The 144,179-nt window shown below is 40.6% G+C and overlaps 1 protein-coding gene across 2 annotated transcripts; it reads left to right on the forward strand.

Moving 5' to 3' along the window:
- The first annotated feature begins 4,847 nt into the window (after nt 1-4,847).
- Nucleotides 4,848-97,160, forward strand: gcgra (glucagon receptor a). 2 transcript variants are annotated; one of them, XR_013196733.1, is made up of 16 exons: nt 4,862-5,097; nt 64,070-64,218; nt 64,411-64,507; nt 64,697-64,804; nt 65,160-65,260; nt 66,509-66,615; nt 66,784-66,952; nt 69,633-69,792; nt 69,914-69,974; nt 73,920-73,989; nt 82,169-82,257; nt 84,668-84,815; nt 92,262-92,303; nt 92,408-93,689; nt 93,973-94,130; nt 95,807-96,709. XR_013196733.1 is itself a non-coding variant. In XM_077211744.1 (14 exons), exons 2-14 carry the CDS (start codon nt 64,165-64,167, stop codon nt 92,768-92,770), a joined length of 1,569 nt encoding a protein of 522 aa, XP_077067859.1. In that variant the 5' UTR covers nt 4,848-5,097; nt 64,070-64,164; the 3' UTR covers nt 92,771-97,160. The 2 variants fall into 2 exon arrangements, 1 of the variants encoding a protein (XP_077067859.1); XM_077211744.1 differs by having other exon boundaries at nt 4,848-5,097; nt 92,408-97,160.
- The last annotated feature ends 47,019 nt before the right edge of the window (nt 97,161-144,179 follow it).

Below are 144,179 nucleotides of genomic sequence, written 5' to 3' on the forward strand. Positions count from 1 at the left end.
TAAGGCATCCTTGACCTTGCCTGCTATAAAAGTATATATATTTTTTAAATCATAGTGTTTCCAAACTTTTGTCATGCAAATCTTAAGTGATGAAAATGGCAGAATGTCATGTTTTAACATCGATCCAACAAAGTTTAAAGGTTTAATTTTTCAAGAGTTAAAGTCAGAAGTGCCTCTAATCTAAGCCCAATTAAGAAACAATTAAAATAGTAGTTATTTAGAAAATGTGAGCATACAACGTGATTCTGAACACAAAACACTTTATTTTTCACAATCCTTTTTATTTTGAATACATCTAAAAACTATTGACTCGAGGAGTAAAAGTCTTACACTTCTTCAGTGTGCGTCAAAAAAAAAAAACACAAACACAAAACCACACTTTCAGGCTGAGGCTTACCCGTAAGGAGCTAGCTGGACAGCGAGTACCCGCCGGCCACACCACTCACCACACTCCACTCCTCACAAACACTCACACTAGTTAAGCAAAAGACAAGCAGGTGCCAAAAAGACAAAACACTCAGTGAAGGAAACACCACCACCAGAAGGGGCACCTACAGCTAGTTCCCCTACACCGGGGGCCTTCAGCTTCTGAAAGAAACACAAAAATATCAGACACAATACAATTTCACAAGTTGCTGCAGACACCTGTATCAACAATTTATAGTAGAACAAATTCTAACTACAGAAGAAACCAACACTCGACAGATTTCTGGTCACAGAAGTTAAACCGGCTAGTACTTCCCAAGAGGTTAACATCAGACTGTCAGTTCAGCATAAACATTTAAGCAGCCAAATATTATATAAAACAAAAGAAAAAGTCACATACGAAATGAGATCAAAGAAGAAAATCACAGAAAACAAATCCAAAAAAAAAATGTAGCTCATTTCTTCGCAGTCTTTAGGAAAAACACTGGTCAAAGAGCAAAATAACCAAACTGCTGGTGGCAATATTACAAAAGGTAGGAGTTAAATGATACAACTGGTGGCACATCTCAGGTTGAATGACGGCTCTGAAACAAGCCACTCCCTTAGACCACCAGCATTGGCTTGAAGCAAACAACAAAAGAAAAATAAACTAGAGAAACAAACAAATCATACATCAAAATAATAAACGATCGCATAGTAAGATTAATGGCAGCAGAACAAAACAGTGCAGTCTTAACGACGTTGTTTATGGAGCATTTTGCCCCGCACTCAACCAAGATGAACCGCTCACAAACAGCTTGACGCACTAAAGAAAGCAAACAATTAATGAATACATTTAAAATAACCCACCCGTAAAATCAAGTGATTAAATTTACCTTTCCAATGGTAGATCGCTAGACCCCCAGAATACTCAGCTACTCACAGCCTTGTTCATAGGAGGCAAACCACAATTGTACCCGTGTTCCATTCTGACCCAACACATAAGCTGTACTGTGATGAAAACATAGGTTACTGGAGATCAAACCAAAACTAAAAGTAATCCCTTAGCAGTAACATACCTGTGATGAGGACAGCCTGCACCCAACAGCGACGTCGCACAAATCCGGACCCTAGTCTGGCTAACACATATACATTTCCACTTAAATAGTGCATGTGGACTAGCGACAACATTAGCCAAACAACTAGGTACATACCTCCAGCAGAGATGCGTGCGCACACAAACAAAGGTGACAATGACAATGACACATACCCAGGTTGCCTGAACTCAGCCTTAAATATACCAGGGATGGCCGCCGATAGGCTGACACACCCATTACTCAACAATTAATAGGGCGGGATCTAATCCGCCCTGCCACATATGGAAGAGAAAAAAAAAACGTCTACAGGTTTGCAACTCTTAAAACTTTTCTCTCTGACTTTAAATTTACTGATACACATGTGTGGCTATTCTCTACAACTACAAATTTCACTGTCACAGGTGTTCAGTTGATTTGCACCAAATATACCTTCATATTATCACCACATCCCCTTGTTATCTTGTTAAGCTAGTCTTGCCTCCATGTATAGAGAGCTTGTGTTACACTTGTGTTTTGTTAGTCGTTGTAGGTGTTGTGTGTGTTGTTTCCTAGTGTTTCGCAATGTGTTTTATTAAAGTATTCCTGTGTTTAGATCCGCTTCCCTGTCTGCTCATTTATACCTTCGTGACAATGTTCACATGCAGCTGACATTATGGTATTGTGCCTCTGCCATGACTCTGTAGAGTATATGATGAGTGCGTTACAGCACAGCCTTCATTTTCTTCAGGTTCCTAAATGGTGTAGTGGACATTTTTAATATTCATTGATCAATAATAGATATTGCAACAGATTGCAACATGTTTTTCTTCTCACTTGGAGTGATGTTTGAACAAGAGATATATTTGTATATGTGAACGTGCAGAGTGAAGCACCCTAGGAACAGCTGAACAAGGCCTTTTGGTCCTAGAGGTCAGGATGCAGTTAAATTCGATGTGTCAGTTAGTGACAAAGGGAAGCATATGCAACAGTGTACTCCTTATTTGGCAACCTGTCTCAAGAAAGACACAGACTGTAACCTTGGAAATGTTATAAAAGCTTTTCAGCCCTACCTGGTGTGTTCTCACTCACACTACAGCGTAACTTCTGTGTGGTGACTGGGCACTTCTTGCAAGAATAAATACTCTTTAAAAGACAATTCGAATCAGAGTGTCTCTTATGCAGTGATAATTGTTAAATAGAATTTTTGCCTCAACAATGTAGAGTTTCTTTGTGTGTATTCAGTCATACACAAGATAAAGATAAATGTATCATATTTAAAACAGAGACCACTCGGTTTCATTAAAGCTTTCGGTGTCTACGAATTGTTGTCATATGTTGTCATGTGATATAGCTGTTGGATAAACCCACACTGATTCAGATAACAGTCAGCTATATCAGATATAAACAAAGAGTTCTCGGCACAAGGGTGTTTTTCATAATGTCAGGTGGTCTCATATATTTTGTTTTCATTTTATGCAATGTAATATTTACAGGAATAGTTTATTTTGGCCAAACAATGGTTTGATATTTTTTTGTAACCTTTTGCATTCAAGCTATAAAAATATTATTTTATATATAAAAGCATAAAACGCTAGGTGACACTTTAGAATATGGTTCCTTTCGTTAATGAATAACTACACAGGAAAAAAAGAGTAACACAATATTAACAATATAGTAACTACTATTTTTTAATGCTTCCCAGAGAACTACTGAAAAAGTTTATTAACAATCTAGTAACTACTATTAACTAACAAGAAATTCTGATTAACAAATTTGTAAGTAATAGCACACAGATGAAAGTGGTAGTTCACTATTAAACTAATCAGTAACTACTATTTTTTGTAACACTTTATTTTGATGGTCCCTTTTGAACATACTGTTGACTATACGTATCTTTGCAACTACATGTCAACTTATTCTAACCCTAACCCTACCAGTCTACTAATACTCTATTTACACTCTAATGAGAGTTGGTAGACATGTAGGTGCAATGTTACTTATAGTCAACAGAATGTGTGAAAGGGACCATCAAAATAAAGTGAAACCCTATTTTTTTTAATGCTTCCCAGAGAACTACTGAAAAAGTTTCATAATTCATGCAAAACTAATCAATAACTAATGCAGGACAAATGACTAGCACTGTATTAACATTTTAACTGCTACTGTAAAAGAATACACAATGTTTATCAATATGTAATAGCATAGCAGACTTATGATATGGGAAATAATTAGCCTATGCTCTTTCCTAGAGAACTATTTATTAACTGAATAATTTTAAAGAAATGGCTTTTTAAATGCAGTTGTCAGGACCTCACTTGTCCTCTGGCCACTTTTCCGGGATTAAAGTGTTACTACATACTTCTATGGGAATTACTATTTAAAACTTCACCAAAAACCTCAAAAGCTAAAAAATAATTAGTAATTCCTTTAGTATGTAGTAACACTTGAGTCATTACCAGTTAGTTACCATGATCTTCACTTTAGAATACGGATCCAAATAATTAGTAATTCCTTTAGAAGTATGTAGTATCACTTGAGTCATCACTAGTTAGTTACCATGATTCGTACAGTAGTTCTCTGGGAAGCATTAAAAAATAGTAGTTATTGATTAGTTAATGGTGAACTACCACTTTCATCTGTGTGCTATTACTTACTAATTCGCTAATCAGAATTTCTTGTTAGTTAATAGTAGCCTAGTTACTAGATTGTTAATATTGTGTTACTCATTTGTTCCTGTGTAGTTATTCATTAACGAAGGAACCGTATTTTAAAGTGTTACCAAATGCTATTTCCATAAGCAGGCTCCATTGTTGATCCAGGTTCCAACTTACCCCATATACTGTGGCAACATGTCCTGCTATTTGGGTATGTCGTCACAAAAGTGCAATGTGTCCTGTATCTTTTTCTTTTTTCTTTTTTTTTTCTTGGACAATATTGGTGCTTTACATAAATTACCTTACAAATAAACCTGATAAATACTGACTAGAGTATTAAGTGTTACATCTGTTTAAAAATATTTTTCTACGTTTTTCTAAATGTTTCATGAAAAAAATATATACAATATTATTTCGTTTTTCTACTTCAAAATTTCACGTTTAAGTTGCATGCAATTTTTCTCAGTGAAAATTGGTTCTAAACAAAATATTTTTCAGTGTACAAGTAGCCTATGAATAAAATAAAAGTATATGTCACACTGAGTATGATATATTTGCATTTTTACATTAAATTGTCTTACATTCCTCTCATTGCATGCGATTGATGTTGTCCTTTAGTTAATTGTGTAATTCAGTTAGCAGTGGTCTCTGCATGGGCTGAGTGTTGACGTCAGGCTGATGATAATGATGCAGACACGCGCTTCGCAGCTTCACTTTGAGCGCTTCATTCTGCTCGTGCGCTGGAACCATGTGTGTGTGTGTGCGTGCGTATGTGTCACCATAGACCAGTCACACCAAACCTGAGAAGCAGACTGATATTCTTCGAAGGATTCATCTCGCATCAATCCATTCAGGATTGGATTACGTGTTTAATCCTGCACTGGGATTCAGTTTTGGTCATTTGAAGATGCCCGCTTGTGGATCGCAGATTGGGGACTTTCGCAGAATTAAACGAGCTAAAGGTAAAACATTGATTTATTTCTCATATGTGACCTTTGCGAGTAGTTTAAGTTTTGTCCTGGATAGTTAAACTAGACAAAGCTGCATCTTTTGCTTTGTGTTTAAGAGAAAGAGGGAAGTTGAAGTTCAGTAAAAGCGACATTTGTAGCACTTATATTTTATCGATATCATATGCGCATATTTTAACTGTTATTTGGTGGAGAAAAATGAGTAACGCCTAAAGTTAAAAATCTATCGGTTTAATGTAGGTTACTCTTGCGAAAGACAACTTAAATACAGGCTGTCTGATTGCTTAACTTATTCTTATCGTGCAGGAGACTGTGATAGGACAAAACAGCTAAGTTATGTAACCATATAGACTATACCCAGAGAAAACTATAGCCTAAAATAATATTTCCTGAATTATGTTTTTTTTTTCTTGTATGCGTCGTAGGCTATGCGAACATGAAGAGTAACTTTCACAAGTCTATTTTGCATGTTGGCTCACACCAAATGAAAGTTATTAAATTAAATTGTATAAGAAGTTTATAAGAAGACTTTAGATTAAACCCCATTGAATTGAATCCAGGCGGGCACATCGAACGAGATTATTGAGAGGACTCGCTAGGACAAGACAGTTGATGACATTTCCAAAATTGAGACAGCCATTTAATCTTATTTAACTAACAACTTTACTCATTGTAAAATTAGAATAATCGTGTTTCAGAGTAGTTTCCCCCGCCGTTTTGACATTGGTATTAAGCTTAATATCTAGACTTTAGCAAATAATCATGAACAACGCCAAGCGCAAGCTGGAATAATTGAGGGATCACTTGCAGTTTAAATGTGGCCATACTTAGCTTAAAATATATCTCTACATTTAATCTGCATGTGATCCCTCAGTTATTCCAGCTCGCCTTCATGTCTGTAAATGATTTCTGTAGTTTTCACACTTCACAGTATTATTGCTGTATATTATCAGTGAATGTTTACCGTAGAAACAGTTTACAGTAAGGTTCTGTCAATTTGATAGCTTTTACAGTATAGCTATTGTTGTATTTCCAGCTTTGTCTTACTGTAGAAACTATTTACAGGAAAGTTGCTGTCAATTTATGCTATTCTTTGAAAAAAAAGAGTGGGAAAATAATTACAGTAATCCTTATGTTACTGTTAAATTGATGACAGTAATATTCCAACAGACAAGCCCGACAGAGGACGTTTTTTGGTTTATTGAGGTAATTTCAGTTTATGAATTTTATAATACATTGATTCATAAGGTAACCCATATATTAAGGCATTTAGCATTAAAAAAAGTTAAATATTTGGGTGTTTTTTAATTGCGTGTCTTTATGGTTGCCAGATTTTGTCACAAACCCAACTAATCTCATGGTAGCCTTTAGCCTACAATTTTTTGGGTGGGAGATGTAGGCCCATCCAATGATAATTAAAATAGGCTAGGTAAAATAGATAAAATCAATTCCCATGATGTTTTTTTATTATTATTATTTTGCTTTCTATAAACACACTTAATTACATAAAGAGCGGAATCGCACGGGATATACACCTGGCAACCAATAATCTAAACCGTCAGCATCACTCGAATTTTCCATTTCAACCAAGCCTTTGAGGGCGGGGCACTACAAGCAAGAACCAGCCAGGTGAGATGTACATTTTTATTTTTATTCCATATTTTAAAGATGTATTTTTCTAAAATTTTCACCCCAAATGTGAAGGTATTCGTTTTACCATTAAATAATCGGTGGTGAGTTTTTGTAACGCAAACATTCAGATCCAGTTTGCCAAATACCATTTATCACAAGGTTTGCTGTTAATGTTAGTTAATAATTTCAAGTTTAGAACAAAGTAATCGAAATGTTCTTGTTTCTGAACATTTGTTGTAAATTAGCTACACCGTGTGCGTGTGGCCTGTCGCGATCGAGTCCTCATACGCGCCTAACGTTACCCCTACAAGGCTATGTTTGAAATCTACCCATGTTATGCACGACTTGAAGGGACAACCACAGTGTTTTAAGTCATATTATACATTTATAACGTGAGTACAACCAATACACACTTAAAGTGATTACACAGGCAGTGAAAGTCGCGCCGAATGAATTCCCTCATCTCAGCACCCACAGTCCTTCAGACCAGACTTTCACAGGGTTCGATTTTGCTCAATTGTTTTTGTTCACTTCTTCAAGTGCACTATATTAGTTTATTGATGTCTGGATACAGCCACTGCAAACGGACTGCGGTTAATTTAGTTGTACATTGGATATTCGTTTGATATTCATGAAAATGGCCATTATAATCCCAGTTTTTGTGACTTTTGGTGCTTCTTTTGTGCTTCTCATTTCTTATTTGTGACAAATCAGGTTCTCCCTCGAAATCGGGTCCCTGTTAGGACCCCAAGCGATCTCAAATTAATTTTAAACGGTAGGCCCTACTCTCTTTAGTGTCTGATTACAATTCCTACAAAATCATGTTATGATAAATCCTTTTTAAACCACTTTAAAATTACCATTAATATCTGTATTAGTCAGCATGTACATAACTAGCACATACCTATTGGCCTGATAGCATAACTTACACGCATGTACACCTACTATACATGTATTCACAGTCATCTTTAATGTGATTATGTGTTAAATTAAGTGTTAAATGCCCAAATAATTCAGTTTTAAAAGAACAATGTAATGATGTTCAATCGTTCTCTTAATAGGCTATTATTATTATTTGTTTTTTTGGATTCATTAACACTTTATCAAGTAAAACATATTGCATTCAGTTTGTTTCATTATGCACTATATAGTAAGCTATGCATATTAAAAATTAATATCATTTGTATGAACTATTAATCATAGCTGATAGACACCCAATTAGTAGGGAAGACCCAGCTTGTCATTATATTGGGGGTCAGGGGCTGAAGGACGGATGAGTGTGGAAATATGGATGAATCAATTTGTATTTGGAAATGCATGAATAGCTTTTCTTTGCACAGAACAAAGCGGCATTTATTTAAAGATCATATTTTTTATTAGCCTTGTAAATCAATTAAAAAGTTTAACCGTTTCTCATTTTTAGATCACATCAAATATGAAATGTTGCTAAAAAAATACCCCTTTCATGACAAAAATCTCAGTTTTTAAAACTTACATTATTTTATTTTAAGAAATATACTAGTGTAAATGTATGTAATATTCTAATTCTATTGAACTCAAAGATCATAGAAATGCTCATGCTAGCCACCTTTTTTACAAGTAATAAATGAAAAACACAGATCAAGGAGATCAGGGTCATTCCGAAAGAGGATGCACTGTGAAAGGAGTAGGTCTATGCAGTGTTGAATATGTTTTTCATTTCTTTCAGTGTTTATGTACAGTTGTTCGACATTGCAGCGTGCTGATGAGTATTGCTCTTTCGGTTAATATAGAGGGAAGTCCTTTTCAGCTATTGAAGAATGCATTAAAATTCATAAAATTAGAGCGGTTTCAGATTTTAACATGGAACGAGGAGATCAGGATGTTAGAATTTAGTTTAAAGGCTATTAAGTTTTGTCACATCTCCTGGTTGAATGCACAGTATTGTGGTTCCATATACTGTAAATTAAATGTAAGCTGTTTATCACATTGATGTTTGTCAAGCTGTAGTGCAACTCAATTTTGTGTTTTGTTCTCTATAGGCGGCAAAAATCTGGGATCTGCATTGGCCCTTCCAAGTCTGGAGAGTGTTTTTACAGTTTAATGAATTCAATTTTAATAAAAGTTTTTAAACTGACTTCTGAGTGTTGTCATAATTGACGTGACATCTAATAATCAGTAATGTAACTGTGTGAAATATTTTTTGCATACAAGCCTTTATATTTCATTATTTTTTTAAGCGTGTAACAATTGTAATTATAAAACAATTATAAAAACGTCTCAGGTTACGTATGTAACCCTGGTTCCCTGAGAAGGAACGAGACGCTGCGTTGAGACGCTGTTGGAACGCGTCTCAACGCAGCTCGAGTTCCCTTGAAAGGGAACTACCGTAATCAATTATACTGCATAGTAACTTTACAGTATTTTAAAATACAGTGCAGAAACAAGAACTGTAATTAATTTTACAGTATAAATACTGTAAGTTATTATACAGTACGCTGTGAACTGCTGTAGTCAGATTTACAGTAATTTTACCGTGGAATAAAATTCTGAAGCTTGCTGGATATTTGTTGCCAGTAAGTTACTGTTGATTTTACGTAAATTTTTTTACAGTCTATTTTATAAAATAGGCTATTTGCTAAGATGGTTTTTTACTCAAATATGCTTGCTTTTTGTAACCTGTATTTTAGCTGATTGTTAAAGGTGCAGTGTGTGATTTTTAGCGACATCTAGCGGTTCGGCTGCGAGTTGCACTGAGGGCTAAGCCCACTGCTCACCCCTCCCTTTCGAAGAAGCTACGGTGCCTGAAACTGGAAAAACATATCGTCGTCTGAGACAGCAGAGAATAGCCAGAGTAAGCCAAGAGTGTGTAACATTGTCACTGTTTCTGTACCACAGTCCATTATAAACCACATCATGGATAAAGTTTACAAAGCCATAGTCAGGTGAGGATCAAGGGTCTTAATACATAATATAATAATAGTAATCAGCTGATTGTCTCACAAACGTAACCAGCACATTTCCCCTCACATAGCAAACCCATAATACACCGAGGGAGAAGAACCACATGAAACTATGAAACTATATATTGTTTCTAACAGGAAAGTAAAAGTTTAGCTGGCTAAATATGAGCTGTTACTGTGGCTGAGCTGGTTAAAGCGTAAAGCCTTGTTTAAACTTGACGCGTCCGCATGAGCCCAAAGGTGCGCGCAGCAAAAATGGCATGATTGTACAGCGCGCGCGCCTCCGCATCCCCTAGACACCATTTACTACACACAATAGGCTTTTTTTCTCTGATTTTGAAAACTCTTCGCGATCGACTTAAATGCTTCCAAGATCGACTTGTCGACCGCGATCAATAGGTTGGTGATTCCTATAACGTTACTGTTTTACGGTCAATGACAAGAGTACTAATCAGCTGTCTCACGAACGTAACCAGCACATTTATCCCCACATAGCAAAGCCATAACACAGCGAGGGAGAAGAACTAAGTTACATGAAACAATCCAACTACATATTTTACACCACTGACAAGGAAAAAGTCACCACTCACAGTGTTTATGGCTAGCTTCTAGCTTTCTGCGGCTTCTCTTTCAAGGTAGTGACGAAACGCGCTCTGTAACGCTGTTTGTTCGCGTTCGGCTACGGTAGAAACATGACGTCACAATATGGCGACCTTCATAGAAGGGGATTCCCGCGGTTATGTAGATAGAAATGTCTCATTCTAAGTTAATAAAAACATTACGGTTTATTAAGTAAGTTCTTTATACACCACTGAAAACATAGTTATGGATGTCATATTGCATTTCTGTTAATAGATACTCAAAATTTTTACACATTGCACCTTTAAAACTCAATGTTTCTTCGTCGATTTGTACTGGAAAAGGCTGTCTGTCACATGCGTTATGTTGGTATTTGTTCAGTTCCGGTTCCCTTCTGTCAATTGGTAAAGCAGTATTCACAAACCTGCATTTGAACTGTTTAAATGAGTTTATCTCTCATCGACCTTTGATTGCAACGATTTAAATGCATATGAAGCACCACCACTATTAAACCTAAAATGGTTCAGCTGCAGGTATTCACATCTGAGCAGCTTTTCAGCACCACAGCCTGCTTTTATACAACAGTTTTATTAACAAGACAGTGAGTAATTTACATTTGAGACATTTTGGCCATTTTATATATCGGTCAATGAAAACAGTTCCAAAAGAAACCTCAATTTTGCATGCCTCCGATCATTTCACAGACGCCACATGCCTTCCGATTTCCCCCTTGAATATGAATACATTTTTTGTAATGCTCTGAACAGTGTGAAATGGACTTGAGGATAATTCGGAACAGAAAATTCAAAAACCATTGCTTTCTTTGCAACCAATTGGGTGCTGTTGCTTAGTTCTGTGTGCCACAGCTAAAACCTGCTACACCACAGAGCACCCCTCACATAATTTTGCAATTTTTCTAAATAATTTACTTTTTAATTTTGTGCTGTTTGATACAGCATACTGGAATCTTATTGATGTTCATTCTTGAAGTACAAAAACGTTTGTATGTTACTTTTGTCTGTAGAGTGAGTAGATAGTACTGTTTTGAAGTTGAGCTCACCCGAACAGAACAACACATTTTATGTGCAAGACCTGCACTTTGTCCTAATTGTGACACAATATGGCATAGGGCTTCTTATCCACTGTGCGACCCCCTTTAAAGGAACAGTTCACCCAAACATATAACGTTCTGTCATGAAACTCTATATGGCGCAGGCTGATTGGTCCTTAACTCAATTCACTGTAATCACATCATTCTCTATAGGGCACAGATGATTGGTTCCTGCTGTATCAGTTTCCAATGAGCTTGCTGCTCAGCCTTACTTGGTCAGCAGTTGTTGTAGCAGTTTCGCCATGCTTTCAGAAACCCTCCACCTTCCCCAGCACCACCTGTATAGATCTGCTATACCGGTCTATACATATGTTTGGTCTTGGTGGAATAGATCTGCTGCTGCTGCTGCAGAGCAAATATGGGACTCAAAACACAGCTAAGAGCAAGTGTATATAAAGCTGCGTTTTGTGTGTGTATTAGCAGTAGCAAGTCCCATATTTGCTCGGCAGCAGCAGCAGCAGATCAATTTCCCCAAGACCAAACATATTAATATTGTCATATCCATTACTAGCCAAATAGTTGTTGTCATGTTGTCAAGGTGTCATGACAGAAATTACATTTTTGCCATAATTTACTAACTCGAATTCCATTCCAAACTTGTTAGACTTTGTTGCTTGCAGAACAAAAAAGATGACTGAGGCCTGTGAAAACTTCATGTGGAACACAACAGATGATATTTAGAACTGTTTTTGTCCATATAATGAAAGTCAATTGGGTCCAAAACTACAATCAACTTAGATGTTTAAGTAATTTCACCTTAAATTACATTAAACTGACTTACATTAAACTAAAATTGCTTAACTTATTTGATGGTTTAAAGCAATGTAAAAACATATGTTGATATTAAATGATGAAAGTTAGTAATGACAACCTATTTTTCAGGAATTTTCAACTTTTTTAAGTTATACATGATGCAGCTCACTTTTTAAGACAGTTTAATGTAATTTAAGTTGAAATGACTTAAACATTCAAGTTGATTGTACTTAAAAAATTAAGGAAGCAACTTTTTTTAACAGTGTATAACACTTATGACTCTTTCTGGAGCTGAATGCACATGAAGAAAAGATAGCATTGTGTTGTTCCTGGGAATGATAGCTCTCTCCAAGTATTATAGACTTCCTTGTTTTAAACCAGCCTAACTGAGCGGATAACCAGTCAAGCTGGCAACACTGGTTGCTTCCACGTCATGTGTATCTGAACTTAACATCTGCTTTGTTGCTGTTGGAGGTAAGTGTGAGAAAAAAAAATCTGAATTATCTATGAGAAGTTTACACGCTTACTATGTTTGCAATGCAAACATAAACCCATCCCGATTGTTTTAATGCTTGAGGAGACCTGAAGTGGCCGTGAACCATTAATGCACTTAGACATTTATAGGTTATTCTACCGACAGGCATCACAGAAGCTGTTATAAGCCAAGATAGCGTTTCATAACAAGCAATTAAGTACTAGAGAAAAGGTCTTTCGGATCATAGGGTATAAACCTCAAGGCATGCTATACTTGAATAATTTTCAGCAATTTACATTTTATTTAAATTCACATGCTGGCATAGAGACAGTATGTGAAAAAGATTTTGTGTTTGTTGTTTCACTCTCATATTCTCTTCTCATTCAAAACCAGACCTCATTTCTTATGAATTTGCTTATTATATAGACCTTCAGGACAAGTTACATCTTGCATATGTATCACTTGTTATTGCTGAACATGAAGGCTGAGTCTCCTACATGGTCTAATGATGAAAACGTGTGTAACTGGGGACCTTTCGGTTGTTCTTTAAATGGAAACCTCAAGAGACTACAGACATAAATTTCTTCACATGCCCTGATGGCGCCATCCTTTTTCATGGGCGTAGGAGTCATTTTTAATTTCTTGGCTTTGACTAATTTAGTGAACAAATGCTTTTTATTTAATGACGTCCAAAAAAGTTCCAAAAGCCAAAAGTAAACCCAGGGCTTCAGACTAACACATGATAGTGATGGCATCAGCACAACAGACTTGAGACGGAAACGAAATACAATTGTCGTGCACATAATTGGTTGGAGCTGCACTGTTCATTTTGGTTGCGATCTTCCTCCTGCTTGGGTATGTTCGGCTTTTGGTGTTTCCATCGAAACATATGATGAAGTACAATTGAATTATTTATGTTTGTAGGTAGATTTGCATCATTTTATGGCATTAATGTACTAAGCCCCATTAATGTACTATGCCATTCATGTCTATAGCAACGCCCCTGGCTGAAATAAATAATTAATTCCAGTAATGTAGAAAGTTTAAGCTTGTCCAATCATTGAAATGCATATTCATGCTTGTGCTTTATTCAGCCTTTTTTTTTCTCAGACTTTCTTCTTTTTTAAGACTTCCCTTCTTTTTTAAGTAGGGACTAAGGAGTTAGTGCTTGGACGTAAGAAAATAAATAATTTATTAATTTAGCCCATACATTTATCATAGGATATGTTCACAACAAGTCTGAAGGCATGGATCCAAAGTGTGGAAACCACAGTGGTTGTGGGAATTAGAAGAATAGTTCATGTTTTAATGAATATCTGTGCCTCTATTCCTGGAGTAGAGATGCCTTAAGCCAGGTTGTACTATGAGATTTTGGCCATGATTTGGCCATCTGAGACCAATTTTGTAAATCAAAAAGGATTTCTCAGATCCTGAGGCCAAAATCTGAAGTTCTGATTGTTAGTTTAATAATGACAACAAACCACCACTAGCTCCACGCTCATCGTCTTAGTTTTTTCCCAGTTTAGTTTTTGTCCAAAAAAAGTCATCACAATTAACTCTAGAAACTGTTTTTGCTTGCTAGCCCCCATTTCAATCCCGTAAGTAAATGCAGCACACATCACTGAACATGTCACGGATTGATGATGTAAAACTCCATACAAGTCTTCTTGTGTGCATCCATTTTTAATGTGTCTTGACTGCTGTACAGTCTGACATTAATAACAACACAGTGTGACATGGCTTACAGCGGGGATCGTACAGTCTGACAAGCAACAGTCGTAAATGACTATTATAAATCATAAAGTGTGCACCCGGCTTTAGGCTGATATATCAGTATGTGAGGCGGGAAGCATCACATTAAGCCTGTGATGTTTCTTGTTGTTTTTCACCTTTCTGAAGGCAGTTTTCTCATTGCTACCAGTCTATGCATAATATCTATGGTATTTATAGTTCTCCCATTTAAGGCAGCAATGAGGATATTTTAAAAATATCTTTCCATGTCTGAATCATAGGACCAAATCAGGTAACACAGCAAAGGGGAAGATAGAGGGGAAGATTGTATCCTTTGTGCTATATATTCTGTCCAGAAATTTCCTATTACAGTATGTCAAATACACTTCAGATTGCACTTAATTCTGATTTGGAATGACTGTACTGTACATAATATTGTACTCAGTGTCTGCTTTACAGTTGCCATAATACTGACTATCATCGTGAGATGTTGTTGTAATGTTAAAGTGTCTGAAATCATATACTTCTTTACTGATCTTAACTTTTAGGCTGAAACTCATTCTAGACTCCAATTTTTATCAGATTTCAATTAACGTACTATGGCTTTGTTTTTGGTTTTTTTTCTGTGTAAACTAAATGGAATAAGTATAAGTAATATGCAAAAAAACAAAAACAAAAAATAATATAAATAGTTGCTGTTTGTCTGAACACAGCCTAAAAACAGAACATGACTCTTTTTATTTAGGCCGAGATTTAGTCGCAGATTTTCAACCCAGGTTAGTTGTAAAAACAATCAGATTTAATCTTGCCAAATTGAAAAAGGGCTTGTCATTTTTGCATGCGGTATGTTTGTGGCATTGGGACAAACATTACTGACTGGAGTGGACCTCACTGCTGTTAAAACAGTTTAATCATTCAATTGAAATTGGGTGTAACATGGTGTTGCGAGAGGTTGTTAGCACCAGTTGTCCTATGGGGATTACAGCGTAGGGGTTCACAAGTTCACCTAGAGTTTCATTACAAGTTCAGTGATCACACGTGCTGCAGCACACATACCCTGTGATAATTACAGCATCATGTATCCCAGTGTTCATGTGTGCTCTGTGTGTACTTACAGGTGTTCAACAAGTACAAACAGTGCCTGAGAGCTGTAGGAAACAATAACCCTTCACTTACTGAATTAGCATTGACTATTCTGTTTTTAACCAGCTCAAATTGTATTGCCAATCATTCCTGCTTCCCTTCTTGTGGTGTGTTAAACGGATCAGCTCTGAGTTTATTAAATCTGTACAAGTGCATGAAACACTGCGCATGAAGCTGGATGCTGGTCAGGGCTCATTTAATAAAACGTTCTCAAACACACATGCTCTTTATCTCCCTGTGAAATCACATTACCGCTGTCATTTGTCCTGTGGAGGGACAGACACTCATGACGTTAACACAATCTGCCTCTGTCATCTGTAGCTTAATCAGTCTTAACCAGGCGTGATGCGACAAGTGTTCAGCAACAAGTGATTCATCCATCCAAACTGAAAGCGATGCAGTGATGACACTATCCGAGCTGAACAGGACTTGTCTGATGTTTAATATAGAGTTATGAGGAGTTGGATTATAGATGTAATAATAATGAAAATAATGATATACAGTTGTATGTTGTTTTATATTCTGCCTCTATTGACTTTGGCGAATTAAGGATTTTTCCAGAACTCCATGTGGCAAATGCATGTACGGAAAATCTAAATATATAAGTATCTAAATAACTGTGTCTTTAAGTTTTTGTGTCAGTTTGACATAGAGATGGAGGCTCGTTATGTATGTGATGGTGTAGGTCAGATCATAGTAGAGTAGACCAATCACAACAGACTGGGCCATCTGACCAATCAGAGAAGAGCAGACCATTAACAACAGACTGAGTCATCTGACCAATCAGAGCAGAGTAGACCAATCACAATAGACTGAGTCATCTGACCAATCAGAGCAGAGTAGACCAATCGCAACAGACTGGGTCATCTGACCAATCAGAGCAGAGTAGACCAATCACAACAGACTGGGTCATCTGACCAATCAGAGCAGAGTAGACCAATCACAACAGACTGGGTCATCTGACCAATCAGAGCAGAGTAGACCAATCACAACAGACTGGGTCATCTGACCAATCAGAGCAGAGTAGACCAATCACAACAGACTGGGTCATCTGACCAATCAGAGCAGAGTAGACCAATCACAACAGACTGGGTCATCTGACCAATCACACTGAAAAAAATTATTCTGACCCCTTGTAAATGTTACATGTTTTTATCTGGTTAATTTCACTGATTTAAATGTGTTATTTAATCCTACTTATTTTTTATTAGTAATTTTGAAATTCACTGCCCTTGTTTAAAACAAGTTAATTTTATTCAATTAAAAGTAATTAGAAAAAAAATTGTTTCATTTAAAATTGTGGCAACAGATTACAGGCAATATTATTAATTGAATTTAACACATTAGAATTGAGTAATAATTAATCAAAATAATTCCTTAAAAGTTAACTGATTGGTCGTCTGAATAAAATGAGCCCGCCCCCTTGGCACTGTGATCCAAAGCTATGTTCAATACAAAATCCCTATGCATTTTAAACAAAAATAACAGGCAGACGTCAAAGAAGAAGTAATAAGTCTTTATTTTTATTGCCAACATTGAAGATACCTGATGTTAACAAGCAGAATCACTGAAGGAGAAAACCGTAATTTTGTTTCACCATTATGGAGATTAGTGTTTGTTTTAGTTGGGCTCTTGACCCTTCACTGTGTAACTTTAGATTTGTGATTGATTGCTATACCTGACTGAGTCATAACAGCTAGATGAAAAAATAGTATAGGTAATCTGATGGTGTTAGTTGTTCTTTAATAATCATTAATTCACAATCATTTGATCTGAATCACTGAATTTTATCTGAACTGCAGTATGCTTTATAATTGTCACCATTGTTGAGATTCACAGGCTGATTCTTGAAAAATTGAGTAAATTCAACTCATAATAATTTAGCTAAACTTATGAATATAATTAATCTGAAATTACTTATAAAATATAAGTACAACCAATTTATAAAATATAAGTACATTCAACTTAAAAAATATATCTGGATTTAGATAATTTTATTTCGTGCAACCCCTTGACATAATAAAATTAAGTAAAGTCAACATAACATTTTTTTCAGTGCAGAGCAGAGTAGACCAATCACAACAGACTGGGTCATTTTACCAATCAAAGCAGAGTAGACCAATCACAACAGACTGGGTCATCTGACCAATCAGAGCAGAGTAGACCAATCACAACAGACTGGGTCATCTGACCAATCAGAGCAGAGTAGACCAATCACAACAGACTGGGTCATATGAACAATTAAAGCAGAGTAGACCAATCACAACAGACTGGGTCATCTGACCAATTAAAGCAGAGTAGACCATTCACAACAGACTGGGTCATCTGACCAATCAGAGCAGAGGACGCTCTCAGAAAGGACAGATTTTGAGACTGAATCCTTCATCAAATTGTTTCAGTCACTGTGAGAAATGAGGTGATGCTGTATATGTATATTTTGAGAAAATTTAAGTGTTTTTTGACCTTGGATGCATGGAAACCTGTTGTTCCCTTTCGTTGTCACTCCGAGTTACGTCGGATGACGACGAATGGGGTTTCGCTTAGAAAGCCTATCAACTTCGAGTATTACAAAACGAGCCAATGGCAAAGAAATGCCATGGGTCTGCGGAATTTGCATGGCGTAACTCCGCCCCACCTCGTGGGTATAAAAGGAGGAAGCCGGCAGCAAGCAGATATGTTTTCGCTTCGGAGCCAAGTGTATTCTTCTCTCCACAAGCCATCTCTGAATTGTCAGCTTTACAAACGAGTACCTCGAGTGTTGGTGTGACGGCGATCTACGGCGAGAGCGTGCTTCCTGCTGATCTGTTGCAGTGGTCTGCCAGTCGGTGCGTTTCTCCCCGGGTGCTTCAACACTTGAGTTTTCTCTCACTAAAAGAGCTTACACGTGGCACGTCTTTTTAAAGACGGCTCGCCCGTGCATTTCTGGTTGCAGCGGACTGGTATCGGACTCTGATGGGCACGAGCGCTGTCTAGTGTGTTTGGGCTTTGATCATGCTTGAACAGCGCTCGTGGGTGACTCATGTTCTCGCTGGGAACGTGATCATCGCGTCATATATAGGTCGAGACTCGGTGAACTCGCAAGAGTGAGAGTCCCCTCATCCACCCCCCGATCTTCGGCTGGTGGCCAGGGTGACCTGAGGGTTACGGTCTGGATCTAGGCGCCGACTATGTGTCCGTGACCCCAGCCCCCCTCTTCAATGACGGTGCCCGCTAGTGAACTGCTGATTCCCGCGAGTCTACCCTCTGGTGGCCCGCGTGTTTCAGTTGAAGCTACAGAGGAAGATGCCATGTCTGTTGCAGCATCACTAGGTGGGTTTGAGTCTTCTGGAAGTGAGGGCTCGTCACAGCTGCCACCTTCCGGTGTGCATACGGCTGTGCCTGAGTCTGATCCGGAGATGACGACCATGCTTTCCTGGGACGATGGGTTTTGGGTAAGGCCGCCGACCCTCGTCCACGGCAAACCCCAATACCTCTCTTCCCGGACGTGCATGATGAGATCTCGAAGTCCAAGAAGACCCCCTTGTCTTCTCGGGACCGCTCGCTGATCTCATCCGCCTTTCCTCCCCTCGATGGGGCCGCTGCCCATGGGTACACTGGGGTTCCCCCGGCTGAACGCTCTGTTGCGATGCTATGTGTCCTCAGAGTGCTTCTTCTCGGCGCAATCCTAAGCACCCGCCCGTGGCCTGTAGTTTTTCGTCTACGCTTGTGGCGAGATCCTATAGCGCCACGGGACTGGCAGCCGCCTCACTGCATGCCATGGTCATTCTGCTGGTCCACCTGACCCAGATGCTCATGGACCTGCACGAGGGCGGGACTGACCCAGGGCTCTTCACTGAGCTGCGCGCCGCCACTGACCTTGCTCTCTGAGCGACGAAAGTGGCCGTACGCTCCCTGGGTCAGGTGATGCTCACCAGTCTGTGGCTGAACCTGTCTGATGTGCTGGATGTCGCGCGGACCCGTCTGTCCGACATTCCCATATCCCAGGTCGGCCTCTTCGGCGGTGCGGTTGAGGGCTTGCCCAACAGCTCTCAGCCGCCCATGAGCAGAGTGAGGTTGATTCTGTCCCGACGGCCCCGCCGTCCGCTCAGATCCCTCGTCTGCCCACCGCCGAAGGCGCCCTCCCGCGGCTCCCACCCCGCCCGTTCACGGGCCGTCTCTGGGGGCCGCGGGCGGACGCCACAGCCCTCTCCAGCCCCGCCCCCCGCTACACGCCGGGTTAAGCGGCGCTCGTGAGACGGGCACCTCGGCGATGGAGCAGACTGAGGTTGATTCTGTCCCGACGGCCCCGCCGTCCGCTCAGATCCCTCGGTCTGCCCACTGCCGAGGGCGCCCCCCCCCGCGGCTCCCACCCCGCCCGTTCACCCGGGTCGGCTCTGGAGGCCGCGGTCGGACGCCACAGTCCTCTCCAGCCCCGCACCCCGCTACACGCCGGGTTAAGCGGCGCTCTTGAGTTGGGCTCCTTAGAGATGGGACTCAGTTCTTTCCAGGAGTTGGTAGCAGGACCACTCCTTTCCCTGGGGAGGGCCGGGGAAGAATCCTTATTCTCCAAAGAGCTGATTCTCCCGTCTCTGAGCACAGAGTTCTCGGACGTCACAGAGCGCCGCCCACAAGCCGTGCTCTCCTCGTCCCCCTCTGTCCCGGAGGTGGTTGACATGGCGTGCCGTCCACGGACCGCTTCGCCGCTGTCCCCCTCTGTCGCCAGACCCCTGGCAGAGCAGGCCCCCGCGGGACGACCAGCCTGGTCCTCCCCTGGCCCCCTCTGCCAGGGCGCGGTTGCTAACTGTGCCCCCTCTCCGGGCCGCTATGCCGTCCACATCTGGGCCAGTTACTCCGCTTCGCTGCCCCTCCGGGGGGATGCCTGTGGCTCGCATGATCCCGTTGGTTCAGTTCCTGGGAGCCTGGCTAGAGCTTCCCCGTCTGTCCCACTGGATCGCGCGTACCGTCAGGCTCGGCTATGCGATTCAGTTCGCACGGTCTCCTCCCCGCTTCAGGGGAGTCCGCTCCACTTTGGTCGGTGGCAATGCCCCTATCATGAGAGCAGAGATTGCCACCCTGCTGGCGAAGGGTGCAATCGAGACTGTCCCTCCAGCCGAGATGAGGTCCGGCTTCTACAGCCCCTACTTCATTGTCCCCAAGAAAACCGGTGGGTTACGGCCAATCCTGGACTTGCGCGTGCTGAACCGCTCCCTTCACCGGATGCCGTTCAAGATGCTCACCGCCAAACGCGTTTTCGAATGCATACGGCCCCAGGATTGGTTTGCAGCGATCGACCTGAAGGACGCCTACTTTCATGTCTCCATTCTTCCTAGACACAGACCGTTCCTCCGGTTTGCTTTCGAGGGGCAGGCATACCAGTACGCGGTTCTCCCTTTCGGGCTAGCCCTGTCTCCTCGCATCTTCACGAAGGTCGTCGAGGCGGCCCTTGTTCCCCTTCGAGAGCAAGGGGTTCGCATCCTGAGTTATATCGACGACTGGCTGATCCTAGCTCACTCTCGAGATCAGGTTTGCGAACACAGGGACCTAGTGCTCCGGCACCTAGCCCGTCTGGGCCTTCGGGTCAACTGGGAGAAGAGCAAACTTTGCCCCGTGCAGAGGATCTCTTTTCTCGGTATGGACATCGACTCGGTCGCCATGTCCGCGCAGCTTACGAGCGAGCGCGCGCAGTCACTGCTGACTTGCCTAAGACAATTCGAGGGCAAGAGTGCGGTTCCACTGAAACTTTTTCAGAGGCTCCTGGGGCATATGGCATCTGCAGCCGCGGTCACGCCGCTCGGATTGCTTCATATGAGACCGCTTCAGCTTTGGCTTCGCGACCGAGTCCCGAGGTGGGCATGGCAACACGGCACGTTCCGAGTACCAGTTACTCCGACCTGCCGTCAGTTCTTCACCCCGTGGTCGAACCTCGATTTTCTCAGGGCCGGTGTCCCCCTGGCACGAGCTTCCCGGCATGTTGTTGTCTCAACAGATGCCTCCACCACGGGCTGGGGCGCCATGTGCAATGGACATGCTGCTGCGGGCTCCTGGACAGGACCCCAGCGGCTGTGGCATGTCAATTGCCTCGAGTTGTTGGCAGTACGCCTTGCCCTGCACCGCTTCCGGGCGTTGCTCAGGGGTCAACACGTACTAGTCCGTTCAGACAATACCGCCACTGTGGCGTACATCAACCATCAAGGTGGTCTACGCTCCCGCCGTATGTCACAACTCGCTCGCCACCTCCTCCTATGGAGTCAGAAGCATCTGAGGTCGCTTCGAGCCATCTTCATTCCCGGAGCGCTGAACTGTGCAGCCGACGAGCTCTCACGGCTTCAGCCCCTCCCTGGAGAATGGCGACTCCATCCCCAGTCGGTTCAGCTGATTTGGGACCAGTTCGGGGACGCGCAGATAGATCTGTTTGCCTCTCACGACTCGACCCATTGCGCCCAGTTCTATTCCCTGACCGAGGGCACGCTCGGCACGGATGCTCTGGCGCACAGCTGGCCGCAGGGCCGCAAGTATGCGTTTCCCCCAGTGAGCCTTCTTGCGCACACTTTGCGCAAGGTCAGGGAGGACGAGGAGCAGGTCATTCTGGTTGCCCCTTACTGGCCCAACCGGACCTGGTTCCCCGAACTAGTACTCCTCGCGACAGCACCTCCCTGGCCGATCCCTCTGAGGAAGAACCTTCTTTCTCAGGGACGGGGCACCCTATGGCACCCTCGTCCCGATCTTTGGAACCTCCACGTGTGGCTCCTGGATGGGACGAGGCAGGTTTGAGTACCCTACCACCAGCGGTGGTGGCTACCATCACTTCCGCTAGAGCGCCGTCCACGAGACACGTCTATGCGTTGAAGTGGAACCTCTTCGTCAACTGGTGCTCTTCTCACCGAGAAGACCCCCGGAGATGCTCGATCAGTGTTTTGCTTTCCTCCCTTCAACAGGGGCTGGAGCGAAGGCTGTCTCCCTCCACCCTGAAGGTCTATGTTGCCGCCATTGCCGCACATCATGACCTCATCGAAGGTAAGTCGGTGGGGAAGCACGACCTGATCATCAGGTTCCTGAGAGGAGCGAGGAGACTGAATCCTCCTCGTCCTCCTCTCGTTCCCTCTTGGGACCTCTCAGTGGTTCTAACTGCCCTGAAGAGTGCTCCCTTTGAGCCCCTGCAATCAGTCGAGCTTAAGTTCCTGTCTATGAAGACAGCGCTCCTGGTTGCACTGGCCTCCATCAAGAGGGTTGGGGACCTGCACGCATTCTCCGTTGACGAAGCGTGCCTGGAATTTGGGCCGGCTTACTCTCACGTGATCCTGAGACCCCGGCCTGGATATGTGCCCAAGGTTCCTACCACTCCCTTTCGGGACCAGGTGGTGAACCTGCAAGCGCTGCCCTCGGAGGAGGCAGACCCAGCCTTGACACTGCTCTGTCCAGTACGCGCTCTCCGCGCCTATGTAGACAGAACGCAGTGTTTCAGGACCTCAGACCAGCTCTTTGTCTGTTATGGTGGGAAGCTGAAGGGAAAGGCTCTCTCCAAGCAAAGGTTGTCTCACTGGATAGTGGACACCATTGCTTTGGCTTACCAGCAGCAAGGTCGACCGTGCCCCCTTGGTGTGACTGCCCACTCCACCCGGAGTGTGGCGTCCTCTTGGGCTCTAGCGCATGGCGCCTCGCTAACAGACATCTGCAGAGCTGCAGGCTGGGCGACACCTAACACATTCGCCAGATTCTATAATCTCCGAGTGGAGCCTGTGTCCTCTCGTGTACTCGCTTCAACCAGCTAGTACCGGACCCGCTCAGGTGTCTTCGCTTGCTCGCCATTCCACTCCACGGACTGGATACGTGCGATATTTTCCTCAGGTGAGCTTCTCCGAAAGCCCTGAGCTCCTCCAGCACTCCTGACGTCGGCGCCAGTGTCTATTGCCTGTGCGTCGGCTAGGTGCCTCCCGTGTGCATGGTCCCTCCTCTGAGCGACCCCCACATGTGTATTCCACTGTAAGCCTCTCTGAGCGTGTGTCTTTCCCTTGGCAAGCCACCTTGCCACCCCTGGGGTTGAAATATTCCACCTGCGGCTGGACACCCCAGTGTTTTCCATATGCTTCCTTCGGGTCATATGTGTATTCTCTAAGTCCCCCCCCTCCGGGCTGGCATTAATTGCATACTTCCCCTAAGCTTGGGATATGCTTCCCAGTGTACCTTGGTATTCCTGTGTTATATGGAGTCCTTTGTCCAGGCTGACAGGGATCTCGATTTACGCAGGGCACTGGAAGACAGCTGAGAAGGTGGCGTGATTAGACTGGTAACCCCATTCGTCGTCATCCGACGTAACTCGGAGTGACAACGAAAGGGAACGTCTACGGTTACGTATGTAACCCTCGTTCCCTGAGTAGGGAACGGAGACGTTACGTCTGCCTGCCACTTTCCGCTGTACCGCGGGGATCGCCTGAGATCAGTCTTGGCTCCTCAGCGAAGAAACATATCTGCTTGCTGCCGGCTTCCTCCTTTTATACCCACGAGGTGGGGCGGAGTTACGCCATGCAAATTCCGCAGACCCATGGCATTTCTTTGCCATTGGCTCGTTTTGTAATACTCGAAGTTGATAGGCTTTCTAAGCGAAACCCCATTCGTCGTCATCCGACGTAACGTCTCCGTTCCCTACTCAGGGAACGAGGGTTACATACGTAACCGTAGACGTTTTGGAGACTTCCAAAACAAAATTAGGAACATTTAAAATAGCATTATAGGGACACTTTAAGGCAAACAACTGAAAGCCCATTACAATAAAAATGTATTTTTTATAAAAATGATCAAAATTTATATTGTAAAGATCATGGACGATTTTTTTCATCAGAGCTTTGCACAGACTCAGGATCTGATTTCTGACCTGGGTCGCATCCTGATCTCTCACTCTAATTTCCTATAAAATGTAAAAAATTCCCAAGAAAAAAAAAAGACCATTTGTTTAAAGAAAAAATTATAGCTAAACTACGTAGCACCAGTGGCTGATCCTGACAGTATAGAGGCTCAAATATCGTTCTTCATCATTTGCGTCAGTTTCAGTAGATTATCCTGCTTTCTTGCACGCTTCAGCCTCCCGTGTCTGTGAAAATTGATTGTGTTTTGATTGCATCCATAACCATGTCATAGTATAACCTGCTATAAGTTTCAGTGAAATCACTAAACAATGTGCAAAATAATTTGGTCCCTGCTCTTGATCCACTGACATACTGGTGCAATTTTGACTTATTAAAATAAAAGATATATGAGGGTGGACTAGAACTCATTACTCACTATCTAATTAATGTTGTACTGTAAGTCATCAAATTACATAAAAAAGCCACATTAAAAATAAGATATTACCTTATTTTCTCACCAAGAGAAACTTAATTGTTTCTATTAAAAATCTTAACCACTTTAAGCATTCCCACAAATGGGCATGATAGGACACATCCTCTGGATTCAATTACTTATATTCTCCATTTGCAGGAAGCTCAAAGAGAAAAATACACAGTCATACAGCATCACATATTGTAGGCTCTACAGGAGTATACTGACAGCAGTTACTCTCTCGTCTGTCCTCAGGACACATAACATCTGTCATCATTGCTGCAAACTTTTCCCAACACGTTTCATTTGTAAAGAGATTGTTGTTGCATCAATAAAAACATGCCTCATGTTACAACCAAGGGGAGCTTCTGATTTAAATAAAAAAAAGAGTGAAACTTTCCAGTCATTATTACAAAACAAACCCTGACAGTGTATCGAGATTTGCAAGCAATTTCACATTCGCAGTCATGATGTGTTGAATATCAGTGTGTGACAGTGATTCGGCTGCAGGTAATCACAACCAAGATGACATCCAGAACAACATCACCTTTGCAAGTCTGATATTACTCTTACACAGAGGTTTTAACAACTCTGGCGTTTTATGAGTTTTGTGATACAAGAGTCTAAAGGAACTCATTTTTAAATGAATGCTGAACGGATGTGTAAGAGGTACTAGGTAATCCCACCTTTGGCTAGCACACTCACGTACCAATGTCTGTCGTTCAGCATAAACATCACATAACCTAATTAATGTTCATGACCCCAGCTTCTCCTGACATGGTTTGTAAGAGCCACTGGCACCAAAGTCTGTTTCGAGGAAAGTCAATTCACTCGCAGCCATATTTAACACAGAAATCCTGAAATCAATCAAACTTGACTTGAACTGACCGATAAATGTTGTTTGCTCCCCTTAAAAAGCATAGCATTTCAGGTTGGTGCAATGAGCATGTGCAGGACACTGACTGTTTCTGGCAATCAGAAATTCTAACAGCACCTGCTGTGGTGCAATTACTTCACCCATTCATAATAATATGAGTGCACCATCTTATATAGTCTTTGCTGGTGCTGACAGACAGTAAACACCCTGAGTACTGAAGACGTGAACAACAGAAGAGTTGAATTTGACAAAAAGAAGCATTTTTATTTTCATAGTCGTTGCAACAGTGTTAAAAGTTAAAATATTTGTTAAAAATATTAAACTTTCACAGCAAAAAAAAAAAAACACCAGCCTGCTCTCATTGTTTACATGTAGGAATTAATACGTAACATTGACAGGAACAAGCAACATAAATTTGGATAGATTCTGAAATGTACAATATGGATGTATTGACGGAATCTAAAACATTAACATCAATGGGTATTTACATGTAGAAACGTTAGATATTTACAAATCCTTTATATCAAATATATATTTATATCGTTAAAGTTTTACCATTTTATTGACATGTTTTAGATACCCTATCTTCTAACGTAAACATAACCACTTTTCAACAATATATTTATAAAAAATCTAACAGCCAGCCCAGACAGCAACATTGTGTCAGTACATCTGGTACATGTGGATTCAAGGCGCACCAGATTTGGGCTCGATCTGGGCCGACACTATGTTGCTGTCTGGGAGACAATTGTAAAAATTACAATACAGCCATGAATTTGGTTCTGTTCCGCACACAACGCAATCATGTGATTACAGCGTAATAATTTATTTTATGATCAATTTAAAGTGCATTTGTGGTGTATTTTATGGGCATTTCTTTGGTCATAGCTAAACGATTTCAGACATTTTCTTCATTTTTAGATTTTAAAGTGTAGTGTTGTAAAATGATGCGATCCTTTTCTCTAGTCACACAGAACAGAATGAAATGTTATCATTTCAAATGAAGTGAACGAGGCAACTTTATCAAACGCATTGATCATAAATACAATAGAATACACCCATTAATTCTGTGAATTAAATAATTTTAAGCATTCATTAAGCATCTGTATAGTTGTTCATAAATGATTTACATTGAAGATGCTGTCAGTACGGCAATATTGTACATTTTAATGCCAATGCACAATGATGTTTTTTTATTTGAAATATCAGTATATATAATTTTTGTATGTATGAAAGGTCTGTGAATGTCGTATGGTGTATGAAAGTCTAGCTAAGGCTCTGTTAAAGGGCAAGTGTTGTTTTATTAGGATCATATCTTGCCTTGAGGGAGTGAGAGGCCGTTTACAGCTATAATGATTTTGTGAGACACACTATAACATATATGCTTTTATTTTTTAGGTCACACTTTATATTTGGTGTGCCTATTGTGTTGATGTTGTGTTGTAAAACACCAGTGCTGCTATTGAGATGGGATATAAGGTTCGAGAGGTTTGTGGTATGGGTTGGTTTAATGGTAGGTTAAGGGGTAAAGGAAGAGTGTAATTAAATAATTATAACTGTGTAATTGTCAATGTAACTACAGAAATGAATTACAGCTAACTACTTTTAGGTATTATTTTTAATTATAAGGACAATGTAAAATCAATTATGTACAATTGTACAGTATTTACAGGACATTGTATCCCATGAATGATTTAAATGTTAGTACATAGTCAAAACACTTAATACAAACTGGGACCATTCTTTCTATGGAGCACACAGTGTTTTGTTGTACCATCATGTACCTCTTTCAATACAACAACAGTTCATAGTAACCGCAGACTATCAAGCTCCAAAAAACGCCATTATAGTATCACAAATTTGTTCCATATGACCTGTATGATAGGCTGAGATTTAAGTCATTATTTAATTTTTGGTAAACTATTACTTTAAGCATTACTTCAAACTGCCATTTTATTTCATCTTAAAATTTTATGATGGAGCCGTGGTCTTGTTGTGAGTGCATGTACGCCACTTTTCCGAAATGCCAAAATACTTGATATATTGTAAGCCATTGGATTTTTTTTGTTTTTTAAATAATTGAACCCATTATTCATGAACAGTTTGATGAATAACAGTCATCCTGTCTTTGGCTCAAATTAATTACCTGTGCATTTAATTGTGTGCGAACCTGCACCGGAGCTCTTGTACAGACTGAAGTGTTTCTGTCATCGCGCGTGGCATTTATTCAGTTAAATTGGACTACCATGAGTGGCACTCAGCAAGAGGCTGACAAACATCATGGTGACTTGCGTCATCGGAGTGGGCTCCTGATGTCCGTGTGTTTAGCGTGTTCTGTGTTATTGTGTAAACAAACAGAAAGAGCTGACCTTGATCTATGCCCTACGTGCTGATGGCTGGACCCTGATCTACTGGACTCAAACACACTCTCTCTGTACAGAGGCTTCCTCTGCCCTCTGCTATACTCGTTTCTTGTTTAGAGTTTCATAGAGTTGCACACTGAAACCAAACTTGCTTGAAATGTGACGAGAAGCACAAGACCCTCCATTCATTCTCATCGTCAAATCAAGTGCTGTTAGTTGTCATATGGAGATCTACATGATGCTTTGCATTGGATTAGCATTTGCTTTTGCTTTTCCCCCCTCTTTCGCTATTTTTAACCTTCACCATGATTTGGTGATTACATTAGCAAGCCGGCTGCCTATATCAGCTCTAGTGTGTTGTAAGTTAACAAACTTGTTTACGTCTCATACTGAGAACTAAGATGTTGATTGTTTATTATGTTAAGATTAAACAAAAGTGTTGCATTTATAATTTTGTTCAGTGTAAATGCTTTGTTTATAATGGGGAGGACTTTTAAGCTATGAAACTTCAAAAACCTATATGTATGTCAAAAGTTCAAGGCAAATATGATACAAGTACATAACAACAAGAATTATAAATTATTATTATTATAAATGTATTGATATAATCAATCCTTAGTATGTCCCCTCCACTTTAAAGTTGTTTGGTGCAAATGTATTGAACTCACCTCTGAATGAAAAATTTAATCCTGTCAATTCAAGCTTTCATTCAGGAGCGAGTTTAATAAACAGTATTTCTTAGACACACTTCCTGCAGTCCAGCCTCTCTGTTGAATGCACTGAAATAGGTTAGGCTTTTATAATCAATCATACGACGCCACACAAAATGTTTGCATGAGTTTATTGCATGAGGTTATTAAAGCTGCAGATTTTGTGAACAAAAATGAATAAATATCACACATGAATGAGGCACAGTTTTGCTCAGTGCAGACAAGAGCAGAACCGTGTCCTGACACACACTGTGATCTGGATATGTAATCTGATGGCTTGGGTGGTGGCTGAGGGGAAAAGCAAATGAGAGGAAAGGTTGATTTATTTTATTTTTAATTTTTTGTGTGCAATATTTATCAAAACTTGTTGTCTGAGACTTTTTTTATTATATGTATGTACCAAATATAAATGATTATTATTATCATCATTATTATTATTATTATTATTATATATTAGTTTCTCATTTGTATGTACAGTATGTCAGGAGTCTTCGAATAGCAGACCTCAGTCCGGTTCTGGACCCTCTATAATATTTTTATCTAGAGCCAAACGCACTCCATTCAATCCCATTTGGTTCCTTCTATCTCCCGCTAAAGATACTAATGCGTCACTTCATGATGCTGTTATTTTAAAGGGGTGGTATAATGCCCCTTTTTACAATATGTAAAATAAGTCTCTATTGTCCCCAGAGTGTGTATGTGAAGTTTTAGCTCAAAATACCCCACAGATAATTTTTTACAGCATGTTAAAATTGTCCCTTTTTGAGGGTCAGTAAAAACCAGTCGTTTCGTGTGTCCCTTTAAATGCAAATGAGCTGCTGCTCCCGGCACAGATGGCGGAACTTCAATAGCTCGTCTGTGTGTGTGTGTGTGTGTGTGTGTGTGTGTGTGTGTGTGTGTGTGTGTGTGTGTGTGTGTGTGTGTGTGTGTGTGTGTGTGTGTGTAAGCAGCTCTGATTACCTCACGCAGACACGCACTGAATTTTCAGAAACTGTTCTGCCTTTTATGTTTAAACTGGAGTCTGACAATGACGGAGAGACTCAAGAAGCAGTGACAACATTTCTGAGGACATTTCTGAATGGTTAGTTGAGGAATTTATGTTGCTGATGTGGAGTTAACTATCTTTAATTAGCATGTTCTGTCATGACGATCTATAAAATCGCTTGTGTGGGAACTGTTATAAGATGCCTACAGAGTGACATGCTATTGCATTTGTGTTATACTGTATTGCATGTGAAAAGACGGATGCAACAGCTTGAGCAGATTCACATGTGCTCGACTACAACAACTTTTCCTCTTCTCATCATGGACTGTGTGTTCCCGGGGGCAGGGTTTGGAATGTTGTGTAGTCCCTACCAGCCGTTTGTTGTAGTCCTTAAAAAAACGATTTCTTTAAAAGCAAATATCTTCCTTTGCTTTGAACTTTGAGCATTGCAACTTTGCAGATGTTGTTTATGCTCAAACAGCAACATTACACACTAACTAAAGTTAGAAAAGTGAAATAATAATCAACCACCCCTTTAAAAAAAGGGGGTCCAACCTTGTACTAGCAAGGTATATATATATATATATATATATATATATATATATATATATATGTGTGTGTTTTTGTAGTTTTGCAAAAATTTAGGTAGAGGCTCATTTTCCTAATGACCCTGTGACTATTTCAAACTGCCTTGTTTGTTTAAAATAAGGGCAGCATTTCTCGCACCCTCTTTCTGATTACCAGACGTTTCTGAGATTCCTGCATAAATTAGTGAATAACTTTGTTATGGTTGATTGCATTCAGTCCTTTCTGCTTTCTCTCATTCTTACTCTGTGTGTCTAGCTCTGTCATATTTGTCCAGAATTGCTCTGGAATACATCCCAGCTAATTAGCATGAATGAATGCCTTACACCTTTCACTGTCACACTAGCTTACACTCTTCACGTTTCATGTCAGACTGGCCATCTTTGGACTGTCGCCCCTAGTGGAAGCGTGCTCAATCATCCATGTGAAGGATGGTCGGCTCACCTAGGCAAGAGTTTCGCCATCAGATATCTTTCTTGTTGCAGTGAAATGTAATCGCAGTTGTCTTTGAGAAACTGAAGCCATCCTCAGCAAGCAACTCCATGCCAAGGGGATGAAGGGAATTATACATTTAAAAAAATGAATGTTTAAAAAAAAAGAAGACTGTGATGATGCTGAAAATTAAGCGCCCATCACTAATGGAACAATACAGCATTTTAAGATATATCACAATAGAAAAGGTCATTTTAATTGGTAACAATATTTCACCGTATTACAATTTTACTGTATATCCGATCAAATAAATGCAACATTGGTGATAAGAGACCCCAAACTTTTTAACTTGTAGTGTGTTCCCATGGAGTTGAACTTGCGTTGTAGGCTACCGCACAGCATTTTCACCCCTTGTCCCGCACGTCGCATATTGAGAAAATGTCCCACATTTTTATCAGTCTGTTGGTTTTTAATTATCATATCAAGAAAACGTGCATGTGTTCTTTTGCCTTTGTAAGAAAGCATTTTATTTATTCTTTTTGCGGCGTAGTTTTTCACTTGTATTTAACAGGGCTTCGTCAGAAGTACAAAATATAATACGTTTTTTAAATCCTATCCAATGGTTGAAAAGAAAGGAGTAAACATGGTCACTAGTAGGTTGTGACGGCTGTCAATCAAAATGTGGAGCTAGTGGTGATTTGTTATGTGTTCCCTGTCAGAAAACAAATGTATAATTCGGTAAATTAAATTTTACAAGGCGGCATAATGGCAAAATATTCTATTTAATATATTCTTAATATATAAGACTGTCAATGAACTGTTTTCATGTTGTCTTATATTTTATTTGTTTTTTATTTATTTAGGGATTTGTAGATAGTATTTGGATTTTAGTTGGACGTGGTCAGAAATGTTTCAAAAATAGTTATCTGCATGAGCCTTTGGGCTTAGTGATGTTGAATTTAAATGACATGTAAAATAAAGACATGTTATGTTACATTGTGATGTAATGGTGTTTTCTAGTAGGGACTAAAGAACCAAGTATTTTTATCAGCTGAAAGGCAGAATACAAATGTTTTTATTTAGCAGTTTCAGGTTATGTTTCAGTGTTGGTAACATTTCCCACATTGTCCCACACAAACTTAGTAATAGTCCCACATTTGGTTTGTTTGATGGCGGTCACCCTACATTGGTGTTGCTATCATTATGCTTTAGTTGATCCATAGCTTCAGTGTATATAACCAAATGGGACATTTACGGTAAATAAACAATCATTGGAAGCTAAGCGGGTAAGAAGCTAACCTGATCTGACCTGTCACTTTTTGTCCTCATTTATTTCTTAAATTCCTTATGCCCTTCAAGCTCAGTGGAGCTTTCAAGCGTTCACTCAGATATATGTGCGATGAAAAATAAATACTGGTTGACTTCAGTAATGGAGTGATGCTGCATAGTCCCAGTAAAGTACAGCAGATAGTGTCCTATGATTATATCCTTAGATGTATCTTGTTATTTGAACTTAGTATTGTTTTTACTTGCTTTGCATGAACTTGTCCGAAAATACCTCAATTTCTTGATCCCAACCCCTCAAGAACCATTAGGTTAAAAGAAGGTAGAGTTGCTCTGCCTTTAGTCCTCTACCTTTATTAAAGGAAAATTCCATTCTGAATTGCTTTTAGCACTAGTTTGTGCTGAGGGGAGATAAATTATACGAGGGCTGGGAAGATAACGTTGCTTGGTATGTACAGCTGCAAGGCTGGATGCTTAACTTGATAAATCCATTATTTATGTTCTGAGGCGCTTGTATGCCAGCTTCTGAAAACTTCATTGGAGAGACATGGCGCAGTGTCACCCTAAACTATGCTTCTCTCCAAAACATTTGGGAACAAATGAGACCATTCCTCTCTACCCAAAATAAGAATGGAAGTTCAAGAGCCCCCGGGCTCAATTTGATGGGGTTTACATAAGTGTGTGTGTGAGAGCATCTGGCAGGGCATATGGGAGCATGTCTTTAAAAAAGTGGAAGTGTGATTCAGGGAAACACAAAATGAGAAAGACAGGAGAGGAGAAACCACTTACAAAGAAAAGACTAAATGAAAAAAAAAAAGCAGAGGAAGCAATTGTATTATTCCACAGAAGTGGAAGTGAGTGATCCAAATGGGAATTTAGATATTCCAGCCAATGCTACAGGAGATCTGGGCCTCTGGGCACGTCAGACAGTCCAAGGCCCTGAAACCTCCTCTTTACGTGTCAATGTAGGGTGATTTACAAAGACTTCAGGAGCACACGGAATGCATATACAGAGCTTTTAGCTCATCTTTCCCTGTGAAATGTTGTTGATTAGGGGTGTACTGTGCTCCCAGCAGGCAATTTTGCGTTTAAATGAGTCTAATAGCCGTCCAAACACTGCCCTGACGTCTGTCAGTGAAACATTTATAGACGTCTAACCATAGCCCAAGAATAGATTTGTCATCTAGAACATGCACATGTCAAAGAAATTACGTAAACCAAACATAGCACACTACTGTTAAAATATAATAACGTACTTCACATTTGCTGTAGTATGTTAGTCAACACATCGAAAAGTGTACTTTAAAGCATGACAAAAGAGTATCAAAACAATGATTTAAAATGTACTTTAAAGTAAAACACTTGATTTGACATTATTGCAAAGTGCACTTTTTATAAGACTTGGAAACATAGTGTTTCACACACATGGAATGTGCCATGAAACTCTTTTTAAATAAACTCATTTTTAAATAAACTTTAAAGATTTAAAGTACACTGCACATTCAGTACAATTAGGCACTCATTTTTTTCCACAAAGCATAGAGACCGAATATCACAGAGACTTGAGGTTCTTTTGGAAAAACAAAAAAAAACCTGGCTAAGAAATAAGATGTGCTTCACCTAACACCTACAGTAAGTTTTTTTCTCTCTCTCTCTCTCTCTCTCTTTCTGTGTGTGTGTGTGTGTGTGTGTGTGTGTGTGTGTGTTTGTGTGTACGTCGTGGCTCTGTTTCTCTAGCTGCAGAATGCAAAACCTTATTTTTATGGCCACATAATCATCATCTTCATTTGGTTTCAAACATGTTACCTTTTGCCTACCAGCCCAACTCTCCGCTTGTCTACAACTTCCCTTTTTTCTGGGTCTCGTTCCACTGATGGTCAGTCAGGGTGATTTATTTGGGTTCTTGTCATCTCAGCATATCCTTATATCTGCTCTAAACTTGATGTATTCATCCCTTGATCTTGGTCTGACATTATTCATAAATAATGTATATGGAGTGTAAAAGGTATATAGTAAAAAGCTATTTCTTGTTCCTGACATACAGTACAGCATAGTGCAAATATAAAAGATTGAGCTTTATTTACCGATCATTTCTTTTGTAAACTGCATGTTATTAATTATTGATTCTGATGTATTAATAACAAACACATATGGGAAAATCTCACTGGAACATCCCCAGGTTTCATTTAATGTACTTTGCATAATGAAAATGAGGCCTGTTGTTTTGCATCATCACATCATTTTAATAACAGTTAGACTGATTTATATCCTGCTCTCATATTGTGTCCAGAATTTTATTTTTATTTTTTTCAAATAATATTTGCAAACAATTTCGGAGATTTTGTTCATTCCACATTGAAGGTAAGAGCTCTACCTGTTTGTTGCCTGAATAGAAAAAAGCTGCTCGGGGAACTGATTTTCCTTAAAGGGACTTTGTTCATACTCAACACAGTCACAGTCCGGGCAAGTGGCTCTGTGTTTGATGAAGACCAGTATCATTAGACAATGGAACATGGGATTACTATGGTATTTTGTTTAAAACAAGCACTGTTTAAAAAATGATGTGTCATCTGACACAAACACAGGCTGCTGGCAGGTCGGGAGCGTTTCTGTTCACTAACAGAGAGATTAGTGTTTTACTCTCTACACACAGACAGAGGAAATAAGCTGGAGCAAGGCGCTATTAATGCGAACAGTTTGTTTCCCAGGCAATGCACATACTGGCTAAATGTGTATATTACACTAGTGCTGTGTCTGAATATGCCTTTTCCATATATAGAAGATGAAAAAAGATGTCCGAATTCATAGTATTTTTAAAACAGTAGTCAAAAAGTACCAGCCTGGTCTCATTAGAAAACCCTACCTGTGGCAACATTTTTGCAAAACGCAAAATACGTTGTGTCGTGCACGTTTCGCGTCAGTTTCAATGTGAAATGTCCAGTGAGAGGCACTAAAAGCGTGTTTATATTTTCCACAACAGATGAATGATGGCAACGTTTTATTACGTTGGGGTTTGTCCGGTGTCCGGTGAGTGGCGCTAAAAGCTTAATGCTCCGTTTTAAAATAACGTACACCTACACTAAACCCTAAACCTACCCGATAGTGTTAACAAAAGCAAATGGGACATAAAAACGCAATCGTAAATCTATTTCGTAAACGAGGTACGTATTTCCTATGAGACCAGGTTGAAAAGTACCAACTACTTCCACTGAGATTCTGAAGTGCACATTTGATGGACACTTTACTATCCCATGAGGCCACCGGGAGAGGAGTTATGAATGGCAGTGAAGTGACACTGTATGTCACATGACATTAACAACATGGCAAACGTAGTACATAGTACTTCTGTAGTTTACTATACAGAAAGTACTTTTGTAAAGTAAGTTTCATAATAAATGTAGTACCTAGTATGCGGTTTTGGAAGGAGATTGGGATTCTGGATAATGCCTCTGCCAAATACAGGGACCTCAATTCAGATCCCAAATGTAATATAACATTTTAATTTTAAATAATCCAAAAAAATAATAATAATAATTGCATCCAAACTTAACAGCCAGCTACAGCCCAAGCAAGAGGCATCAACCAGCATTACTTCTTGCTTCCTTCCCAGTAATGTTGGCTGAACTTTGTTGAAGGCACTGGAGAAATCAAAGAACATTATTCTCACAGCACTGCCAGCTTTGATCAGGTGTGAACTGACCCTCTGCAGTATGTACATGGTCACATTATTCAATTTTTTAAGCTTTTTTAGCATTGCAATTCAGTTTGCAGTTGGAATATTGTATTATTTTAAATGCATTTAAGTTTATAGGGCCCCGGGTCCCTGGCCAAGAACCACAGTTCGTTTGTGAGCATATTTGTTTGGGTTTTTGCATGTCACTTAATTTTGGAAGCCACCGTTTAAATTTGAAACGCTGTTCAATTCAAATTCTGAGGGAGATGAAACATTACCCTGCAAATTTTAATCTCTTTTCCTGATAGTCTACCCAGTTAATGCTAGAAAGCATTTGCACACATCCCTCCTGTGACTATTATTGTGCATTCGGTGTCCTGAAATCCTCTTTTCCTGGCGCACATTCCTTGAGTGATTAGAATGATTTGATAGCGCTTCAGTACTGTGTTACTCTCACCACATTCTGAATTGCTGTTTCTGTGTGAAATTTAAAGCTGAAGTGTGTCATTTTTTTAATGTTAAAATACTTAAATACTATATCTCAGTAGACAGTTATGCAAGCTTGTTTCCGCCACGAAATAAAACAAATTTAAAAGATAATTGCGACTTTTTATCTCACAATTCTGGCATGTTTTTTCCAAATTGCGAGATGTAAAGTCGCAATTACGAGTTAAAAAGTCAGAATTTTCAAGTTATAAAGTCACAATATAAAATTCGCAGTTCTGACTTTTTTTTCTCAATGGCGAGTTTTTATCTCCCAATTCTGACTTTATTTCTTGCAATTCTGACTTTTTTTACTCAATAGCGATTTTTTATAACGCAATTCCGAGTTTATATATTGTAAGTCTGACTTCTTTTCTCAGAATTGTGTGATTATTAAGTCACAATTGTGAGTTATACAGTCAGAATTGTGGGATTATAACTCGCTATTGCGAGAAAAAGAGTCAGAATTACAAGATATAAACGCGCAATTCTTTTTCTCGCCATTGTGAGTTTATATCTTGTAATTCTGACTTCTTTTCTAAGAATTGGAAAAAAAGACTGACTTTTCTACTCTGTATTGCGAGTTTATATCTTACAATTCTGAGAAAAAAGTACATTTTGAATTGTGAGATAATTTCCTTTTTTATTTTTTATTCCATGCCAAAAACAAGCTTCCATTGACTGTAAATCATCCATTCATTAGTTAATTTTTCTGAAAAGTATAAACACTGACTGGCGCTCTTTGAGGGGCCGTTTACACAACACCTGTTTCAACTAAAACCGTAAATATTTTTATGTGTTTTGGCCGTTCGTTTACACGACAACAGCGTTTTGGGTGCCTGAAAACGCAAACTTTTGAAAATGGGTTTCAAAGTGCAAGTTTTTGAAAACGGTCTCCGTGTAAACAACAAAAACGCAAATTTTTGAAGAGGATGACATCATGCACATGCACATTACGTGTTCAGTCTATAGTGTTTCATTGCCATCTAATGGCCTGGCAGCAGAATACAGTGTTTTTAGACGTTTTCGCGGATCCGTGTAAATGGGGATTGTTTTGACAACGGTGTCGTCTGTATGCAGAAAACTCAAAGGAAAACTACTCAGTTTTAAGCATATCGTTGTCATGTAAACATACCCTGAGATTTTTTGTTTGATTGAACATCGGACTCAACCAATAGCATGAGTTTTAGGCGGTACTACCTGTTTTTTCAACCTGTTTGAAAATAAAAGAGTTATAAGAGAATGACACTTTGTCAGATCATCCTATCAATTTCTTTATAGTGCTTGGAAGGCAGTGTCATATGAATATTCCTCAAACATTCAGGTTGGGATTAGTTCTGAACAGCTCCATAAACTTTTGCAATTAAATTCAGCCCTGAATTTGCTGGAATAGGCCACCAAAGCACTCATGCGCTTCAGAAAGGAGAGACTTGGAGACTTTGGCACGAAAATGAACAGGAATTATTTGTTCAATTAAAAGATTTGTTCAAAAATGCTGATTGATTCTCTCTCTCTCTCTCTCTCTCTCTCTCTCTCTCACACACACACACACACACACACACACACACACACACACACACACACACACACACACACACACACACACACACACACACACACACACACACACACACACACACACACACACACACACACACACAAATAAAAATAAAAACTACAAAGCAGATATGATACTACATTGCATTAACATAGAACCAAAGTCTAAAAACTAAACTTACATAAAGCTTTAACACCTTGCATGCACTGGTACAGTATTCCCCTCGTGAAATGCAAATCTAATTTAGCCTGAGGAAAAGAGCAAATGAGGCTAGATGAATTCAGAAAGGTCTTACAGAGTTACACTTTATCCTCTCAAGCCCTGGACCTATATACACTATCCCAATGGTTCACCTTTAGCACTGAAGCCCATCTGCTCAGACCCTAAGCTTATGCAATATGTTTTCAAAGCTTCTCCTGTTGGTAACCCCGGAGGGCATCTGAGTTCACCCTTATAATCCACAGCCTCGCAGATTTCTCCACTGGATACAGGAAAACATTTAGACATGAAGCTGTGTGCTTGATAATCTATTATTTTTTCTCTCTATGGTGGATCACTGGGATAAAACACCCCGTCGTCTATTATTTCTTGTCAATATAAGTGTAGTAAAAGTCACAACGTGCTTACAACGACAAAGTGACCTGGACAGAAGCGCTTGCTGATCAGAGAATGCAGGTGTAAACAGGTGCACTCTGAATGAATGTGTTTCTTCTGTATATTCAACAATCTCAGATCAGCATGTGTCTAAGTCATTTGAGGTTTTGTGTTGAGTAGTCAGCAGGTGAAGAACAACTCCAACTCCTGAAGAGACCAGGGTGCCTGGGAGTCTGAGCTGAACTCAAAAGGTCACAAATCTGTCTGGGCTGCAGGTCCTGTTCCGTTTTCATTACCAGATCGACTGCTAGAGGCTTTTTCTGGCACTCTGTCCAGGGCGTGACTGAATTAAAGTCACTAAATCCAAAGAGACCAGAGGGGAATGATTTTTGTAGACCACTGTAAAACACAGACACACACACACGCACACACACACACACACACACACACACACACACACACACACACACACACACACACACACACACACTGCTTATTTATCTCAGCTGTATGCTACTGCCATCCCACTGCCATTCTGCACATTTTTGCTTCTTTCGCTCTTATACACTACTGGTCAAAGGTTTGGGATACTTTAGATATTTTAATGTTTTTGAAAGAAGTCTCTTATGTTCACCATGGCTGCATTAATAATAATAATAATTCATACATTTATATAGCGCTTTTCTCAACTCTCAAGCCCAACTGAGCATCAATTCATATTAGAATGACATTGAAGACTGGAGCAATGATGCTGAAAATTCAGTTTTTCCTTCACAGAAATAAATTTCATTTTAAAATATATTCAAATTGTCACGGAACACACACTGGAGGCAGAAAATCCAAAAGCAGTAGTTTAATAAAAAGGGCAATCCAAACTCTTAGTCATCCAGGCAGGGGTCAAAAGTCCAATAAGGCAATCCAAAACATAAAATACAAACGAGAACCAGTATGAAACAAATAACGGAAGTGTGGGGACATAATACAAGGACTCCGTGACACATACTGAAACAGACAGGGTTATATACACAGGGAATCGACAATGATAATGGGGAATTGGCTGAGTGCAATGATCAGTGATAAGAAACAGCTGAGTGCAATGATGAGACAAAGGATCGTGGGAAATGTAGTTCATAAGTGAAGGACACCGTGGGAAAGGAGGACATCTAGTGGACATCAGGGGAACACAAACCCAACACTGTGACATAACCCCCCTTCTACGGAGCGGCTACCAGACGCTCCATGACAACAACAAGAAACACAGAAAACACAACACAATATAATACAAGAGGTTCAGGAGGGAGGTGGAACGGTGGAGGATCAGGGGGAGGGAAGGTGGGCCAGGTCCATGAAGGGAGACAGGAACAAGGAGTGAGGGTTTAACCGGGGACCGGGGCAAAACAAAAAATCTATCGGGCATCCAGGGGTAAACACAAAGTCTATCGGGATGCCAGGGCGAAACGCACAGTTCATCGGGAGGCCAGGGCGAGACGCAAAGTCCATCGGGCGGCCAGGGCGAGACGTAAAGTCCATCGGGCGGCCAGGGCGAAGAAGACCTCTCGGGCGGCCAGGGCGGCAAAGACCCCTCGGGCGGCCAGGGCGGCGAAGACCCCTCGGGCGGCCAGGGCGGCCCCTCGGGCGGCCAGGGCGGCGAAGACCCCTCGGGCGGCCAGGGCGGCGAAGACCCCTCGGGCGGCCAGGGCGGCGAAGACCCCTCGGGCGGCCAGGGCGGCGAAGACCCCTCGGGCGGCCAGGGCGGCGAAGACCCCTCGGGCGGCCAGGGCGGCCCCTCGGGCGGCCAGGGCGGCCCCTCGGGCGGCCAGGGCGGCGAAGGCCCCTCGGGCGGCCAGGGCGGCGAAGACCCCTCGGGCGGCCAGGGCGGCGAAGACCCCTCGGGCGGCCAGGGCGGCGAAGACCCCTCGGGCGGCCAGGGCGGCGAAGACCCCTCGGGCGGCCAGGGCGGCGAAGACCCCTCGGGCGGCCAGGGCGGCGAAGACCCCTCGGGCGGCCAGGGCGGCGAAGACCCCTCGGGCGGCCAGGGCGGCGAAGACCCCTCGGGCGGCCAGGGCGGCGAAGACCCCTCGGGCGGCCAGGGCGGCGAAGACCCCTCGGGCGGCCAGGGCGGAGCAGACACCGGCTCAGGAACAGCAGACACCGGCTCAGGAACAGCAGACACCGGCTCAGGAACAGCAGACACCGGCTCAGGAACAGCAGACACCGGCTCAGGAACAGCAGACACCGGCTCAGGAACAGCAGACACCGGCTCAGGAACAGCCACAAGAACTGTAATAGTCACAAAAACAGACACAAACACAGAAACAAACACTGGCTCTGGAACAGACACTGGCTCTGGAACAGACACTGGCTCTGGAACAGACACTGGCTCTGGAACAGACACTGGCTCTGGAACAGACACTGGCTCTGGAACAGACACTGGCTCTGGAACAGACACTGGCTCTGGAACAGACACTGGCTCTGGAACAGACACTGGCTCTGGAACAGACACTGGCTCTGGAACAGACACTGGCTCTGGAACAGACACTGGCTCTGGAACAGGCATTGGCTCAGCCTCCGGCTCTGGAACAGGCATTGGCTCAGCCTCCGGCTCTGGAACAGGCATTGGCTCAGCCTTCGGCTCTGGAACAGGCATTGGCTCAGTCTCCGGCTCTGGAACAGGCATAGGCTCTGGAACAGGCATTGGCTCTGCCTCCGGCTCTGGAACAGGCATAGGCTCTGGAACAAGCATTGGCTCTGCCTCCGGATCTGGAACGGGCAATGGCTCTGCCTCCAGCTCTGGAACAGCAGACACTAGCTCCGGCTCTGGAACAGCAGACATGGGCATGTCCAGGATCCGAACCAGACGCTCCAGATAGTCCAGATCCAAGAAGGCAGACGGCACTGGCTCTGCCTCCGGCGCTGGAACGGATACTGGCTCTGCCTCCGGCTCTGGAACAGGCATTGGCTCTGCCTCCGGCTCTGGAACCGGCAATGGCTCTGCCTCCGGCTCTGGAACCGGCAATGGCTCTGCCTCCGGCTCTGGAATGGGCACTGGCTCTGCCTCCGGCTCTGGAACGGCCATTGGCTCTGCCTCCGGCTCCGGCTCTGGAACAGCAGACACTGGTTCCGGCTCTGGAACAGCAGACACGGGCATGTCCAGGATCCGAGCCAGACGCTCCAGATAGTCCCGGCCCAGGAAGGCGGACGGAACGTGAACAGTCTCTCGCTGGGCAGACGTGACGTGAACAGTCTCTCGCTGGGCAGACGTGACGTGAACAGTCTCTCGCTGGGCAGACGTGACGTGAACAGTCTCTCGCTGGGCAGACGTGACGTGAACAGTCTCTCGCTGGGCAGACGTGACGTGAACAGTCTCTCGCTGGGCAGACGTGACGTGAACAGTCTCTCGCTGGGCAGACGTGACGTGAACAGTCTCTCGCTGGGCAGACGTGACGTGAACAGTCTCTCGCTGGGCAGACGTGACGTGAACAGTCTCTCGCTGGGCAGACGGAACGTGAACAGTCTCTCGCTGGGCAGACGGAACGTGAACAGTCTCTCGCTGGGCAGACGGAACGTGAAGATTCTCTGACTGGGCAGACGGGACGTGAACAGTCTCTGACTGGGTAGACGGGACGTGAACAGTCTCTGACTGGGCAGACGGGACGTGAACAGGCTCTCGACCACCTCCTCCACTGCGACCTCCACGGGTTCCACGAAACTTAACTAATCGGGTCCCCTTAAAAAACTCCCTTCTCTCCCGCTCGGTGGCTGGGGAAGAGATATTGAGAAACATACCGCTGGATCTTGTGTGACGGAGTCCTTCTGTCACGGAACACACACTGGAGGCAGAAAATCCAAAAGCAGTAGTTTAATAAAAAGGGCAATCCAAACTCTTAGTCATCCAGGCAGGGGTCAAAAGTCCAATAAGGCAATCCAAAACATAAAATACAAACGAGAACCAGTATGAAACAAATAACGGAAGTGTGGGGACATAATACAAGGACTCCGTGACACATACTGAAACAGACAGGGTTATATACACAGGGAATCGACAATGATAATGGGGAATTGGCTGAGTGCAATGATCAGTGATAAGAAACAGCTGAGTGCAATGATGAGACAAAGGATCGTGGGAAATGTAGTTCATAAGTGAAGGACACCGTGGGAAAGGAGGACATCTAGTGGACATCAGGGGAACACAAACCCAACACTGTGACACAAATAGAAAGCAGTTATTTTAAATTATAATAATACTTAACAATATTAGTGTTTTTACTGTATTTTTTATCAAATAAATGCAGCCTTGGTGAGCAGAAGAGACTTTCAAAAACATTAGAAAATCTTACTGACCCCAAACGTTTGAATGATTGTGTATAAATGCATAATATTATGTTTATAAGTCTGAGTATGGTTAATGATTGTCATTAAGTATTTCCACTGTTTAGTAGTAGTTTGAGAGACAACCTTTGGGAGCTACATTGCAAACAAATAAAAAATGCAGGTCCGATGAGAATTTGGAAGATCATATTTGACTATTCAGATCAGGGTGCAACCCGTGTCTCCAAATCCAAAAAGTCTCTCTAAAGTTGAAATCTTGTCTGCCTTTGTCATCATTTACATCATGTAGGAGTTCATTTGTTCTATTGAACACAATATTAGATATTTTGAAGAATGTTGTTAACCAAACGGTTTTCCGGTGCCCATTGCCTTCCATAGTATTTTATATAACACCACCAAGGGTGGTGATGGCGCAGTGGATAAGACACATGCCTTTGGTGTGAGAGACCCGGGTTCGAATCCACAATGAGACACCAATGTGTCCCTGAGCAAGACACTTAACCCCTAGTTGCTCCAGAGGCGTGTGACCTCCGAAATATAGCAATTGTGAGTAGGGCTGTGTTGAAAAAATTGATTCACCAATTCTGAATCGATTTTCATTTTAATTTCTAAAGATCGATCCGTAACTCAGAGGATCGATTTAATAATAGGCCTACATTTTCCCCGTTAACTTTAACTTGCCGCGTCATTGAATTCACGCATGCGCGCAAGGTGGAAGGACATTAAAACAACGAACATGGCGGTCAGTAACGTTAAGCAAGCGGTTACTTTGAAAACTCCAGAAACGCTCAAAGCTGCGATCTGTCTTACCTGGACTACTTGAAGGTTTTCACAAAACTGTGACACACTTGTGTTTTCTAAAGGTTTTGTAAGTTAAAATTTTATTTACTACTAGGCTACTGTATCACGTGCCGTTTGAACTGACGCGCTACAGCGATCTGTCACATTTAAAAGCGCCAAAACGTTGGAAATATTCACAGAATCTGACAGCTGAGAATTTCTTCCATATCAAAAGTAACCTTCTCTGTCTAGTCTGTCGGTGTCAGTGTCCTCTTTGTCCGCGATTTTTCTCTGCATGAGAAAATGCAGTGGTCCAATCAGTAGTTAAGAGCCTGAACTTGCTTATAGTAATTCGGAAATTAGTGCACATGAGTGGAAAAAAAATACAGCACAGAAGGATGTTTAATTTAGCATGAGATTTCTTTGTTGAGCGTGAGACCGTGAGATTGAGGCTGAATGCGTGAGTGTCACGCCAGATGCGTGAGAGTTGGCAACCCCGACTCCATTAATTTGCAGTTGAATGTCTATAATAATAGTATCAATATGTTGCATTGCTGTAATTCAGGTAACAGTTGGAAAAAAATGCTTTTTTCAAAAACACTTCTCTAAATCTCAAAGATCGGATCAGATCGGATCGAATCGAATAATGATAATCGATTCAAGATCTTGAGAATCGGAATCGAATCGATTCTTGAAATTTGAATCGAAACCCAGCCCTAATTGTAAGTCGCTTTGGATAAAAGCGTCAGCTAAATGAATAAATTTAAATGTAAATGTAAGTCAATGGGGACCAAAAAAAACATTTGGTTATAACATTCTTGCGAATTAAGTTCTGATTCACAGTGATGCTCAGCCTTGATTTAGCCAAGTAAGACATACAGTATTTTGTTGATTCTGGAACAACATTCCTGTCTGAAAATTTAGTCTTAACCATATCCCTACCCCTAAACCTATCCCTACCCATAACATATCCCTAAAACCAGAGGGAATTGATGGTGAATAACACTGATGTTGAAGCACCTAACCCTGGTTGTAAGCCTAAATTTGACATGAACCGTAAACTTGTCCCTCAAATGTGATTGTTGTTCCAGGATCAACAAAGATTTTGATACATGCTGCCTTCAAAAATCACTCAGCTAAAAGTATCTCAGTAGATGATTGGATTTGGACGTGCTTTGTTGGCATCCTACCTCTGTAAAAATGTCTTAGTACGCTACCCTTTCCAGTGTTTCTGGAAAATCTTCCTGGCATTTGACAGAGGACCTGTAACCTTTGAGTAAGTCCAGCCCTGCTCGCTCTGAATGTTGAGTGTAACTGTGTGCTCCTCTGCGCTATTTTGGAAGTATATTATTAAGAGAGTTTGTAGAGATCTTTCTTCCACTCAGAACCGTATTGTGACTATGTTGTGCCCTTTAAGTTGGCTGCTTCCTCTTTTGAGCAGTTTTAATGTTAATTAGATTAGCCATTTTTACACCATTCGCCATTAGTTCTGTTAGTTAACATCACAAATTCTCCCTTGAGGATCAGTTAAGTACCTCTCTATTTAACATATGAATGATCATTAATACAATATTATTTATCTCTCTTTTGCCATCTGTTCTCCTCGCTCTTCGTCAGACTCTTTAATGCACATTTCACACATCCATATTTGACTTAATTTTGCACAAAAATCACCGGACACTAAGGGATGCTAATGGCAGCTATGTTAAATATTGATGACTTGGGCTAAAGAGCCTTAAGCAAACCCTATGTGCGTTTGCCTGGTGGTAATGCAATTATATATTTGAAAATAAAGAGATTTTGAATAATCAATGTTCTCTTTATCATATAGCATTCATTCAGTGCATTACCAAGCACATTACACATAAGTACAAAGATCACTGACAGAACTAATTATGTTTCTCAACTAGATGCACTGAAGGTTTGACAATGATGATAACATTGAAGGAACATTCTGGCTTATATTTGTGACTTAATGTCTATGGAATATTTCTAATGAACAAGAATGAATTCAATGTAAAGCCTCACAGAAATACTTTAAAACCTCCAGATGTTCAGCTTATGGGATGATGCGAAAGGTAAAAGGTAAAACCATGTGAAGCATCTGCAGACACAGACAGAAATTCCCAGAAAATCGCTGCAAATGGGCTGTTAATGGATTCTTGCAGACAAATGTCAGAGCGTTCCAAATCTCAAGAACATACCTTCATATCAAACCATTTATTACATGTAGCTAAGTTGTCTGATGTCAGGCCTTTTTTACTTTCTGGACAACTTTTGTATTTTTGCATTGCAGCATTTTTCATGTTATTGTTATGAACAAAAAATAAACGCTAAAATTTAGTTACAGACACCAGCTGGCACCAGTGCGAGGGCCCTCTCATCATTGCTTGCCGCTTTAATTTTGTCTGATATTTATGTGGCATTGCATCTTTGCATTGAATTTTTGATGCCATAGTACAGTATTTTTCTACGCACCTTTTCGTCAGCGAGGTTTAAAGTGCTTGCGAACACATTAAAACCTTAAACATCCATATATTTCTTATATCATATCATGCCAATTAATGTACTTTATAGCTAGTCTGGGAACTTTTACTTTTCGGTGTGTTCCTCCCCAGTGGCAGCACAGTACACAGTAAAAAAAGAACAGCTGACCCAAATTGGCATGAAATAGCTTGGTTCCACAATGAAAACCATTCGGCAAGATGATGAAAAAGCAGCTATTAATTCAGTTGTGTGAAATATTAATGACTCATGTCGACACAGGGAAGTAGATTTTTAATGGTGTTTCCTCTGCCCTTTGAAACCCACATCCATGTCATGCCTTCAGATGGTATTCAGACAATGCATGTTGTCAGTGAGTTGACAGGGCTGTCGATGTGGATTAAAGTGTTGATATTACTATTTTAGGATATACAAGAAGATGCCTTATAGGTGTTCTGAGGTTAAGGCCAACACATTAATCACATTAATCATCCAGCCACTTAACCGTAACAAACACACACACACACACACACACACGTTTGTTTGTCTGCCATGGTGAGGACTTGACATTGACCTCTATTATTTTATACTGAGCTAGTAATAAATTTGGTAACACAAGTCCATGCTTATAATGAATTATCACTCTATTTATCAGTATTTATAAGCAAGTATTACTATTCTTTAAATATATTTATAAAGGCTCATTAAGACCTATACTGCATTATAAGAACAGTTATAGTTAATTTATATTATTTTTATAATAACGTATAAGTCATGCATTTGCTTTTTCAATGCACATACTCATAATCCATTATACACTGATTTATTAGTATTTATAAATTAATACTGATTAAAAAGTATTAATTAGTCAGACGTATGGTTCCATTAATGTATTTATAAAGACGCAACCTGCATTGCTATAATGTTATTATGTTATAGTCACACTTTTTTGTAAAACACAAAAAGTTGTGTTCTTATAAATACTTATTGTGAGTAATAATACAGTTACTAATCTCTATAAATGCATCATTGATGGCTTTAAGTAAATTGAAAACATAAAAGCAAATGTTAAGAAATCATGAAGATGTGCTTATTATACATTTTAAGTTGTTTACTTGTAAATGTAACAAATGAACAATCATTTCTTTAATACAATAATGGGGTAAAACAAAGAAATCATTCATGCAAACAGTTGAATTTTTTTAAATCTTTTTTTTAATATTGCATACTAGCAAAACAATGCAACGGTATTTTTGAAAGTAATTAATTTCAAACTGCTATAAGAAATACCATGCATGTGTCTGAGGAGATATAGATTTTAACAAATCAAAATTACCATTCATGACCTCTAATGCAAACATTAGCCATTAAAGACATAATTAATAACTCATTGGAACAGCAAACAAGTGTCTCTGGAACTATTTTATATTTATGTATAATTTATAAATCAGCGAATAATGGATTATGAGCATGCACATTAAAAAAGCAAATGCATTACTTAGAACTATATATATAAATATATTACTGTAACTGTTCTTATAATGCAGTATAGGTCTTAATGAGTCTTTATAAGTATATTTATAGAATAGTTATGCTTATAAATAAGTATAAATGGAGCTATAATTCATTATAAGCATGCACTTCACAGTAAGTGTTTCCATTTTTATCCCATACATCACAGTGGCTTTTCTGCATTTTACATGTTCATTAAGGTATTATTTTGAGTGTTTATTAAGCCATTTTTTTTATCTGGACTTCTAGCTGCTCACAAACTTGTAGGTGGTTTAAAGTTTTACTATCCCTTTGGGGACAATTTAGTCCTTCTAGTGTAGGCAAAATCTGAGACACACACACACACACACACACACACACGCACAAACGCACACACACACACACACACACACACACACACACACACACACACACGCACACACGCACACACGCACACACACACACACACACACACACACACACACACACACACACACACACACACATACACACACACACACACACACACACACGCACACACACACACACACACACACACACACAAGCAATGCATCTATAAGCAAGTTCACTTACCCAGTAAATTGGTTGTTGTTCAGGTGCAGTGATTGAAAAACTAATAGGAAGATTTTTTTTTCAGTCACTATCCATGTGACCAGCTATATAAAATAATGTTATCTACACAGTTCAAAGGCATGGGTTTGTTGTTTGGAAAGAAATTAATTGTTCATGCATCACAAGCATGTATTCTTTTTTTCAGCACTGAATCAATTTTAGTATGGGTTACTAAATGCAGCATTGACTGATACAGGGTTTCTGAGAACTTACAGCGGAAATGAATATGCAGAAACTATAGCAACATTAATACAATTGCTGTTGAGAGTTATTTCAAAAAATGAAAACACTGTCATGTAAAATAAATCAATCTCTCATTCACCATATGCACACATACCAACCACTTTGATTCACAACTTTAGTTCACCAAGCAATACATTTTGTGTATGCTTATTTGTTTTGAATGTGCACTTTTAGTGTACTTCAAATCTTAAATGTATATACATTTTTTAAAAAGATTAAAATAAAATATAAAAGACCACGTAAGTGCACTTAAAGAAATTACACTTTCATGACTTTTTAACACACTTAAGTTCACTTTTGTAATAATGCACATTGTAATAATGCAAAATTAAAAGTTTACTTTAAGTACATTTTAAAGCATTATGTTTTAATAATCTTTTGTTGTTCTTTAAATAAGTACTCTTATTTTGATGTGTTGATTAAGATACTATAGCACATCCAAAGTACTTGATTATAATTTAAATGGTAGTGTGTTATTCAATATGACAATTGTATTTTAAAACAATGATATTTCAATAAACTAAACTGAATGTCTGAAAACATTGCAATCAGCCTGCACTTAATAATACCTATATTATATTGAAAATATTCTCTTTTGCTAAAGTGTATTCTAAAGTGTACTTCTTTTTCACAAGGGAATGCCATCCTTCCTTACTATGCTTTTCCTTTGGTAATGTACAGCAACATTACTGGGAGGTTATACAGGAATAGCTATATATTTTTTATTTCATAAAGTGATATGAATGAGATTTGCTGGTGCAAAACTTGCTCTAACAATGATAGGGTGTTGGTGGAGGTTTTATCATGTTGCTAGGGTGATCTTGGGCTTACATGGCTAAAAAAGTAATAATATGATATTCATAGATTTTCAAAAATATTCAGTTATATCTTTTATGAACAGCACACCTCTTATCAACAGCCTGCATGATTTGAGGCATCATTTATGTTTGTAGCTAAATCGCTCCAGTATGAGTTTAATAATTAGTGCTAGTGGTTTTGAAAACCCCTTTATTACAACAGGAACCTACATTGTAATCCACCTACACAACTGCTTTAGCCTGAGCTAAAGCAGTTGTGTAGGCGTATAACAATATTGACTTCTATTGTAAAAATGTTCGCAATTGATGCTCAAGCTAACAAGCGATGAATCATATAAACATTTATTTTTGTGTGTTTTCTAAGCAAGGCATGCTTTTCACAGCTGAAGTTGTTTCAGCATGAAGCAATTATACATGTGCCTGCTTGTCCACTAGAGATCTGTAAAGACAGCATGAGATAGTGGAAGAAAGGGGATGAATGAAGATCATAAATCCAGACTCTGTTCCAAAACCTAATGTGCTGCCTACATAGGAAGCATTTAAGCATCATAAACCATCATACGGTCTTTTGGCCAAAGATTTGAACATCCTAAGGACAATCAAAGAGAGAATTTTAAGTGGCATCATGCCTTGACTTAACCCTCGTGTTCTGTTCGATTTCTGTGTACTCCCCTTATGGACCGGGTCAAATTGACCCAGATTGGATTCAATACAATTCCTCAAAAATCACACTATGGAAAACAACAAAGATTTAGATACAAACTGTAAACTTTTAATATCAACATTTGTCAAACATTACAAAAACATTATATCTCAAAATATGATTTATGAAAATGTTTTTAAACCATTTTTTAAAACAGTTTTGTTTTGACAAAATTTGAAAAAAAAATAGTATACTAATTTTTTTTTGCATATTATTTTTTTTATTATTATTATATATTTTTTACATTTTATGCTTTGAACATCGTAAATGAACAATACAATTTTGCTGATTAATGAATATTTTTAATTTTCCTAAGTCAACTTTCCCTTGTTTCCTATGACCTAGTTCACTAGTTTCATTAATCACTCACAGGGACGTGAGAAACCAAACATAACAAAAACATAAATCAAATAAAGTTGTTTTTTTTTTTTTTTTTTTTTTGGCTCCCTTTGAAAATCCTACATAAAAGTTTTGGTTAAAAGCTAGGTCTTTTAGATATCTTGATTATTGAAATTATTATTATTATATATTGTCTGACACAGATAGTAATTACATATTTTCATCTGTAATTTGCAAATTATTCTGAACACTGTAATTTTAGCTTTTTCAAGTGTATTTGGTTAGGGTTAGAGCATTTTTAGATACACTTGCACGTTAGAACTGAAGTGCCCTGACATACAGAAAATAAATGTTTTTATTTTGTGTCTGTGCTGTTGCTTTTGAATCGCTGTCTATGATGGGTCAAATTGACCCGCGAACATCACGAACGTAATAGTAATGTTGTTTGTATGTCAAAACACATCAGCATGTTGAAACTTTGCATGCATGTTCATCATGATAAATGAGAAGAGTCACAAAATATCAAGAAAAAAACAAAAACAAAGGTTAACCAGTATTTCCAACAACTAGAAAATCTAAATGGGTCAAATTGACCCGCAACATAACACAAGGGTTAATGGGAAGACACATTGTGGTATCATCCACATAGCAGTGACAAGATGCCGGTTTTTGAAAAATGTAACTGAGGTGTATATTAAATAAAGCAAATAAACATGGTCCCAGTATAGAACCTTTTGGGACACCACCTTAGGGCAACACCATGATACCAATGTCCTGTTTAAGTTTTTCAATAGGAACAGCATGATCAATTGTGTCGAAAGCTGCATTAAGATCCAATGAAATCAGACCTATGCAGCTCCACAACAACATTTAACAGAATATAATTTGTATCATATTTTTATTCATCATACATCATATATAATATATAATATTTATCCTATATGGTGGATGAAGTGAGAACATTTTCAATTATTAATACTGGTAATAAAAAAAACTGTAGTTAATTCTTATTAAATTTGAATTTTTTAGTCAATAGCTTTGTGAAATAAAGTGATATTTTTGTGACACAAAGAGTTGCTTCCTATGTAGTTTTCCAAACCAGTTACTTGATGTAGGATGCTCCCTATGCAGACAGCAGACAGTAAGTCAGCTCAGTTGGTTTTGAAACAGAACCACTGAGTCTCATCTGTGGCATATCAGACATGGTGTTGATGGAAATGGTGTGGTAGAGTTGCAGATGGAGTCAGCGGTAGTCAGTGAGTATCGCTGCTGACACTGGCACAGAAGCAGTGACATTAATCTGAACCTCCATCAAGTGACAGCATTTGGGGTGTGATGTGACAGGGGTGTGCAGCACTGACACTCTCAGACGTTTCCTACCGCGTTCCTCATTGGCATACAACCTCGCAAACATGCTGGTTCATGACACTGGTTTATCTCTGAAACCTCTTGAGCTGCTAATCAGACCATCGGCTCCTAACTGTCACGTCCCAGTTGGGAAGAGGAACTGCACTTGTTCTCTTACCCCAGTTTAATGGGGTAAAAAGGCATAGTGGGACAGTTTTTTGGGGTCACACTGTCTGGCTGGCTGTTATTGCCTACATGCTGTTCTGATTGGTCAATAGCTGTGTTTTATTCACGATAAAGCATGACTACCACCCTTATCAACATAAACACATGTTTGTTCTTATTTCAAGAAAAATCCAGCAGAAGGAAGACATTTAGTGATTTTACTTTCTGAAAGTAGCGATTATAAATGTTTTTGCTTTACTATTTGTATTGTGTGGTAACCATTTTATAAAAGCAATAAAGGTACTCGAGGCTAGTGCTGTATGATGAATAATTCACCTTCAGCCGTGACTTATTCACCATACAGCACAGCCCCTCGCAGCTTATTGCTTACAAATAAAGTACTTATTGAATTATCTAAATGTAATATGACTTGCTGACATTTACTCTTCAGGCAAAGTATGTATCACTTTTTCACAATCTAATCAGTTCCTGATAGATTATAATTTCCTATCTTACATTTTGTCTTGCTGAATTTTCTGTTTCACTTAGAAATGATAACTAAAATAGGTTTTATGTTGACTTAAAAAAAAAAAAAGCTGTGAAGTGTTTGTTTGCGGGCATGTTGTTGTATGTAGTAACATATCGGTAACACTGTACAATACATGAATAATCATGTACTAATACCTGATTTAATAATTACTTTACTATGAACTAATGATGAGTTAAGACATGTACTAATGAGGAACTAACCTTAACTACGACATGAGTAATATGAATTCCTGCATGAATATACCATCTTAACTACACATTAGTACATGCTTATTAATTAATGCATTAATTCACATTTCGGGGGTAAACTAAATCAAACATGCTCTAGATCAGAAGAAAGATGTACTAAAAGGGCACAATGTAAAATTGTTCATAAATTTGACACCAGCAACTGTCACAAATGTTCACATTTAATGCAATTTTTACATTTAACCTTACTCATTGAACACACAATGATGCATTCATCATTAAAAACAATTTAATCTCATTCTGTTTTAAGTGATTCCACTGCTGCCATCAAGAGTGAAATACCTACACTAACATATTCATTAACAGATGCAATTTGCTAAATTAAAATCAGTGTTAGCACAGATGATGGTTATTTATGTGGTTATTTTATGGATTGGTTTACTGTCTTTATATCATAATGCAGTTAGTCAGTTAGGGTTCTCTTCTTTTGGGTCTCAAAATGTTTCCATTTTCTAGAGCTAGTTAGATTTAGTTTACCCCGAAATGTTATTTAATGCATTAATTAATAAGCATGTACTTATGTGTAGTTAAGATGGTATATTCATTTACATTACATTTATTCATTTAGCTGACGCTTTTATCCAAAGCGACTTACAATTGCTATATATGTCAGAGGTCACACACCTCTGGAGCAACTAGGGGTTAAGTGTCTTGCTCAGGGACACATTGGTGTCTCGCAGTGGATTCGAACCCGGGTCTCTCACACTAAAGGCATGTGTCTTATCCACTGCGCCATCACCACCCCATATTCATGCAGGAATTCATATGACTCATGTCGTAGTTAAGGTTAGTTCCTCATTAGTACATGTCTTAACTCATCATTAGTTCATAGTAAAGTAATTATTAATTCAGGTATTAGTACATGATTATTCATGTACTATTATTGTAAAGTGTTACCAACATATCATGTCATCGTTTGGCTGTAAAGTCAATTGAAACTTCAGATTCACCAGCCTCGTTTCACTGGGAAAGGGGTATCAGTGCACCTTTAAAGCTTATTGCATATGTGTATGTGTATATATGTCAGATCTCAGTCTGTTTGACCATCACTGTTCTATTAAATGTTTCACTGATGGATCCACTCAGATTTGGGTCACTCAGCCGAGACGGCACAACAACGGCATGGCTGTGAATACACACTGCCCATGTTTCCACTAAATCTCACTGCGCTCTTCAGAGGGGCACGAGAGCAGCTCTGCATTGTGCTCTTCAGTCAGAGAGGTTTGTTTTCTCTTTCATGACAGTCAATGTTTCCATTTTGCAAAATGCCAGGATTAAAGTGAGCCCTTCAATACAAATAGTCAATGGTTGTTGTGTGGCACTTGTAAATTATGAGTGAATGCTCAATGCATTGCTTTGTTTGTTAAGAGACATTTACAGTCTCCTCTGTAATTCAAATCTGTTGTGAATTTAAACACAGTCACATTCATTACTTAATTATTGTTCTTACTTAAAATAAACTATTACTAGTATTATACACTACCGTTCAGTTTTTAAGAAATTAATACTTTAATTCAGCATAGTACTGACAGTAAATACATTTAAATTGTAAAATATTTCTAGTTCAAATAAACGCTGTACTTTGGAACTTTGTAACATTCTGTTCATTAAAGAATCCTGAAAATATTGTGCACCACGTTTTCCATAAAAAATATTCGTGACACTGATGACTAAAGACATCTTTTAGTGTAGCATTTATGTACCATCACGCATTATATATCACATCTCGCCTCGACGTAATGTTCTTTTTTTCTGGACTACCAACACACTCTATCTCACGTTTGCAGTATATTCAAAACTCTGCCGCAAGATTGCTAACCTGCACTGAACGATCTGCTCATATCACTCTAATTCTGTTCAACCTCTACTTTTTACTAAATTATATCAACAGTCATAAGTGATTATTTCAAAACTAGTGTGACATTTGCTTGAATAGCTGGTACTACTAAAATAATTAGCTTCTGTCATTCATGTTCCCCAACGAACTAGAATATATAGATTTATTTAAATGCATCAAAAGAGAGATGTATACGCTGACAGACTGTAAGAGCAGCTGAGGTGGAAAGAAAGCCCTGAGGCTGCATGCATACAGCTCACGTTCTGCTAATGGCGTTTTGTCTTTATACAGTATCTCATTATCTTCGGCCTCTGTGCCACTAGTCATTATTTCGTAATTTTCACAACCGATTTTAAGCATGGCCTCATCTCATTTGCTAAAAGCGCCTCTGTGCCCGTGTCCCTTTTTTAGCTATTGTTGGCAGAAATTGGCTTAAAATGTGATATGAGAGTTGGCTAAAGTTGCAGCTTTAGGTAGGCTTAAAGATATTCCTTTGTCAATTTTTCCTCAGTCTTGTTAAGTGAGATTAGCCTAATAGGACTCAAGTACTATTCCCAGGCAATATTCCACATCCGCAACAAACTCCTCCTAACAGAATAGCAGAGTGTGTGTGAGGCAAGGTCTCAGGTGTTGAATCTGTCACTCAGTGTTAGTGGTGTCCGAGGCAACAGTGTGGGGAATGAATTTAAAAAGTGCCTCTGGTGTACTTTTTTTCTGACCCACTGCCTGATTTTAAAGTTGCTTTAACAGCATGTAACAAAATGGAGCTGTGACTTGCTGCTTCACATGTTGGTCGGACAGACAGATGGCAATTCTTGGCAGAATTGTGGATCAAACCTTAAAGCTTAACTGAAATTGTCTTTTTATCTCTATTTTGACACACATCCAATTGAAAAAATTGTACTGCAGGACTTGATTTTTTGTGGGATATTGGGAATTGATTAGATGGTTGAATGGTTGTGGTTTGCTATTGGTCAATCTTATGTGAGTGACAGGTTGTTCCTGCCCTCCATTAGGGAGTGTTTTTCAGCCAAACTGAACAAAGCAGGTTTTTTATTTTTTTTTATTTTTTTATTTTATAATGTTCTCTGAGGTCCATTTATAGTTTTACCAAGATTTTAACTTAAAACATATCCTAATTTAGAAGTAATAAGCTCTTTTCTATCTTAATGTTAACCCTTTCTTTCAAACACTCCCCATTCAAGTAAACGCCAGCTGCTATGATTGGCTAACAGTTTTGCATATTAAAATAATTTTCAACGTCCCCACCATTACATGTGTGTAATTGTTTTGTAAACATTCAATATTGAAAAATGTCTTGTTACATAGTTAACACATTTTCCAACAATGTGAAACATTTATACTCCGAGTATTTATACTGTATTTGCCACAGCCAGGACTTATAAAGCTTATGTAATATGTTCCCACAGTTATAGTTAACAAGATAAATTGTGGTGTTTTGTGTAAACGATATTATGAATGAATGTACTGTCATTTGTTAATAACAAAAAAAAGATCTCCCTTTTATTCAGGTTTACAGTAATTGGCTTATGTCAAAACAATAACAAAAGCAGCATTGTCTATGTGCTTTCTTCCATATCTGAGAACCCCCGTAATTAAACCCATAAATTAAACCCATAAAAGCAAAGAAAGGAACAGCAAATCACAACTATTCACAGTTGGACTGCGGTGCTAAAGTATAAATACTCAAGTACATATCAAACAATCTGTATCAGACAAAGCAATAGTGACACATGGTAAAAAAAAAAAACACTGTTACACACACTTGAGTGTTGTGCCAGTACTGTCGGATCCAATATAGTCTGCACTGCATCATCTTTTATTTTCAGGTGCTCTGAAAAGCCTGCGCCGAACGGTGTCTTGAAACGAATCCACACTTAAATTAAGCAAACAATAAAAGTGTCTTACTGAAGTTTCTTGCTTACTGAAGTTCATTAATGCTTTCTTAATAGGATCACAAAGACAGCATTGCAAAGACTTTGTTTTTCCACAACTTGGCACTTCAAAACGTCTTGTAATCCTCAGAGGCTTCTCTATTGTTCTGTAGAATAGAATAGAATAGAATAGAATAGAATAGAATAGAATAGAATAGAATAGAATAGAAAGTCTTTATGGTCATTATACTCACGTACAACGAAATTAGGAAGTGATTCCCTTGGTGCCGAAAAAAATATACAACAAACACAAACAATGTTACATACAGTACAAAAATAATTAATTTGTAATAAAATTTAAATATTGCACTAATTAGAATATATTGCACTAAGCCTGTTCGTTGCAAAGTGAAAAATGAAAAAATACAGAGATACAATTGTTGGAGTAATCCTGTGTTTGCGTCTCTCTAGTTTTTACTACTACATGACGTGCGCGAATCGGTGGCTGAGGATAAAGAGGCAATGATGTAGAAGTAGGTGTATATTTTCCTCTGCAGAGGCTGTCTTTCATCACACTATCACATAATAATGTGACAAAATCTAAAACGAGTTGTTTTTCCAACTTGGTTTCAATAAAACTCTTTTTGGACTAATGAGGAAGCTTTGAGTTCTGAAACGTACAGAATATTTTTTATAGTACAATGACCTCTTATATGTCAAAAGATCTAGAACATTTGTATTTCTCAATTCATGACACCTTTAAACTGTAAAAATACACTTTAAATAAATAGCATGCGTGTTTCACTTTTTTCAGTGTACATTTCACATAATTATACATAACCTTGACCATAGCCAATTGGTTTGGTTAATTAATATACTGCCAGGATGACCAACTGTCCATACAGTAATTCTCTCTGTGTGTGTGGGTTTAACTTTTGTCCTCCTCTCTCTGGATGAGTTTTGATTGGGCCTCTCACTGCCTAACTAATCATTCTGATGGATTTCTGCAAGATGTCAAGAATTTACATTTTGGGAAGAGTGCACATAATGCATTTTTGTGATCTATTGGATGCTTTAGTATGGAGGAGAGCTTTGTGTGTGCATAATTTAAATGAACATATTTTCTCAAAACTCACTGAAATAATTTAAATTTAGAAAATGGTGCATGCAACTTTAGTTTAGTGAAAAAACTGCTCATTCCTCAGGAGTTGCAACATAGTTTGTGGGTTTAAGACAGGCTTTGGCTTTCTCCAAATGTAAAATCACCTGGAAGATCAAAGTAAAGTAAAAGATGACACAGCAACCATTTCCCCCCCTCTTCCCATTGGTCAGGACTCAGGGGTTTTGCAGCAAAAAAAAAATTTATTCTAAAGGCCCATATATACGTTAAGCAAAATCGAAGAATGATCTGCTGTGATGTCATCTCGAACAAAATCAGGCTCAAATGAAGTTCATTTGATGTTTGTTTCGGGAGTTCGAAACAGCTTGCCAAAGCGAACTTTATGGAAAGTTCGCTTTGGCTGGTAAACACCTTCAAACTACCATTGGTCTGTGTCAGTTACATTATAGGTAGGTGTGACTCTGAGGCTCTGCATTTTTTGATGTGGAAATCTTCTCTGGTTATTTTCCTATGTCCGTCAAGTTAAGACGTCTGCAAGTAAAAACATGAACACACTGGAGAGCCTCTTTATAGTAACTCCTCCGAGCATATGGGTATAAAAGGGAGATAACATGTATCACTCATTCAGGTTTGTGTTAAAGAGCTAAGACAGTAGCTGCATTTACATGAACCCTTATAATCGGATTGACCGCTGGTAAGCCCCTTCAAACTACCATTGGTCTGTGTCAGTTACATTATAGGTAGGTGTGACTCTGAGGCTCTGCCTTTTTTGATGTGGAAATCTTCTCTGGTTCATTTCCTATGTCCGTCAAGGTAAGAGGTCTGCGAGTAAAAACATGAACACACTGGAGAGCCTCTTCATAGTAACTCCCCCGAGCATATGGGTATAAAAGGGAGATAACATGTATCACTCATTCAGGTTTGTGCTAAAGAGCTAAGAAAGTAGCTGCATTTACATGGACCCTTATAATCGGATTGACGGCTCAATCGGACTAAAAAACCTTCATTTAAACACCTTAATCGATCTGATAGAGCTCGATCCGATTGGAATTTCGATCCGATTGAAAGGGGTGGTTTATTCCTTTTGTAATCCGATCGAGAGAACATGTAAACACTTGATCGGATTGAAAACCAAAACTGAAGGGATTGCGCCACGTGGAAATAACGTAATGACGTATGACGCACGGAACGAGCTGTTCTTCCTGTTGAATAAAGTGTCATCTAAATGAGTGTCCCGTTATTCTAAAATTATCATTTCACTCAGCATCTGTGAAGTGGAGCAGGACAACGTCCCACCAGTCCTTATTTCAGACTCTCATTAACAGATGACTGGTTTTTGGGCGTGGGGTTTTTCTGAGTGATAAATATAAGCAGCACAGCAAAACGGTTCATATGCTCATTGTCATAAATATTATAATATTATTTATCAAATCATATGACAAATATTAAGTCTGCTGTTTAAAACAAATAAAGAACCAATAGAGGAGAATAGTTATGCGCGAACAGCAGCTGTATTCGTGCAGTGAGAGCATGTCAAAAAATCAATTCCGATTTGAAACTTCTGACATATAAACGCGCACGTCAACCTGATTACTTTATTTGTCGTCCATGTAAACACCGTGTTCGGATTCATCAATCAGATTGATTTCATTCCGATTGAACCTAAAGGCGTCCATGTAAACGTAGCTAGTGTTCCTGGCCATTTCAGCGGGCAGTTCAGCATTGCGGCAGGAGGGACACCACGCTTTGTTCCTTCCATCAGGGAACAGAGGTTACAATAGTAACCACAATAGCTAAATCGTGTTACAAGGTTTTGCCAGTACAGATCAGGGAACCACTACGTATGGGGCACCTAGCACAAAGTATACGGACTGACCAGAAAAAGGGCATGCATCTCGAGTACTGGACCTGGCTTCGTATTCCTCTACTGGATTTGACTGCTGAAGGGGGAAAAAACTCACTTCCAGGGTTCGCCAATCCAGAGAAGTCACATGGACAAAAAGGTGCATATTATGACCACAGGGAAGGGAAACTGTGTGCAAGCAGTACACCTGGCCCATTGTCCATAACTTACCTGTTCATACTCAATAGCTCATGGGGCGAAAATGGCTCAACCCACAAATTATAAAATCTCACAAAGGGTTTTGGGTTATGCTCAGCCTGCCACTCAACAGATGTCTGTTAGAGAGACGCCGTTTGCTGGAGCCCAGGAGGATTCAGCATTTCTTGTGGAGTGTGCATGTACTCTTCAGGGGCACACCATGCCTTGGGCCTGGTATGCCAATGGCATCCACAATCCTATGGGTCATCCTCTGTTTGGAGACAGCCTTCCCCTTTTGCTGTCCCCCAAAACAGAGAAAGAACTGCTTAGAGCTTTTGAAGCTCTACGTGTGGTCCAAGTAAACACGCAGGGTGCATACTGGACACAGCAATGACAAAGCTGAGTCTACCTCATCCCGATGCAGTGCTTGCAAGCTCACCACTTGGTTCCTAAAAGGGTAGTGGGACTTTTCACGTAGCCCGGCTGAGATCTCAGGATCACGTGAGAGTATTCCAGACAGAACTCAAGGCACATTTACAATCTCTTCTGCAAGAACGAAAGCAATGACCCGACTGCGCATTGCTGTGGGTCTTCGCCTTGGGGGAACAGACTCCTTCAAGGCATAGGCCCGCCTCATAGAGGGTGTCTATAACCGCTAGTGATAGCCCACTCAAGTCTTCCGCATTCTATCCAGAGGCCAGACATGGAGGTTCCAGAGGTCTGAGTGTAGGTGTCAGATTGTGCCCCATCCCCACAAAGAAGGTCCTTCCTCAGGGGGATTCAAGCATAGTTCCTGCATCAATCCCGGCTCAGAACTAGAGCTTGTGAAGTAGGACTGGGCAGTGAAAGATCCCCTCCATGACTTTGTCAGGTCTTCATACATTTCCCGGAAGAAAGTCACTGGGGCAGGGCACGGCTGTGAGCCACGTTCCGAGCCCAGATACCAATCATCCAGCCATGAACGCTCGGGAAAGGATGGAGGATCCCTCTCTAGCTCCATGTTTTCAATGGCCAAGTATGACTGCCAACTCTGCATCAGACTCAGACTGAGCTACCACACCCTAGGGTGGGAGTCCAGCCGAGTCCTCAGCGTCGTAAGGCAATAAGTCCACCCTCTGATGGTGCTATCGTCCTAATCTGGAGCCCGGAGTGAGAAATCAGGTGCGCCACCTGACACAACGTCAAAGTCATTCGGGAACTCCACCGGGCAGAACATGTATTACAAGGGACAAACAGAAGTCCCGTGGTGATTGACCTGATGGACACACTCCTATTGCATTTGTATCGCACTCAGCTCTAACTGCCTTGTCCGTGTGGATCACAGAAGGACCGGGATTATGAAATTGTGGGTACATTTGTGGGCAGTTGTGGCCTAATGGTTAGAGAGTCAGACTTGTAACCCAAAAGTTGTCGGTTTGATGCTCAATACCGAAAGTAAAAATGTAGGTAGGGGAGCGAATGAACAGTGCTATCTCCACCCTCAATAGCCACGACTGAGGTTCCCTTGAGCAAGGCACCCACTGCGGCTCCCCGGGTGCTCCGGCTGGGTGTGTCCACAGTTTACAGTGTGTTTCTTTACTGCTCCTAATGTGTGTGCACTAACTTGGATGGATTAAATGCAGAGGTCAAATTTCGAGTATGGGTTTCCATACTTGGCCTTTACGCTTTTGAAATGCAACTCTCTTCTTCCAGAGTTGAATAAAATGAGCTTGAGTAGAGATTACAATCGTTTGGCTCCGAAGAGCAAATCAGAATAAATGATGCACACCTTCTCCCTTTTATACCCGGACATGGAAATTCCACTTACCAATTCTCACTGGCCTTTCTCTCAAAGTGTCAGAGGTGTTTGGGGCTCCTAAGTGCGACCCCTAGTGTCAGTCATCAACACCACATCGAAGTGAGTGACAGATAGTGTCATGTTACACTGCAAAAAATAAAAAATAAAAATAATATATATATATATATATATATATATATATATATATATATATACTTACCTGCCAATAGAAAATACATTTTAACAATTCAAGTAAATTCATCTTGTTTTAAGGATGTTTGGATATTTTTTAATGAAAGTCTAAAATACTGGTTAAGAAATTATTATTGTTATTTGTTTTGCACTGCAGCTCACTTAGGATGCAAGACCAGAAACTAATTTCACACTGATTCAGTCTTTTGACCCTTGCTCTGTATGCTCATCATCGAAACCATAGCATTCAGATAAGGATTGTAATAGCAGAATCCTCTCTAATTGTTTCTGTCCTGTGCCATGTTGCGGAAGCTCATTTCACTGACAGAACATCCTGAGTGTCCAGCAGTGGATGGAATGCTTTGGGCATGTGTCACTCTAATTTTTATGTACCTCTCCATGAACCGTCTTAACTGCTGTTATTAATAACCACAACATGTTCTACTTAGCGTGATGCAAAATAATGATACTGAATCTGTAGTAGCATGGTTACCATGAATGCACACAGTGACCAATCAGAGCACACCACGCTTTTCAGAACAATGAGCTTTGTAAAAATCGACTTGTTTCAGAAAGGCGGGGCATAGAGGAGCAACAATAATGTAGAGTATGTGTAACATAATTACTTTTTTTTAACTAAAACCGTGTAAACACATTGCATTAAACCAAATTCACAAAATAATGTTCTTTTTAGAACCATCATTTGACCCCTTTAACAATTCCTATTTTATGCAATATTGCAGCATTTTTTATAAATGATTTGTCCATGCACATCATAATTTATTTTAATTCCAGCCATTATATATAATTGACTCAAAACTTTCTGCAGTTTCAATTGTGTATATCCAGAAGGTGTCATCTGATAGCAGAGCAACTGCCATCGGATGCAATTTTTGAAAATAAAATTGATGTAATTTTTTATTTAATTTATTTCCGGAGCTATGGGCTGGTGTTACTGTTTGTTGTATTCACCACAATAAGGTCGAAAGATCATTTCAGTAACATGCCTGTCCCAACCTGCCCAGACTGGAACAGAATGGAATTTGAAACGTTTTAGCCAAAAATGTTTCCATGGTAAAGGTGTTTTTTGCAGAAACGTTTCAGATTTCGTTCTGTTCTCCGACTACAGCTGAAGTAGGGGTTGGGATGTGGATCAGGAACCAGGTGAGTAACTGTTACTACACTTTGGGTTGCCAACATCATTGAGCTACAGTGCCTTGCTGTTTACTACAAAGGCAGCATCATACATGAAACAGAACCTGCATGTATAAAAGAAGATATGCTCAGAAATATCTCAGTGTTTTTTGTCAATATAAAGTCAATGGTGACCAGAACAGTTTGGTTACAAATTCATTCTTTTGTATTCCACAAAAGAAAGAAAGTCATACTGGTTTGAAACAACATGTGTGTGAGTAAATGGTGACAGAATTATAATTTTTGGGTGAACTATCCATTTAATTTGCAGCCTATCTAGGCAGCTTACTAGAGTCTATATCTGTACTGTGATCATATCTGTTACCATCATGTTCTGTTCTAACATCACCTCTCTCTAAAGCACGCTAGTAATTGAGCTGAATACAGTGTAAGTGTTAGTGTATCCTATCCACAACTATCTGCTTCATCACGCAAGCAAGAGCTTGGAGCAAAGACAGTGACATGGTCAACGGTCTGTGACCTTCCTCTTCCCAGAGGCTTCTTCAGGGATAATGAGCCCGTTGTTTTTATACTGTAGACCAGTAGTCCATGTCTTAATTGCACTGCAAACATTCTTTGTTCTGTATGCTATCCTGATTGCTTACATTTAGCAAACAGTGAAATAAGTTTAGGGAGCCAATGAGGCCAACACTTCTCGCATTATTACTCAAGAGCCAACATCAGTTCTGGTTCCCGGTCTTGTTTTGGGAGTAGGGATGGGGAAAATATTATGTTGTGTTATGATAATTTTATATTGTTAACTTTCTATATTCATCACTTCATTACATTAAAAAAAATCATGTAAAAATATACATCACATTTCCACAAAAATATGACGAAGCACAACTGTTTTCAACACTGATAATAATCAGAAATGTTGCTTGAGCATCAAATCAATATATCAGAAGGATCTGAAGGATCATATGACACTGAAGACTGGAGTAATGATGCTTAAAATTCAGCTTTGATCACAGGAATAAATTACATTTTAAAAATATAGTCAATTAGAAACAGTTATTTTAACTTATTTCACAATATTAGTGTATTGATCAAGTAAATGGAACCTTGGTGAGCAAAAGAGACTCAGCGGCCATTTACACAAAACTGTTTTCAACTAAAAACAGAAAAATTTTATGCATTTTAGGCGTTCTTCGTCTCTTCGTTTGTGTAAAGTACAAAAAAATGTGAATTTGTGAAAACGGTGACATCATGCACATATTATGTGTTCAGTCTAGAGATGCCTAGTGTTTCTTAACAAAGTCACATCGCCAACTACTTGCCTGGCATGAATAATACAGCGTTTTCAGTCAATTCCGCAGATCCTTGGCGAACGGGGATAATTTTTACAACGTGTATGCGTGCGAAAAACGCTTTTTTCAAACATTTTCTCTTTTTGGTATATGGTTGTCGTGTAAAAGTACCCTTATTTTTCACTTATACTGTGTACACTAGTTTTATGCTTTATGAGGTATCTGTAAAATCACAATTTTTAATAGACTAAATGTATGCTGTATATATCACAGATCATGGTTTGCTGTTTGATAACATGTTGATCTCTGTCTGTCTGTCTGTGGTTTAGGTTGTGTGGTGACAGCTGAAGCCTTCCTATGAGGTGAGCATATCCCTTTGGACCCTCGGCTCCCCTCCCAGTGCCAGCAGCAGCAGGACTAAGGGATGTCACTAGTATTCCTCCTTCTGACCCTACTCAGTTTCTCCCCCTGCATCCAGGTCAGAGATTATTCCCCCTCCTCTCTCTATTCTCTCACCATCTCTTAAAGTGACCAGATGACCGTGAAAAAAATATTCAGTTACTCACTGCATGTTTGTTACGCAGCTCTCAGTATTCTGAAGAGGAATCAGTTGTTGTATACTTCTTTGTATAATACTTATATAAATACATTCATTAATTGGATCTTACAGGTGTCATCTGCTGTATCCCTCAAAACTTTGATGGCAAGATGGATGATGTACAGAGATGAATGTTTTCGAAATATCAGCAGAGAACCACCAATGACAGGTGATTTGTTATTGTCCTTCCATAAGGCTTGGCTTGAGTCACAGTTGTAGTGTAAGGTCTGTAAGTGCACAGTGCTGTTAAGGTATGTGTGTTAGAAAACACTGCTGAGCCCTCAGATTAGGACTCATGTCACATACAGATCCTGTCCAGCACAGCAAGTAGACTTTCACATCAATGGTTGTTTTCCAGGTGTGGTGTGCAACCGAACGTTTGATAAGTATGCCTGCTGGCCGGATGCTTTGCCCAATACTACAGTGAGTGTGGCTTGTCCCTGGTACCTGCCCTGGCACAAGGAAGGTACTGTAAATATAACATTACATTTGTTTTTTTTAGGACTATTAAGCATTATTTACATTACAACAATTGCTAAAAAAGGGGTAGTTTACAAAGGATTTGAAACATATGCAAAAAGCATAAATCAAACTTAAGATCTATTTACACTTGTTCAAGCTTGACATTAAATATGATTGTACCAATTTCAATGATTAAAAGACTGTAAAAAATGTATTATCAGTGGTTGCAGTTTACATAATGCACTTCTTTTAGCTTTGCTCATCTTCTTCCACTGAACACATTTCTCCATATTCTCTTATGCTCATATGACACTCTCTTATTTTTGACCACTCCATCTGTGAATGTGTTTGTGTGTCAGTTCGACATGGGCTCGTGTATCTGGAGTGTGATGCAGACGGACAGTATAGCAAGCAGAAGAACGCCAGCGAATGTCTGTCACGTGACCCTACGCAAATCAACGTATGTGAGAAATAAGTGATTGTTATAATAAATATCTATAAGATCTTAAATATTTTTAAGATCACTTGTGTTCATTTCTGCACCCTTAATATATACACTAATACACTAATTACACTAAACAATGTTTAAAATCTAAAAAACAGATTCCCCTCTTAAGTCAGCACAAAATATCCAACATGTGATCTATGAAATCTGTCAAAATCTGCAGACTGGCTCTGACTGGTTGCAACTAGTATCAAATCAACCCGACTGCAGATCGGTGTGTAAAAGTTTGAGCTAAAATAACACGTAATGTATTTCAGCCTTAATGCAGTTTAGTTTTACACAGTTTATGTCTTAAAAAACAAAGTTGGTAACACTTTAAATGCATTAACTAACAATTAATAATCATTTGTTATAGTATTTATTAATCGTAGAAAACGTTTGTTAAAAAATACTGTTCATGTCAGCTCAGGTCAATTAAATAATATTAACAGATACAACTTCAGATTTTAACAATGCATTAGTTTATGTTGAAATGAATATTTAACTAAGATTAATAATACTTTATTATTTTTCATTAAAAGTGATCTGTTGCCTAAACTTAAAAAAGTGAGGAAACCCATTGCCTTAAAATTATAAAGCAAATGAACTTCATGCGTAATCGAAAAAAAGGAAGTTATATGGAATTGTCAAGTTCACATAACTTGTTTTTTTCAATTACGCACGAAGTGTATTACTTAATTTTAAGGCAACGGGTTTCCTCACTTTTAGTTAAGTCAACTGATCACTTTTTACAGTGGGTGGTTAACTAATGTAGTTAACAAATGTTAACAAATGAAACCTTATTGTAAAGTGTTACCCAAATGTCTTTTTAAATTTAGTCACTAACTAGTTGTCCAGTCCGGTTCCGTTCACACATTGCGGGTTTTCGGGGAATGCGGCTGTGAGTCCTGAAAATTTACGGGTGTGAGTTTTATTATAGAATGTGATAAAAATCCTGTAAATAACTGAACTGTGTGTGAACGGAACCGTTTTAAAGACTCAAATACAGATCTGACAACTGAATTCTGATGCTGTATAAACAGAGACATATTATCAACTAAGAATTTAACCTGCATGCTCCTAATATAAAAGCACATCAAAATATTATTTTAGGAGTTGCTTTAGAGACTATGGTATATTAATAATTTGTTTGCATTTAATAAACCGTGTGCATCTATGTCATTGTCTGATCAGATGTATTTGTATGTCTGCTGTATGTTGCAGCAACAGTACGGACGGATCCTCAGTCAGTTTCGGACCATGTACACTGTTGGATATTCTCTGTCTCTCGGGGCACTGGTGCTGGCGTTGGGCGTCCTTGTGGCCTTTAGGTAACATTGAAGTCATCTATTCCTTCTGCTTACATTTTAAATTGAAAACGTGTTTTTGCATCAGTTTTTTGGATCTTTGAAAGCGTTTATGGTTAAAGAGTTGGTTTTCTTTGTGTGAACAGTGGACAGCTTTCTGACTTTTCATTCATTGCCCTTTGGTCCCTGCAGGAAGCTGCACTGCATGAGAAACAACATCCACATGAACTTGTTTGCCTCCTTTATCCTGCGAGCCTCTTCTATCCTTATCAAAGATGCCATGTTGGAAAGGCCTGATACCTTCCATGTTGGTCAGGACATCACCACTGAACTGGAGGTGGAGTGGATGGTTAAAAACGAGGTCCAATAACCTGCTGTCTTTCTTTATGATTTGTTATGAACTTATAATAATACACTACCGTTCAAAAGTTTTTCAATGTTTTAGTCTCTTCTGCTCACCAAGCATTCCAAATGACAACTTAAAATAACCATTTTTTTATTTGAATAAAGGTTAAAATGTAATTTATTCCTGTGATGGTAACTCCAGTCTTCAGTGTCACATGATCCTTCAGAAATCATTCTAATATGCTAATTTGATGTTCAAGAATCATTTCTGATTATTATCAGTGTTGAAAACAGTTGCGCTGCTTTATATTGTTGTGAAAACCGTGATACATTTCTTCACGATTCTTTATTGAATATAAAGCTCAAAAAGGACTATAAAGTTTAACTAATTGCCTATAATATAAATTTAAACTAAAATACATTTTCATTTTAATTGGAATTAACATCAAATTAAGCGTCGTGAAAGATGAAAGTCTTGAAAATGTAATGCATCCTTGTTAAATACAAGTATAAATTTCATTAAAAAAATTATAAATACTAACCCAAACCTTTGAACAGTAGTGTATATCTCTGGATTCATGGACATTTCTAATAGTTCTATGCCTATTGGACAGCTGTGGTCAGAATTAATGTCACCCCTGGTAAATATGATCAAAGATGCCTGTAAAAAAAACTCCATTGTTTATCCTTTTGATCTTTCATTCAAAAAAAGTGCAAAAATCTAACCTTTCATTGAAATAAAAAACAAATTAAAGTGGGGGGTCACATTATGAAATAAATGTTTTTCTCCAAAACACGTTGGCCATAATTATTGGCACCCTTTTATTAAATACTTTTTGCAATCACCTTTCGCCAAGATAACAGCTCTGAGTTTTCTCCTATAATGCCTGATGAGTTTGGAGAACACCTGGAGAAGAGTTCAGAGACCGTTCCTCTCAAGATCTCTCCAGATCCTTCAGATTCCCAGATCCATGTTGGTGCTTCTTCTCTTCAGTTTTCTCTAGGGTTCAGGTCAGGGGACTGGGACGGTCATAGCAGAAGCTTCATTTTGTGCTCAGTGACACATTTTTGTGTTGATTTTGATGTTTGATGGAAGATCCAATCACGGTCCATTACACGATTTCTAGCAGAGGCCGTCAGGCTTTGATTTTTTATCTGTTGGTATTTGATAGAATCCACGATGCCATGTATCTGAATAAAATGTGCAGGACCTTGAGCAAAAAAATAGGCCCACAACATTAAAGATCCAGCGGTATATTTAACTGTTGCATGGGATACTTTTTATCCCTGTTTGCACCAAACCCATCAAGTTTACTTTCATCTGACCACAGAACCCGGTCCCTTTTGAAGTTCCAGTCATGTCTGACAACTGAATATGCTGGAATTCCTTTTTGGATGAGCGATGAGGATTTTTCTTGAAACGCTCCCAAACAACATGAGGTGATGTAGGGGTAGTTCGATTTTTTTTTTACAGGCTTTCTGACCCAAAGACTCAAGTAATCTCTGCAATTCTCCTTCTGTGATCCGTGGAGAGTCTTTGGCCTCTCAAACTTTCCTCCTTGCTGTGCATTAAGACAATATAGACACACGACCTCTTCCTGGCAGATTCGTAACACCTTTAGTTGATTGGAACTTCTTAATTATTGCTCTGATGGTGGTAATGGGCATTTTCAATTCTTTAGCTATTTTCTTACAACACTTTCTATTCTGTGAAGCTCAACAATCTTTTGCAGCACATCAGAACCATATTGTTTGGTTTTACTAATTGTGATGGATGAGTAAGGGAATTTGGCCTTTGTTATTCCTCATATTTGTACTTCTGTAGAACAGGATGTCATGGCTAGACAATTTCATGTTCCTAGTCACCATGCTGTGCTAAAAATGTCAACATTAATGGGAATGTGCTTAAGAGATATGTTACTTAAAACAAAATTCTAGGGGTAGCAGTAATTGTGACCAATGTGTTTTTGAGAAAAAAACAACATTTATTTCATAATGATTTTCCCCCACTTTCAATTCTTTTACTTCAATGATAGGTTAGATTTTTGCGAGTGTATTATTAAGGATAAACAATGCATATTTATTTTTTACAGCCATCTTTGTTCATATTTACCAGTGGTGTCAGTAATTCTGTCCTTAACTGTAATTACTTCAAAGAAATATTGGATGTCTTTTATAGAAAAAAAGTACTAAAAGCACCATTCTTCTTTTAAAGGATAGATTTAATGCAATTTGTTAGAATTAGTCTCCCTAAAACTAACTGAAGAATTATTACTAATATATTAACTACATTTCGCATATAGAACATTATTCTTGTTAAAAATGAAACACTATATAACAAACATAGAAATAGTTTTAAGAATTTATGCTGTAAAATAGTTGTTCGTTGTTAGTTTGTGAGAGCTATTGTGTTACCTAATGTTAACATGCAGTATATACTGTACATTTAACGTAATGAAGATATAATGGAAGTGCTTTAATAAACAGCTTCTGCTTTCTGCTTTTAAACTCTTCAGTGTAAATCATTTTCTATGCTAAAATGCCGTCCATGACAAGGAATGACTGGGAATACTCCTTGAAATGCATGTTTGTATAGATATGGCTTGAATACCTGTTTACTGAATAGAGGCGGCAAGTTAAAGTTTAGCCTAAAGCTTTCAGTGACCCAAAAACACGTCAAAGTGTGTGTGTTTCAGACGGCGGTCGGCTGCAGAGTTGCTGTGGTGATGATGCAATACAGCATACTTGCTAACAGCTACTGGCTGCTGGTGGAGGGCATCTACCTCCACAGCCTTCTGGTCGTCACAGTCTTGACAGAGAGAAATTACTTCGGCATCTACCTGTGCATTGGCTGGGGTGAGAGGTTCAAAGCTTTTACGCCGTGAACTCATTAACAGGGTTGAAGAGTTTCCTCATACAGAGCACGGCAGATGGTTTATGCCTCATCTCACAAGCTCTCTCTCTCTTTCTCCCTCAGGCGCCCCTCTGATATTCGTGCTGCCGTGGGTGATTGTGAAGTACTTGTACGAGAATGAAGAGTAAGTTCTCTGGAGTTACATGGGATGAGTGTGTTTGCGTCGGGCAGACTGATGGAAGCCAGCGCTCGTGAAGCAGTCAGTGTGTTTTTGCGGTTGGAGAGTTGGCAGACAACAGTACTCTGTCACTGTAGCGTTTGCTTTATAACAAATCAAATACATAAATTGTGAACACAAGCTACCTTTAATCCAGATGTCAAAAGCTCTGATGCTATGCAGAAATTCAGCTTCTATATGATAAATGAGTATTGAGCACTTTTATGTACCTGCAACATCCACTCCAGTCTTTGGATTTTGCCTGTAGCAGCCAACGCATTGCATTGGCCTTAAATTTGCAAAGTGCGTTGTAAAATCTTGTACTGTAAATCATTAATTTAGCCGCTGTTATATGAATGACCCTTTGGGTCTGTTGATGTTACATATATAATAGTATCTATTTCATCCGTATTTTAAAACCTGCATTACATAATTCCCAAAGTTGCATTGCTATACATCAAATGTAAGTAGATCCAAAAACTTTAGATAAACAAAGATGGTGCAAACGTATTACTATGAATGTGAGCAAGTGCAACGCACAATATGTTGGAATAAGAGCCAATCGCAGATTAGTAAAGTCATTGCGTCTCTGCAGCTGCCATTAGAAGCTTGTTTCGCTATAGAAACATTCGTGTTCTGAGACGCGCACATGGGCATTGGCTGATTCAGCCTGAAAAATGCATTTTTTTGTGTCATGAATTGAGCGTTTAGAAACGTTTTAAGTCAGCTTTTGTCTTTTTTCATTGGCAATTTCAAATATGCAGTTGAATCGTAAGCGGGGTGAACAGCTTCGGAGAATTGAATGTTTCTCCATTCAAAGAGATGGGAGCTGCACTTTGCATTTTTTGAAGCCCAGAATAGCGCATCCATCCATCATAAAAGTAAAATAAAGGCCTTCTGAAGCGAAGCGATGCATTTTTGTGAGAAAAATATCCATATTTATAACTTTATAAAATATAATCACTAGCTTTTGGAAACGTCCGTACGTGAGTTCCAGCAGAAGAGTGACCTTTGACGTAGGACTTAGGTGTAGCGTAAGCTCAGGTGAGAGCAGAGGTCACGGTAGACTTCCGCATTGTTTTTGTCATTTTGAGGGACAGAGTCGTAAAAATTCCATCATAATCTATTATTACCAGTCATTTGAATTTTTATATTTTAATGATAATAAGGCATTTGATAGGCTCTGTTTTTGTTTACATTTTCATTTGCACACACACACTTACAGGAGAAGTATATAGGCTAGATTATGCATTTATTTATGAAGAGAAAGGTAAACAGAGACTGTGGGTCACTTTTCAGGTTTCATCATGAATGTTTGTCCAATAAATCGCAGATTTAAAATCCGCCAGAGTACGAGTTATAGTTTATAGTTATAAATATGTATATTTTTTCTTACAAAAACGCGTCACTTCACTTGAGAATGCCCCTGGAGCCATGTGGATTACTTTTATTACGGATGGATGTACTTTTTGGGTCTACAAAATCACTGGCACTATTCACTCCTATTATAAAACTTGGAAGAGCCAGGATATTTTTTAATATAACTCTGATTGTGTTTTGCTGAAAGAAGAAAGTCATATCACCTATAGGATGGGGTGAGAGTGAGTCAATTATGGGATAATATTCATTTTTGGGTGAACTAACCTTTTAAAGTTAATAGATTTTAAATGTAAATTTCAACTTCATCATTACAAATGTGTAATTACATATATATTTAAATAAATGACATACAAGTTTCAAAAAGTATATTTTAGTCTACTATCAGTCAGTACATTCAGCAGTAAACTTTAATTTTGTTAATTTTGAAATAAAGATGTACTCAAGTCCTACTTAAGTGGGTCCAAAAACCCTTTAAAGTTCAGCTAACTGGATTTAATACATTTCAAAAATACTATATTTTCATTTAATTGCAATAATCATTCAGTTAAGTGTTTTTTACAAGGGATTGTCGAGTCGCTTTTCTATACTTATTTTATACCTCCCCAGCAGGCACAGTGACGGATATAAGCCGTGTAAGGGTTGTATATCTTTAATGTGTCACGTTTTGCTGGGGTTGAGGAAAGGTTCATACTCTCTCACACTCATCACCCCGTCCATCCTGCTGTATCGGGCAGATAAAAGAATCACTCTTTCCTGTTGATAAGCTGCACATCGTTTCCACTCTCATCAGACAGCATGTTATCTGTCATGTGTCAGTGATGCTATTTGTTACCGTGCCGCTGCGGTTTTTGCACACTATCACTCCAGATTCTGAGATAATGCTGCATTTTCAGTATACAGATTTCTGGTATGCATTGAAACTATATTTGTCTAATTATGCAGTATGCAATTTAAAACAATGATTCAATTTCTAGTGTGATGAATGTACCAGAAGTAATATGAGCCACAACTGTAAACATCTTGTTCTTTATGCATTATTATTATCATTACACAAAATTGGAGTGTAAAAACTATCAAAATGGATTTACATTAAAGTGATAACTTTATGTTCTCACTGATTTACTGAATTAAAACAAATATGCATGATGGAGTCATATGACAACAAATTAACACAGTACATACTGGGCTAGGTTTTTACTAGCTTTTTAAATATTAAGCAGTATACAGAGCATGTGCAGTATCCAGTAAAAAGTACGCTAGTATTCCTTTCTGGATAATATTTTCTTTAGTGGCGTTAACAGTAATTTAATTCTGGCTATTAAAATGTGGTATTTTACAGTGTCCTTCATACACATTACATGAAGGCTACTTATATAGCAACAAGAGTAAATTATGCATCATTTTACGCAACTAACCCTAAAGCAAACCCTAACCCTAATATTAACCCTATAAGAATATGTTGTTATAGGAACACTATGTAACTTTTGGCCCTCTAGCGGTTAAAAAACAAAACTGCATCTATTTTGCGGAAAAAGCATAGTTTGGTTGTGCTTCCGTCCTCTGCATGATTGTGCGGATGAATATGACCCTTCACAATAGATAATGTTTTGCAATGAACTCTGCTAGAGAGCTACAAATTGCAATTAATTTGTTCAATAAAACAACTTCACTTGTTGATTAATAAAATGCCATCATCTCCGTGTCGTTTTTACAACATTTTAAATCCCCAGTTTTCGCCAACTCAGAAAAGCCAAGCCGATGTTGATACTTGTTTTATTACGAGCTCTGTCGCGTTCTCTTTTTGCTAGCAGACTCTGCTCTGTTCGCCAATGTTTTTTAAAACTGGTGAATCCACGGAGGTTGGAGATTTAGCTGATCCATGTATGTCAAACTTTCTCGCTCATTGTGACAACTAACCACTCCCACACCACATACTTGTCAAAGTAGCCGGAGAAACTTTTGTCTATTTACTGATGTGACGAGACACGCACGGACGAGTGACAGTTTCCCATGAAAACCTTCCCGCTCGGTCTAAAATATAAACATATATAATAGGCTTACCATAGTGAATCAGGGTAAGGCACACACACAAAAAACACATTTTGAAAGAAGGTTTTTAAATTTTGTTCATTTTGAACAAAAAAAGTTGCATAGTGTGCCTTTAATTAAAATGATTCTAACAATGACACCTTAAAATAAAGTGTAACCTAAAACGTTTTAAAGACTATATCAACCCTGTAAAGTCTGACGCATTTTCCCTTTTTTTAAATGGAACAGTTTATTGAAACTTCAGACAAGAGATTTATAAATAATCCTCAAAAGCCTGATGTATCATATTTGATACTCACATGTTAACATTATTTTTTTTCTTCTAAAAGAATATGTATATCATCAAGTAAACCTAAGTTGCCTCAGTCCAATAAGTGTTCATTATAAGTGATACTTTTGTGTGTGTTGAGAATATTTAACGAACACAAGTAGGCCTCATTTGCTCATTTACTGTGATGTATTCGATCTCTTGTTGTTGATCAGATGCTGGATGCAGAATATTCACATGGAGTACTGGTGGATCATTCGCTCTCCCATCCTGCTGGCCGTGTTGGTGAGTGTCCCTCATCAGCCTCTCTTAGCTGTACTTATCAGTCTGAGTCTCCCACATCCAGAGCACTTTTAATGACACTTCACCTCCTGTAATGCCACTTTACCTCCACCCTTGAAGTCAACATGAAACCAAAATTGCTTTTTTGCCCTGATTATCTGGAGATTGGACAGGTAAGTAGAAGGAAAGAGGGGGAATGGATTCAGTACCTGCACACACAACATTACCATCATGCCTCTTTTATGTTGTTTTTGTAGTCATTTACCATCATTTAAACATTGAATTGCTCCACATCTGCTTATGTCACAAATACCAATCAATCAATCAATCAATCAATGCAACTTCAGTGACCCAGTGTTTAAAAGAAAAGGACTGGCAGATTTAAAAAATAATGCAATAAAAAAGTGTTTAGTACTAAACCAAGTTGTATTAGTGTCATTCGGTGTAATTGCAGAGTGATGACCACACACAGTTACAATACCACTAATTATAAAGAATGAATGTGGTACAACACAAAACACGATTAATCAGTATTAGCTACTTTTTAGCTAGACTTTTAGCTCAGACAAGACTTGAGACTCAAAAGCCGATCTTCCACCATCAGGTCGAACGGTTCTAAGAACGGTATGGTTCCGCTTATGGGCGAATTCCAATCGGAAGTGAGCATCCCTAGTCACTACTCACTCCGAAGGGCAGAGCCCATGAAGTGGGGAGTTTTCAGGGAGCGGGGCACTTGCGTGTCAAAATGTAGCCATTTTGAAATGCATTTGCTGAAGGGAGCAATGAAAGATCATGTAATTTCCTCATTATCTTCACCTGGAATGTTACCAATACAATGCAGTGTGGCGTCCATCAACCCTATTAGGTGTTCTTACAAGAGGAATTTTGCTATTATTGCTGTAATATATATATAGTATAAGTATAATATAATTGTTGCAAATAAATATACGTTATAATGAAGTTCTTAAAATATGCATTATCTATTTGTGTGTGAGTGTGTTTCCTCTATGATCTGCATGTAGTCACATTTACCTTACAGATACATTTACCTTAATCATATTTCTTACCTATGAAGCTCGTGTGACGAAATGCGTGTGAAATATCACAAACAAAACAAAACAACTTGAATTATTCTGTTAATGCGTTAACTTTAAAATGAATTCAGGATTGGATTGGTCACTTGTCTGTTGCCTGGCTGCCAGTTTCTCTGTAGCTGGCTAAGCATGTCATTTAAGCAAAGTTAATAATAAAATTAAAAGAAATATCTAGTCATCCTCCATAACACATTTGCTATTTAAATCTCATATCATCTGTAAATTTTTGCGTTACCAAGGCAATGGAATGACTCAAAATCCTCAACTTTAACATATACAAACACACGAAGTTGGCACACACACGGCCAACTGTATATTCCATTAATCAGTTATAGAAGACAACATTTGCAGCAAGAATTTTGAATGGCCACCTTTGGAAATATGTATTTACTGTAATAATTTTATATCAACATTTTTATAAGAATTTTATGTATATTTTTATGTATATTTAGTTTTCATTAAGTTATCCAAAAACAACATGGTGTATATTTTGTGGCACTGTACAGCAAAATTAATGGGTTAATTTGCCCAAAAAATGAAAAATCTGTCATCAATTATACATGTAATTTCAAACTTGTAAGACTCACGTTCATCTTTGGAAGACAAATTAAGATATTTGTCATTAAATCTGAGAGATTTCTGTCCCTCCATTGAAAGTCTGTTCACCCAAAACTTCACTTCAAAAAGTTCATAAAGCGATCATAAAAAAAATCCATAGGAATCGAGTGGCTCAATCCAAGTCTTCAGAAGAGACATGATCACTATATATGTAGGACAGATTTAATTTAGTTTTTTTTGTCACATAAAAACATTGTTTAGCAAACTAACATAGAACTCATCCGTACTTCCTTGAAATGCGAGAACAAACCTCAATGGTTCTTGCACATGCTTAAGATTCCGTTTAACAAATCTAAGAGCACTTTACAATAAGTTACCTATTATTTATTAACCATTGTTAGCATTACCTAACAATGACAATGATGTTAATGATTATTGTTAACATTATTAAAAATATTAATTTTCATTGTTATAATATAATATTAACAGATATAAATGTTGATTTTAATAATATATTGGTAAATGTTGAATTTAACTTGCACTAAGATTAATAAACTTTTTAGAAGTATTGTTCATTGTTAGCTCATGTTAACTAATGTAGTCAACTAATGTTAACAAATGAAACCTTATTGTAAAGTGTTACCAAATTATATATGTAAAAGGGAACAAATAGGTACAGAGCCCCTAAATGGACATGGTGAAGGAAAAAATTATGTCAATGTTTTTTGTGTTCCCTTTCAAGGGAACTCGAGCTGCGTTGAGACGCGATGGGCACGCTCTGCGTGATTGCGTAGTGAAGCACGTGTATAATCAGTCCAATGGAAGAGCTAGACATCATAGGCGGGTGACGTTATAGACCAGGAAGCTATAAAGCACACCAGAAAACAGACCGTGACAGCTTCTGTGCCTTCAGCAAGCGATCTGTGTATTCTGTCCTTGTCATATTTATTGTTGTCTGTCAAGTTGCAATATATATATATATTATGGCAAAAGAGAGCAAGCAGCTTTGTGTTGTTCCTGCCCACGTTATATCACGGGTGGGGACACACACATCAGCTTTTTGTTACTATTTGGGAGTGGAGCATGCCACAGTCAGTTCTCGAGTGGGCTGACTGTGAGCATTGCGAGAAGCTCCGCTCCCGCCGGGCATTCTTCGAGGAGGACGGTTCGGTTCGCGCTACCCGCGCGGGTCCCGCTGTTGCCGATGTACGGCGGCGACTCGCATTTTGGGGTTCGCAAACGGATCTGACAGCGGGGGTTGGGACGGGCCCCGCCCTATCTCAGCTTTCACCTGCCAGATCCAGTGCTGGCGATTTCCAGTTCCGAGGGTGGTATCGTTAGTGTTTTGTTTAGAAAAAGAGAACAAAATAAATAAAGATATTAAGAAAAAGAAAGATGTTTGAGTTTTCAATAAATTAATAAATAAGTCAGCTCTGTTGAATAAAGAGGAGCTTTAAAAGGAGGTTTATCTATTGCTAGTTAAATATTTTCTGGCCAGCTGAACATTATGAGAGTGAAAAAGAGAGTTTATTAGATGAAATATATCTAAAAACAGAAAAACTCTGTATCTCAGCCTCCTCGTCGGGGACTGCCGTTTTTTCCCTATCTCCACACCACACTGAGGTGTCGAGATCGTGGAATAAGCCGGTTTCTATTTTATGTGTTTAATGCCCAAACGTCTAACTATAGTAATGCTATGGGTATTAAGTATCATGGTATGACAGTGCCTCGGGTTAAAGAGACGTTTGCTAGCTTTCTCTCTCCCGAGCCGCGTCATCAAGCAGTCTAGCCAGTTAGAGATATGCAAGATCTGAGGACTATTTTATCTCTAAAAAAGCTTGGACAGATAGGAAGCCCTGACGCCGAGGCTATTAGGCTTCTAAAGGGTGGCCCCCTCCGGGGTAGGGATGGTTTTAAGAAATCGTTTCTCCTCGGCGCCCTCTGGGGTGTGAGTCTCTGATGAGGGTCGCAGCGCTGCCAGTTTGGTTGTTCCCTGCCGGTTCGCCGTTCAGGGCACCGAGGTGTCAGCATCTCCATACGATCCTCCGAGGAGGGTGGTAGGAACTAAGTTATTTAGAGGTAGGCAAGATCTGAGGACTGTCGTCATCTCTAATAAAGCTTAGACAGGAACTAGATGGACTCGGTCTAACACGTCTCTCCAATGAGAATGTGTTCAGCTGGTCTTGAAGTGAGAAAGGGTCCCACTGAAAGAACTTTCAGAGGCTCCTGGGGTATATGGTAGTCGCAGCCTTTGGCTTCCTCCATATGTGACCGCTTCAGCGCTAGCTTCATGATCGAGTCCCGAGGTGACCGTGGCAGAGCAGCTCACCCTGTGTGACTATAGTTCATCCCGGTCTGCTGCCAAACCCTCTTCAATAGAGGGGCCATGTACAAAGGGCGTGTTTTAACGGGGGCCTGGGCGACCCCGACTACACGGGCATTCATGCCTCGAGTTGTTAGACATTGCGACCGTTGCGCAAGCTTCCCTTGCATGTCACAACTCACCCGTCGCCTCCTCCTTGGAGTCAGAAGCTTCTGAGGACGCTTTGTTCCACTCTTCCCGCTTTACTCAATCGTGCCGCCGTCGAGCCTCACGACAGTTGTAGCCAGGGCAAGTGGAGACTCCATCCCCTGGGTCCAGCTGGGTCATGACCATTCCGGGGCCGCTCAGTTGCCCCCCCGGTTTCATCTTCCCGCCAGTGTAAACCGAGCGGACTACCCTTGGAGGGTAGTAACACTGGGCCTCAGCTGCCCCAGGGGCCCGCAGAAATGCGTTTAACCCCAGTGAGCCTTCTAAAAGCGACTGCGACTCATGGTCGCCTTGCGCCTGCTCAAGTCAGTGAAATCATCACACTTCATGTTGAGCAGAAATGCTCCTGAAACTCATTGAAGTTCATCGCACTCAGGTGTTGAGCAGCAATGCCCCTGTAGCTCAGTGAGTTCGTCACACTCAGGTGTTGAGCAGAAATGCTCCTCTAGCTCAGTGAATTCATCACACGCAGTGCTGAGCAGAAATGCTCCTGGTGCTCAGTGAAGTTCTTCGCACTCAAGTGTTGAGCAGAAATGCTCCTGAAGCTCAGTGAGTTTATCACACTCAGGTGTTGAGCAGGAATGCTCCTGAAGCTCAGTGAACTTATCACACTCAAGTGCTGAGCAGAAAATGCTCCTGAAGCCCAGTGATCTTCACATGTTGTGTTGAGCAATGCTCCTGTCTTTTTGCCCCCGTCGCTTGCACCTACCTGCCAGTCAGGAGGAACAGGTCTTCATAGTTGCCCCTTATTGGCCCAACTAGACCTGGTTCCCATCGACAGCCTTCCTGATTTCCCCTGAAAACTCTTTCAGGGACAGGGCACGATGGCACCCGCGTTCTTCCCCCGGGGATTAAGGGCGGTCTTACATCTGAACGCGGAGGTTCAGGTGGCTATCACAGGCATGTGATAGTTACCATCACTTCTGCGAGCACCCCCTAGAAAGGGGTAGCGTGCTTACGCATTTAGAAGTGGAACCTAGTCGTTGAGTGCGTCTTCTCTCCAGAGGAGATCCTGAAAGCTTTCGATCACTTCAGTGCTCTCTTTCCTGCAAAATGGGTTGGAGTAGGCTGTTTTCCTTCACCCTCAGAATGATGTTGCCTCGGTGTTTAAACGATGCTCATCGTGTTGCAGAAGCACTTTCTGATCGTCAGGTTACTGAGGAGCAAGGTCTTGTAAATCCTTGCGTCCCTCTTTATCCTCTTGGGCCTTGTCCCTGGTGCGAACTGCACTGCAGAGACCGCCCCTGAGCCACTGCAGGCAGTGAGTTAAAAATTCTGTTATATCAGTTCTCCTGCTCGCGTGGTCTCTACTAGAGTTTAGGGACTTGCTCGCTTTCGGTCAACGTATTGTGCCTGGAGTCTGGGCCGGCTAACTCTCACAAGCTGAGACCCCGGCTCGGATTGTGCCCAAGGTTCCTACCTCTCCCGTAATAGGAGCAGGTGCTGAGCCTGCAAGCACTGCCCTGGAGGAGGCAGATCCAGCCCTGGCTTCTCTGTCCGTTCACTTGGACATGTACAGAATGCAAGCCATAGACCTCAGACCAGCTCTACAAATATCTGAACTCAGCACAGAGGGAAGGCTGTCTCCATGAAAAGTTGCACTTAGTGCTTGCCTTCATTTCGGTAAAAATCCGAGATGCAACATGTCAACTTAGGTGTTGAGCTCCTCTATGATGAGTGTAAAGTGCTCTGCCTGGGCGTTGACGATATGCTTTGCTAAACAGATTCTAGAGTTGGGGGCTGGATGACACCTAGTTGAACCGCTGCTTCCCGTGGGCTCCCTTCTCATGAAGCCAGTTTCACCGTGAGCCCGGTTCAAGTGTCGGCTTGCTGCGCCATTCCCCTCCTATGGACTGGATACGTGTGCCTTTCTACTCCAGTTGAGTTCCCTTAAAATTGAACAGTGTTGAGTTCCTCCACACCCCTCCGACGTCGGACGTGCGGAACGTCTGGTGTTAGGCCTACCACTCGTAAGCAGTGTGGAACCTGTGTTAGGCTGGGTCCATATGTTGCGGTCCCTACGGCGACCCCATATGTGTATTCTTCCACGATACGGCTCCCTGCGGCGAGCCTGTGTCTTCCCTCGGCAGAGTCTCTCTGCCGTCACTGTCCGGTGTGTCTCCCCCGTCTTAGGCTGGAGCCACCCCAGTGACATTCCATATGTTAGACTGCCCGGTTTCCGCCCAGTTCATATGTGTATTCTCCACGTTACCTCCCTCTGGGTTGGATGTGGCTTCCGCAGCGTCCCTTCCTTCCAATGTACGGGGAACGATTTCCCAGTGGTCCTGTAGGAACAGCAGTGACTTCCCTGGCCTAAGCCCTGTCCTTCCCCGCCTTAAATTTGCGGGGGCATCAGGAGGCTTTGGTTTAGGCACTGGAAGGTTCCCTGAAGGAGGGAACGGAGGACGTAGTCCCCTTGCCACTACCGCTGGACCACCGCTGACCCCGGGTTACTCTCGGCTCCTCAGCGAAAAGCAACTAGTGCGTGCATCCACTTCCGTATTTATACCCGCGCCGCGGGGGCGGAGTGTGTGATGCAAATCACACACGCCAAATTGCATTGGCTCGTTCAATAGTAATCGAAGATAATAGGCTCTCTAGCGCGATCCCATTTCAGTCGACCGTCGACTACGTCCTCCGTTCCCTCTTCCAGGGAACGGTGGGTTGCATACGCAACCAGGACGTTCCCTGACAGGGAACGAGACGCTGCTTTTTCCTGCCATACTTCCTGCATGCCCTGATCGACTTGCTTAAGGCTTATCATAAGCTGTCGTGGTCTGTTTTCAGGTGTGCTTTATAGCTTCCTGGTCTATGACGTCACCCGGCTATGATGTCTAGCTCTTCCATTGGACTGATTATACACGTGCTTCACGACGCAATCACGCAGAGCGTTCCCACCGCGTCTCAACGCAGCGTCTCGTTCCCTCTCAGGGAACCAGGGTTACATACGTAACCTGAGACGTTTTCTTGCTAATGTCTGCATTCCGCTCGCACAATGTTTTGCATTCAGAAAGTTTCTTGGGGAAACGCAAAAGTTTACAAATGTATTTTTCCTCCCATCCCATATTTTTTCCACCACCATGTCCCTTTAGGGGCTCCTTAAATAGGGATGATTAGTCTATATTAAAAGCAATAAAATCACAAAACGAATGAAACTTAGTTATGTAAGTCCTGTTCTGTCAGTCCAATTCAAAATACTGTGGCCAATTTAATTCAAATTCACATTCATGAAATGAAAAGAGGCTATTCGTCAATTCAGAATGTTGCCCAACCCTGACACCCATACCATATTCATAGTAAGAATTATGATATTAACAACATTACTGAGACTCAGGCTTGACTGTATTATTTGACATAACAGAAGGAATATGAAGAACACAGGAAGGTTAATTGTTTTGTGCTGTTTTATGCCCTGCAGTTTCCATTTATGCTCATACCGTCACACCCAATTACATTGCAGTTGCTTTAGCAATAAACACAACATTCAAAATTGCAGTCATTTCCATTATGCACAAAAAATATTCCCATATAATGTTGACTCTCAGTAAATCAGGAGGCGACTACACGTAATATGTTTTAGAGTCTACAGCAATGATTTCAAAGAATCGCCCTCCCCTACTCGAGTGTCTTATTTCCACATGATTGCGACGAAAGGTGCAATACTGTGTAAAATTGTCTGGCATCCATAATGCTCACATTGGCTGTGAAGTGCAGATGAGCATTTAGAAATGTGCAATGATGTTTCTACATAACTGTTCAAGTGTTCCTGTAGTGGGCAGGAATTCCAATGTTTGAATTCTCATAGGGCTGGACTGTTCGACTGCTGTTTCCAGACTCTGCCAAGCATTGCTTACTTGCTTCCCCCACTCTTCTTGCCACCCCAGTCTCTCGTCTTGAGTCATTTGTTGTGCTGTGAGGGAACTGTTGTGTCAGTTTTGTCCTGCTAATATGACATAATGGTCTTAATGGAAAACATTATGATGTTTTCCTCTCTGTTCAGATTAACTTCTTCATATTCATACACATCATCAAGATCCTCATGTCCAAACTGAGGGCGCACCAAATGAGATATACTGACTACAAGTTCCGGTGGGTGTCCTGCAGTTTAAGGGTTAGTTCACAGAAAAGTGGAATTTCTGGTATTATTTATTCTCCCTTATTCCAAACCTTTTGCTTCAGAGGAACAGTTTGAAATTTAAGTTAGTTATTTGCTGAAAATCTAAAATCTCCTTCAATTCAGAACATTTTGCATCACAATTGGTTATGAGAGACTTGAAAACCAATGACATTTGCAAATAGGATGTGATGTGTTGATGCACAATATCCACAATATTTTAATCATTTGCATGCAAACATGATCAAGATGTGAGACCTGCAGCATATAGTGAAGGGATTTTCAGTGTTGCATTCATATATTCATTGTTTCCTATGTTGGTTAATGGTAACATGACATACAAGTAAAAAGATAAAATATTTAATCTTTTTTAGTAACACAGTGTCCACACCAGATTGAGACTCTACAATGGATGCAACAAAACGATCGTTGCAAATCCATTGATTTGTCCTTCTTGACTGAAGTAGTGCATAAATGTGTCATGTCGTTTCGTGCTGCATCCAGTGTAGACAGCATCATTGATTAGAATTTATTATATTTGCTTTTTCGTATCGCGTCACATCGCTTGCATCTGATGTAGACAATGGTGTAAGTTATTTTTATTGTTGTTATTGTTTACATTTTCAAATTATTTATGTATAGGGTTGCACATAAAGAAGGCATATTATTATTATATTGTTTTACCTCTTTTATAAAAAGTAATATTACTACTGTTGTAAATTACAGTTGTAATTTGTAAAAAAAAAAAATATATATATATATATATATATATATATATATATATATATATATATATATATATATATATATTTCATGATTCTAATAATTAGAATGTTTAATGTTTAATTATTAGCTTTTCACTAATGCCTGGTTCACACTACAGGAGTTTTAAAATCCTAACCGATATTGAAATCTGGTTGCAGCACACACTTAAGGAGAATCTTTGCAGATCTTCTTCCCTCAAATCTTAAACATGCTCACACTACAAGATTTGAAAATCGCAGCGCATCACACACTACACAATGTTATTAAGATTATCGTGCCAGAGGAAGCGCCTTGATATGATTCCACCATGATCATGTGATCTCATGCAACAGATCGGAAGCAGAAAAGTGGGTGTAAACTAAATATCTGTCCTTCATATCAAGTCATATTCATGAAAAGGTTGCCTTGACCAAGGAAAGCAAAATCTTTAAAAAAAAAAAATCACCCTTTTAACATTTAAGGATATTTCTATGAATGGCGTCAGCTCTGGTCAATACAATAAATCAATGCCATTGATCTCTATCATGAAGTGATGCATCAGCTTCAGCGTTACCCATGCGCCAGATTGCTGCTCAGCTGAGTCTTATTAAGTGGAGCTTTCATTTTTTTTAAATTAAATATTAAAATAATTAACAGCTTGTTTCATTACATCTTAGAATGAATCCGATTTTTTTTACATTTTCGTTGAATGAACAATGACTCACTCAAAGGCAGTGCCTTGTCGCCACCTAGTGTCGTAACAGTGTAACTGGACTGAGTGACAGCCTGTCTATAACACGCAGAGACGAGCAATGACGATACTGGTGAAATATCAGCAGAAAGCCTCTCGTTAGGTGAAATTCGAGGATCGGGACTAACTGTTATATAACAATGATCTAACAAACTTATTGTCAGGTTTATGTTCTGTTATTATATTATGTGGACCCTTATTTTGACATCTTCTGTTTAGGCCTACTCCACTTTTTTTAGTTTCGGGTTCATTACTGAATATGTACTAGTCCTCGTGCCTGCTGACAACAGCGTAACACTTATTTATTTAGCAATACATAAATAAATTAAGATAATACTGCATATCACGCTGTTGAGTCACTCAAAATTACCTCAATGGAAATTCCTTCACCACAGCCCTACTTGTTTCTTATTGGCTATTGTGACAGTACTGACGTAATCACAATCTTGATCATCCCGATAAATATCAAACATGTTTGATATGATCGGGGCAAGCCCGATTTGTGTGAGAGCAGATCGGGAGGTGCAAGATTCGATCTGTGAACGCCTCACATTACCAGATAATCTGCGCCGAACATCGGAACCGATCGAGGTCCTCAACAAGATATTTTCTCCGATTCTCGGGAGGAGGAAATCGGGCATAAATCGGCCTAAAACTCCTGTAGTGTGAGCCAGGCTTAACCCCCATTAGGAAAAACCATTGCATAAAACATTCAGTTCATTCTTCAAAACAACAGAAAGAAAGTCATACAGGTTTGGAACAATATGAGGGTGAGTAAGTGATGACAGAATTAGCTTTTTTGAGTGAACTTTCCCATTAAGCATTCACACAATATTGTGTGTTTGTTTCCAGATGACCTGTGTATTATTTCTTTTTTCTCTCCTTTTCAGGCTTGCTAAGTCCACCCTCACTCTGATTCCGTTACTGGGGATCCATTCGGTCCTGTTTTCGTTCGTCACTGACGAGTCTACCTCACATGGTGCTCTACCCCTGCGCCTCACAAAACTCTTCATTGACCTCTTCTTTAACTCCTTCCAGGTCAGAAAGCCTTAATACACCATCACTTGTCCTTTCATTGTGTGCATTTTCAGTGGAATGACAGGACAGTGAATTGCATCAAATTCAAACCAATTCAACAAAGCCACACAACAGAGCAATTTAGCCCAACAAACACTGTTTTCAGGTACTGTTACTTTATAGAAATAAATATTGACACCAAATTGAATCTATTGATTATATCATTTGCTGAGTAGAACATTCTCTTTCACCATGAACCAATCTATTAATCTATTAAATATAATAGAAATATGTATATTAAATACAAATGATCATATGTGAATAATTACATTTTTAGAAAACCTACTGAAAATTGTAGTTATTATGTAATAGGCTTATTACTTATCCGTCTAAGGATACGACTGTAACCATGGTTCCCTGAGAAGGGGAACAAGACATTACATCATGAGTTGACGCTACAGGAACGCGAGCAGTGAGCCGGTGTCTGAAGCATGTGTTGCGTGCCAATTTTGATTGGCTACTGCAGTTGGGTGATGTTACATCTGCGCTGTTCGAGTATATAAGGACGGCTAGAAAAAACGTCAACAGCTTTGTTTGTCTGAAGGAAGATGTAGAGGAATGCCCAAAAGTATGGCAAAATGATGCAGTGTCTCCCATGGATGCAGTTGTAACCTGAGACCTTACCTTTCTAAGTGGAACTCTACACTGCATCATTAGTTGATGCTATGGGAACGAAACATCCACTATGCCAGGGGTCGGCAACCTAAGGCACGCCTGCCAACACTGGCACGTGGAGGGTTAATCGCTGACACGCAAGCAACCGCGAGAGAGGTGTATGTATTTCATTCAGATAAAGTAGCCTACCTCCCACCTGCATACAGATCTACGTTTTGATGGAATAATTCCTCTTAGTAACAGCTTGTTTTATTAATTTAGTTATTAATACTATTAAAGGGGTGGTAAAACGCAGTTTTCTGAAGGCTTGATTGTGTTTGTGGGGTGCACTGTAACATGTGTTCATGATTAGTTTTTTAAAAATTGCATTATTTGTTATATATTTTACCTTTATTCTACACTGCTCTGCCCCTCCTTGTAAAAACGGTCTGATGGTTTCCGGGTTCTACGAAGCCAGTCCCTCAAAACTACGCAATAGGCTCAGATTGGTTAGCTGGCCCAGTGTGTTGTGATTCGCTAACCGTCTAGTGCACATTTTCCGGAAACGTCACGCCCCGTACCTTTACCGGTACTTTGTGCTTTGGTGTATTATAAACAATGGCGTCAATAAAACCAATCGGACCCGGGGAAACGTTAGTGAAGATGATCGAGCAGAACCTGTTCAAGAACGGCTGTTAAACAATGTTTCAGAAAGGTTTGTTTTTTGTTGTTCTCTCATTACTTTTTAGATACGCTGTTATTTAAGTGTACTAATTATTATAGAATTACAAAAAAATAAGCTTCATAAACAAGAATTTCATATAATCGTTCTAACAAATTATACTACAGTCCTCAAAGGGATTTTTTTGAGTAAAGACTGCGGATCTATAGTGATCGTTTCTGACTGCATGCCACCGTTACTTTTGTATTTTTAGAACAATTGTAGCCAAATATCTGTCGACAGAACTATTAACCCAAAACGAACACTAAACATCGGCTGCCAAATCAAACACAGGACCATGTTTAGCATGCCTATAGATAAACAAGCATGTAGATAAACATAAAAGCTCTAATCAAAGAATAATTTACACTAATTCCAAGTTCGCTGTTGAGATTAAAAAAAAAGTTTGTAACGTTAGGTGTTTGTCGGATAACGTTATGTATGAATGAGCATTTAACAAACCAGCAGAGCCATACAGCGTTGTCATTTGTTTACTTCCTTGCTACAACATACAATTAACAATACAAACTATTACAGGAAAACACATCGACGAAAAATAAATCATACTTACAGGTTGTGGCTCGTAAACAAAAGCTTCTGTTTTTAAAGTTGGAACTGCTCCATCTTTCAGGACAAGCAGATGTTCGAATCCTGCATTGAACTCGCAACAATTGTGAAAGCTTTCCTCCGTAACATGTGCAGCACAGAGAGCGAGATTTGGGTCATAATTATGGGGGACCGAGTTAAAAATAAATTTTAACCATTGATCCCTAACTCCCTCGTCCCTAGGAAGGCTGAACAAAGTGAACCTGCAATCAGGATGAAAATAACAGCAGCGTTTCGATGGCATTACGAAAACTCCTCTCCCAAACAACAATATAAAATGGCCTCGCCCCGCTTATTAAGTATTCTCGGAGGAGGGGTTTATGTAAATAATGGGATATGCTGATGTCAGCATATCCCATGGAATGTCGTGTAGTCCAAACCCGGCTGTTTGCTGTAGTCCTTAGAAATTTTATTTTTTAAAAGCAAATATCTCCCTTTGCTTTGAACTTTGAGCGCTGTAACTTTGCAGATGTTGTTTATGCTCAAACAGCAACATTACACACTAGCTAAAGTTATAAAAGTGAAATCGTGTTTTACCACCCCTTTAAAGTGTGAGAATTAAACTGCACAAGTCAATGAAAGCGTGCAGCTCTAACAAACCATTTGCGCGACCACTGCGCATCAGTGCAAACAAGTTACCCAACGTTCCGCTGTAAATAGTTAATGCTATAAATTTTAATAAGTCCTTATTAAACATTCCATACATATTAAAATGACTGTGATGCATGTGGAAACTCCGTTCATACGTACCTGGTCACTTCATGTGTTTTCTCTGTTTGGAAAGCTATTCAATCTTGAGGCAAATGCCCTCTGACAGAGAGGAAAGTTTTTCATATTCCAGATGAAACTGAACAAAATGCATCTGCTTGTTGAAGTCACAATTGTAAATTTTACTCCTCTCAAAATGGTTAAAAAAAATAACATGCAAGAGCGCATTATAACGGTTCCCAGTTTTCAGATATGACAGTGCTGCTGCAACACGTATCGCATCAGATATGTCTGAGTCTCTCTTCAGCAAGCAGACGTGCAAACTGACGCAAATGAAGCTGAAAGTTCAGCTTACATTCTGAAGCACAACACACAGTTGTCTTCATTAAAAGTAGTGACACTAAATTATCTTACCTGTGTTGATGCCACTCTTGAAATTAGCTAATGATAAATAAAATGCAGCTCATATATTGCTTTCATTGACGTGAACTCGAATTTGCATATAGAGTGGGAAATAAATATTCAATTTATATTAGATTTGCGGAGATGCAGTTATGTTGCCAAGTGCTTCCGCTCCTCCGTGAGAGATGCGAGACCGGTGCGTCTCACAGGTGACGTTCATTATCACTCACGCCACCGGCCTTGCGCCATTCTCTCACATCCCTCAGCCTCATCCTGCTCGCCACAACAGAGTTAATCCGACCGTTGAGCAGAGCGTTAAAGACGTACAGAAAAGATACAAAAACATGGTACAAGATGCCAAAAAATAAATATTTAAGAGGAAATATCCTAAAAACCATTTCTCTTCTCATAGCTCTCTCCATAACGTCGTCAGCGAACCACAAATTATGAGCCATTTTCCCTTTTTTTGGCTATTTGTAATGTAACTGATTGTTACTGCTGGTTGCCAAGGTAACATAGAGTCTTAGACCTAAGTTAGCCTGGGGGTAAGGTGTCTAATTTTTTTGGTCTTAATTAAGTCAGTCTTTATTTTTGTGAAACAGTCTTACTTGCATTAGACTAGTCTATGAGCAAATTTTAGACTTGTCTAACACTATAGACTATGTGAAACCGGCCAGAGGTATAGACGGAGTGAGTCACAGAAGCGGAAAAGCTAATTCTCATTACTGTACTGCCCATCCATATATGGGAAAAGACTGATGCAGCCTCCAATCTAGGAGGAGGCACAGATAAGCTGCCCCTTCCCCAAGGGAAGTGCCAGCCCATTACTCCAATATGAATGTAATTCAACGAGAAGCAGACAATAGTGTGCAAGGACACAATAGACAAAGGGATGGGGCACTAACAGCCAAACCCTGCTCCCTATCTGTGTAGCACCTTTCCCCAAAGGGGACACACTCTGTAACTAAAAGTGGGTACTAAATGTGAGCACACCAACTTCACTCAACGAGTGTGATTCTGAGGGAAGCCCAATAAACCGCAGAGGCGATATACTAAAAAGGTGGGAAAATATGTGGTCACTTATTCATATGAAAGCACCTGCGCTTTCCAGGCTCAGGGAAAGATAATGCCTGAGCCAATACTACTGCACTAGTCCAATTTATTCAAGAAGTGAACAGATGAGACCCATCGCCTGCAACTGACTTGTTGAATTTCCTCATTCATATCTGGAGGACTGAAATATTGATACAGGAGGAAATAAACTCGACCTCAACTGCCACTTCACTTATGTATCAGAAGTCAAGATGAGGGTTCGGCTTCTCTCACTCTTAGCCGAGATGACACCCCTTAGATCCCCCTTTGACTTCTTACAAGGTCGCCGCCTCCCGGAGCACAGGTAGAGCCGCTCTCCTTTTGACCTCAGGAACAGGGTGAGAAGAGTGGGATGTGAGACTGCAGCGGGGGATATACTTCTTAAACGCTCACGACTCTCTGAACTTTTGGACCACTGCCTCGACAGCGGTGCCAAAAAGACCAGTAGGCGTCACAGAGACATCTAGAAAAAAAACTCTATATTTATCCTTGAACCCTGAGAGATGCCTGAGATGTCAAAAATGCCTCTCCATGGGAACCATGGCAGCAAGTGAGGAGCCGTTGGAGCAAGCCTCCTGCTTAGCCTTCCATGAAGACACCAGCCCGGGGACGAGGTAGTTCGCAAGCGACTCCTAAACAGGGCATCCCCGCATATTTGTCTTCATCAAGCCCCTTAAAGTTGGTGTAACTATTCATAACAGGGGCGTGAACATGGGCTGAAAACAGCTTCTCCCATGATCTTGGAGGAAAGGAAGGCTCACTGGAGCGGAAGTCTTATGACTTGCCAGGAATCTCTCCAACCTGCTTGGGGTAGATTCCTCTCTCTCCACAGACCAATCTAATTTTAACTGGTCTTTACATCAATCAGCTCCTCATATGTGGGGTTGAGGGAGGATACAGACTTACTCATAACATCCTCCTCAACTCCCATCACATCTAGATCAAGAACAAGATCTGGCCAATAACATGCTCTCTGCTATGCTCACTTTGCTGCAGAGGGACACAGTCTGCAGGGTGCAGACGCCTGGCTCCCATCTCCCTTAAAAAGTGTCAGATGGGAGTGGAGCTTCCTCACTGTGAAGTGTTCAAAGTGAGAACAACCAGCCCCCTCGTGAGGGCAAGGATGGAAAAATAAAGTCAAAGTTTAAGAGATGTGGCCCACCAAGACATATAACACACAGAGCATGGGCATCATCTTGGATTATATATCTTGAGAACGTTGTGACACATTTCCTAAACCTTGACTTTTTTTCAATCCTAGCCACTAACACAGAGATCACACAAACAGACAAGCATACGGCTTCCTGAAGACAAAGAAGCTGATGATGTTCTTTCTAGGCGCCCTTATATAATCTGCCAGTGCGAGCTGGGATGTCACTCAACTGCGGTAGTCAATAAGGATTGGTGTGTAACACACATACTTCAAACACCAGCTCATGAGGAACATTCCCATAATGTCAACTCATGCCACAGTGTAGAGTTCCACTTCTAAATGAAACTTTCACAGCATTTATCTGGATAATTGTATTATTAATATATGTTATTTATCTTACTATTCTGTATCTTGTTTGTCACCTCAATTCAAAATCAGGAATTTAATTGAAATTTAAGGCAGTCTCAATTCAATTATGAATTATGCACAACAAAAAGATGGATAATAAGCTCAAAGCTCAGATGTAATAACAAATGAAACAATGTTATGTTCTCGATATGGGAGAGAGAAATAACTTCACCTTGCCAAAATCTCCCTGAAAGCCCCATATGCTGCAAATCAGCAATGCATTCAAATGTTCCTTGATCAGGCAGCAGCTTTGGGAAAAAAAAATACATTTTGTAGCTTATTTTACTATGTCAGGACTAATTGCTTTGAGAGAGCAGGCGCTACAAATTGGCTGACTCACCCTTTGACAAACTGATAACGACACTCAAGAGGAGCACAGCTGCAATGCATTGAATTTGTATTATCTGCCTGGAGGAATTGCCCTAATGAGACTTTTCACATGTTTAAAGATTCAGAGAAAGAGAGAGAGAGAAGACATAAAGCTTGACTGTTATTTATCCATCTGCAGACACTTCATGCTTATTGGCTTTTGAATATTTTACTGCAGATTACACTAACTGAACCTTAAGTCTCTTTCATATTGTCATGTTTAGCTCATTCGCAAAAAAGACTGATTATTAATTTTATAGATTTTTGAAAGCACTTTGTTTTTATTTACAGAATGTTTGACTATGAACAACCACAGAACATGATATTTAGTTGGGTTTTTGCAGTAAAAATTAATTCATTATATTGAATTATATATTCATTCACTGGACATTCATTATATACGTTTAGTAGTGTGTGCTCCCTGGGAATCAAACATATGAACTTAGCATTGTTAATCTTACTGTACTAGTCAACTAACACCTTGAGAACAGCTTGAATTGCTAATCCAGGCTGGTTTATGGTGGTTGTTAATTCTGGTTTAAGTTAGAGTTAAGTGTAGGGTTAGAGTGGGGGTTTGGACTATTTGAAAGGAATGTTGCCCTCGACCTGTGGTTTGTAGCTTAGTTTATTATTAGTATGAGATGGACTTAAAAAGATCATGCTTTTGTACAAAATATTAAAATATGTATCAATTTATTAGAAGACGTTTTTCCTACACCACCTGCATGACATCATTAAAGGGGTTAAAGGGAAAGTCATTTTGAGTTCACTCAAAAATGAAAATTCTGTCATCATTTACTCACCCTCAAGTTGTTTCAAACCTGTATGAGTTTATTTCTTCTGCTGAACACATAAGAAGATATTTTGAAGAATGTCTGTACATTCAAACAGTTGATGGGAGTCAATGGGGTCCATCAACTGTTTGGTTACCCATATTTTTCAAAATGGTTCAATAATATGTTAGTTAAGCAACACCCCTGGTCTTTTCAGCAGGTTGTGCATTTATACCATTCCACCTTGTTGTAGGTGTGTCTTAAAGTCGGCATATAACGAAAGCTGCGATAGTCTTTCAAAGAGAAACACTTCTCGAACAAGAAAAAAATGATTTTGTTCATGGGGAATTGATTGGATGGTTGTGGTTTTCTATTGCTGCAATCTCAAGTCACAGGTTATCCTGTCGTCGTACCAGTAACCACGTCATCAGAGGGAAGACGAGATGTTGCTACAATGAGGGCACATTAATAAAAAAATTATGATATGCAAGGATTTATAATAAGCAAAAATGAGAATTGTCAGTTTTGATTTCATGGTGACTTTAAATGATTTGCTTATTCATGCTCTGACATGTTCACAGGGGCTGCTGGTAGCAATCTTATATTGCTTCGTCAACAAGGAGGTGAGTTCAACTCTTTTCTTTAATGTACACAACCTCACAAAAAGGTAGTTCTGGATTCACAAATTTGTTTCCTTTCCATTCTGTGCATCTTCTTGATTGGTCAGGTTCAGTCTGAGATTTTGAAGAAATGGAGACGCTGGAAGCTTGGGAGGGACATTGAGGAGGAGTACCGCCACACCTACAGCCAGACCCTTCAGATGAAAAGTGGCAGCATCCTGGTCCATTCCTCCAACCTAACTCGGCTGCCTGATATCGCTACCACTACCTCCCGGCTTGGGAGTCCAGAAGAGAAGCAGATGTTGGTGCCCAACAACCAAAATGGCATGGGTACTGGGCAGGGATGCCTGCAGTTCACCTCCACGCCCCAGGATGGCTCCACCTGCAGTTCAATAACCGAGGAAATAGTGGTGGTGGACAGAGGAAAGTGTTGTAGCGTTCCACAGGGCAATGCTGAGAGAAACTTGTGAGATGAAGTAGACTCCAGGTGTCTCCGAAGACCCATTGCCCGACCACTCTTGCTTACTCTGGCTGAGGGCCCTGAACCCTTAGCCCTGGCTGGAGCGAGAAGCGTGTGTATGTTTGTGTGTGTCCCTGGCACCCGTGTGAGTTTGTGAGAGCGCTGCCCTCTCTGAAGCTCAGCAGAAAACTCATGTTACATGGCCGAGCAGAAGGTGGACTTATGTTAACAAAGATTTGCACAAATGTACATGCTAACCAACCCTTTGAAAAAAACAGAGTCTTAACTCTAGTGTTATAAAATATAGCTGTCTTTGATGTTGATGATTTAGTAGAAAAAACCCATCTGCATTGCAGGGTCCAAATGGAACCAGCAAAGGTTCAGCAAAAACATCTACAACCAGCGTCTCTGGATGGAGAGAAAATTAGAGATACACTTAACTGAATTCATCAAAAACTTAAGCAAACCAGTTAATGCTTTTCAGAGTGTGTGAGTTCGGACTGAACCGAAGGAACCCTACACAAATTTCCATTCAAGTTTATGCTAATATGGGGCAGGTGGACCAGCAAAGCGATGCTGTCCACCTGCAAAAATCTTTCGGGTGAAGCTGATTGGTCAAGGACATTCTGCTGGTTAAGTTACTGAAAAACCCTTGTGGTGAAACCAGCACACCAGCATTTTTGTTTGCATATATTTTGGAATCAATCCATGCTTTTGGGTATATGTAACAAGTAAAGCTGTTTGTGTTTAGTTTCATTAAAACCATCTTTGTATTTGTTAAAAATGAATTGCAGAGGCAAGGTATAGACATAGACTGATCATGCCCCGTATTGCCCATGTGCCTTTTTCTGTAGGTCATAGACCCCAATATCAAAGCAAAAACACAAAAGCCGCTTTTCCACCGTTGGGCCACAACAAATTTAAGAATGGTAAGGAACAGTTCCAGTTATATTTCACTTGAGCTTGGTTCAACATGGCATGATTACAAACTGCTCTCAGACCGGAATTCTCAGCACGGTTGGCTAGAATGCATGTAGTGACGTCGCCACTCAGCATTGGTCACTTGTTTGTTGACTGGCTGCTAGTTTCTCTGTAGCTTGCCAAGCACGGCAATTAAGCAAGTAATTACAAGATAATAATATATCTGGTCATCCTCCATAATGTTATCGCTATTTAAATCTCATATTGTCTGTTATCTCTTTTATTACCAAGGGAGCAACAGACGTGTTTGTATTATATTCCAAAGAGCTCTGTCATCAGCCCCACAGTGGAAAATGAAACCATAGAATGGAACCACAGAATGGAACAGTTAAGTAACGAGAACGGTTTGGCCAGACAGTGGAAACGCGGCTAAAGATTGACCAAACAAAGTAAGTGAAGTACAAATCCATCAGTCACTGACTCAATCTTCAGAGATGAAAGTTGCTTAAAGCAGATTCTGTACAGTGAACTGGACATTATGTACATATTAGATGAATGTGCCACTATTAATCACTATTAATGATATTAATTCCCTTCAAGGAAACATGCGTGGTACACTCAAGCATGCAAAATGGAGCCATACTGTATGTAGAAGACTTCAAAGGGTCTCAGTCAATGCCTTAATGGAGTATTATGCCAGATCTGATTCCCTTGTGTCAGTGGTCAGAGGAGATGACTGTCCACAAGACATGTACAAGAGTCAGTGTTAGTTAGCAACTGCTTCTTCTCTCGCATACTTCTCAACTTCCAATAGGCATTCAAATCCTTTGCCATAGAGCTTCGGGATGTGTTGGAGGAACTGAGAGGATGCGAGCGAGAAAGCAAAGACAAAATTTAGAACAAATTCCAACTTAAGACCGATCAAATCCTTATAATAATCTTAATAATTCCTCACTCTGAGGATGTTTTAATGCTCAGATCAAGGATATGCCATAAAAATACACAACTGCAAGACACTGAAATGAGGTTGCGGCGATGGTTAAGTGTGCGATTTCTGTCACATTAACACCACTAACATAACAACATTGATTCCACCAATACCTTGAGTTTGGTGTGGGACTCTGTCTGAACCATGGGTCCTGCTGTTAGATCCCGTAACTACATCATTATGAAGGAAAAGGCTCTTTTACTCATTGACGGCCATCCAAACGAAGCTGTGTATTCTGACAAAATACATTTTTATTCCAAATATTTTATTATATGATAATTGTTGAGAAACTGATTTTAAGAGGAATGAGAATGCTAATGAATGAGTTTCCCCTAGATATTGAGAAGAGTTTGAAATTTGTCATTTTTTTGCAATTCTGTTTAGTGATGATAAGGGCGTATAAATGACACCTTTAATGACAATGAGCAGCTGATGCCCCATATTGTGGCATTTGTGTGCATAATGATGCACATTTTTATTTTCTTTAGATCATCAAACACATGATGATCATGACAACGATTATTGCAGATACTATGTGGGGCATTTTGCATAATTTATATTTATAATTGTTGTAGATATTGGTAAATGCCTGTTGAGATTTGTAATGACTTTGTTTTGTGGTGTCTGCTATTTGTTCACAAGGTGTGTATTTTGTGGTTGTGTGTGCTTTGTGGAGAGTAAGATAAACATTTAGGTCCCGGTTTAGTGTTCAGGCAACTAAGAAGAAGAATTGCTGGCATGTTTTGCAACACTCAAGACCAATTTGCCTTTTGAGTGAAACTGGCTGAGATAAATCAGTCATTCTGTGTTAAAGGTGAGGTAGCGGTGGCTAATTTTTAATAATTGCTGGTAAAAGACTCTAGTACTTACAAAGTGTTGAACATTATAAAATTCAGTTGAAGCTTTGTCAAAAAAGGAAATACTTTATCGCCACAAGGGATCAAAGACCATGATCCTATTTGCCTGAGGTTGTTTGCCCAAGCAAAACAATCCTTTTGAATATTTCAAACAGATTTTTCAAAATTGGCATCATCTAATGTTATCCAAGCATGTGAGTTATCGCGGAAGTCGATAAATCACGCATGCATGGGACTGTCTTCTATTTCCATGTGAGCGTAAGCCCTCTGTTTCTTGCAGCCAAACTGAAGGGATGCCAAATTCTTCAGTGAGGGAAGCAAAGTGCCTGTTATGCTCATCTATCTGCATTCAAACTTCAGACCCTCTTGAAATGTCAAGGAATGAACTTGCAAAAAGTATCCCAGGAGAACCAGAGCCATGCCTTGGATGCAGAAGACATGGAAAGCTGAATCTATGTAACAAAACATGCATTTTATCAATTGAACTGATTATTCAGCCTCTGAACGGTAATGAGGTCACATCAAAAAATTTAAATATGTTGGTAAAGTCAATATTGAATAGCTTGTATAGATGTAAACCGTTTTGGTCGATATTGGTCACATGACACATGAGGATCAATGATGTAGAAGAGAATATTAATAATAAATGTGTTGCTCACACAAAATTGCCATTCTGTATGACTTCAGAAAGCTTCATGAACAGAGCACATGACATATGGACTAATTTTTATGGTGCTTTTTACTTTTTGAAATATAAATTGTCATGTATGGAAAAGAGCAGCTTGGACGTTTTGTATAATGTCTCATTTGTGTTATATGGAAGAAAAAATGTGGGGTTGGAATGTCATCAGCATTTTCGGTTACACTTTATTTTAAAGAGTCCTTGTTACAGTGTAATTATACAATTAAGTACTATAATATTAATATCAAACAATATGTACTTAACTATTGGTTTATGGTTACGAATAGGGTTTGGTTTACAGTTATTTGCATGTAATTATGCATCATTTACTGATGTTTATATTATAAGTAATAATATGAACATGTAACAAGGACACTGTAAAATAAAGTGTTACCCAATTTTCCATTTTGAGCAAACTATTCCTTTAAAGTTTTGTTTCTGCCAAAATTCAAAAACAAAGATGCCAGTATATCAAAAAAAAAAAAAAACCTTCTTGCAAAATATATTACGATATCTGGTTTGCCCCTGAAATACACTCTATTCTCTGACTGCAGTGTCTTTGGTTGAATGTATTGTGAATTTCTCGGTATGGATTCCCCACGTTCTTTTTTGTTTTGTTTTGTTTTTCACAGTGTTGGTGTTTCATAGCATACACCTCAGCTACATTGCAAATGACTGATGCAAAACAATAAATTTAGAGCACTCCCATTATAATCAAAGACACAACAAACAGTGTGGATGCGTTGCTCATTGTAATGGGTGTGCTCTAGTTTTGTGTTGTGTAGCTTACTTGCTTTGTAGGTGGGCTGATAGTATGACTGGCCAGACAGGGAGTGTAACAGAGAAGGCCTGCCATGCTGTCGATTAAAATATGTGCTTGTGTAATGTTTTTTATTTTATTTTTATTAATTATGATATGAAGATGGTGAATAAATATATTCAAGTAAAAAAAGTATTTTTGGTTTGTCTATCATTGTTACCAAATCAGTAGAGAATGTTAATCCTACCGTATGCTGTCATAGACAACCTTTCATTGCAACATTGAAAGAGAAAAACTTATTGACCCTGTCAAGTTATCACTAGCACTACAAATAAAATTTAAAGAGGATAATTTGTACACATTATCATGGCTGTTTGTAACTTTTTTATGTTTTGGTGGATTGGTCGCTAATTCGTATAAATTTGTATCATATAATTTCGTACGATCGTTTTACGCCCACCTGATGGTTATGTTTATGGGGTGAGGGGTAAACTTTCATGCTTACTTTTTTAAACATGTACATTTCCATGCAAATCACATCGTACAAATTCATACAAAACTGCATAAACTCATAAAACACTTGTTTTTTCATGAGATCCGGTTGGTTTGTACTGTGAATTTTGGGTTGATAAAGACTCTTGATGTTTAACACTGTTTGAAGATTAGTTTAAAATTTACATCGGCTTCATGTACTTATAATACTTTATAAAAGAGATTAGATGATTGAAGTTTATTTAAAGGTGCAGTAAGTGATTTCTGAGAATCACTGTTGAAAGTGGATCAGACAGAGCAGCACAACACATTTTCAGCCAATCAGCAATCAGCGTGTCACTCATGATGGGGAGGAGAGAAAGTTAGCCAATCAGCAGTAGGGGGCGTATCCACTCATGATGGGGGAGGAGAGAGAGTGAGTTTGAGGGAGAATTGAAGAAAGACTGTAGAAAGGGAGATGGCTGAGAGACATTACATAAGAGAAAAGCTCAGAGGAATATCACTTGAAATAGAAGGGTTATGATAAGGCAAGACCTTTAGGACCCATGTTAATATTAGAAAAGCTTTCCAGTGCTGGAGAGACTGAATCAGGCTGAGGCCTGAAAAGGACTCAGAGGTTGCGTTGTTTCTGCTCCATAGGTGAGCAACATTGGTTTTTCTGTGTTTCACTGAACTGTTGCTCTAATGTTAGCTCTAGTAACAGGACAGTTTTGAGTGTCATTGTTTGTCTGGAGCTGTTGTTTGGTCTGTTTGTTTAGGTTGATTTCATATATCAACAGCGTTTCTCAGAAATCACTTACTGCACCTTTAAGCTTTGTACAATTTGGACAATTAGGCACCTCTAAACACTATTTTAAGTTTGACGGGATAGTCAACATTGCTAGGTGGTGGTTAACTCTTTTCCTTCTATTGATGTATTTTTCTGGCATTCCATGTTTTTACAGTCAAATGGTACAGGGCGCTATTACACATCCTCTGACAGAGTTCAGCATCTCCAGATCAAAAAACGAGTGAAGAAGAAGATCTGCGTAAACCAGAAGGAGCAGATAGAAGATTGGCGTAGCGTCAGTTCTGGCAGGTCACGTTAGTCAAGCACAATGCCTATCACCGTACATATATAAGCTCGTCAGTATTATGTATGTTGTACTTTAAAATCTTGAATTATTGATATCTAAGGGGGGCTATTGCTGCTCTCCCTGCTCTTATCCATGCTAGGCTGCATGGATGCGCAGGGAGTTCTTGCCCAGAACAGAACCATACCGCCAATCCTAAGTGTATGCAATAGCCAGTCATATTTGCGATAGTGGTCCTGACAAAAACACACAATTACGCTACTGTGGTTATCAAACTTTCAACATCATATAAATTTAAAACTGCCTGACGAAATGTTAAACCCACAAAGAGGTACAGGACTGTGAAGCTTTGGGAGTGTTGATGGACTCGATCTACTCCATCTATGTTTTGATCATCGTTCTGCATTCGAGCCGCTTAATCTTTGCAAAATTGCAATTTTCTCAGCTTTTTGTTCAAAATGATTTTTTTTTGGTTTGTTTTTAATGAAACATACCTGCATTCAAGTGTTGATACAAAAGAATGGATGAAGCTAGAATATTTTTTGTTTAAAACCAGAGGCTCTGTTTTTATTTTAAAGCCAAGTCGCGTTCAGTCAGTGTTCACAGTCGGTGTTTAAAATCTGCTCCAGTATTTGAAAACAGTCTGTAAGTGTGTTCAGTTCAGTCTTAGAATGTTTCAGCTGGTCGTTAAATGTGTCCACAGCATACACAGGGTGTTCCTCAAGGTTCAGTTCTTGGCCCACTATTGTTTATCATCTATACATATACACTTGGTGACATTATATGCAGGCATGGACTTCATTTTCATTGCTATGCTGATGACATTCAAATTTATCTTACCACCAGCTCCAATAGAATGAAAACATTCATAAGCCACGTGTTCACATAAAACATGACAACATGAAAGCATGCAGCCAGTGAAAAACACAAGCTGCATGCAAAACAGCACAAGACAAAACATGACATGAAAGCACATGAAACAAGGCACACAGACAAGACAAAATAGGAGTGTCCGGGCTCTATCACAAAACGTCCTGGTTGCGTATGCAACCCACCGTTCCCTGAAGGAGGGAACGGAGGACGTAGTCGACGCGACTGAAATGGGATCACGCTAGGGAGCCTTTCATCTTCGAGTACTATTGAACGAGCCAATGTAATTGGCGTGCGTGATTCGCATCACACACTCCGCCCCCGCGGCGCGGGTATAAATACGGAAGTGGATGCACGCACTAGTTGCTTTTCGCTGAGGAGCCGAGAGTAACCCGGGGTCAGCGGTGGTCCAGCGGTAGTGGCAAGGGGACTACGTCCTCCGTTCCCTCCTTCAGGGAACGGTGGGTTGCATACGCAACCAGGACGTTCCCTTTCAGTCGATAACGTCGGACGTAGTCGACGCGACTGAAATGGGATCAACCATTGAACACGCCACTAACGCTGCCACCTTCCAGTGCCTAAACCAAAGCCTCCTGATGCCCCCGCAAACTTAAGGCGGGGAAGGACAGGGCTTAGGCCAGGGAAGTCACTGCTGTTCCTACAGGACCACTGGGAAAGCGTTCCCCGTACGTTGGAAGGAAGGGACGCTGCGGAAGCCACATCCAACCCGAGGGAGGAAATGTGGAGAATACACATATGAACTGGGCGGAAACCGGGCAGTCTAACATATGGAATGTCACTGGGGTGGCTCCAGCCTAAGACGGGGGGAGACACACCGGACAGTGACGGCAGAGAGACTCTGCCGAGGGAAGACACGGGCTCACCGCAGGGAGCCGTATCGTGGAAGAATACACATATGGGGTCACCGAAGGGACCGCAACATATGGACCCAGCCTAACACAGGTTCCACACTGCTTACGAGTGGTAGGCCTAACACCAGACGTTCCGCACGTCCGACGTCGGAGGGGTGTGGAGGAACTCAACAGGGTTCAATTTTAAGGGAACTCAACTGGAGTAGAAAGGCGCACGTATCCAGTCCATAGGAGGGGAATGGCGCAGCAAGCCGACACTTGAACCGGGCTCACGGTGAAACTAGCTTCATGAGAAGGGAGCCCACGGGAAGCAGCGGTTCAACTAGGTGTCGTCCAGCCCCCAACTCTAGAATCTGTTTAGCAAAGTATATCGTCAACGCCCAGGCGGAGCACTTTACACTCATCATAGAGGAGCTCAACACCTAAGTGGACATGTTGCATCTCGGATCTTTGCCGAAATGAAGGCAAGCACTAAGTGCAACTTTGCATGGAAACAGCCTTCCCTCTCTGCTGAATTCCAACAGATATTTGAAGAGCTGGTCTGAGGTCTATGACTTGCATTCTGTACACGTCCAAGCGAATCGGACAGAGAAGCCAGGGCTGGATCTGCCTCCTCCAGGGCAGCGCTTGCAGGCTCACCACCTGCTCCTATTACGGGAGAGGTAGGAACCTTGGGCACAATCCGAGCCGGGGTCTCAGCTTGTGAGAGTTAGCCGGCCCAGACTCCAGGCACAATACGTTGACCGAAAGCGAGCAAGTCCCTACCCTCTAGTAGAGACCACGCGAGCAGGAGAACTGATATAACAGAATTTTTAACTCACTACCCGCAGTGGCTCAGGGGCGGTCTCTGCAGTGCAGTCGCACCAGGGACAAGGCCCAAGAGGATAAAGAGGGACACAAGGATTTACAAGACCTTGCTCCTCAGGAACCTGACGATCAGAACGTGCTTCTGCATACTTCTGCAACACGATGAGCGTCGTTTAAACACCGAGGCAACATCATTTTGAGGGTGATTTAGGAAAACAGCCTACTGCAACCCATTTTGCAGGAAAGAGAGCACTGAAGTGATCGAAAGCTTTCAGGATCTCCTCAGGGGAGAAGACGCACTCAACGACTAGGTTCCACTTCTAAAGGCGTAAGCACGCTACCCAATTCTAGGGGGTGCTCGCAGAAGTGATGGTAACTAACACATGTTCTTGTGATAGCCACCTGAACCTCCGCGTTCGGATGTTAGACCGCCCGGAATCTCCGGGGGAAGAACGCGTGTGCCATCGTGCCCCGTCCCCGAATCCAGGGGAAGTCAGGAAGGCTGTTGAAGGGAACCAGGTCTAGTTGGGCCAATGAGGGGCAACTATGAAGACCTGTTCCTCTCCTGACATGGCACGTAGGTGCAAGTGACGGGCGCAGAAGACAGGAGCATTGCTCAACACAACATGTGAAGATCACTGGGCTTCAGGAGCATTTTCTGCTCAGCACTTGGGTGTGACAAGTTCACTGAGCTTCAGGAGCATTCCTGCTCAACACCTGAGTGTGATAAACTCACCGAGCTTCAGGAGCATTTCTGCTCAACACTTGAGTACGAAGAACCTCACTGAGCGACAGGAGCATTTCTGCTCAGCACTTGAGTGTGACAAGTTCACTGAGCTTCAGGAGCATTACTGCTCAACACCTGAGTGTGATAAACTCACTGAGCTTCAGGAGCATTTCTGCTCAACACTTGAGTGCGAGGAACTTCACTGAGCACCAGGAGCATTTCTGCTCAGCACTGCGTGTGATGAATTCACTGAGCTACCTGTGATGGACTCACTGAGCTACAGGAGCATTGCTGCTCAACACCAGAGTGCGATGAACTTCACTGAGTTTCAGGAGCAAATCTGCTCAACATGAAGAGTGATGATTTCACTGACTTGCAGGCGCAAGGCGACCATGAGTCGCAGTCACTTTTAGAAGGCTCACTGGGGTTAAACGCATTTCTGCGGGCCCCTGGGGCCGCTGAGTCCCAGTGTTTGTCCAAGGGTAGTCCGCTCGGTTTACCCAAACACTGGCGGAAAAATAAAACCGGGGGGGCAACTGAGCGGCCCCGGAATGGTCATGACCCAGCCGGACCCAGGGGATGGAGTCTCCACTTGCCCTGGCTATAACTGTCGTGAGGCTCGATGGCGGCACGATTGAGTAAGCGGGAGGAGTGGAATAAGGCGCCCTCAGAAGCGTCTGACTCCAAGGAGGAGGTGACGGGTGAGTTTGTGACATGCAGGGGAAGCTTGCGCAACGGTCGCAATGTCTAACAACTCGAGGCACGAATGCCCGTGTAGTCGGGGGTCGCCCAGGCCCCCGTTAAAACACGCCCTTTGTACATGGCCGCTCTGTTGAAGAGGGTTTGGCAGCAGACCGGGATGAACTATAGTCACACAGGGTGAGCTGCTCTGCCACGGTCACCTCGGGACTCGATCGTGAAGCTAGCGCTGAAGCGGTCACATATGGAGGGAGCCAAAGGCTGCGACTACCATATACCCCAGGAGCCTCTGAAAGTTCTTTCAGTGGGACCCTTTCTCACTTCAACACCAGCTGAACACATTCTCATTGGAGAGACATGTTGGACCGAGTACCTCTCCAAAACTAGAAAAGAGATACTCAGCCCGTGGGCGAGATTACTCTCTTCCAGTTGACCTGAAGACCCAACGGGCTCTGGAGCACTCGAGGGGAAGGACACTGTACTGATACTCCACCCTTAGACGCAACACACAGGATGGCCTGCGGTGCGGGAGGTAGAGATCTGAAGCACATGTCTTTCAGGTCAAAGCTGCAGACCAATCTTGGGCCAAGATGGTCACGACCCACCACCTAGTAGCACGAAGAACGAGTTTACAACTGGCCTTCGTACCGGCTGGAGGAGCGGCTATATCAAATCCTTCGCCAGCAGGATAAGATAAGCACGCACAAGTCAGGAGCACTGCTCAACACTCGGTGTGATGAATATCACTGAATTTTCAGGAGCACGTCTGCTCAACACCTAATGTGATGACTATCACTGACTTGAGCGGGGTAGCCGAGCCTGAGGTGGGGCAGCAAAGTAGAGAGAGTGGTGTTAGTGTGCTGTGCAACACTTACCTGTCTCCACAAGCGGCAGGGGGCGCGTGAGAAGGCGGATGACCGGGTCCTCGAACGCACCAAGCTGCCTGCTGGCGACCAAGGGGGAGCTGAGGGGTGTAAGGCTATACAGGGTCACACCCGCCAGACTAGCCCTCTTGGGACCCAGGAACAGATGAAATTGCTCTCTCTTTGAAGTGTGGGTACCGCTTGCTCCGCTTTTTTTTTTTTTTTTTTTTTTAGGGAGCCAGCGGCGGAACAGACACACACACAAACAAAGGCTCCACCCGGCCCTCACCCGGGGGGAGGGAGTGATCGTGCCACTCCAAGAGCATCTCATCCATTCCTGGGCGGCCCGCTCCGGAATGCTTTCGCTGTCGCTTGCCACCTGGCTTGGCAGCGCCTGGAGCGGGCTGGGCGTCTCTACTGCGGCCGGCTCCCTGCTGAGGCCTGGGTGGAGGCTGCTGCGGAGGGCCAGCAGGAGCGGCGGCCGGAGAACGCCCACGGCGACGAGCAGGCGGAGGAGCTGCCACCGGCGGCGGGTGGAGGCAGCAGCTGGCCACCGGGGCAGGATGTGCCGGATGACCTCCGTCTGCGCTTGAGCGGCAGAGAACTGTTTGATGCAGTTCTCCACCGCGTCGCCGACCAGCCCAACCTGGGAAATTGGGGAGACCAGGAACCGAACCTTGTCCGCATCCGCCATACCAACCAGGCTGAGCCAACGAAGGCGCTACTGGACCACCAAGGTGGACATCGCCAGACCGATCACGCACGCTACGACACCCGTACCCCGGAGGGTGAGGTCGGATGCAGTGCGGTGCTCACCTATGAGCGCACGGTCTGGATTACCCTCGTGCATGCCATGGGTGCCCTAGCCTGCAGCAACGCCATGGCACGCAAGAGGAAGGGGCTTGCCCACAGGCTTTGTAAGCTCTGCCCGTCGGAAGGACGAAACTCACAGGCCTTAGGGGGGAGACGAGGATCCCCCCAAAAGGCAGCGGCCGCCGGACACAGGTGCACCTGTGTCGACAGACCGCTCCAATGGAGGGACACCTCGCAACCCTTCACCGTTCCTCCATCAAGGGTAATGAGGGGGAAAAGCTATTCAGGCAGTTTCTGGCAGAGAAAGATGCTGTTCACCACCTGATAAGCTCTCCATGCATTTCGGGAAAGAAAGGCACTGGGGCGGCGAGCTGAGAACCAGCGCGGCCCGCCCCAAGATACCAAACTCCAGATTCCAACCGAGACTGAACGGGACACGGTGGAGGTTCCACTCGAGCCCGGCAGCCTCGGCGGCCCGTTTCAGCATAGCTGATAATTCTGGATCCGGCTCGGGCAACATTGAACTCCCGGAGGGAGACAATGCAGCCGAGTCATCATCTCCAGAAGTCAGCTCACCCTCTGATGCTGCAATCGGCGTCCTGTCCTCCAGGGGAGCCCCGAGTGAAACCGCTGGCCCACCCATTACAGATGGACCAGCAGACAACACAGGAGGCTCCAGTGGTTGCAGTGGAAGGGAGGAGTGAGGAGCCCACAGGGAATGGTTACCGGGCGGGACATCCAACACTATCCTCCGGTCACCCATCCCACACAGCACCCGAGGGTGGGGCATGGTAATGGGGACTCGCTCTCCGCGAACGAAGGCGAGTCTCGCCCTCAACACTGCGACAGTCATGTTCCCACAGTGAAAACATGAGCTGTCCACAAAAGCTGTCTCAGCGTGCTGTAAGCCAAACACGTGACACAACAGTTGTGACCATCAGAGAGAGACAGGGAACGACCGCACCCAGAAACGCACGGGCGGAATGACATCTTGAAAAAGACGCAAACGCACCCGTGTTGCTCTTTCAGAAAATAGGACCGTCACCAGTGCCGGAGCACACAGGGAAATGACCGCGGCAACACTGAACAGAGAACTGAAACAGTGAAGCACTCACTTTTCCGCCCTCTAACCAGCCATCAACACACACAAACATTTAGAAATTTGTTGCTGTTAAAACAGCAGTTGAGAGCTCAAAGCTCGCGATCACCGCTGCACTCGCGCTGTAGAACACCAGCACTGGGAGAGTCTTCCTGAAGAACACCGACACACTCGCTCGTTGTAGACAACAGCACTCTCAGAGACATCAAACGATCGGCTCCGAAGCGAAAGGCAACTAGTGCGTGCATCCACTTCCGTATTTATACCCGCGCCGCGGGGGCGGAGTGTGTGATGCGAATCACGCACGCCAATTACATTGGCTCGTTCAATAGTACTCGAAGATGAAAGGCTCCCTAGCGTGATCCCATTTCAGTCGCGTCGACTACGTCCGACGTTATCGACTGAAAGGGAACCAAGAAATAGACTAGACTTGAAGTGACAGCACCCTGACAAGAATGATGGAGTTCATGTTAAGCCTTCGTCATCTATTCGTAACCTTGGTGTCTTAATCGACTCAACTCTTATCTCTTGGCTCTCACATTTCTTCTCTTGTTAAAAACTCTTTTTTCCATCTTCGTAATATTATACGTCTTCGGTCTTCTCTCACTTTAGCTGATGCTAAAACCTTAATTCATGCATTAATCACATCATGTCTGGATTATTGCAATGCTCTATTTCTTGGTCTGCCCAAAAAACTTATTGCAAGATTACAGTATGTTCAAAACTCACCAGCAAGAGTTCTCTCCTCCACCAGGCGTTCTGCTCACATTACTCCTCTGCTTCATGACCTTCACTGTCTACCCATGGGATCACGTATTCACTTTAAGGTATTACTTCTAACATTTAAGGCATTAAATGGTCTTGCATCTCCATATATGTCTGATCTACTTTACTCTTACCGCCCTGCCCGGTCCCTTAGATCAGCTGAAATGGTTTAATGTCCATCCCTCGTTTCCGGTTCTCTACTGTAGGTGGAAGGTCATTTAGTGTTAATGCTCCTAAATTATGGAATTCACTACCCCTTACACTTCGTAATATCTCATCTGTGGCTACATTCAAGACTCAGCTAAAAACATATCTATTTAACATGTGTTTTGGATTGTGTGACCATATTTGTCCTTATGTGATTGTAATGTTTGTGCGGGTGTGTACTGTACATGTATTGTGATGTAGAATGTAAAGCAACCTTGAGCTACAGAAAACTTCATCTTCTTCTTCTTCATAAGGTGTTGATTTTCTGGGTGGCTGCTTGGCAATTGTTAAGAGAATCTTGGTGGTTGCTAAGTGGTTGCTAGGGAGTACTGTTTGGTTGGAAGGCAGTTAGTAGGGTGTCCTGGATGCTTGTTACAGAACTGCAAGGCAGTTACTTTGCTGTTTTGAGTGGTACAGTATACGAGGGGTTCCTAGGATGTTGGTAGTGTGTTCTGGGAGAGTAGGGTTAGGAATAGTGGAGACACCCAACCCAACAACCCAATCAAATTTTTATCAACACCTAGAAAATTCAGCCCACCATGTTTTAATATTCTCAGTACGGCGAGTGCTGTAAACCTGCCTAAACAAATCCTGTGTTTGGACTGGGCTGGAGTGTTAAGCGGACATGAATCCATTCGGTACATCAGTGCTTTATTTTCTAATCCGTTTATTTATCTCAACCCTCTTTAAGGCCGTAGGCCAAGCTTCTGTCCTGCCTTTAACAAAACAAACCTGTCCGTTTCACCATAGGCTTCTCACCTCAATAGCTTGGTTGTACTGGGGAAAGAGGCACAGCATGGAAAAACAGACGTGTCGAGGTGTTGATGCTCTGGAGAACTGCTGTTGTGCTTGTGTGAGACTGATGGTGGAATATGACCTGATAAGGGCATTGTTATCACATACTGCTTTAAATGCTAGCATGAATTATCATTTATCATATCACCTCACTGGTTCACGTCACATCGTGATATATGATCCACTATTAGAGGCCAATGAAATGCTTGAAACACACAGTCGTCTGATGTGGTGTGGCTGTGAAGATCTTGTTTTATAACTGTCTAGTTAGTCTTTTCTGTGTTATCGAACCACACTGTTTGTTTGCTTCTATCCTGGCAACTGCACTGCTACTCAAGAGTGCTGTAATCCAAATGAGGTGGTCCGTTATCGAACGCTCCTGTCCACTGGGCCCTACATAATTTCCACACTATTCATCATGCTCTACTGGTGTTTGTGGGCAGATGGCACCTGGAACAGGATTGTAGTCGCTTGAACTATAGGCTTAGATGAAGGACTCAGTACTTCATGCCACAAATGTGTTCAAATGTCATTACATATGAATGTCATTACACAACAGACTAATCACAGCACCATAAAAATGAGGAAACCACCATGTCAGTGACATACAGCATTTATAGTTGTCATGTCATGGCTTTTTGAGTATTTTAATATGTTCTTCTTTCATGTTCACTTTGAGTGAACAACAACAAGTTCATTGCGAAAACGTGTCTGTTCCTGGATTTTTGCAAAACTTTAAATGTACCTATACATAAAATGCTTTTAATAGCTAAACTTAAAAGTAGTGGCAGTAAAACAATTGTTATTCCTTTATACACAAATGATGAATACAGGGGCAAATGTTTTATTATGAAAAACTATACTAGTGACTTAATCATGAATGTCCCAAATGTGAGTTTTGCCAGTTAGTGGATGCACTTCAAACGCTTACTTAGAGCTGTTGTTTAAATCTGTAGCTGCCGGTAAAAATAGCATAAATACGAGCAGCCGTGCCCTCCATCAAACGATATTGGAAATGGCGGTGTTAAGTGCAATTTCCGTCTCTTTATTTCTTTATGGTCATGACGAACAGACATAATTGTCAAAAGTCATAATGACAATGATAGAGGGGCTATTTTATTTCTGCTATAAATATTGCTCATAATGGGACCACTGCTTCCTCTCAGGTTGTTATCAGTTCCATTAGAGCCTAATGGACACATTCATGATGTGATTATGGGGCGCTTCTTACATATAAAGCTCTTAAACCCCTTTCTCTGAGATAAACTGGCCTAATTTGACTCTTTGTTGACAAAGTAAGTGGGCTGAGTTTGTGCTGTTGTGTTGGTTGATCATTAATTGTAAATTTGCTTGATATCTGGTCCCTAGAGAAATGTGAGTGACTGCTGTCTTTGTGATGTAATACCGTAAGCAGTGTTTTGAATGCATTACTGTTCATTACCACTCCAGTGATAGTTGTACAATGAGTGATTAACACATTTCTCATTGTAACTCATCAAGTGAACATGAGAGCAAATCTAGCTAATGAAATCTTAACTGTGATCCAAATAGAGTGACCAGACGTCCTGGTTTACCCTGGGAAATTCACTAAAAATGTAAATCAATAACAATTAATTGTGCCAACCAACAGCATTGTTTATGAGCGTGTTGTTTTAGCACTAATTCAAATGTTGGTTAATTCATATTTGTAAATATTCATTCACAGTAAACTCAGTTTATTGGAACTTTTTTAAATATTAATCCCTTGCGAAAAGGAAGTGTGCTTAATTGTACTGAATGTATACGTCAAATATTACTTTTAGCTTTTAAGAGCTGTACTTGCAAATAATACTATTAATGAAAGACCAGTTAAGTGTACTTAATGAGAGTACCACTTTCATGACTGTTTCTTAACACACTTAGGTATAGGCCTACACTTTTTTAAATCAAGAGTATACATTAACCACTTTTAAAAAACAATAGAAGTAATAATGAAATTACTTATAAATGTGTTCCTGGGTCCTAATTAATTGTGTCAGAAAACACTCTAAAGTTCAGCTAACTGAATTTCGATCATGACAACTTTTTGAATAGTTTTAGTTTTGTTATTGAATATTGCAATATTGTATTTGTAATATGTATTTGGTCTTGGCGGACTAGATCTGCTATGCTGCTGTTTCTGCAGAGCAAGTATGGACTTGCTAATGTTAATAGATACAAATACATGCTTCTGTGACTGCTGATGATGCATAAATAGACATACATAAATCCCGTAGCATATGTAGGCAGGTGGAGCTGGGGAAGGTGGAGAGTTTCTGTAATAAGTACTCTTTTAAAAAAAAAAAGTATGCTAAAATGAACTTCTTTTTCACAAGGGCTGTATTCTCCAACATCCCTTGCCATGGTCATTGTATGGAAATGAGAACTACAAAAATAATTTTTTGAACGATACTGGTGGTAAAATGATGAGTAAATGGTGACGACATTCCTATAAATATCAATAGAGGCTCACTGAACAGTGATTTTTTATCTGAAATCTCATTCATCTGTCTGGAGTGCATTTCAGTGACAGACCATGAAACACAGGACACTTAAAGACACTTTGCTACAGTACTACCAGTGTTTTCTGTCATAAATCCACTGGGCCTAACTTCACACATGCGCAGCTTCTCTACATTAGAGCTCTCTCCACCTGGGAGCATTGATTTATGTGTAGTTATGTCATTGTGCTGTGGGGTGTTACCTCTGTTTGACCAGTAGGCAGGACCCCATCTCTTGTTCCCTCTCTTTCTGTTTTTCTGTCTCTCTCGGTCTCACACTCTCTCCATCTGCCTGTTCTCCTTTGTGCACAATTGCCCCGGGGCAAAGAACTCAGTCACTTTCAATTTTACACCCAGTGATGTACAGTGTATATTTTTTGTCCAGTACGGCTAGATTCGTCAGCATCCCATTGCACATATTTAAAGTGCTCAGTGCTCAAAGGGTCGACAGAGTTTTGTCAAATATCTGAGCTGAATGTGCTATTATTAAATTAGCTAGCTATAAACATGTTTAACTAACTTGAACCTGGTCAGCAGGACTCTCCAAGACAGTGATGGAGCTGAAAGAAAACTGACATTAGAAGTTAATGTTAACTTAATGTTAGCCCAGTTAATGGGCACTATACTGAAAACGCAACATGTCACTTTTAGGTGCATTTAATATCAATCAGGTTAATTAATTCAGTTAATTTAAATTGGTTGACAGCCCTAATTTAGGAAGAGATGGTGGATGGTAAAATGGTTAATTGGTTTCATAACACATGCAGAAATATTTCAGGGAGATTATGCAACGCCACCTTTTGTTTCCATGAATTACAAGCACAAAGATCTTGCCACTTAACACTAACACAAAGCACAGTCAAAGCTTCTTATGAAAAAATGTCATGTTAAATCAACAGTTATAGATTGCTTAAGTATGAATGGAGTACCAGAAAAGGAAGAGACAGAAAAGAAAGGTTTTAAGATTGACAGTTACTGCACTTTTTTTACACTTACAATAAAAGTGATAACATGTCTGTACTGCTCAAACTGACCCTTTTGAAACTGAAAACGCTGCTGATCAGTCCTGCCTGTTATTTTATCCTGCCATATTATCAAACAAGCTTTTGCTCTTTTCTAATATATAGTTTCATTAACCTACACATATATGATATTTTCCAGACAACTTAAAGAAAATTACAAAAATGTTCTAGTCATGCAACATGCTGCAGAGAGGAGAAAGGTTGAAAGATTCTTATTATGGGCTGGCAAACTTTTTAACATTTTTTTTTAACCCACTTTATATTAAGTGTCTTTACTATGTACTAATATTTAATTGAATCATTTGTGACCCTGGATCACAAAAACATGTCACAAGTATCACGGGTATATTTGTGGCAATAGCCAACAATATATTGTATGGGTCAAAACTTTTCTTTTATGACAAAAACCATTAGGCTAAATGGTAAGGATCATGTTCCATGAAGATATTTTTTACATTTCCTACCATAAATATATAAAACATTTATTTTTGTGAGTGAATGCAGCACAACTTTAAAGGTGATTTTCTCAATGTTTTGATTTTTTTGCACCCTCAGTTTCCAGATATTCAAATAGTATCTCAGACAAATAGTGTCCTATCCTAACAAAACATACATCAATGGAAGGCTTAATTATTCAGCTTTCAGGCGATGTATACATTTCAATTTAAAAAAATTGACCCATGTGACTGGTTTTGTGGTCCAGGGTCACATTTGATACAATGTTTTTACGTTGTACTTTTTTAAAAAGGCCTGCATGCGTGTAATTACATCTGTAATTCATTTCTGTAATTACATCTAGAATTATACTGTTTATCTTGCACTTTAACCCAGCCTTAAACCTAACCATACCACCAAACCTGTTCCCAAACTAACCAGTATCCAATCTGAACACAAAAAGTACATTGTGCCAAACAAGTACTTTTTTAACACAACTAGTTAAAGACACCTAATATAAATTGGGAACATATTTCCATACACTAACAAGTCTGCCCTTAAACAAATCAGAAATGTTAATTAAAACTTCCTCTTCAGTGCCATATGTTATAAAACATACTGTACACCACATGCAGTCTTTGTTGTGAGCTTCTTCCCTTCTATTTTATTATTCAGACCGGCTGTGAGAACAATGACAAAGTTGTCTCCTTTGACAAAAGGAATGAATGGGCTTATGCTTTCCCTATGCGAATAATATGTTTGTTTCTTGCCACACTCACTAAACAGCTGCGCTACATTGGCCTGAGGCATTTTAGTGCAAGAAAAAAACCGTCAGAAAAAATGTGCCAAAACAGCGCTGCATTGTAAATTTATAAATGATGTCATTGTCATTAGTAGCTACGTTTACATGGACGCCTTTTGGTTCAATCGGAATGAAATCAATCCGATTGATGAATCCGAACACGGTGTTTACATGAACGATAAATAAAGTAATCAGGTTGATCTGCGCGTTTATATGTCCCAAGTTTCAAATCGAAATTAATTTTTTGACATGCGCACACTGCACGAATATACTGCCACTGGTCGCGCATAACTATTCTCCTCCATTGGTTCTTTATTAGTTTTAAACAGCAGACTCAATATTTATCCGTCTCTGGTCATGATTTGGAGACAATGAGCATATGAACCGTTGTGCCGTGCTGCTTATATTTATCATGCAGTAAAAATGCTCAAAAGTCGTCTGTGAATGAGTGTCTGAAACAAGGATTGGTGGGACGTTGTCCTGCTCCACTTCACAGACGCTGAGTGAAATGAACATTGCATTTCAACGTCATTGCACATGCGCAATCCTTTCAGGTTCGGTTTTCAATCCGATCAAGTGTTTGCATGTTCTCTTGATCGGATTACAAAAGGAATAAACCACCCCTTTCAATCAGATCGAGCTCAATCAGATCGATTAAGATGTTTACAAGAAGGTTTTTTAGTCCGATTGAGCCTTCAATCCAATTATAAAAGTCCATGTAAACGCAGCTAGTGTCTGCTAAAACACACCTCTTTTCAATGCAAATTGGGCCTTTTGCAAAACTAAGTGCTATTTGCCAGGTGAATTTAAGCTGTGATATTATTAGCTGCAGAAATTGGGTAACACTTTATTTCGATGGTCCACTTGAGACATTCTACTAACTATAAGTAGCTTTGCAACTACATGTCAACTACCAGTCATTAGAGCAGGGGTTCTCAAAGTTTTCATAGGTGAGGGCCAATTTAGTAACCCAACATTGAACTGAGGGCCGCCAAAGGGGCGGGGGATAAAAAGAAAAAAAACTGGAAAAAAATCCCATTTGAAATAATTTTAATGAACAGATTGCATCTCTACAGTTTACATTTATTGCAATAAACACATTTTAATTCATAACTGAGGCAAAACCTGGCGAGTTTTATTTTAACAGAAACTTTTAAAATAGAAGCTTACCAAACAAGTCATCATCATTCATATCTATCATTGCCTGTCAGTCGCGTTTCCATTATTGCAGATTTTCGCAAATGTTTCGCGCTATTATTATCTATTTTTTTTACCGTAACTGAAAGACGAAAAATTAACGGTTGTTGTCTTTTTAAAACGCAAAGTTGAACACCAACATTTTAATTTGAACTGGCAACAGCAAATGCTGCGCAAAAAAGTAAATATCGACAGACTTTTTCAGAATTTTGTTTAAATTAGCCTACTTTTTGCCCCTTTATTAAACATTTAAAATATTCACAAATTAATGTGGAAAACATGTCGATTTTACTGGTTTTCTAAGGCCAAATTAGAACCTGTAATTTATATTTTTCCCGCAGTGCTGAATGAGAAGAGCCATATAGGCTATAGCCTGTGTCTCTGGAACCACAGCCCCCAGAAAGGTGATTTATAGGTGAGTTATAGGTGAATGATAATAAATGTGTCTGAAAAAACAGCGAGGCATTTTAATTGTTTATTAATTATTGTTTTCTAAGTGTCGGCTAAAAACATATCTCTATCTCCGCTGTTAAGCAGATGCGCTTTTAGAGAGAAATGCACCTTTAATACGGATTACATAATCAGAAGGTATTGCTTTCGATTCGAATTTGTTTAAAAGTGGACATTTCAAGCTTTCGCCTACATAGGTTATATTGTTTCAGTTCTCGCGCTCCAGTTCACAGAGATCATGAAATCGCGTAGGCTAGCTACTGATTGTTTTATTTTACTTTACAAAAGCACAATGTTTTCTTGTTGTTATGAGTTTACACAAATAAAAGTAGTTGCGAATAATGTATTATTATTTCTGTATGACCAGAAATGATAGAGTATTTTAAGTTGTTTCCACTGTTGATAGGAAAATGCAAGTGTTCGCGCCGGCGAAAAATTTGAAAGTTAATGGAAGCGCGGCTATTAATAAGCTTGTCATTAAGTCACACTGAATATTGATTACTTGGTCAACATACCCTTTTAAATTGCAATGGGATTTGCGGTGCTGTTTTCGGCCGCTAAACACCACTAAACGGATAGATTAATTTTTTCAAAGCAATGTAGAGCTTTAACAGTTTTACAGATGTTTTTCAGATGTTATCGAGGGCCGCCAGAAATGTTTCCACGGGCCGCCATTGGCCCGCGGGCCGCACTTTGAGAACCTATGCATTAGAGTATTTGTAGACTGTTAAGCTACATTTCCACCAGAGGAACTTTCCGCAGGAACTACAAACTTTGGGGTGGTACTCGGTTTATTTCGACCCCAGGAAACAAGGTCTAAATTAAGTTCTGGGTAAAAAAGTACCCCTCAGAAAGTCCCTGCTTGCGAGGTAGTTTTTCAAATTTCAGGAACTTTCGGGGGTAGGACTTGAGACCTGAACATGCTGATTAGTTGAGTTCATGCCACATTTTGATTGGTTGACTCCATGCAGCAATTAATTTCAACCACTATTTTTAAAAATCTGTTGTGGTGTGTGCAGTCCTACGTCACTGGTTTAATTAGCCTAATCTTCACAGTACTTTAGACCACGGTGGAAAAGGTCTAGGGTTGGGTGGGGTGATTTCCTGGGACAAATTGTTCAGGGTAATTTCAGTGGAAACGCGGCTTAAGGATTGGGGTTAGATGTTAGGCTTTGGGTTTTTCAAATAAGTTGATGTAAGTTGCAAAGTTACTTGCAGGGGGACCGTGAAAATAAAGTGTTATTAAGCAGATATTAAGCAGACATACTAATACTCTAATACTACTAATTCTAATACTAATGAGAGTATGTAGCAGGGGCGTTTTCTCTGAGGAGACAAGGAAGGCAGTGCCTCCTCAAAAAATTGGATGAGAAATAATCCATTACATAATAATAATAATCTATAAAAAAAATGCATTCGTTACAAAATGTGACATTAAAAAGTAGGTAAATATGCAGGTAAAGTTACAGTAAATGCTGCGTCTCTCTTGGCTCCCATGAACCCGTTGAGTTTCAACAGCGTGCGGTGGATTTGATGGGGGGGGGATTGTGAATGAATAGGGGAAGGTCACATGAGATGAGGCACCATCATGCTTTGATTAGATGCATATGATTGGTTATGATTGGATGGATTGGATGTGGTTTATGTGATAAATCCTGCCTCTTGTTTCATGCGTTCACAAATTGGTCTGAATGAACAACACATCATGCCTTTAATGGGAAGACTAATTAAAAAGTAACCACTCACTTAGATATAAGTGCTTCATGTCACGTCAAAATCAAACTTGAGATGTCCTGAAAACATAATGACCGTTTTAGTGTGCAATCAGCTTGGTAAAATTAAAGGTAAATCGTGTCTGTGACCAGTGTTTACTGATCTTGATGACTGATGATCTGAAAATAAGCTGACTATTAAAAAGAACAGCTGAACATCAGTTCAAAAAAATATATACTGTTTAAATTGTTTCTGCCTTTAGTGATTATTTTGAAATACATTTAATTAAAACTCAATAACACTGACTTGATAAGATTTATACTTGTTTTAAAAAATAGAATATTAATTACATATAATGTAAAAATACAAAATCAAAGTTACCTAACATTGTAAAGTATTAGTGAAGTATGTCAGCTCACAAAAGTCCAACCAATGTGCAAGATAACACAGGTCACTGCTGGAAAACAACAGCATCTGTGAGCTAAAGCTTCAAAGAAGGATAGACCTAAGTGAAATGGAAATAACTTTGCCTGAAAAAGCATTCATTATCTCTTTTTGTGTCCCATCTGTCACTGAAGACAAGTCTACATAGTTTCATTGTGATGCATTTTGTCATCTGGACAACGCGGATCCTTCAGCTGGGTGTGTTGTGCCTGAGGGGAGAAAAACAGAGGCTCAATAGTTACTCAACAGCTGGAGAGAAAGCGTGACAGACAAACAGTTTCACAAAACAACACAGAGTGAGAAAAAATGAGAGCCAGGACAGCATGCGCCATTGCATCTACAAAGCATTAACAAAGGGATAGTTCTAAAAAAAAAAAAAAAATCCTTTTCATCAGTTGTTCACCTTCATGTTGTCCAAACCTGTATGAGTTAATTTATTCTGTGAAACACAAAAGGAGTTATGTGTAACAGAATGTCCACTTTTCTCCTTTTCATACAATGAAAATGAATGTCAAGATGAATTTCAGTATGTTCTTCTGACAAAGCAATTGTATAACTTGTATTATACAACTGGGCTGTTTAACCCTCTGGGGACTAAGCCCTTTTTTGGTCCGTTTTCTCTATTTTTACATTTGGGCTTATAAACTATATGTAATGGAGATGGAACACTATGTGTTTGGTATCTATGGATTCAGAAGTCCCTAAGCTAACATAAGCATGCATGTAATGTGTTTATAAAGGAAGTATGAGTGAAAAATGTACAATAAACTAGAGAATTTAAAAAACGGAAATTCGATTTTTGGCATTTATTTCTGAAAATCACACATCACACAACTATAATGAACAGTTTTTGAACAAAAAATATATTTGTCAAAGCCTTTGCTTGACAGACATGTGTAATTGTTAAATAAAATGTGTAAAGAACAATGAAAAATGTAACTTTATTTACAAATAGTCCCAGGCGTTTTTCTGAGGAATGTTCTAAGTAATGTTTTCTCCTCGTCATTCTCCAGTAATTGTTCCAGAGCTTGTTCCACCGTAAATCGTTTACTGCTAGCCATCATAAAAGTGCTAAAACAATAAATAATGCTATAATTGTATGTATATGTATATATATATATTATAATTGTTCGGTCTCGCTCATATCTCTGCGCGCTCTCGCTCCGTAAAGCCTTGTTTATACTTGACGCTTCCGTTCGCTTTCTGTCGTCTCTGACTCTGCCACTCGACGCTGTTTGCGTCATATCCCTTACTACCCTTGCAAGGCTACAGAGTCCTCCAATTTGCTAGAATACGTCATGGTAACCTTCCTCTGATTGGGTAAGAAAAATATTCCTCCATCGGCAATTTTTCCATTGGATGTTGCTTGTGAATCTGCCAAACAACATCGATTTCATTGGCCTTTGACGTAGTTGTATTGTGCAACAAGGAAGTGTGTATACAAACCAGGTAAGTTATCACTGTTTTCAGCGGAATCTGAGGAAGACGGCAAAAAAGACCGCACCTCTCTATCATTAATAGTTTTTAAGATAATTACACATTTGTAAAAGTATGCCATTTTGGGCGGTACCACCCAATCCGTCCCCAGAGGGTTAGTGCTTGATTCTGATTGGTTGACGAACATTCTAACGTGTGCAATTATTTTCAGGGCAATGCACGGCTACAAGAGTTCCATTCAGGTATTGGTTGCATTTCAGTTCCAAATCACTTCGCCAAATGATTTTAGCTATTTCAAAAGTCTTTACAACCGTGGCCGCATTACCACGATATGTGTGTGCATTATTTTTTAATAATTCAATGGTCTGTCATCAATTATTCCTCATAGTCATGTGGACCACATTTATGCTTTTTGTTCCTCTTCAGTCATACTCTCGACGCCAATCTACTTCGAGTGAAACTAATCGAGCCTATGCACACTGGCATGCAATCATTTGCAACATTTACATTTACATTTTACATTTAGTCATTTAGCAGACGCTTTTATCCAAAGCGACTTACAACTGAGGACTAAAGTAAGCGAGTCATCGTGAAGAGGGAAGAACGACGCAAGAAGTGCTCAAAATACCAAGTTCAGGCATTGCTCAGAGTAGCAAAAGCCATACAAGGGAAGATTTGAAAGGGAAGGAAAGATTTAAAAGAGAAGGATTTTTTAATTTATTTTTTATGTTAAGTACTCACGGAAGAGATGAGTTTTCAGTTGTCTCTTGAATGCTGTCAGGGATTCTGCATTGCGGATGAGAGTGGGGAGATCATTCCACCAGCATGGAACTGTGAATGAGAATGTTCTGGAGAGTGATTTAGTGCCTCGCTGTGATGGCACCACGAGCCGTCGCTCCTTGGCCGATCGTAGGCTTTTGGAAGGGATGTAGACTTGTAGTAGGGAGTGAAAGTAGGACAGAGCTGAGTCTGTGGTAGATCTGTAAGCCAGCGTCAAAGCTTTGAATTTGATGCGAGCAGCGAGTGGTAGCCAATGCAGTGAGATGAACAGAGGAGTGACGTGAGCCCTTTTGGGCTCGTTGAAGACAAGGCGGGCTGCAGCATTCTGGATCATTTGTAGAGGTTTAGTAACACATGATGGAAGTCCAGCCAGTAGAGCATTGCAGTAATCGAGCCTAGAAATAACCAGGGCCTGGACGAGAAGTTGTGTTGCATGCTCAGTTAGGAAAGGCCTGATCTTCCTGATGTCATACATTGCAAACCTTCATGATCGAGCTGTCTTTGTAATGTGGTCAGTGAAGGTCAGCTGGTCATCAAATATTACTCCAAGATTTCTGACCGACCTTGATGGGGTGATTGAGGATGACTCTAGCTGGATAGTGAAGTCGTGCTGTAGAGACGGATTGGCAGTGAGAACAAGAAGCTCAGTCTTTGCCAGGTTGAGCTCCAGGTGATGTTCCTTCATCCATGCCGAGATGTCAGCCAGACAGCTTGAGATACGTGCAGCTACTGTGGGATATTCTGGTTGAAATGAGAGGTGGAGCTGTGTGTCATCAGCATAGCAATGGTAAGAGAAACCATGTGCCTGTATGATGGGTGCCAATGATGTGATGTAGATGGAGAAGAGGAGCGGTCCAAGAACTGAACCCTGAGGAACCCCTGTGTTCAGTTGAGGTGCTTTGGATACCTTGCCTCTCCATGTAACCCTGAAGGACCTACCTGTGAGATAGGACTCAAACCAGTGGAGGGAAGTTCCTTTGATGCCCAGTGATGAGAGGGTGGACAGAAGGATCTGATGATTCACAGTGTCGAAGGCAGCAGAAAGATCCAGCAGAATGAGAACTGAAGATTTGGAAGCAGCTTTTGCGATCCGCAGGGCTTCTGTGACCGACAGTAGTGCAGTCTCTTTTGAATGGCCTTTCTTGAAGCCAGATCTGTTGACATCTAGCTGGTTGGTCAGGGACAGGAAAGATGACACTTGGTTGAAAGCAACTCGTTCAAGTGTTTTCGCAATGAATTATAAGAGGAGAGAGAGGTCTGTAATTCTCTAAAAGTGATGTGTCTAATGTTGTTTTTTTAAGCAGTGGAGTTACCTGAGCCTGCTTGAATGCTGTAGGGAAAATACCAGTGTGGAGGGATGAGTTTATGATGTGTGTGAGTGCTGGTAACAGTGTGGGAGAGATGGCTAGTAGAAGGTGTGAGGGGATGGGGTCTAGAGGCAGTAGCACCTTAATGCAGTACATGAGATCCACGGGGAGGAGTCGGATCAAGAACCAAGGGGTGGAGATGGGTAGGATTAGGGTTGGGTTTAGGGATTAGGGGTGTGTTTAGGGATCAGGGGGCGGAGTTGGCTAGGTTTAGGTGGATGTAAGGTGGGAGGAGTTGGATCTGGATCCGACTCCTCCCCGTGGATTTCATGTTCCGCAGTGAGAATCTCTCTAGAGGGCAGGTGGTAGGATGACTGGAGAGGAGAAGTTTAGATACTTCTTCTTCAGTTAGCGGAGAAAAGGTAAAGAGAAGGTTTCTGGTAGTGGGAGAGGATGGTTTGGGTTCCTGTGTGTGTGGAGTTGAGAACTGACTGCTGATAGAAGTTGTTTTGTTGGTGAAGAAGTTAGCAAAGTCATCAGCAGTTAAAGAGGAGGTAGCTGATGGACAGAGGAGAGAGTTGAATGTCTTGAAAAGTGTTTGTGTGTTAGAGGCACTGTTGATCTTGTGGAAATATGAAGATTTTCCAGCGTGAACATCAGCAGAAAAGGAAGAGAGCAGAGATTGATACATACTCAGGTCAGACGTGTCTTTTGATTTGCGCCATTTCCTCTCCATTGCCCTGAGTTTGGTCCGGTGTTCACAAAGAACCTCAGATAACCAGGGGTTAGAGGGAGTAGCGCGTGCTGGCCTGGAGGAGAGAGGGCAGATAGTGTCTAAAGAAGAAGTTAAAGTTTAGCATAAAGTATCTGTTGCGGTATTCACCTCTAGAGATGTTTTTATTGTGAGGGTGAGGGAAGTGAAGATGACACAGCAGTGGAAAGAGGGGAAGGAGAAAGTGAGGGCAGGTTTCGTCTGAAAGTAACTGGTAGGGGAGTTGGTGGAGTGTGGATAGTGAGTTGTAGATTGAAAGTAATGAGGAAATGATCTGAAACATGGAGAGGTTTCACCAAAATGTTGTCTGTGATGCAGTTGCGTGTGTAAACCAGGTCCAGTTGGTTGCCTGAATTGTGAGTACCTGTGGTGATGAGCCGTTTGAGATCGAATGAAGCTAGAAGAGAGATGAAGTCTGTTGCATACGCCTTTTCTAGATGAATATTAAAATCACCAAAGACTACGAGTAGGGTGCCATCCTCAGGGAAAGAGGACAGCAGCACATCCAGCTCCTCAACAAAGCTTCCCAGTTGACCTGGGGGGGCGATAAATAACTACAATATGGATCGTAATGGGAGTTGTAAGTGTAATTGCATGATATTCAAATGAGATGTTATTGCATAGAGAAGAGAGAGTTGAGTATTTCCAGTTTATTTGTATTTATTTGTCGGTCCCCGGCGTGGTGTTGAGAGATCGGAATGTCTCGGTTATATATGGTAACCCTCGTTCCTTGAAGGAGGGAACAGAGATACCACGTCCCGTTGCCACACCTGCTGTGGCCCATTGGGGCAGCCAGCTCATCGTCTCGGCTCCTCAGCAAAAAACTGAAGTGCAATCGCAACTTCTGCTCATTATATACCCGCGCTGATGGGCAGAGCAGCTGTTGCAAATGATTGCACGCCAATGTGCATTGGCTCGTTTAGTTTCACTCGAAGTATATTGGCCTTATTAGCGAGATTCCTGTTCGTCGGTCCCTGGCGTGGCATCTCCGTTCCCTCCTTCAGGGAATGAGGGATACCATATGTAATAGAGATGTTCTTTTTGGAGCTTAATTATGGGGAAGAGAGCAGTTTGAATATTCCTTAAACATCTGTTTGTTTGTTTGTTTGTTTGTTTGTTTGTTCATTTGTTTGTTTGTTTGTTTGTTTGTTTGTTGATCTGGCCATGTGATATCCACACGGCAGCCACTTTGAGTGACATAAATAAAATCAGTCCACTGATGTGAAAAGAATCTTCATCTATGAGTGTATATATATATTTACAGTTTTATTTTCTTTCTTTTTTACAATTGCTAGGACACCTTTCTCAATACTTCACCTTTTCAAAACGTTTCACACATTTCTCTTGACCAATTCTCAGCTTGGCACAGCAGGTTATTGCACATTCAAAATGCACTAAGGGGCCGTTTACACAATACCGTTTTCAACAAGAAACGTAAAACTTTTAATGCTTTTTTTGCCGTACATTGACACGACAACTCCATTTTGGGGGCCTGAAAATGCAAACTTTTGAAAATGGGTTTCAAAGTGCAAGTTTTTGAAACGATACTGTTATAGTCTCGATGTAAACTACAAAAATGCAAATTTCTGAAAACGGTGACATCATGCGTATGCGTATTATGTGTTCAGTCTATATGTGCGTCGTGTTTCTTTACAAAGTGACATCGCCAACTACTGGTCTGGCACGAATAATACAGCGTTTTGAATAGTTTTCACAGATCACAGACCTAAAAACACTAACAACAAGTAGCATCACACTGTTTTCTTTTGTAAAACTTTGTAAAAGACTCTCTGCTGTTTAGAAATTCACTGCAGTACATGTTACATGATCCATGTTTGCCTTACAGTACAAAATGATTCCTACAGTTTCTCCTTTTGAATAAATGGTAATGAAATTGAAAGACTAACACTTATGTAGGTGTTCGACTGAATCTAATTGTTTTGATAGTATTTAATTTTTTAGATTTGGAATATAATTGAATGTGGTATAACTGTAAAAATGATAAAATTCTGTCTTATTCAGTTTTGTATTATGAACTTAACAGTTTCGGTGTTGGTTGTGTGTAAGTGAAATTTTTTTTTAATGTGAATTAAAAGACATAGTAATTGGATGTATTTTGTTCCACTGGAAAGCAATTGAAAAGGATACATAGTTTAGCCCAAATAGATTGTTGTTGTGCTCACTGTGTGAAAGGTTTTTAAAAAAGTGACCACAGTATTCAGATATTGGTCCAAGAAAAAAACATTTGTTAAAAGTACTACTAATGTATAACCGTTTTAAGTTGTAAAAATGAATTGGTCCACCTTTACATTGGAAAAAAGGATGGCAATGGCTTCCTGCTATATTCAAATTACACACTTAATGTGGGCATCCGGTCTCATAGCCTTCGCTCACAAGCCTGTGAATTCAATGAGACTGTTGGGTATCCCATTTGACATTTTTTGATTTAGAAGGGTCTCCATGTGCCTTTTGGCTGAACCTGCACTGGTACCGACTCCATTGCAGACTACTGCACGTCTCTGCTGCATTACGTCACAAAAGAGTGTGCATAAGAGGCTTGGGACTGAAGGGCAGAGCTTAGGGTGAACAAAAGTTCAGATATTTCTGTCACTTTCTTATCTGGTTTTCAGTTCATTGCACTGCTTATGTCCTTTTCGGTTTTAGCACTAAACATACATAATGTTCATATCTGCTTAATATCTGTTAACACTTTATTTTGATGCTCCCGAACAGAAAGTAGACCATGCCTATAAGTAACTTCGCAAAGGTCACCTTATACTAACCCTAACCTTAACCCCTAACCTAACAGTCTACATATTTTTATTTGACATGTAGTTATATAGTTACTTAAAGTTAGTAGAATGTCTAAAGTAGACAATCGAAACAAAGTGTAACCAAGAGGGTTTAAAATTATGGTTGTTCCTTTAATATGGGCAGATCTTACGATTGCAGTATAAAACAGGCATTACAATGAACCTCTCACAATACATAAAAAAAGATGACAAATTGATTCATGAACAAAGCTAGAATGCAAAGAGGATTCCCAGGCATTCATTTGTGCTCTCAGCATTTCCTTCCTGTGTTCCTATACGTTTTGCTTGTTTCAGCCCAGGCCCTGTTGCCCTTTCACAGCCCTCTGGGTGGGGAGGACGTGCAAACCCCATCCCATCCTCCAATGGCATCTCTCTGACACTCCACTATATCAATAGTTGCCATAGATACAAATATAATAGCATAAACACAATCTATCTGTTCCACAACACTTATCGCGTCCGCTCATTTCTCACGTACACAGCACAAACTTTTATGGTACAGTGAGCTCAGCATTTCTGTATAATGCTTAAAGACATGATACACTACATGCCCTTATCCCCCAAAATAGCTGCCTATTCTGTTTGACTGCTGAATCAATTCAAAATACATTACCTGGCCACATTGATTAACTTCATGATGTGTCTGTTCACAAAATCTGACACATTGGGGGATTTAACACAGAAATCTGTTTTAATAATTAAAATACTTTGATAAAGGATTAGCAACAGCAGCAAAACCTAGTGCAACACAAGCAGTTACCCTCAAAATTAGGAACCCAGCTGAAATTAAACATAATCCCACTTTTAACTCTTTGATAAATACCTGCATGTAATTACAGCTGTAATTCATTTCTGTGATCACATCTATAATCACACTGTTGACCCATTCCTTACATCTTAATACACCCTTAAACCCACCCATACCACCAAACCTGTCCTAACCTTACCTCAAAATGAGTAGCTTGCCTTTTATATATATTATGACATCACAATGTAGCAGGCCCCGCCCACGACTGGTGACGGAATCTGCCCTATCAGCTTAGCTCCTCCCCTGAGTGACATGTACACAGTCTGCCATGTTTATCTCCTTACGTCAAAAGATGTTTAACTTTTAAAAAACTTGTCTCAGCAGCTTGGGTTTCCACGCTGGGTTTTCTCGCGTTTTTAGACGCAAAAGCGTGATGTGTGTAACTGGCCCCCGAATGGGAGAGAAAAAAATGCAAGGTCCGTCTAGTGCATTTACATAAAAAATAACAGAAAAGCAGTGCAGTGGAAGGGAAAAAAAATTCTGAGGAAAAGGACCCATTTCTCCTGTTTTGTTGTTGCCATTGAAGGCATGAGCCGTAAAGGCACAGCCCTCTTCTGAAAGGGGGCAGGGGAAGCTGCTCATTTGCATTTAAAGATACACACACATGAAAACAGTGTCTTTTTGCCTCCACCCATAAAGTGTAATTTTGGCATGCTATAATAAATGATCCGTGGGGTATTTGAGCACATTCTACGGACACCTAAGACTTGCATTACTTGTAAAAAGGGACATAATAGGTCCCCTTTAAATGTCATATCCAATCTGATCAACAAAAGCAACATTCCATATCTCATTCGACATAAGGCCCGGGTATACTTCATTTTCCGACGTTCTGCTACATCTTGCGCACAGTTGAGCATGCAAGCCTTTCAAAGAATTCAAAGTATTTATCTGTATTCTGTGAAGGATGGGCGTGAACGTGATTTCACCAAGCGCAACGTTCCTGGATCAACATCCAACATCAACATTCCAATCAACCAATCAAAAATGACATGGGAAGTGGGACACTCTTGCAAAACTAGGTTACAATTTATTTTGATGGTTCATAAGTTGACATGTGGCTGCAAAGTTACTTTTAGTCAGTAGAATGTCTTAAGGGGACCATTGAAATAAAGTGTTACCCAAAACAGTAACAAAACAACAAGGACACATTGTATATACTGTTGTAAAACTGTCACAAATGGACTAGAATCAGATTGACCAGACTAGTATAATATCACTGATCAGAGATTTTCGAGACTTCAGGGCCCATATTTTACACTGAACATCAATTGACTACAAAACAAAAATTTCTAAATTGTTTATTGCCCAAAAGTAACAAAACATTTTTTAAAATCAAACATTAGAATTAATTATTTATAAGGTTTTTGCACTGATGAATTTGCACCAGTAAACCATAAAGCCATTGACAATCACAACAAAAGACATGGGAAACATTTGCTCCTCATTTTCTCCCCATTTTTCCCATTATTTATTTGATTGTCCTAGCATGGTTCTATGGTTATTGCATGTCATTATTATTTTAAGAACAATCCTAAAACCCATTTTGAGAACCCTATCACAGATATCAGTCACAAAGATTTTCCAAACTAAGTGTCTTAATTGTAAGATCTATGTTGTTTGAGTTTTGTTAATGAATATCACACTGAGTTACTGCTCTGTCTCTGACTAAGCAGCAAATCTGAACAGCTGGACAGCGAGTGACTTGTTCATGAGCGCTCATAACATTCTAGAGTCTGACTGTGACAGCCTCATGAGGGGGTAATGAATCAAAAGACTCAGGCAAGCAGAGCATAATGTTCACGCTACATGACTCCATCTCATAGGCATTTTTTTACACCCATTCAAAAGGCCTTATGCTCCAGAGAAATATATAAATATATGCACATACACAGGCAAACATTCAAGCTACAAACATAAACTCGGTATGAAAATGTACAGGCCTACTAAGCAATGAAATTGTCTTCACATGCATTTTCAGCCTTGTTTGTCCTGGGACGTTTCTACCAACCAATCAAGTTTTTGGGTTAGGTTAAGGGGTAAGGAGTTTTCCAACCCCTAGAATTGTTGATTTTAGGGGAACTGATCATGATTTCACTCGTGGCCACACTATTCTTTCCACACTATTCTATATATATACTGTAAAAAAATTTTTTACTTTTAATTGAACTCCTATTGTTACATCAGAAGGATCTCATGTGCTGCTTGAATGTTTGTTTTCTTATTATTTTCGTAACTTTTAGTTTCATTATATATTTTCCAGGTGTTTGTCCCACTCATTAGCATGGTCCACTTTCATCTGCATTTTCCGCTCGCACACGTTGAATTCGGCACACGTTTTTCATGCCAGATACCAAAGAAAGAGAAATAGAAATATGTATTTTTGTTTTTAATCAGTTATCTGAGTTTAATGTCACTCCTAAACGATCAATCGAGTAAAAACGTTTTTTTTTTTTTCAGACACAAAGTAAAACTGTTAATGTGTTACTATTGAGTGAAAATCTGAGTTAACCAATTACAGGCGTGCCGGTTTAAGTTCATGCATGTGCTTTTCTGTCAATAGTTTAGTGGATATTCCAACATGTTAATTGTATGTTCAAAAACTGTAAGAGCAAGAGAATAAAATATTAGACATGGACAGAGAGGAAAGGGAGAGCAAGGTGTAAGAGGAGGGAGGAGAGGAACTTTTTTGAGTTCCAATAAACTAAAGATGTTATGAATCTGCCTGGAAGACGTGTCTATATTGTCTTAATGAATGGTGAGGAGGAAAGTTTGAGTGGCCAAAGACTTTCGGAGGATTCGAACCCGGGTCGTATAAGCACACTCGGTTTACCAGTTGCACCAAAGCTCAGTTGAACTCAAAAATGGGGTTCCCTTTCGTTGTCACTCCGAGTTACGTCGGATGACGACGAATGGGGTTTCGCTTAGAAAGCCTATCAACTTCGAGTATTACAAAACGAGCCAATGGCAAAGAAATGCCATGGGTCTGCGAAATTTGCATAGCGTATCTCCGCCCTACCTCGTGGCTATAAAAGGAAGACGCTGGCAACATGCAGATATGTTTTCGCTTCGGAGCCAAGTTAATCCTTCGTTCCACAAGCCATCTCTGAACTGTCAGTTTTACAGACGAGCGAGATTCTCTGGTGTTGGTGTGACGGAGATCTCCCTGCGAGTGCGCACTTCCTGCTTATCTATGCAGTGGTTTGCCAGTGAGTGTGTTTCTCCCCGGGCGCTTCAACACTCTCAAAGTTTCTTTTCTCTCACAAAAGAGCTTGCACGCGGCACGTCTTATTTAAGATGCATCGCTCGTGAACTTCTGGTTGCGGTAGACTGGTAGCCGACTTTGATTGGCACGAGCGCTGCATAGTGTGTTTGGGCATTGACCAGCGCTCACTGCGGGAACATGACCTCACTGCGGGAACATGACCATCGCAACATTACGATCAAGACTCAGTGATCTCGCAAGAGTGAGAGTCCCCTCATCCACACCCCGATCTAGCGTCTCCACGAGAGGCTCTACTTCGGCTGGTGGCCAGGGGGATCTGAGGGTGACGGTTTGGAACAAAGCGCCGACTATCTGTCCGTGCCCAGCCGCACCCTCTCCAGTGTTGCAACCCGCGAGTGTTCAGGGGATTTCCTTTGACGCTCCAGAGGAGGACACCATGTCTATTGCAGCATCACAAGGTGGGTCTGATTCTTTTGGAAGTGACGACTCGTCACAGCTGCCACCTTCCGGTGTGCATACGGCTGTGCCTGAGTCCGATCCAGAGATGACGGCCATGCTTTCCCGGGCCGCCGCGAGCATCGGTTTAGAGTGGACCCCTCCACCCTGTCCCGAGCGCTCGCGGTTGGATGATTGGTACTTGGCAAAGGTTGCGGACCCCCGTCCGCGTCAAACCCCAATACCTTTCTTCCCGGAGGTGCATGATGAGATCTCGAAGTCCTGGAGGACCCCCATGTCTTCCCGTGACCGCTCGTTGATCTCATCCCCCTTTCCTCCCCTCGATGAGGCGGCTGCCCGTGGGTACACTGGGCTCCCAGTGCCGGCCGGCCTTTTCGGCGGTGCCCAGAAACAGACTGAGGCGATCAAGCACATTCTGACCCGACGGCCCGCTGCTGCCTCCACCCAGCCGACCGGGCAGAATACTCAGTCTGTTCGCCGCCGAGGGCGCCCTCCTCCCCTCTGTCCCAGAGCCGGATGACAGCACGCGCCGTCCCCAGACCGTGGCGCTCTCATCGCCCCCCTTCGCAAGACCCCTGGCAGAGCAGACCCCCATGGAACGTTCGTCCTTCCCTGGTCTCCTCTGTCAGGACGCGGTCAATGACTATGCCCCGACACTGGGCCGCTATGCCGTCCACGTCCGGGACATTCATTCTGCCTCGCTGCCCCACCGACGGGAAGTCTGTGGTTCGCATGACCCCGCTGGTACAGTTCTTGGGAGCCTGGTTAGAGCTTCCCAACCTGTCCCGCTGGGTCGCGCGAGCGATCAGGCTCGGCTACGCGATTCAGTTCGCGCGGTCTCCTCCAGGCTTCAGGGGAGTCTGCTCCACTATGGTCGGTGGCAATGCCCCTATCATGAGAGCGGAGGTTTCCACCCTGCTGGCGAAGGGTGCGATCGAGACTGTCCCTCCAGCCGAAATGAGGTCCGGCTTCTACAGCCCGTACTTCATTGTCCCGAAGAAAACCAGTGGGCTACGGCCAATCCTGGACCTGTGTGTGCTGAACCGCTCCCTTCACAGGCTGCCGTTCAAGATGCTCACTGCCAAGCGCATTTTCGAATGTGTACAACCAGCGATCGACCTGAAGGACACCTACTTTCATGTCTCCATTCTCCCTCGACACAGACCGTTCCTTCGGTTTGCTTTCGAGGGGCAGGGATATCAGTACGCGGTTCTCCCGTTCGGGCTAGCCCTGTCTCCTCGCGTCTTCACGAAGGTCGTCGAGGAAGCCCTTGTTCCCCTTCGGGAAAATGGGGTTCGCATCCTGAACTATCTCGACGACTGGCTGATCCTAGCTCACTCTCGAGATCAGGTTTGCGAACAGAGGGACCTAGTGCTCCGGCACCTAGCCCGTCTGGGCCTTCGGGTCAACTGGGAAAAGAGCAAACTTTGTCCCGTGCAGAGGATCTCTTTTCTCGGTATGGAAATCAACTCGGCCGCCATGTCCGCGCAGCTTACGAGCGAGCGCGCGCAGTCACTGCTGACTCTCAGACTGACACAACTGTCTGAGACAGTTCAAGGGCAAGAGTGCGGTTCCACTGAAACTTTTTCAGAGGCTCCTGGGGCATATGGCATCTGCAGCCGCGGCAAGGCCGCTCGGATTGCTTCATATGAGACCGCTTCAGCTTTGGCTTCGCAACCGAGTCCCGAGGTGGGCATGGCATCACGGCACCCTCCGAGTACCAGTTACTCCGACCTGCCGTCAGACATTCACCCCATGGGCGAACCTCAGCTTTCTACGGGCTGGAGTGCCCCTGGAACGAGCTTCTTGGCATGTTGTTGTAACGACAGATGCCTCCTCCACGGGCTGGGGCGCCATGTGCAATGGACGTGCTGCCGTGGGCTCCTGGATCAGAATCAGAATCAGAATCAATTTTATTGCCAAGTAGTGTTGTGCACATATAAGGAATTTGCTTTGTTACCGAGGCTGCTATAATCAGCGCCAACTTGAGAAAAATACAGCATGACATGAGGAGAGGTGAGGAGAAAAAAGGCAACCCCCAGACTATGCTCCTGTAAGGAGAACAGTCTGGGAACAGGAAAAAATTCCTCAGCAACATTAGCACATAAACAGTACACTCTACAAACAAGACATTGCAACACGGTTGGGAGTGGGGGATGGAGGTAGTCCAGCCAAGGCAAGCAGCCATCCGGTCCTGCAGCCACTATGGCGCATTATGGCACAGACCCGCCTGTCAGACTGGGGGTATGAAGCGGCGAAGGCGTGGGATGGGGTGTGGGGCAGGTGCATATCTGTGTATGTGTAAGTTCATGTGTGTGTAGGCCTGGAGAGAGTCGCTAAGCCAGCACCATAATCTAGGAGCCTCAGTCCGCAGGATTGTCATAGCGATACACAGCAAGTTGCCATGGAGACAACCTCGATCATGTCCCATGCAGAGTCAACAATCACCAGGTGTCTGAGGAGTCGGGGAAGGAATGCAAGAGCGGCTCACTGCAGTGCTCTTCCGGGAGAGTTGTTGTTCTAGCAGCGGCCTTGGCCAAGGCTAGTGCTGGTAGGGGGTGCCGAAACAGATAAGATTGGGATTGTTTGGTCTTCGGGCGAGTAGCTGCATTCAATTTATACAGGCTAGTCTCCTGGTCCATTTTGATCTCTGAAACGATCCATTTGCCTTTGCAAAGCTGTGAGCTTCTCCATGATGTTATCCATATTGTGCTTCATAGACCCAGTCTGAGTGCTGACAGCTCTTCCCACTGCTTCAATCATCACAGGCAGCCTTGCAGGGCTTTTGACAGCTGTCACCGTCTGCTTAGTTCCTCGATAAACCAGGGCAATGCCTAATCCAATCAGCAGAAGACCTGTTAGCATGGTGCAAAATAGGTATATCGTCAATGTCCTCCACGGAAAGAGCCGCCAGACACACGACCCGCCACCTCTCTCACGCGTCCATCCTGTAGCCAGCTGCGAACGTTCCGGCAGGGCAGTGAGGTTCCCCCGAACCCAAGCTTCTCGTCGAAGAGATGGTGTCAATTGCATTGAGAGACCAGTTGATCAAATCCATAATTACTTGGTTTTGAAGAGCAGTGTTGCGAGAGTCTCTCAAAGTACAAGACAGTAGACTAGACTTAACGAGAAAAGCAAAGCAGGAGAGGTAAGGGGAGGGAGAGGGAGAGAAAATGTGACCGCCTTCGTTGAGAGCCAAGAGGGAATTTTTAATTTTTTTTATTTTCAGATCTAGGACCCCAGCGCCTATGGCACATTAATTGCCTCGAGTTGCTGGCTGTACGTTTTGCTCTGTGCCGCTTCCGGGCCATGCTCAAGGGCCAACACATACTAGTCCGATCAGACAATACCGCCACTGTAGCGTACATCAACCGTCAAGGTGGTCTGCGCTCCCGCCGTATGTCGCAGCTCGCCCACCACCTCCTCTTATGGAGTCAGAAGCATCTGAGGTCGCTTCGTGCCATTTATATCCCTGGAGCTCTGAACTGTGTAGCCGACGAGCTCTCAAGATTTCAGATCCTCCAGGGAGAATGGCGGCTCCATCCCCGGTCGGTTCAGCTGATTTGGGACCAGTTCGGGGACGCACAGATAGATCTGTTTGCCTCTCACAACTCGACCCATTGCGCCCAGTATTATTCCCTGACCGAGGGCACCCTCGGCACGGATGCTCTGGCGCACAGCTGGCCGCAGGGCCGCAAATATGCGTTTCCCCCTGTGAGCCTTCTTGCGCAGACCTTGCGCAATGTCCGTGAGGACGAGGAGCAGGTCATTCTGGTTGCGCCTTATTGGCCCACCCGGACCTGTTCTCCGAACTATTACTCCTCGCGACAGCACCTCCCTGGCCGATCCCTCTGAGGAAGGACCTCCTTTCTCAGGGATGGGGCAGCCTATGGTACCCTCGTCCTGATCTTTGGAACCTACACGTGTGGCTCCTGGATGGGACGAGGCAGGTTTGAGTACCCTACCACCACCGGTGGTGGCTACCATCACTTCCGCTAGAGCATCGTCTTCGAGACATCTCTATGCGTTGAAGTGTAACCTCTTCGTCAACTGGTGCTCTTCTCACCGAGAAGACCCCCGGTGATGTTCTATCAGTGTTATGCTTTCCTTCCTGCAAAATGTGTTGGAGCGAAGGCTGTCTCCCTCCACCCTAAAAGTCTATGTCGCCGCCATTGCCGCACAACATGACTTTGTTGAAGGTAAGTCTTTGGGGAGGCACGACCTGATCGTCAGGTTCCTGAGAGGAGCGAGGAGACTGAATCCTCCTCGCCTTCCTCTCGTTCCCTCTTGGGACCTCGCAGTGGTGCTAACTGCCCTGCGGAGTGCTGCCTTTGAGCCTCTGCAATCAGTGGAGCTTAAGTTCCTGTCAATGAAGACAGCGCTCCTGGTTGCACTGGCCTCCATCAAGAGGGTAGGGGGACCTGCACGCATTCTCCGTTGACGAAGCGTGCCTGGAATTCAGGCCGGCTCACTCTCACGTGATCCTGAGACCCCGGCCTGGATATGTGCCCAAGGTTGAAATATTCCACCTGCGGCTGGACACCCCAGTGTGCTCCATATGCATCTTTCGGGTCATATGTGTATTCTCTAAGTCCCCCCCTCTGGGTTGGCAATAATTGCATATTCCCCTAAACCTTGGGATATGCTCCCCAGTGTACCTTGGTATTCCTGTGCTAAATTGGAGTCCTTCGTCCGTGCCAGTCTCACGACAGGGATCTCAGATTTACGCAGGGCACTGGGAGACAGCCGAGAAGGTGGCGTGATTAGACTGGTAACCCCATTCGTCGTCATCCGACGTAACTCGAAGTGACAACGAAAGGGAACGTTTCGGTTACGTATGTAATCCTCGTTCCCTGAGTAGGGAACGGAGATGTTACGTCTGCCTGCCACTTTCCGATGTACATATATATATACGCACAAAGTAAATCGCAGACAAAATTCTCAATATTGCCGCAGTAAGCCGTGCAAAGAAAACGCGAAACGGCCTGTATAGAACACGAAAGTCCGTCAAACTTGAAGCTGTTGAAAGATTATTCTTGTGCACGCACTAAAACACAGACAGTTCCGTTTGTTGGTGGAAGAATGTGAACGTGCAGAACTGCTCGAGTTTCGGTGCGTGCGGATGGAATAAAACCATCCGTAGCGTTTCTCTGTTGATTGTCTCACGCGCTTGAACTCTTAATGTTCTGCACAACTGCTCCTCATGTAAAACGTAAAAAGAAAAGTATTTGCCGGTTTGTCTGTCTCGCATTACGCTCCGGATTTAAATGTGATGCATAAATTGAAATTAATTTAATACATTTTACGTTGTTTGTGTAAATTTTAGAGCAGGATTTTTAGAGCAGTAAATTTTTTATAATTCGTTTAATAATTCATAACATTTATGACAGCCCAAAGGGCTGCAGTCCACATATCAAAGTGCAACGGGCCATTAAAGTACCATTAATGGGAAAAGTGTATTAGTACAGTAGGTGCACTTCATTCACCATATCAAACTGACTATATGTTGTTTTCTTTATCTGTCATGATTAAATATCTTTACTTTTGTAACTACTATCCATATGTAGTATACCATGTAAAGCTGTTTTGCAACCATGCAACATTTTGAAAAGTGCTATAGAAATAAATTTGAATTTAATTAAATAATACCTGATATTCAAAGTGTGGTTAAATTATTGAAAAGGTAAAGGTCATAATTATAAAACTTACTTTTTTGGGAATTATTATTGATTGTTATTGATTTAATGCTCAACAAGTATGACTCAAATACATTTCATTGTATTGTACATTTAATCATAACATATAATCAATTCAAATTCAAAGAACTTTATTTATCCGTTAGGAACTTCATTTGTGCTGAGCATCACACACACACACACACACACACACACACACACACACACACACACACACACACACACACACACACACATTACATATAATGAAAAAAACCAGTTCTATATAAATAAATAATAAGTAATAACTAAAGCTTGCAAAGTACAATAAATACATGATAAATATAGAATAAAGAATACAGAAGTAATTTGGCTGCAGAAGTAATTTTTCCTACAATTTCAGGGATTGTGTAAAATGTGATTACAGCTTGACGATTAGTTTACAGCTTGATGATTTAGATTTAGGGTCATTCTTAGGGTTAGAAACCATTTATTTCTGGAATGTCTACAGTCTTCTGCCGATGCAGACAGATATGCATAAAATGCATGATTCAAATTCACATTGAACTTGTTGTCTTGATGTAATGTGACTTATATACCAAAAATGTGGTATATATGCTGCCTCTGTTGAGTTGCAGTGGAAAGATGCTTCTTATACTCATAGCATGCTTCACAAACAGACTGAAATCCAAGGTATAGGTTTATGAGACATAAACACAGCACAGTTGCTAAATGAAGAATATCTGAAAATGTGTACAGACAAATTGTACCTGTTAACATTTTAAACATCCTACATTTTTTCTTGGAATCGTTAGGTAACTGGAATTAGAACCAAATTCCTAACGATACCATAATGCATTTTAAATTAACTTTTAACATCTAATGAATGATTAATAATTAACAAATGTAAATCCATCAGAAACATGACTTGCAACGTGTCTTTAATTATGCAGAGAAACATCCCAGAGCTATTATATTTTTGTATGTGACTTAAATGATTTGTGCATTTAGCAACGGGGCATTATTATTTATCCATTATCTAAATGAAAGTGCAACATAAAACTTTTTTGGAGTTTTTGAAAGTAATTAATGTCTATTGGTTTGTTTATGTTGAGAAAAATTCACTGTTTGAGAGAGCTGTGAAGGAACATTCAGGAGCTTATACAGTTAATTCCACACAGTACCACCTTAATCCATCAGTGGTTGGTGTGTTGCTGGCGGATCTAATTATAGAGATTACTCGCACTGACCAGCTGGTACAGTGCAGGACTCAGCGTGTGTTCAAATGATGTTTATGATGTTGTTTTACTTGATAAGAAATCTATGGTTAGAATGAAACAACAATGTGTGCTTAAATTCCTGGGAGCCTGTATTCAATTGTCTAGCAGAAATAATCAGAAAGGCAACATAAAAAATTAAACAGACAATGCTCAATTCCAATATTCTTTCAGTGTTCATCTGAATTTGGGCACTGGCTCCTTAGAATTTATTTGAAACGGTGAACTACAGTAACAAATTCTTGAATAAAACAAAATGTCAATGGGTATTAAACCGTAGCAGAGCATCAATGAATGTCCCAACTCAAGGGATGGTGAGTTTCTGATGAGGTCCAGTAAATTGGCTTACACCACCAAACAATGTTGGTCTCATCAGAAGATATAATCTTTCATCTGGCTTCAGAATCTCCCACGTGCCTCCTCTCCAAACTGTATAACCAAGATGTCATGTTCTTTTTAACATTTACTGTTTTTGCCACTGTCCATAAAGCTGTGAATTACCCCGTTAAACGTACAGTATCTCCAATTTTACCCACTGATGTCATTTGTCTCTTGGTGTCCTACCTCAATAGTCTCCTTCTTGCACAATCAGTTGAGGACATCATGCTAAATAAATAAAGCCACAGCTGGGTGATCCTCTTTTCATTTTATGAGTATTGATTTTACTTTAAGGGATGCAGAATGGAAATCTTTTTGTATCCATTCCATTTTTATCACAATACTGACTGACCACCAGAAGTTGTACCTTCCAAATGTATATTTATAGTACGATCAACTGTAACCCCTTGACTCTGTCACCAGCAAATTCTGTGTGTACTAGAAGACTAACATGGTGTTCCTTACACTCTGGGGTAACACTTTATTTCAATGGTCCACTTTAGACATTCTACTGACTACATGTAGCTTTACAACTACATGTCAACTAGCTTTCGTTAGAGTATTAGTAGACTGTTTGCTTAATATCTGCTAACACTTTATTTTGATGCTCCTCAACAGACATTCTACTGACTATAGCTGCGTCCCAATTCAGAGGCTGTATCCTGCGTCACAGTCACGAAATGAAGGCTGTCTCAATTTGAAGGCAAGGAATACAACAAAATAAGAGGAAAATGACTTGGATGTTTTATTCAGATGCAGTCCTGTGAATATGTTTTTGGATCTTAAATGAATTTCAACTGCTCCTGAACAGAATTATTAAGGCAGGAAATTCACATTCTATTTAAAAGGTATTTTTTTCATGTCTTCTAGTCACTTAATATCACTGAGAACGAGAGAGAATTGTTGAAGATGTCAAATCATTATCTGAAGAACAATAACCTGAAATTCAGAGACATATTTAGAGAGCAATAATGGATATAAGAATAGCACATAATAAACCAGGAGACAATTTACTTGTCAGACGTGTCTAAATGCACTCAGGGCTTGTGCTCATAGCAGGGTCAACAGACGTTCAAAGAAAATAACTTCCTTAAATCTGTGAAGCTTCAGCACCTTAGGAAATTAAATGTGCTGTAAGACAGTTTTTTGAATGCCACGCACACAGTCAAATCTACTGCAGCATACAGTATATATCACTGATATTACACCCGTCTCTGTGACAGCCCTAGACTTTGTAAACATTCAAAAAATCCTTTTAAAAAATCATCAAATTAGAGTGTATGTTTATACCATTATCTCTGATTCGGTTGCTATCTTTCACGTGTACATTTTGAGAGTTTATTTGGTGTCTCAGGCAAGCAGACCAGGGGTGTGTTTCTCAAACGAATCTTTATCCAACTATAGTCTCAAGTTCCGTCGTTATCCGCATAGTTCAATGAGTCGGTGTTTCCCGAAAACATAGTTCCAACGAACATTCGCAAACAGCATCGCAAAGTTGTGTGGTTGGAACGACAGCTCTCGACCTGTGGTTAGAAGTATAGTTTCTTGTTTGCATGACATGTGCGCTCAATAAATCCTTATCTTGAGACAAATAAGAAAGCTGACATTCAGTTTAATCTATATATTTTATTAAGAATACATACAAATGTCACATCTTTTAGTTTGTCAAGAGTTTAAAGCACCGTTTTTGAAGACTGTGCATGTGCGAACGTGCTCTTCAACGTAAGAATGAGCCTGTGATTGAATCTGGAAATAGAGCAAAATTAGTAATAGTCCTCAGATGCCATGTCCATAATTTATAGCAAAACATATAGAATTAATTAGATCTTAAACAGATTAAACTGATGTTCTGACAAAGAGAACATCTAAAGTAAGAATGACATCGCAGAGAGCAGATGGGACAGTTTAGAGAACGCAAAGTTTTGATAATGCAGCTCATAAAATAAAACAGATGGATTCCTGCAAGAGATGCGGGAAAAGTCCACAGCACCCGTGGAAAAGGTGTCCAGCCAGAGAATCGGAATGCAGAAAATGTCGAAAGAAAGGACATTTTGCTTCAGTATGCCGGTCAGTTCAAACACTTGAAGCGATAGTTAACAGTTCATATGATGAGTCTGCTTTCTTGGGAACGATCCAGACCCAAAAACAAGAGAATATGTGGCAACAGATTTTCACATCCTGGTTGAATATACAGGTAGAACAAATCACCTTTAAAATAGATACAGGTGCAGCAGTCACAGTGATTCCAGCATCTGTGTATTCAGCTGAAAAGCAAGGGAAACTCAAAGATTCCAAAAAGATGATCTTGGGACCTAACAGTGACTGGAACTCCACAGAATGGAAGAAATGGGAGTCATTCGAATGGCAATATCAGGATTTGGGTTAATCTTACAAGATTGAACGAAAATGTGTGCAGTGAAAGACACATACTGCCAGCTGTGGATGAGACTTTAGTGCAGCTAGAGGGAGCTAGATGCCACATCTGGGTTCTGGCAAATACCCTTACACGAAGACTCCAAGCCACTAACAACATCCATTACACCCTTTGGGAGATACTGCTTCCGGCTTCTTCCTTTTGGGATATCTTCGGCCCCGGAGCATTTCCAGCTCAAAATCTCGCAGATCATTGCAGGAACTACTGGAGATCTTTTCCATGCAGAAGATGTCCATGTGTTGGGAAAAGAAAAAAAAAGAACACAATGAGAGACTGTGTGAAGTGCTGAAGAAGTTTGAAAAAGCAGGACTGATGCTGAATGATAAGCATGTCTTCACTGTCGATCGAGTGAAGTTCCTAGGTCATACAATAAGTGCACAAGGGATCGAAGCAGACCAGGACAAGATTAAAGCCATTCTCAACATGCCTGAGCCACAGAATGTGGAAGGAGTGAGACGTTTCATGGGAATGGTTAACTACGTCGGGAAGATTTCACCTCAACTGTCGACTCTCATAAATCCACTGAGAGACCTTTTAAGGAATGTCAACACCTGGACATGGGATGCACAGCAGAATGAAGCATTTGCAAAAGTAAAGAAAGAACTCAGCTCACCAGCTATACTGGCACAGTATAGTCCGAACAACGAGACTGTAGTTTTAGCCGAAGCTTCATCCTATGGTGGCGGGGTGCTCATGCAGAAACAAAAAAAAACAATAATTGGAGGCCGGTTATATATATCTCAAGAAGTCTAACACCCACAGAGACACGATATGCACAAATCGAAAAATAAGCTCTTGCGACAACATGGGCATGTGATTTATTTGCATATTTGCTTGGATTGGAATTTAAGGTGGATACCGACCACAAACCCCTAATATCACTGTTGGGCAACAGACCAATTGATGATTTACCTCCAAGAATTGTCCCAGGAAAACAACTGGTCACTGCAGATGCGTTTTCACGAGCGCCATCGGAACCTGAAAAATCAACAGAAAACGAAACATTGGAGGATGAGTGCAGATTTTTGGTGGATCTCATAGTTCAACAAAACCCTAACCCAAATACAAAACTGAAACGGATTCAGGAAATGCAGAATGAGGATCTAACCTGCCAACAACTAAAAAAGGCTGGCCAGAACATCAGAAAACGGTGTCGGAACATCTCATGCCATATTGGTCTCATAGAGCAGATATCCACGTAGCGAATGGGATTCTACTGAAAGGAGAACAGATTCTGATTCCAAAACCCATGCAGAGAGAGATGCTCGAAAGGCTTCATCAAGGTCATCAATGAATGACGAAGTGCATTGCAAGAGCACAGAAATCTATATGGTGGCCAGGTGGTCTCCGTAGACCACAACCTTAAGCTTCTGGAAAAAAAACAAAAAAACATTACGCTCTTGTTTCTGAATAATAACGTTATGGAGCCCCTAAGAAAAAATATGAGGATAATAAGAAACTTTTGCAAACGAAGAAACGTTCTCTCGCGAAAATGCAAACTTTTATAAACACAAAGTTTCTCGGGGCAACGCAAATATTTGCGAGAGAACACAAAAGCATTGCCACATATTTCCAACTTGGAAACTCATGTGGAAAGCTGGAACCCCAGTTTCACCGAGATTTGTTTTGCATAGTAATCCAGTGATTCATGCCAACCTTTCTTTCATTTACAACAACATCTCTAAACTGTCAGCATAAGAAAATAAGATATTTAATACTGAAGAATCTTGTGAAGAATATGACTTTGAGGTGTTAAAAGGAGAACTATTCATTATTACTGAAATATAATAATTTCTTTGAAATTTGCATAGTAGAGTTATTCAGTGCGTGCCAAGGCACCATCATCGCATTTGATGAGATGATTGGCCTAAATGCCAAACCTAAGACGTGCACACATTCACACTGTTTTTCTTCCATCTCCTGAGGGTTGAGTCAGTCATGGGAGTAGGCAAAAACACCACTCAGATGCAATTAATCTTCTCTTGTCTTACATGAGATGTTTTACCTACAACGCAAGAAAATTAACCATTGCCATGTAAAATGATTAAATTACACTAGAGGCCTGAAAAACAAAATATTTTACAATGATCCATTCAGTCTTGCTTTCTCTTCTGTTCCATAATGGACATGATGTGTCTTTTAATGACTTATACAACATATGCTAAGCCATAAAAATATATTATAATGGGGGACTAAGCATGCAGACTGATATATGTGTGCATATGTGCTCTTGCTCTACATACTATGTATTGTTTTGGACAGTGTAATACATTTCCTCCAAAATTGTCATCATTATCATTTCCCCACAGGCTATTTACATTATTTCTGTACATCATAAAAATTTGGGTGACAGAAATGACTATGTTCTAGCTGTAGAAGCAGGACATTTTGTATACTTACTACAACAGTGTTAGTTCAGCCTTGAAGATGTATAATGCAATTATAATGTCCATTAAAGCCTTACTAACAAAAATAAATAAAAAACGGTAACACTTAAAGCACTTTACGTATAATGCATAATAAAGGTATTCATAATGTTCGTTATAATCCATATATTTTCTTTAATAATCGTAAGGCAATTCCCTTGTTACATATGATATTAGTTGTTTGTCATGTGTTTTAATGCATTAAAGGTGTAATAATGAATAGATAAGTATTATAACCGTGGTTAAAATTATTCATGAGATTATATTATGCCTTATAAGGTGCATTACAAGGAATAATTAATACATCAAAAATATAATGCATCATGCTGTATTTCAAGGCTTTAAGTAAAGTGTTACCTAAAATTCACTAGTCACTTAATGCATATTATACAATACAAGATGAGCCTGTATTATACGGGAAAGTTCTGACACCCTCACATGTCTGCGTCTACTTTATGGATTCTTGTCAAATGGATCTTACATGATTACTGTGTCGTGTCTATGTATATAAGGAGATTTATAGATTTATATTGTGTTTCCCCTGCATCCCATTTAGGATTTCTTTTTTTTAAATAATAGAAAGAAATAATAATAATAATCATCATCATCATGAAAATTGTTGATGTTTGTAATATTAATATACAAAAATACTGAATATCGTCAGGATATATATCTTCGTCATTTCTCGTAAATCTCGTATCATTCGTAAATGTTATCCAGAATGACAGTGTTGGTACATCAGCCTTTTTTCTTTTCTTTTCTTGACCTTAGTGAGAGAGTTTAGACATGGGCAGTGGCATCTCTGTGTGTGTTTGTGAGCAGCAGAGGCGGTCAGCTCTTCTGAAAGCCTGTGTGCAGTTTAGATGCTGTTGCTGCCATTTAATAAAAACAACAAGCCACTCAAGGCCTTGACTTACCATAATTATACTATAAGCGAGGAGTATTCATTGGGCATAACAAGAAGCAGTGTCCAAAACCCCCTTAAGGGGAAAGTTGCTTTTAAGTGAAGTTCCTAAACGTAATTTCCAGAGGAGGGAACCCATCTAATCTTTCAATTAACCAAGCAGCTGTTTTGGCATCCCTCCACCTCCCCAACTTCACCAACTTAATGTAGGCATCTTGCTACCAGACTCATCTTCCAATCATTAGTGGTCCCACTGGGGGGGTATATGTAAGCTGCTTCCTTGAGCCCCTCCACTGAGGACAGCAAGCCAAATAAATTTAATATTTAATAGCTTAAAGAATATATGGGTAAACAAACTAGTGAAAAGTAAAGTGTTACTATATTTTTACTCCATAAAACTAACTAATTGCGTTACTTAGTGTGGAAAGTAAAGTGTTACGTTGCCTTTTCTGGGCTGGTCTTGCTTACTTGTTTACTTACTTTTTAACATAATAATAGAAAAGTTACAATATTGCCAAATGTAATGAATATGAATAAGCCTCATGCTGAAGGAAATGCAAATTCACACCTGTAGAGTAGAGAGCGCAGCTGCTGTTCTGGGTCAAAGAAGAATAGAAGCAGGAGAAGAATGTTTTACACTCTTACTTTTTTTTTTTTAAACACAAATGTAACGCTTAACTAAATTTATTTTTTCTTATTAGTATGGCTGAATTGGATCACCGAAGTTCAACATAGACATTGGTTAAAGTGAGATTAAATACATAAATTATATTTGTATTATTTAACATATTTAATTATGGCAGGTTTGCTTAATATTCTGAATTTGTATTTCACTGTTTTCATTCATTTTGAGGAATACTGAATCTGTTTTTTTGCAAGTGAGATGAGTAAAAGCATGTTCATATTTAGTCTAGAACTACAATAACTGATAGGTTACTTGTAATGCATTGCCCACAACACTGCCCTTAACCATATCACTCTAAAATCATACAGCCTCAAGTGATAGCTTTTAATAGCTTTTACAAAGCAATATAACACTTATTACGAGCTCTGATCTGAAGCTCTGCACTTTCCTTCTCATTGAATATCCTGTGCATTTAAAGATAATGTTTGTTGTTGGGTTATTCGTAATGCTTCCTAATTAAATGAGTGACCTACATTAGTGTTCTTGTATAGTATTATGAGACCTGACTTGTACTAGAATTTGTAGAGAATATTCTGAAATCAAGCCATAAGAAAGAAAAATATTAGCATTTCGTTAGCTGATATAATGTGGAATAGAACAAATCTAATAAGTAATTTAAATAATTAGTATTTCATTTTTCTGTCAGAACACTATTGAAGCATTTATATTTTGTTTGTGTTCCTGACTGAGCTTCATTTGCATTTGCTGCAAAATCTTTTGTATCTTCATTAACAAAGCAGTAGGAAAGACAAACTGTGACTCACTATACGCAGCCTTCTTCATTTTCCTACAATCTATTGTTTTCATTTAGTGACCCTTTGTAGATGGCATCACCATGAATATTTGCTGTCAGATGAACTCAACTGATAAAGACTCTATTTGTCGTCTCCATTATGACTGTGATGTGTTTTACCCGCCACTGACAACACATTTTATCACGAGAAAAGCCCTAAACAACATTGTTATCTGAAAGCTGGTGTAACGCATTGAGCTATTTATTTTTTATAGGTAAAAGACAACAAATAGAGAGGTTAAAAGTACAAACTGTGTATATTACACTCAGTAAATCTCACTAAATGTCTGAAATTATACTAAAAGCGCAATCCGTGTTTTTCCAATCACCGAAATTACCTCACGCCATGTGTCTGCTAATGTGATTATTTGATGATAAGCCCATTTATCGTGACATCTGTGTGATCGATAACTCAGTTCTCCGGCAGTTTGGAAGCATGAGTCATTTCATGTTGCATGCATGGTGCATGTTGGGGCAATCACTTTCAAATGCGTGCTTAATTTTCGCTTTCAGTTTCGAATTCGATCGTGTTCAGCAGGTAGGGGGGCACAGTAACTTGTTAGGACAGGCATGGCCCACGAATGACTCCCCTTGGCACCGACCCTGGTTCTGGACACACATCACCTGAGCAGTAAAGGTTATGTCGCTTAATCACACTGGAAACGCAGGAAGAGGGTGTGTGACAACGCTGATTGGCACCACAAGAATGTGAGAGTCCCAAGCCATTCACTAGTGACTATCCTGACCTGTGACCAGTGTTGCCAGGTTTCATAATCGCTTATCGGATAGATCATCCCAGAGATCATCCCAGAGATCATCCCAGAATTTGCTCCTACATGTTCCCAAATCAAGGTTAAAAACCAAAGGAGACCGTGCATTTTCTGTGGCAGCCCCGCGTCTTTGGAACAGTCTTCCTTGGCATATCAGAGCCAGTGACTCGTTAGAATGCTTTAAATCTATGCTGAAAACACACCTATACGCTATGGCCTACAATTGCCCCTAGGTTTTAGTATACTGGTCAGGGTAGGATATTAACCCAGTGTTTTGTGTGAGTATTGTCTGAGTGTTTGAGTAATTTTTAGATCTGTACAGCACTTTGGCCAACTCGTGTTGTTTTTAAATGTGCTTAACAAATAAAAGTTGATTGATTGATTGATAGTACTAGTGAATGGCACATTCTTGTTGTCCCATTCAGTGTTGTCTGGAGAAAAAAAAAGCTCAAAATAAGTGACCCCTGGTTTTGGTGGGTTGGGCATTTGCACATGATACAGTCTGTCCCAATCCACTTCTTTGAAAGAGATTTTGTTTGATTTTTGCAAAAACTTTTTTGTTCATTGAACTTTTTCTAGTCCCTTTCAAAAACAAAACCTATTGGAAAACTAGGCTTCTTGGTTGCCCATCCTAAGAATTGCAGAAAACCATTACAAATGAACTGATCACTCTTACATTATCTGACAAAACAGTATCATCAACATGGTTATGGTTTCATCTTGTCCTTTAAAATGGTGTATATATAAGGACTGCCTGCTGTGGAAACTAAAGAGAAGTGATTATCATTAAAGCTCCCCATGCTGTCTCTGCTGTCAGAGCCATCACAGCGCACAGTACCTCTCATCATGTAACTTCCCACAGTCTCTCTGCTAATGGCTATGCATCAGATTTGTTACCACATTGTGACAGGCGTGTAGTGCTCTTGACCTATTAATAGTTTGTTTGATTGGTTTATTTTGTGTCATTTGTTATTATAATAATAGCTTTTATTCATAGGCTGCATTTTAAGTATAACATAATACATTATTAAAATCAAAAAGAGCCATCTTTGGAAAACAGTCTCGACCAGAGTCGAACCACGAACGCCGTGCTACGTGAGCTGAACTGTGACTATCGACCATGCTATCGACCAGGACTTAGCACGTTGATGGCTCCTGCTTGTATGTACACTTACAGTCTGTACTGTCTATACACTTACAAAGTTCTCAATGCTTCGGTTTGCAGGTAGAGACCCTAATTATGCTACACTGTTAGTGTGGGGCTATTTTGAGCCTTGTTAGTGGTATTAACTAGCTATTTTTATTCGTACTTATTCGATGACCCATACACTAGCGTTATAAGCTAATCTGTGGTTAAACTAAAAATAACATTAAAACGGGGTACATTCGATTATCATGAAAACGCATCCCATAGAACGCACGACTCGGTACCCATGTGTTATTTAGCCCTAGGTTCATTTTTGGCCGGAATTGTCCTTTAAAGCCATACCAGTAATTTCAATAGATTCCAGCATGCTCAAGAGTATAAAAAAATCTAAACATCTCTGAAAACAATATTTTGTGCAATCGGGATGTCCGACTGCACAAAATAAAATGATTTTAGTAT

The sequence above is a fragment of the Siphateles boraxobius genome, unplaced genomic scaffold (assembly GCF_051911475.1).
Source record: "Siphateles boraxobius isolate OS27281-9 unplaced genomic scaffold, OSU_SipBor_1 66, whole genome shotgun sequence".
Lineage (NCBI taxonomy): Eukaryota > Metazoa > Chordata > Actinopteri > Cypriniformes > Leuciscidae > Siphateles > Siphateles boraxobius.

Excerpts from the sequence above, each read along its gene's own strand:
- gcgra (XM_077211744.1), top strand. The coding sequence starts at position 64,165 with ATGTCACTAGTATTCCTCCTTCTGACCCTACTCAGTTTCTCCCCCTGC. Across the intron at positions 64,508-64,696 it reads CAGAGAACCACCAATGACAG|GTGTGGTGTGCAACCGAACG; the intron begins GTGATTTGTTAT and ends GTTGTTTTCCAG. Across the intron at positions 64,805-65,159 it reads CCTGCCCTGGCACAAGGAAG|TTCGACATGGGCTCGTGTAT; the intron begins GTACTGTAAATA and ends TTTGTGTGTCAG.